General features: G+C 39.5%; 2 protein-coding genes and 1 long non-coding RNA gene across 3 annotated transcripts; 2 read left to right on the forward strand and 1 right to left on the reverse strand.

The window, feature by feature from the left end:
• Positions 1–40,320: 40,320 nt before the first annotated feature.
• LOC107310132 (desmoglein-1-like) lies at positions 40,321–63,908 on the forward strand. The gene is made up of 16 exons (XM_015855495.2): positions 40,321–40,504; positions 46,924–46,959; positions 47,311–47,439; positions 48,669–48,824; positions 48,948–49,095; positions 49,693–49,856; positions 50,202–50,336; positions 50,510–50,695; positions 50,887–51,146; positions 52,148–52,290; positions 52,445–52,660; positions 53,691–54,287; positions 56,249–56,397; positions 56,894–56,954; positions 59,071–59,279; positions 61,901–63,908. The coding sequence occupies exons 1-16, from the start codon at positions 40,457–40,459 to the stop codon at positions 62,870–62,872; spliced, it is 3,609 nt and encodes a 1,202-aa protein (XP_015710981.1). The 5' UTR covers positions 40,321–40,456; the 3' UTR covers positions 62,873–63,908.
• Positions 63,909–73,887: 9,979 nt separating this feature from the next.
• LOC107310125 (desmoglein-2) lies at positions 73,888–94,654 on the forward strand. The gene is made up of 15 exons (XM_015855483.2): positions 73,888–74,035; positions 77,956–77,991; positions 78,559–78,693; positions 79,373–79,531; positions 79,778–79,922; positions 81,137–81,297; positions 82,064–82,198; positions 82,345–82,530; positions 83,458–83,717; positions 84,515–84,657; positions 85,321–85,548; positions 86,558–86,788; positions 87,780–87,907; positions 89,017–89,370; positions 91,899–94,654. The coding sequence occupies exons 1-15, from the start codon at positions 73,982–73,984 to the stop codon at positions 92,862–92,864; spliced, it is 3,321 nt and encodes a 1,106-aa protein (XP_015710969.1). The 5' UTR covers positions 73,888–73,981; the 3' UTR covers positions 92,865–94,654.
• Positions 93,643–101,891, reverse strand: LOC107310126. Its single transcript, XR_004306208.1, has 2 exons — positions 101,059–101,891; positions 93,643–97,073 (listed from the first exon to the last, which is right to left on the reverse strand). It is a non-coding gene; the product is annotated as an uncharacterized LOC107310126 (long non-coding RNA).
• Positions 101,892–113,588: the final 11,697 nt, after the last annotated feature.

Below are 113,588 nucleotides of genomic sequence, written 5' to 3' on the forward strand. Positions count from 1 at the left end.
CAAACATCTTATTTCTTTGAAACAATAAATTGATCCTGTCCTTCCTTCGCATCGCAGCTTTTCCTGACCTATCCTTTCCTTCTTCAACCAGTATCAAATATTTGAATCACTGCAGTTCTACAACGGTTTCAACTAATATTGAACCCTGACACAAAATAAATAGAAATGAAACAAAAATCAACGTGGTGATTGGGCTATAACAGAAGTAAGTAAGCGGGAACTTCTGGGTGACACTGTAGCTCAGCTGCACATCCACATGCGATGTGCCCAGAATGGTACAGTGAACAGCTGGGACAGTCACATGCTGATTTCTGCCTTTCAGCTACTTAGGCTTCATTATGTGTGTGGCATTCAAACACATGGCAATTTTAGGAAGTTGGTATATGTGAATAGTTTTCCAAGCATTTGTAGTGGTACTTTCATATTTAAAATGTCCATAAAGAATGACAGATGATATTTGCTGTGTACTTAGAGATGGTAGATGATTCATCCTTCCTAACATTCACCTGATACTTCCAGTACTAAATAGACTCCATATAAGGATAAAGACATATTTTTTAATTAAAATAAAATAACAAAACAAAAAAAAACAAACAAACAAAAACAACGTAATAATGATAATAATTCCTGGAAAATATGCTATAGGTGATCCAGCTTGAGCACTACTGGACTAGGTATTCCCCTGAAGTCCTTTCTCACCTCAACCATTCTGCTTTTTGTGTCTAGAAAAGGGTTCTGCTTTTGATATATTTATCATTTTGGTATTTGTTGCTTTTCCTCTTCTTTTTCATTCACACTTTTAATAGCTTGCTTATTAATAAATAAAATAGTTATTTATGAAATTCAAACAATTCTTTGATATCTTCCCTGAGACAATAGCTGTCAAGCTGAAATACCTAAAGAAGTACATGCTAGTTAAGGTATGATTAACAATCTCCATTACACAAATTTCACCGGTACTGACTCTATTTTACTTAGATACTCTTATAATATTAGGCCTGCAACTGTAGGAACATTTTAATAGTCACCTTGTCCTTGTCATATGAGCTTTGCTGTTCTCACGAGATATTAAATTTGAGGTGGAGTCTGTCATGTAATGTCTGTGGGTTTTGACTGTGACCCACAAATATGAAGACAGAATCCATAAAATGTATAAATAACTGTTATGTTTATCTTCTAGTTAAGTGGGAATAATAAATGTGTGTGAATACATTATTCTTTTCCTCTGTTGAAATACGACCTTTGATCTTTGGTAACTACTCCCACGTGCACACCGCAAGTACAAACACTGTGACAGAGGACGGTGTCAAGTTTCTCCCTCCTGCTTCTTTGATGTCTATAAAACCTTGTATTTGCCTGCACAAATATTTTTTTGTGTGTTTCATGCATTTTCTTTGGCATGCATTTTGCATGTTCTGGTAGTAATTTGGCTCTTTGTCCTTATGTTCAGAACTTTTTTAGGGTATCTCCAGTGCAAGAAAAGGACAATAAAAACATGAACATATAAGAAAGCACTCCTGCGTCCTCTAGACTATTTAGTCTTATTCAGAGTTAACTAGTCTAAGTAGGTAATCTCCAGACTTTTTATGTCGGATTGACATTGCCATGTGTGGTCTTGCGGTGTCCACTAGACTCTACAGCATCTGCTTGGCTGAGCAGTCCTCAGAGCCTTATTGTGGTCACCTGCTTGGTCCAGATTCCTGCCAGATTCCTGCCTGTAGATTTACGGACAACCACACCAGCTGCCCAGCCTTACCAGATTAAGTTGCCATATTTCTTTTGTCTCGCAGCTTCAGTCTCAAGGCTTTTAAATTGCACAATTCGTGTTTCCAAGGGCAAAATTGATTTGGGACAAACAGGTATACTTTTGATAAGCATTCAAAAGCTTATCAATTTTTATCAAGCATGAGATATTTATGCATATCCAGAAAAACTGTGCTGCCAGCAGCATGTGCTTTTGTGCCTTACCTCATAGCTGAGAAGTCACGTTTAGACCCAAGATCAAATGTAGAAGATGTAAAAACATGTAAAACATGTAAAAACTAGAAGATGTAAGAACATTTTCCTCTTTCTTTTTCCCAAGACAAAAATCCCAGCCTCATTCCAGCAGGGAATATTATGCTCTTACACAGTTACCAGTGAGACGCCATCATAACAATCTTTGTTTGCTCCCTTTACAGTGAAACTCCAGCATCAGTCTTGTCAGAACTCTTCCCCAGATAAATGCACTGAATTGTTTCATTCCTTTTGCAAGGGTTCAAACTAGAGAAAAGTATGCATCCCACTCAGAAGCCAAGTTACTAAAGTCATTCTTCCTTGGCATCTGACAGATAAAAGCATTGGTACAAGCTAAGGAAAATCATAACTTCCCCTGAGGAAAAGTATAGACAAAGGAGCCACACATGAGCCAGTACTCATGTTGCTTAATGTGACTTTAAAAAGCAATTAAACAAGTAGAACACTGAAGTATGAGAAGAATAGAATCATTTTTTTTAAATGTCAGATATATAGAATGCAGAAGATGTTTTCATTTTAATGTAATGAACTTTTCTGGAGGTGCTGTATTGGAAGAACTGATTTATTCTAGTTCCAGTGGAAAAAAAAAGGAAAAGCATTATGTCAGTTTTACTTAGAAAGACACTCCCTAATTTATCATACCACAACCAAATTAAGCTTGAGAACTACTAATCAGTAGATGTCTATTATACAGCAAAGCATTAGCCTTAGCATGCACAATGCCTTCGGCATTCAACAGGGCATATACTGGAAATAAGAATTCTTTTGTCATTTGGCCAGGGAAGCAATTATCTTCGTAGTTCATGGTTTGTATAATCATCGGTTAAAATAAGGTGTGTCATCTACAGAAGCTCATGAAAATATTAACTTTATAGTTCTTATTTGACAGCCATAACTTCTTAAATACTTGCAAAGTTCCTGAAAACACTGATTGTATGTTAATACTGCCCACAGTTTCTCTTTCTGCAGTGCTTCCTTCCCTTCCTCTCCCCTCTGAAATACACAGTATTAAAAGAGAATTTAAAATCTCAAGTCACAGTTGAAGACTTTAATCTACAAAATCTCATTCTGATCTTCTGTTTCTAATTTCATGTTTGCACAGATGAACTACATATCATCGCATAGAATCACAGAATCATAGAATCACCAAGGTTGGAAAATACTTCCAAGATGATCTAGTCCAGTTCTCCATCTACCACCAATATTTTCCCACTAAACCATGTCCCTTAGTACCATGTCAATACAATTCTTGAACACCTCCAGTGACAGTGACTCAACCACCTCCCTTGGAAGCCCATTCCAGCACCTGACCCCTCTTCCAGAGACTAATTTTTTCCTAATATCCAACCTCTCATTTACACTTGAGATCAGCTCCTTGCTGCTATTTCCATACCAGTTGGGCAGACATTTCAGGTCAGATCTCTGAGCTAGGCATGACTGGTGTGCTCCAGCTCACCTTAGGGTACTCTCAGGAGGTACTGTGTCCCTAAAAGAGTTCTCTGCAGTCTCCTCCTCCCCCTCCTTTCCAAAAGGAAGAAATGATTTATGTTCTGTGCACAGCAACAGTAGCAAATTGTGCTGTCTTGTTATGTTGTTTTATATGCAGTTTATTTAGAGCTATTTACAGTAAATAATGTATAGGCTATTATAAACACTACTTATTTAGCATTTACTTAATCCCCACCCATTTGAATGAAGCTACTAGGCATGCAGGTTATGTCCACATGGATTAGAGCCCAAGGTCAAGAAACATATTGAACTTCCATTCTTAACATGAGTTACAGAATAATCCAGCATTTTGCTATTAGATAATTGCAAAAAATTATATCAACGACAGTGTGATATCAAGTGAGAAAAACCTTTTATACATTTTTTTTCAGTGAATTGAGCAGAAAAAGGCTAATAATTAATATAAAATGGCCAATGTTGTGATTATCTTTCAGACCACAATCTATGCAAAGCCTTCACAACACTTTGCATTTTAGCTAATGAAGATTGCAGGTGGTCATAAAAATCTGTATTAACAGTCCAGTTGCAAGGAAACAGTCCTCTAATTCTTTTGATTAAAACCATGTTAGGCATCACATCACTAACAAGTCTCTCTTTATACGTGAGATCAAAATACTTAAAATCGAGTCACGTATTTGAAGTATTTGAAGTTATCATTCATTTCAGATACTGTTATCTCTCTACCTATGCCAAGACCATGTTTGGTTGCATTAATCTGTTGTCTGATGGCTCAAGCCAGTCTCATGAACTTGGTGCTAGCATCCCAGCTAACTCCCACTTTCTTCTATAAGCTGCTGTCACTTAAAAATGTTGTTTTGAAAAAACCATGAAAAATTCTTTTGAACTTTTTGTTTTATGTGGGTTTTACTTAAAAAAAAAAAAAAATCCATAACATACTGAAGACAGGTTGTACATTAATAAATATGTAAAACTTATCTAGGTTATTGCGACTTGAATTCTTCTACTTTATATTGTTGAACTGAAAAAGAACATTAGTCTTCTCAAAAAGTATAAGAAGTCCCATTCAAAATGAAGTAATGTGATTGTTTTTTGTTACACTGCACATATATTTCCAGCATTGCAAATCAAGGGAAAAAACAAACAAACAAACAAACAAACAAAAAATGATTATGCACAAACTGAACAAAGAAGAAAATCCCACTTGGAATCAAAATTGTCTTAAAAAGCAGTGCTTATTTTATTTCAGCTTTATTTTTACAGTGCTAAAAAGGTCATACAATGTTTTCTCATTGGTATCAAAAGCATTAATTGCATTGGCATACCAGTACAAATTCTGTCTTCCCAAAAGGTTGTAGAATCCTGTGTAGCCACAAAACTCAGAAGCAGTTTCTGTTTTCTTATTCATGATTGCCATAACCATGTAATAAAGTTAAGTGGCTAAAATGTTGTTTCACTGAGGGAAAGAGGATACTTGCCTGCCTACCCTGAAGAGAAAGACAGTGTTTGATGGCTTGTGGCCATACCAGAGCATCTTGTCCAGTGACCCAGTCAGTCTGTCTCTCTGAAGGAATAGCCCTTAATAAATGGGTGCAGTATCTTATGGCAGGTGTTCTTAGTGGACTAAACACAGCATTAAAAGCCAAGCATTCCAGTCCCAGTAAGAACTCACATAATCATTCATATATATTTCTCTTTCCTCTAATAAAGTCATGGAACAGACACCATTTCACTCTCCTTATTTTATTGGTTTGTTGATGTTTGAAATATCATTTGAGAGTGAGAAGTTCTTCATATGTCCTCTTGTGTGAAATTACTACTCATTCCTGAGTCAGATGGAAATTGTATTGTCTTTGAAGAGAATTTGCACTAAGAGACTCATCTTTCACTATTAAATTCAAATATTCATTTAAATTAACTGGTTAGCTCTCTTGCCTCTTGAAAACTCTGTATGTGACAGGTGCTGGTACTTTCCAGGACTAGTCATTACTATGACTAGTGCCTACATCCAGTCATTACTAACAGGTAGATACAGAAACACTACAGCAGAGAAGAAAATAGAAGCAGTACTTCAAATGAGAACAGAGGCAGTAGAACCAGTACCCCAAAAAACTCTAGTGCTAGGAAAAAATAATGTACTTAAGTATGTTACCAGAAACCATTTTAATAAGTGGGCTGCTACTAGTGGAAAAGAAGACTAGTGTTTTCAGTAGAGTTCTTAAACAATTGAGTGAGGGTCCTGACTGGTTCAGTTGTACAATTAGGGAAAAAAAAAAAAAAAAAAAATGAAATCCAGAAGAAAGCATTGAACTGATTCAGAACACTGTAACAAGACACAGGATTGTCTCTGCAGCTTAGCTTTAAGTTGATTTCTATGACGGTTTCTGTCTCAAAGTTCTACTGTTTTTCTTTGCTAATCATCATGTAGCTAGAACAAGAATAGATGACTGAGATAAATACTTTGCTTGATCACAGCAGATGACTCACAAGCAAATAAATGTATCTACCCTCTTTTAAAAAAAGTGTCTTAAAAGACATATTTTTTTTAGCTATGATGAGAGCTGCTTATTTCTAAAGGATTTATCTTTTATGATACACAGTGTAATGTTTCACGCATTTTAGCTGTGTTCAGAAAAGATGTGTTTAATTATATTCACTTTTCACAGAGCCAAGAGTTTCAGTGGTGTTTTCAGTATTGTGCTTCTGGTCTATTCACTGCAAATAACCTAAAATGGAGCTCAGTGTGATCTCAAGGTCTTGGAAATTCCTGTCTCCTTCTGCAAGAGAAAATTACATTCACGTGTAACTGCAGTTGGTCAAATATCTCATAAAACTGGTGAAATTTTTTTTGAGTGCTGTAGCGTGTCATATGAAATAGCTGAGCTTAGGTAGTATCTTCTCTAAAACGTCTACAAGTCAAAAGATAAACCTGTTAGACAACTTTCTAAGGTGGGGACATTTTGTGAATAATTAGCCCTCAGCAATGAAACTCTGGAGACACGCCTGGGCTGAGTCTTTGATCTCTCTTTATACAGCTAGAACCGCATTATAGAGTTTATGCACTATCCTGATGTTGCAGGTGATAAAATCTATACTCTTGCATACACTGTGCAACAACTATATATCTATCTGTGTGTGTATATATGTATATGCATCATATATATATGTTTTTAATATATACGGATACAGTGGATGCTGAAATGTTTCTTCATTGTTCATTCTGGTGTAGTTTAATCACTTTTATGATTTGTTATTTTTTCTTTCTTTCACATAAAAGATGAAACTCAATGACACATTCTTTTTTGATAGCATCAGTTTTAAGAACAATATGTACAATAATCAGTGTGCTGACAGGGCAGGATCTGCACCTGACCTATTTAGCAGCTACACTTTTCAAAGATTGTACAATGAAATAAATTAACCATTTGTACCATATATGTTTAATTTTTAGACATCATACCCTTGTTTTAAATAGGTTTTGTTACATAAGAGAAAGATACAGGTAATCTCATATAACTGACCAAGTTGTGCGTGGTCTTTTATGGACATTCCAGAAGAAGCGTGAGCTGAATGATAATCAGTTTCTCCTTAGTTTTAATCCTTGATGCACTTCCAGCTCTATCTGCAGCCTTGGGCAAATCCCCTGACTTACTTGTCTATCGTATACATGCAACAAGTTTTACAATAATATAGAATTAATTGGCTATTTGTTTCCCAATTTGAGGATTATTAGCCTGAATCTTCTTTTGTTTATGCTCATGTAATATCCCAATTGAATGTATTTGTGGCTGTGCTATTTAGAGAAATTCAAACCCAGCTTCTACCCTCATACTTAACACTGCAATAGATCTATCATTAAGTTCTACAAACACACATTGGAAATACCAATGCTGTTATTAAATTAAAAAATAAAAGTAACAGAAGACTTTGCTTCTTCCCTCTCATGTAGTGATAATTACTTCTGTTATTAGAAAAAGAAACTGTTGACTATGTATTAAAGCTCTAAGATGATTAGAAATGTATTAGAAATTGTTTTCCTTACCCACTAAACTCCAAGGTTCACCAGATCATTCAGCTAATAAAATAAGCCTACTTCTGTGGAAACATATGGTTGTAAATACTAACTTTTTGCAGTCCGTAGTTCTTCAGTCACAGCAGTATGTACCTATATGACTAGGCTCTTGACCCTGCTTCAATCACACTCCTCATGTGAATATTCAAGTTACTGAGAAGTAACCATCTGAGCTCATAGTGGATAAATTATCAGCAAGTGTTTGTGAGCTTTAATTCTTTCATCTGTTTTTGAGTGGATAACTTCCATAAACCCAAGGAGAAATTCAATATGAGGAAAATTTAACTTAATTTTGCTTTTGGAATTGCCATTTTCAAAGAGTAGAGAGTTCTGTGAATTTTGACATTCTTTGAAAATTAAGCTGCTCTAAAATAAAGGAATAATAAATACCACTTGTGTTCTATATTACTCTGCTGTTTAAGCAAACTAAATGTTCTACACAGAAGATTCAAACAACATTTTGTAACGACCACATTTTAATGTATCTGATAAAAATATAGAACATTTTTCCTTACAGACATGAAGTGGCACATATTTCTATCCCCAGACATAAAGCACGAACTTTCACGTATTTTTCTCTTCCAGCCAAGCTTTTATGAGGCTGTGGTGACAAACAGTGAGGTTTATTCCCTAACTTCAGCTCCAAGGAGTTCAATGTTAGGCCTGAACTAGATGTCTAAAAAGGGATCAAAGAATTGAACACATCAAATTTCACTTTTGTTTGAGCAGTTTTGTCCTTTTGTATCTCCATACTTCCAAGGACAAAACAGAATACCTTCTTTATTTTCAAGCTGCAGAACATTGTGAATCCTGCTTGTACTCTCTGTTCTGCAATGATGACTCTGCCATGTAACATCCCAGCTGTGGGTCCTGTCCTGGGCGGCAGTGGGGCCAGTCCAGCATGCTCCAGGTGCAGGTTATCCCCTGGCTCTCTCTGCAGAAACATTGAACTGGAGGAGCCCATCTGACTTCACAGCTCCAGTAGCATGATGCTTTCACTCTGCCATCACCTGGGCTTGTTTTGGGCTTGGACTAATACTCCAACAACATCCAAAGAATCTTGCATCTGAGCAAGGTTTCGATCAAAACCTCAAGTAGGGTTAGTTAACAGCCATGTTTACAGTGCTGTGGTTTCAACTTCAGGCAGAGAAAACAAGCACTTAATGGGCAATAACTTTTTTAAGAGACTTGGCAAGTAGGGGAATGTGGGTGTTTTTTTTTGCTATATGCTGGCTCTCATGCTGAGATTCCAAGTAATGCATTCAGTGAGAGGTTACTTTTTAAGGCCTATGCAAAATGTTTTCTCTGAGCTGAAAAACACTTCAGCTAGCATTTTAGAGCAGGATTCATGTACTAAAGCACACTACAAATTTTGCTAACAGGGCTGGTGATAGTAGAAGTCCAATGCATAGATCAGAGCTGTAGCGAGTTCCAGTTCCTCATAAGCCTCACACCACAGAAGCCTTTTTTTCTTTATTTAATTTAAGTCTTCTGTTCACCCTGTGGACATGCTGTGATTCCCTATGTGTCTTCTTTTTAAAAGCTGTGACTCTAATCATCAGCATCTCACTTGGTGTGCTCAAGAATCACAATTATTTATCTTATTTGCCCCATACTACTAAACCTTCAGCCTATACGGCTACTAGTTAGTACAGGACACACTCCAGAGAGAGGCCTGAACAGAGCACAGTTCACAGATAGGATCAGGCTCTAGAATGATGGTTCCTTTAAGCAAAAATAAACTAGTGGGGAAAGATGAGAAACATTCACAGTCAGAGCAGAGCAAGACAGCAGAACACACAAGGATTTCTTCCCCTTCAGTTTCTCACAGAGTCAGCAAGGTTGGGCCAACATTTGGCCATCATAATACACAGTTGAGTGCATTACATTAAACCAACATCAGCTTTGGTACAAGCTAACATGCTGGGAGGTGAACTGCCACACCTGAGGAACTGGTTCACTATCACACTGGTGAGCAGCCACAGGCTGTGAGATGGGGCCGGGCTCCACAGTGATAACTTTCTAAAATGTCTCCACATTTATTTAAGCATGAGGTGTTCATTCTTCTTAGAATTGGCTAATACTAGCTAACAAAACAGGACTGAGTAAATATGGGATTCCAGCATAAACTTTATTTTTCATTCTGCATAATATCACAGAATGTTCTGAGCTGGAAGGGAAGCTTTTGCTTTGCCCTAATTGGTTTGACTGTCTGCAGGATTCCCCTTTGAGGCGTGGTTGCGCACAGCGAACTGTGGTTACCTAGACCACGCTTCATGGCCCCGCTTTATGTCCTCTGCCTCACTCCATGCTGCGGTCACACCACAAAAGCACACAGAAATGATCTCCAGGCCATGCTGCAGGCTGCAGATGAAAACTTTGCAGCGTTCGCAGGAGGTTCAGATTTCACCCTGGCATTTTTGAAAATAGACTAGGAATGCCAGGGGTGAAATGATTTAAGATCATGCCATATTTTATTTCCTTATGTGGTTATAACCTCCAGGCAGTAAATACAGTATGCTCTTCTACTGGGTTGCTTGAAATAATTTTTTTTTTGGCTTGTTTGAAAAAGTGGCTGTGTACAACACAAATGAAACATACATGTATATAAACATGAAGATTGCTAATATTACTGCAAGTGTAAGATTTCCCACAATGCTAATCAACTACCAATTTATATATATTTAATATGTACACATATATTATATATATATATTATACATTTTATATATGTGTGTGTATGTATGTATATATATACACATATATGTATTTATTACTGAGTATGAGTCATTTATTCCAGAAATAATTCTAAATCATTTTGGTACTAGAGAAATTACTTTCTCCAGAAGTATTTCCATGTAATCAGATATAGAACAGTTATACCATTTTATTGGGTCATTTAGGACCAGTAATGCAAGCAGAGTACATAGGAGCACCTCACCTTCCTAGTTCCTTAGGGCATACTCCATCTCTGTGCTTTCACCAGGGGGGCACACAGGTTCCCAGCCAGCCTGCAGCAGCACTGGTCTTGTCCCAGCCTAGCAGGGCACCATGTCAGAGCACAGTTGTTTCTCATATCAGTCTTGTGGGAATCTTCTGAGTTTCAAGGTGCTCTCTCTTTCAGCTCCAGTCATATAATTCTATGAAAGATTTTACTCCAAATGTGGTAGCATATTCTCTACAAGCTGAAGTCCAAGATGGCTAAGGGAACAAATATTATCAAAGAAGAATCCTTCCTGAGTATGATTGAACTTAGGAGATTAGAAACTGTCAAAATATTCTAGAAAAATTATTTACTTATTGGCAAAGAAGATCTTTTATTTCAGTCTAAGAGGTTGCTCTCAGAAAAGAGTTAATTACAACTAAAACTTCAGTAACACAATATTACCTATTTTTTTCACTAACATAGGAAATTAGTTTAATACATAATAAATCATCTTGAGCCAAGCAGGAACGCCATCACTCACACTTACTTCATAATCATGATCATGTTATATGTCATTGGCCACATTCACCATTTAGACAGGAAATGCTTTGAAAAATAAAAAGGAAGATGTCTCCAGAACAATTTAACTCCATTTACAGTCTTTCAAAATCTTTTGCTTGAAAGCAGAGTGCTGCAGCCCTTATTCAGTCAAAATGTCTTTCACAATTAAACACTCTTGCTTCTGTAGTCATTTGTCCATGTTGAAAGTGTGCAGAAAACAATTACAGTCATAAAGACATAAATACATAATTACTACTTACTGTTTTATAAATATCTGTAAAAGTAAAGTGTGTAACTACTTAGTGGAAAGCAACTTCTGGGAACAACTATATACACATTGGGCCTTGTATACTTATCAACTACACCCTTTTACGTCAGCATAATACTACTGATTTTTTGAAAACAGCTCTTGATAGAATTGATATTAATGAAGTGAATTGAGAAACAAGCCCGCTCACCATTCTTCAAAATTTTAATATGCATGATGAAATACATTGAATTGCATAACAATTAAGCAGAGAAAAACTTGCCATGACTATTTTCTGGTATTTTCTTGGACTGCTTTATTCAGTCAAAGCTAAGCAACAGGTAGTATCTTGTTCTGTATTTAGAGCCTCTACACTTCTGTCTTCACTATCTACCGTATCATCAACATATAAAACCACAACAAAACAGGTGAAAAAAAGTTTACCCTTTTCACTGTTTATGTTTTCCTAATGTGTTTATCATTTTCCTGATTACTATTCCCTCAAAGATGATATAAAACCCAACTCTGATTTGAAACGCTCACTTGTCCTTAATGTGGTAAAATGAAAACTAGGAGGAATGATTTAGCAAAGTAAATCTACCTCCAGCCAGTTTTACCCACACTTATTTATCTTCCTTTTTGCAGAAAACTAAATGAAAGTAACGACACTGCAATGAACATTAAACAACAAATGTATTCCATCTTCAGAAAACTGTAAAGTCTAAAAACAGGTTTTAAAAGTTTAGGATTCTTTTTCCTCCATTTCTTCTCAGAGGCATGCAAATATGTAGCAGTCCTAAACAAGGCCAGTAGATACTCAAAAGAGCAAGGAATGTTCTGATCTGTGTTAGTGGAATGCTATGAAAACCAAGCTGCAACACGCATGGTAATGTATAAATGCTAGGAGCAATTTACTGACATGATTTCCATATACTCAAACCCACATCTACACACACACATGTAAAATATACATTCAATTTTACTTCTACAAAACTATGAAAGGGAACAAATTCTGTTCATCATAACAACAGTGAGTTTGTCTTCCCTGTTATCCATCAGCATATATAGCCTTTATAATTTTAAAGAAGCAAGTATTTGCAAGTATCTCTATACAAAGGTAAGGTGATCTGTAACAAAACAGAGGAAGACCCTTTTCCATGCAGTTTATGAGCTTCCCTTATTCCCACAGCATGGGTAATGTACCTCCCTAACTTTCCTTCCTTACATTTTTCTTTCCTGAGCCACCTCTTCCACCCCTCCCTGAGAAGCAGAGCCCTCTGAGAGTACCACTGTGGTTCCCTCAACAGTCATAACCACCACAGCCCTTCCAACTGCTCGACCCTTTCCTTTCACCATCACAGATAAACACACCACTCTGTTCATAAAGCTGGGATTGTTTAGCCTGGAGAAGACGAGGCTCAGGGGAGACCTCATTGCACTCTACAACTTTCTGAAGGGAGGTTGTGATGAGGAGAGGTTTGGCCTCTTCTCCCAGGCAACAAACAGGACCAGAGGAAATGGCCACAAGTTGTACCAGAAGAGGTTTAGACTAGACATAAGAAGGAACATTTTTTCTCAAAGAGTGGTCGGACACTGGAAAGGCTGCCTGGGGGTGGTGGAGTCACCATCCCTGGCAGTGTTCAAGAGGAGTCTGGATGAAGAGCTACAAGAGATGGTTTAGTGGTTTGCTGTAGCTACAGTAAAGGGAGGACAGTTGGACTAGATGATCTTGTAGGTATTTTCCAACCTTATGGCTCTATGATTCTATGATTCTTCTTACAAGAGATCTAAAAGGGAAGGAATATTTATATCTTAAATGTAATGAACTGGAGATGACATTTTAGCAAACCTTTCAAACAGCAGTTATCACATATGGTGCATATGGCGGCAATGTTGAGATGATTAAACGATGTTAAGGTACTGTATACTGTACTGTGTAAGACAAAAGAAACATTGTTTGTCCAGTGCCGTTCACAACTTCTTCATGAAATTTGTAGTTGTCACAGATATCACTGGAAACTGATTAGTAAGGTATTCATAGCTAGCAGCCTCATTTAATGCCACTTTTTCTCTCTTTTTCTCATAATTCAACATGTACTCGCTTTATGAATTTGTCACAAATGCATCTCAGTGTAGACAGCTTCCTGATTTATGTAAATCAACTTGAAAGCAGAATCACAAATAAATTCTTTATCTGCATTTAACATTATTAATAGAAATAAAGATAATTATTTATAAAAATGTAAATAATATTTTGGTTCTAAGTTTTTTTGTATATTCATATCCTTATCATTTTCTTCCCGTGAATTCTTATATAAAAGGTGTTAATGTTGGATTAATTATCAATGAGTTTAGGGAAAGACAAAAACATTTCCATGTAATTACAAAATATTTCTTTTTATTAAAAGATAGTAAAAAAATAAGAAAATAGTAAGTAAATAAAAATTGCTGTTATTTCACAGTTGTTGTTTTTTTGACTGAACACATTCCATTTCCATCTTCATTCACACTATTTTTTCTTAAATTTGCACACCAGAAATGACAAGAATTGCTGTTACACCTTGGGTATACTACTGCCACAAGAAAAGCTACGGTAAATGATAGAGAAAAGGGCAATAGTTGAAAACTTATGCTACAACCTTTCTTTGAGAATAAGAAGGGCAATTATTTGGTACTGATGCAGTAGGCATGTATTTACACCATCAGGGTTTCTTGTTTGCTCTTGAAACTGACTCTTCAAACAGGTATCTGCCTCAAGTTCCTATCAAGGCAAAGTAGTTCATGCCTGATAGCATCCTCTCCTTTTCTGGATCCAGTCCAATATATATTGAAGTCATCAGAAAATAAATAAATAAATAAATCTCTGGCTTGAGCAAGAGGTTAAACTGGGCTTTCTTGGGTTTATGGTATAGCCCTGGGTGAGACACAAGCCCTCTGTCCCATGATTAATTTGTCTGTTTGCTACCTTTCAATATTACAGCAAGCCAAGTTAATACTGCATTTGGAGTGTGTAATTCTTTTATTCTGTATTTCAAGGAGTTCAAAGCAAAGTCTTATTTTACGTACCTGTGTATAATTATAAAACTGAGATCATAATACTTTAGAAGCAGATAAAATCAGTACGGTACAAAAGGATATTACAAAGCTGTTGTGCTATGCTATTTTTCCTTCCTACTAGATAATTAACTTTCTGTTTACTGTATTATCTAGAGTAAGGACTGCGTAAGATGGTGACTGGCTGACAAAGAGTAATAGTAATAATATTCATGATATTTACATTTTTCCCTTATGATGTTTAAAGTTATGATACATGATACATGGATGACACAATACTGCATTATTGTTTTTTTTTCTGGTTTTGTTCTATAAAGAAAGAAAGAATTAACTGCATTTCTGATATGAGAAAAATATCATAAGCTAAGGTTTTTTTATCAGCATGCATTCATTTTTAGGCAGGAAAGTTTAAATTGTTGAGCAAATTCATAGGAAGATTACATAATAAAATGTGAGCTTACAAGTCTTCATTTTGGCGTAAACAAAGGGCAGCAACAGAAAAAGTGAAAAAAAAAAAAAAGAAAAAAAAAGTTGCAGAAACAGCTTGAAAATCTTATATTCTACATGCTTTTTCTATGTAAAATACACAATCTGTAGTGGTTCTGAAGGAAGCCTAGCTCACTAATTATCAGATATAGGCAGTAAGCAAAATGTGTTTAAGCCATTAAACACAAGCTAAACACATGTGATTGCTACTGTTATCAAGTCAGAAAATAAATATTTGGTAATTTTTGAATGTCTTTCCTCTTCATACAAAGATCACGAAAGATACAACTTTTGATATCCTGAAGAATTTTTAATATTTCAGAAAATTATTCATCAGGAGGGGGTTTCTTATTAAAATACTGTTTGCAGACTAGTTGTTAACTTGTTGATTGGGGTCTTCACTATGATGTTACAAACCCAAGCTGAATCCATATTTTCAGAAAATCAGACAGTTCATGGAACCAGGTTTGATAACCAGTTAGTATTTAATTCTTTTTACAAAGTGGACTGAGATTAGAGGGACGTGAGAAAATAAGCAAAGGAAACATTTAAACTTTGTTTCCAAAAACCCACTGCAGGTGTCCTTGTGAATTCCTGAGATGCGCTGAAGGTGGGTAATGGCAGGAGACTGAACTGACTAAATGTGTGTTTACTACATAGATACAAACTTCTGAGCTTGGAATTTTGTTTTGTTCTGCAGAGATTTGATCAGAAGTTGATGGATGCCTTATTCTAAACCAGAAGCCTGCATTTGATCAGATTAATATTGCCCTGTGTGGAACGACCCATATCTACTCTATTTCCACTGAATACAGATGGTGACCCTAGATATCCTGCGTTACTCGCTCAGGTGCAGATGTCACAGACATGAAAATTTGGACTGAATGTGAATTGAATTTTTGTAACATTCATTCATATGTTAGACAAGTCTAATAAAAGGGCCTGAGTAAGGTACAGTATAAAATAACCAACTAAATAGGCTACTTTCTTGGAACATGAAAAAAAATGAGATATTTCTTCTGAATTACTCAAAGCAAGGTCTGAAATCTCACTGTTTTACATTCTTGCAAACTGTATTAATTACAGGACTACAATAGTCAATATTCTACTGCAAATAGTATTTAAGACTTTGGAAGATCCTCTTTTCATTCAAAGTACAGTGCAGGATTCGTTTGAAAAATCTCTGATAATTCAAAGGAATGGAAAAAATATCTTGTTCATTTTAGTCCCACATCTTTGTTTGCTAAAGCTTACACCTCTAAAGAACATTTGAACATCTAATCCTTTTGAACCATATAGGGAAATGTATAAGCAGAGCTGGAGTAATTTAAGTGGGAGTTATCTTGCTTTACACATTCATAATGCTTTTTGCTATCTGCTTAACATGGCACATGTTTATCTGGCCCCTTGGCACATTAAGTGAAGCAGCCTTAAATTGCCTTTGAATTTTTTAGCCTTACAACATGAAGGTTAAATTCAGAGATGATAAATAAGATAAGTAAGGAACCCAGTTTGGATCTTGAGAGATTTACATGCCTGGAAATTAGATAAATGCATTACTTCCAGTGTTATTTCATCTCACAACTACAGTTATTTTAAATTTACATAAAACTTAATTCCTGAAGGTGGCAGTATCACAAGCAATTCTATATATAGCCTTCAGTGCATGCAGAAATCCATAACATCACCATACAATTATAAGTGTTAATTTAACAGTAGTGCAACATATGGCCTATGAACATGTATAATTGAGAGTACATTCTGTGCTAGCATTAGGTTAGAGGTCTGCACTAAGAATTTTCAGTAACTTTCCTCTGAGATGTAAAACATGAAAAGAACATCCTTTTCCTTTGATGTCTTTTAGCAGTTCATGCCACTGTTCTTCATTAATTATCATAAGAATTGTATAACAGAAATGGTGATTTTTTAAAATACTTTTCCCGCCCAAATCTTTGTTTCAAAAAGACTCTTTTACACAAAACATACATATTAAAGAGTCAAAACATAGGTACACTCTGATCTCTGTTGAAAATTTCTGTGCCTCTTCAGAAACTAAAATGAATTCAGTAGTTCTGAAAGTGTTTTTATTTTACCTTATTATTCATAGTCAGTAGCTATGTCTGTGTAGGCAGGCTGGCAACAGAAAAAAGTGGGGAATAGGATATTTCATGCACCTGTGTCATATACACAGAGGCATGAATCACCCATTTCTGTGTAAGTAATTTTTTTGAAATTGCTTCTGATAGCAAACATTTGAAGTTGTACTGAAATCAGAGAAAAAGAGTTTAATAAAATATAATGATTAGAGGATAAAACTTTGATTTAAGTGAACTGAAAAGAGCCAAAGAGAGGAAGATGTACAGGCCACTCCTGCAAAGAATCTCACTCTGTCCCCAAAGGAACATCAGCTTGACTCCATTTTCCTCAGAAAATGAAGGCTCTTTGGAGAGGGTGAGTCCAGCTTTTCCTGCATGGAAAAACAAGGCAAACCACTTCATGCAAGCTGGCATTGCCACATGGAGGTAAAGCAGAGTGTGGGCATGTTTCCAGGTGGTTCCTCCCAGAAGAAAAAGTTTGCATTATTTCTTAATAATGGCTACACTGGAATGCTGCAAACTAGCCCTCAGTTCATCCTCGCCATCATCCAGTATGTGCAGTGCATTTTCCAGTTGAGCAGGACCTGTTGCTACTGGCACACAGGCCTCTCTCTTCTCCTCTGATCCGGAGCAATGGCCGCCAGGTGGAGGTCAAGGAGAGGGCCCTGTATCCCCTGACCCAAAAGGCTTCCTGCTCTGTCACAGGGCATCTCCACAAATCATAGATTTTTAAAGTAGAAAAGGAGAAAAATGCCCAAAAATGTTTAAACAGCGAGAATTATATTTTTAAAAATAATAAATATTTAACTATTTAAATAATAAATACTTACCTGCTCATCACATGGTTTCCACATTAAACTCCTCTGGAGGGTTTGCTTGTGTCTTGCTCAGCCTTGCCTCTGTCAGGGATTAGAGAGAGAGCTTGTGTTTCCCTCATGTTGGAACCCAGATTCTCTGCATTTCCATATCCTCCATCATCTAGCACTTCCCAAACCTGACTGAACTAGCCTAGGTGAGTCCCATGGGGCAATACTTCAAAAGACTTTTTTCTGCTTAATGTTAGTGTTACAATTTACCCTCATTATTTTTAGCTCTTACAGCGAACATTCCCCAGTTTAACAGATAAGCCAGGAAGACTTTAGATAGCTCTTTGAAACTGTGTATTTAACCTCAGTAAAGATAGTTATTGAACATTATATGCTGCTACGGCATCTCCAAAATCAGCCAAGCTGAAAATGACACCGGTGTTAGCAGTCTGTTATTTTATTGAGGTGTCCCTGATGCAGCTTGTTTTGAATTGTGTTTTAAAAAAAAAAGAAGAATAGCAGTTCTCTCTGGCACACATGCAGAAATCTACTGTACTGCCTGTGGCCTCGGTCCTACCAAGGCTGAATTAGCTCATCTCTGCTGTGGTTGGACTATAGCTGGTATTGTGGCTTGGGTTTTGTTTTCACTGGGGCCATTCTGCACTCCAGACATGCTTGCAGACTGAGAAAATAAAGTGATATGTTGGAGTGTATTGGAAAGAAAATAGAGGTGGCTGAATAGTATTACTTCAGCAACAGCAAGTATTACTTGCATGCCATTCTGAATAATCACCAGCATAAAGAATAACGATTACAACAAGAGTCAGAAAAATATAACACAGAGCAAAAGTTAAACCAAATGGTAACGAATCCTGTGATCCTCCACTAACTCTGAAGTAGACTCAGTGAAGTCCTGAGTATAATCATATATCTAAACAAGATAGCACCCATATGAGGGAGAGTCCCCTCCAGACTCTCAGGAGCACAGCTTGTCCCAAGCACCCTTCTTACAGAGGCAGTTAGTCTGTCTCCTGCCCCGTGGCCACTCTTCCCTGGTGACCATACCAGAGCAGGAATCCCAATTCTGTGCTTCCTTCCACCCCTTTTTCTCTGGAAAGCAATACTTTCAGGAATCTTTTTTCCTAATTTCTACCTCTAGCTTCCATCCAGGTTATGGGTGTGTATGCCATATTTGTTTGCACACCATTTACATCTAGCTGAACAATTTAAAAATGGTTTTTCTATCAGGGAAAATGTCCATGCAAATTTTACACTGAAAGCACTGAAGCCTCTCCAGCATTGCTATGAAGATTAAAAGGTAAAAGTCTTTATCAAAAGATAAATGGAAATGTACAAAATCTTTCTGTCATCAGTAGAAAGTTTCACCATTACATCCTGTTTCTGTGCCTCCAAAAATATTCTGTGTTTTTCTGACAATATGGAAGTGGCTGGAATTCATCACAGAGATTTTCTTCAGTCAAAATTATTAACAGCACCTGATGTGCATAGACACTGGAAGTGCACGTCTGTGCTTGATCTTATACATGTAAACAGATACTTTCAATGAGCGAATATTTCATTATATTAATTTACAAAGACCAGTGTGTGCTACACAGGGGTTTATGTGTCCTAAAGCATGTTTGCACTTCTGCTTTTGTGTAGTTTACACAGACAAAGCCTCTAAATGAAGCGTTTCACTTGTATCTGGATTTCCGATTGTTAAGTAGATATTGGGCCTTCATGGGAACCAAGAGCTTCAGAAAATGTTTTATAAATCAGGATGACTTGGATTGGGAGTTTACTTTGGCTTCTGTCCAAGGAGAAAGATCCAAGAGAGCCAATTACACCTCCACACCCAGTTAGAAAGTCTGCAGGTATTAAGTTGTTTGTTAAGTAGAGTCATTGCGTTAGTAATTTTAACTGTGTTTGTTCTTTGCGGAAGGCAACAGGCTTTTCCAGATCGTTTCAAAACATGGCCAGGCAAAACTTGATCTTATTAAAGCTAAGTTTCCACACAAGCTTTTGCTTCTTCCTTCTCTGGTCTTCCCTATACTTTCCAACCAAAATTATTAATATAAAATATTCTGTAAACTATTTATTTTAACAAATATTTATTTCTTATAATGCATGAGAATCCTTTATTTTAAAGAGAACAAGAAAATTCTCAGTGTCCACAGCAGATTCCTTTGCCTCCTTAGCCTGTCTTTTTATGGTTATTATTTTACTTTTGCACCTCTCTCTTGCAGAAAAGTTCTGCTAATCTTATTAAAAATAAATAAATAAATAAATAAATAAATATTTTAAAAAAAAAAAAGTAAGAAAGTAAGAAAGTAAGTAAGAAAGAAAGAAAGATGCTTGCAAAAGATCATTAAATCAGATACATGCTCATTAAGCTTCCTTAGACTACTACGCGAAATGTTTCAGGTTCACTACTCAAAGCTGAAGCTCAATTCTGAACAAGCCTTTTTATAGATGTGTGGTCAAAAAGCAAAGATGACCAAGTAACTGTAGTAATAATCATATATTTCAGTTCACGCTGTAGTACTATACTAGGAAAATGCTCTTGGAACTTCAGAATGAGTGAAAAGGTTTAAAGCTGCTGTCTTTCCTCTGCAATAGCAATGAAACTTCCTAACTAGCATCAGTAAAGTGCAAGACATGCTTCAACTCACAGAGTTATAACTGAGGGTAGAGTTTAGTTCAAAGGATGTTATACCCTACAAGCCTAGCTTGTTCCTCTGGCTCAGTGAGACTTCTTATATGAGGAGGGAAAACAGGATTTGGTTTTGCAGAGGGAAACATTGCTTGAACTCTTACCATATTAAACCACAGTGTAATCCAGACAACGTCTGTTATGCAGGAGTATGCAGATCTTAGCAAGAGTAATCTTCCTGGCAGAGAACTCCAACGCAATGCAGTGACTTCAAACCTCACATATATTATGGTTTCCGCAGACTACTGGCATATCTTGGTGAGAGGTGCAACTGTAACAATTGGATGCACAGGAATTGCAGGCACAACTCTCTTCGTTTACATTTGCCTTGCTTACCTCTGTGAAAATTCTGTGCAGACTGCTGTCTTAGGGAGCTCAGCTGCTCCTCAGGCTCCATAACTGTTATCAACACAGGCTGAGGCAGTCTATGCTAGCTCTCTGAATGACTCAGATTCTCATGCCTATGTCTCCAAATATGCTCAAAAACAACATATTTCAACTCACATACATTTTCTAGGTTCAGCTGCCATTGCTGTGGATTGTGATTCATTTCCAAGTTTGACACACACAGATGCCCCTTAGTTGAATTTTTTATCTGCAATTGATGAGATAGACCTTCTTTTGCCTTGTTTTATCTCTGTAGAATTTGTCACAAATTCAACCTCAGCTTGTTTGCAATAAGTGGATTGGTAACATATTCAAACATAGAGTAAGCCTTGGGACTTCTTTTTCAGTCAGTCCTTCAAACGCTTTGAAACTGTCTTATGTTCAAAGCAATAAAAGACCTGTGGAGCACGGGCTCAATGGAATGTGTGGTATTCATTGTCTCTGGAAGCTTACAAATCCTTCCTAATGAATCAGATCTACAAAGTGATGAAGTCTTTCACATCAGAAAGAAAGAGGCTCAGAAGACAAAAAGCCTCTGCAGTTACACAAGTTACTCAAAATCTCAAGTTCACCAAACACAGATTTACTCCTTCAGTAAAATGTTTTTCTACCTAGACATCAGCACAGTCTTTGACACTGTCTCCCACAGTATTCTACTGGAGAAGCTGGCATCCTGTGGCTTGGACAGGTACGCTCTTTTCTGGGTAAAGAATTGGCTGGATGGCAGGACCTAGATAGTGGTGGTAAATGTAGCCACAAGTAGTGTTCTCCAGGGCTTGATACTGGGGTCTGTCCTGCACCCCCAGTAAGTTTGTAGATGACACCAAGATGGGAGGAAGTGTCAATCAACCTTGGGGGTAGAAAGGCCCATCTGAGGGCCTGGACAGGCTAGATAGCTGGGCTGAGGCCAATGGGATGAAGTTCAACAAGACCAAGTGCTGAGTCCTGCACTTTGGCCACAACAATCCCAGGTAATGCAACAGGCCTGGGGCAGAGTGGTTGGAAGAATGTGTGGAGAAAATGAACCTGGGGGTATTGATCGATGCGCAGCTGAACATGAGCCAGCAGTGTGCCCAGGTGGGCAAGAAGGCCAATGGCATTCTGGCTTGTATCAGAAATAGTTTTGCCAGCAGAGAACGGAAGAGATCATCCCTCTATACTCAACCCTGGTAAGGCCACACCTCAACTACTATGTTCAGTTTTGGGACCCCCACGACAAGAAATACATTGATGCCGTGGAGCGTGTTCGGGGAAGGGCAAAAAAGCTGCGAAGGATCTGGAACACAGGCCTTAAGATTGTTGAGTCTGGAGAAGAAAAGGCTCAAGGGTGACCTTATCACGCCCTACAACTTCCTGAAAGGAGGCTGTGGCAAGGTAGGAGTCAGCCTCTTCTCCCATGTAACTTGCAATGGGATGAGAGGGAATGAATTTGAGTTGCAGCGGGGAAGATTTAGGTTGGATAGTAGGAAATACTTCTTCTCCAAGAGAGTGGTCAGGCACTGGAATGGGCTGCCCAGAAAGGTGGTGGTGTCTCCGTCCCTGAAGGTGTTCAAGGAACATTTAGATGCTGTACTGAGGGACGTGGTTTAGTGGGAAATATTGGTGATAGGTGAATAGCTGGACTGGATGATCTTAAAGGCCTTTTCCAACCTTGGTGATTCTCTGATTCTATGATTCTTAATTCCAGAATAATTTATAATAACTATAGAAAAGGAAAGTATTTTCCATATAATAGAAGGTTAAGCACAGAAGCCAAAATGTGAATATATTCTTGACTCCAGGTTGCAGAGGTAAAGGGAGAGGGAATGAGGCATGAGTACAATGTAACCATGTAATTTTCCTTCTCAGTTTTTGGAAGAAAGGTCATTCAACATTGTTTTTATCATCATACTATGCAGAATAACTTTTATAAGTGGGTAAATACATTTAGAGTAGATTTCTTCAGAGAGATGGAAAGCCAGCTCACTGTAGGCCTCTGTCTGATGCTCTGACATGCTAAATTTTGTCACTCTGCACTCCCTCTGTAGTCACTGGGAGGAGATGAGCGTCTCCACCAAGTAAATCAGATCTTGGACGCTCTGATTCATCTTCCATAGGTGATTTCCTCTCTACTGACTGAACAGGGAGTATGTGCTCTTACTTGATTTTCTCAAGTTAGTTGCATAAAGCTGAGGGAATAAAGGATTCCTCCAGACTAGCCAGGGTATGCTAGTATATTTTTCTCTCTTTGTTCTTCCTCCTGGAAAGCAAGTTATGTTGAATTTGTATTTAAATACCTGTATTTCTTTCTGCATATGAAAGAAAAAGAAAAAAGAAAAAAGAAAAAAAAAGAATGAAACAAAAAAAAACCAACAACTATGAGGCTCAGGATGATATCCTTTTTCCAAAGAAACAGTTAGAATGTTTTATTATTATTCTCAAAAGCAATGAGACTTTTAGGAGTGGTTTGTGGTCAGTTGACCCCTTTCCTCTTTAGCCATAAATCAAATGCTAGAATTTTCAGCCTTACTGATGTGCCTAGTTTAGATGGTAGGAGTGAAAAACCCACCTCCTTGTCAGATGTATTCGTTGCTTTTCTGGGTTGTTGACTTTCTGCCTTTGGGAAGAAGGAAGATCTAGGGATTGTTCTTTGAATGTTTGCATAAGAAGGAAAGGAGAAGGGAGAGAAAGAAGTCTGTGGCCCGCTGTGTAGGGAAATTATGGAGAGTAGAAAGAAAATGGCAGAGGACTGTTTGGTTATGGAGTCTACAGTCCTCTCGTCAATCATTCCTACAAACAAAACAAGTTACTTGGAGTTTGTAAATAGTTGTTGTGCAGCTTTCTCACTTCTCCACTCTCAAAGTCTACTGTTGGTAGTAGATAATCGGCCATATAGACATTTAAATTGAATTGCACAGTTCAGATGCAAAGAGAACAGAAATGTGGAGCTCTTGATTAAAAGATGGAGACTGCAGCTGAGGAAAAAATCTTGCAGTTGGGGTTGTCTTCTCCTAGAAGGAGAAGAGATTCAAAAAAAAAGCAAAGAGTAGTCATTGCAGGAGCTGCTGATGTTACTGCTTGTGACATGGAGAAGCCCACGTGCCATAAATACTTGTGTGAGGGGAAGATTTTGACATTAGAAGACTCTAAACATGATAAACTCAGAATCTGGATCTATATTCTAGAGATAAACAGTCTATACGAACTGTGCAAATTTTTAAGGTGGAAATACAGCACGTATTAAATAAATAACCAAGGAAAGTGATGGAATACCCAGCAAACAATGTATTTAAGTCAAGACCATGCATTTCTTTGAATTATGTACACTAGTTATATTTCTGAATTCTGTACTTTCAAATCCATGGCAAATTCAATTATTATAATGGTTTCCTCTAGCCTTAAAAAAACATGCACTTCTTGCTTTGGTGTAGCAACCTAACACAGCAGGTTGAGGGGAGAATGAATTTATCACACCAGCCTATACTACTGCTCTGAAAACCACACCCCAAAGGAAAGGTGATGGAGAAGAAATTGGTGCAGTAGGTTAATGAAAGGCAACAGTGACCAATGCAAACAAAGAATTCATCTATATTGTTCTCTGTCCTTGCACCATTCACCAAAAAAAGCAACCATGTGAAAAAGCTTGTACAAATCAAATACAAAGCTTGTGTACTACAGATTACTATTTTGCAGATATTTGAAAGTTTTCCAGGTCTCTTCCACCTCTGTAAAAACTGGATAAACCTGCAATGCATACTTTTCTGGGATAAAGAATCAAATCTGAAGACACTTAGGAAAATGCGGAGGTTTCAATGATGTATTCTCAACTAATTTTGAACTTACAGCAAAATCAGTTTTCAAAATGTTAGTTTTCTCCAAGCAAATCAGAAATTCCAAGTTTGTGCCAACAACTATAAATACATCATTTTGTGATTCAGCTACTTCTAGAGATCAGCAGCAAAGGGCAGCAAAAGTAGAATCTGTGGTGCAGGCTATTTACTTTAACCTGATAAATGTGATAAATCATGACTGGAGTTTAACAGGATTCTTAGAAACATATTCATGAAAAAACTATTTCAGCTCTTAATCTATGCATTTCAGTGACCCAGGTTCATAGAAGAAAAATGACAGCCTTCTTTTTGCTTTCTTAGTAATTTCTGTACTAAACTACTGGCTATGTGTATTTCTCAGCAGTTTCCAAAATCCAGTTATACCAGTAGTGTTGGTTGCTTTATTAGCCTTCTTATATTTTTTGACAGCTGCTAAGAAGGATATTAGGTTGTTTGAAAACGTCTTCTTTACGCAGAAAGAACCAACACCGTTCATAACACCCAAAATTCCCTTATAAGCTTATTGTAGGTGCCTAGTCTCATTATACATAATATTCAGAATTATTTATCTTAGCATAAATTTTTTCTTCTTTTACTTTTTACAAAATTTTTACATATCTTTCTTTCTCTCATGTTCCTTTCAAGTCTAAAATGTCTAAGCAAAGGAGTGGGAAGCAAAGGGACTATCTCTTGTAGGCAAAATAGCATATTCCTGCATAGCATGCAGGATTGTATGCATTGCTTTCTCACTCTGTAGTTAACCTAAAGGCAACACTTCACTGCAGCATGCCTATTGCTCATGCCTCTCTATTGCTCATGGCAGACTTGCACATCTCTGATACTCAACTGAAATGGCAGATGAGGCATTCTGACTTGTTGGAGTGCTGCTTATCGCCTCAGATGTGAAGTACTGAAACTATTTATCAGTTTCCCCAGTGACTGGTTGTTTACCTAGGTGTGTGCCTGTACTCAGTGCACCATAAGACCACACCTCTCTGTTCTCACCACTCTCATTCCCTGCATAATTATATGTGCACTGTCATACTCTTGAGAAACCAAGTAGACTTTTTTTTTTTATGGTTGAGGCATCAATTTTATATCTAACAATGACAAAGACATTTAGTGCATTTAATCTTTGCTTCTTCTGACAACATCTCTTATTCATCACAGCCATAAAGGCATAAATTATCAGTAATGATTTTTATTTTCAGAGCAAACTGCTAGTGTTAAATCCAAAATTTGGAAACTTATGCTTGTTCTTAATACTTGTCTTTTTCATATTAGCTTCACTTTCTCACCCTATATGCATGAAGAAACCCAAATGGTTTTAAAGTATCTTGGAAGACCAGTAAGAACAATCATTGGTCACTGGTATGTCTTAGATTTTTTTATTGTATTGTGTGTGGTATTGTTCTCTTCAGGTCTGTGTTAAGTACATTCCTAGCTGAGGAGTACTGTAGCTGAACTAATAAATGGAGGAGTAGGAATGACGTCATCTGAATTCAGCCAAATAGTAGACAATATTGTCTGAAGTTACACAGATGTCTCACTATCATTTGGCAAATGCAAGGTATTCATACGTTCTTATTACTTCCATTAATTTCTAAAGATATGTCCAAGTTCACTGTCATATTTTATGCATGCATTAAATTTGACAGAAAATCAGTAATAACACCTGAAATAACCTGTGTGTCTTTCATAGCAGTGAAGAGGGCACCAGAAGTGGAAGCTCAAGGGCTTTGCAGAGGTCAGAGAGGTGAAGATCCCAGAGACAGGTGTTTGTGCAGGACATACACAACGTCTGTCTTCCTGAAAGAAACCTCCAGGAGAACCCAAAAAATACCATAGGATTCAGCACCAGTTGATGCTACTGAGGATGCATGGCAGGCGCTGAAGTAAGCGGTCCAGTTTGGGATTTGTACAACTCTAGCATGGACCACTTTGTCTAGCAAACATACACAGGTTGTTGATCAAATGGCATCAGTTACTGTAGACCTACTGGCTTCATTCAGAAAAAAATCTTCCCTATAGCTGTAACTCTTCATACAATGTTAAAGGCAGTGTTGCGTTGACAGAGATGCATCTTTCCAACACTTTAAGAATTTGGAGTTCAGAAGCACAAACATTAGTTCATGTTCTGTGTATTCTGCAAATAAATTTTGACATCAACATTTTTCCACTGAAATAATAAAAACAATAAGTCTTTAAAGGGGAAAAATAACTGCAGAGGAAAAAAAATTAAAGTAAAAAGTAAGAAAATATTGTTTCATGTTGAGGTCTAATCACTGGTTTTTTTCTGGATTAAAGTCTCTTCAGAAGTGCAAGAATGTAAGCTGCCCAGAACTGGAAATAAGTGAAATATCAGGAAACGTCTTCAATTGTCAACTCATTTTCTCCCCCTGCTTCCACTGTCACATACTGTGTGTCTCTGAGTAGGAGAAGAGCTTCCTAGATTCAGGATGGCTGGAGACTGCATGGATCCAAACCTACTGAAATTAAGTTAAACTATCGAGCTGAGATTCGAATCAGGGGTCAGCTGCAAAACCTCAAGAAAAGGCTAAGAGTGTAAATGGCCTAAATGACTTAGCTGCCCAGAAAGGCACCCAAGACCAGCTTATTTCTCACCTATCTCCAAAGAACAAATCCCTGCCGTGGGCACACTACTGTCTAAACCAATTCCTCGATTACCCAGATTGACAGGTAGAAATGTATTTCTGCCACACTGTAGTGGAGCAGGTTTTCAGTTCCCTTCACATCTGTATGAGCAAAGGAAGCGAGGTAAGAGGAACATCTCACTCAGTGAACAGGGGCAGATTGTCATCACTAAATACCGGAAGCTGTGGTGGCTGTGGCAAGTGTTATCTGGGAAAACTGATTTTCCCAGATAAAATCAGGGAAACACAACAGAAAGAAAGGCGCACAACAGAAAGAAAGGATTTTCAAGTGACATACTGAAAAATGCATTATTTAAACTGGAGAGCAATAAGAACTGAAACTTTGTCAGAGGGACAATATCTTTCTTCCATGTTATGTTGACCAAACTAGAAAATTAGTCTGCTGATCAAGAAGAAAAAAACACAGTTTATTTTGAAATGCTAGAAGGACACAAGTAGAACACAGAACTATGTAACAAACCTAAATATCTGCACTGTGTACACAATTAATGGAAATTAATAGGTGAATGAGTATGTTAGGAGTATTTAAAAAGAGAAGCTTCAGTAAATGCCGAAGCAGCTGTTTGCTTGCACAAAATTTCATTTGCACTATGTAATGCTGGTAATTGCTTCCTTCTAATTAGACTTGTAATAGGTACCCAACCCAGTCTAGATGTTCTTCAGCGACTTGTCTGAGATGTCCATGGGCCAGATTGCAACAGGAGATAACATGACCAATAGAGCAACATGCAACAAGCCTGTCTGTAATTAAATGACCTGTGCAGGGGCTGTCACATCTTCAGTTCATGTACAGTTTGTAACTCAGGCCCACATAAACCCCTCCTGACTAAGTGTCCATCCAATGAAGGTACTAGGGCAAGAAGCATAAGGTTAGAAGCTCAGTCATTCTGACTTCCAAAACAGACAAAAGGAGCCATCTCTGGAGACTCGTCTTAGGACTATCTTGAGTATGTGACACACTACTGACTGTATATATTCATGATGCTTAAACTAGGGGCGTTCTATGTCTCTAGTCTTCAGATGGATATTTATACTTCCTATTTATACTCCCTTTAGGAAAGTTTATCCACACAGCAGGCCTGGTAGGCTATGGGAAACAAGTTGCATCAGTACCAATAGCAGAGACTCAAGCCAAACTTACTAATTGCTGTTCAGTGAGTGGTGATCCACTTCAGGCCTTATGGGATTTATTTCTTGGATTCAGAAATTTAAGAAATCTCCACCATCTGTTCTTCAGTACAGCATTAGCAAAGCCCAGCTACGGTGACTTTTCCACATTTTCTCGTACAGTGTTTAAATGCCCCTGTGATAGCTCAGGAGAATAAATTACAAGTATGATTCACATAATTTTGGTCTTCATGGGTCCATATTCAAACCTTAGCTAGAATTAAATGAATTTGAGAAACAGATCTGTCCTACAGAAGTGAATTTTCTCTCACAGGACTAATCCCAAAGTTCAGCAAACTCAAAGATATTCCTTCTTGTGAATTCAGTTTGGGGTCAGTCACTTCTCGGAGATGAAAAACAGAATATAGTATGACTGGAGAGATAAAACAAGCCAATCTTCATTTTCAGCAACATACCATATTCATCCTTAATGGTACATAATGACTGTCATTTACAGGAAAGGCTGAATCTTGATTAAAAGAGAAGTTTAAAAGTCATTCTTAGAAGGTATGCACTTCATTTTGTTGTGTAGGTCCCCATCGTTCAGTAGGTTGACAGTGAATGACATGGACAAGGCGACTAATGAACAGCTACTTGTTGCTTCTTAAAACAGAGTGCACTGAGTGAAATAATCAGTCCTCATGTTTAAAACAACATGAGGAAGAACATTTTCACACTGCACATAACTAAATCTGTGGAACTCATGGCCAGAGGATGTTTAGTTGGTATAAAAGTGCTAAAATAAATTAATGGAAGAAAGGTACATCAAATACAATTAGACATAGCTGTATGGATGCAATTTCCAGCTCATGAAGTTCTTAACCACCAATGACTCTTTTCTGGGTGTTCCTTTCTGAACTTGCCTATTATACTAAGAAACTGCTACTGGCCACTCTTAAAGTTGTTGTTTTAGAGGAAATCTTTGTCTGCTGTCTACAGCTAGTGATGCAACACATGCTTATGTCATTATCTCCACTTAACAATTCTATTAAGACATCTTCTCACAAATTTAGTACTCAACCATAGAAAATACAAAGATATCTGGCTAGATTCCCTATTTTATAATATTTGTATGAGCATTTGTAGAAACAGTTTGGATATTACTAGTGCTCATATAAAAAACAAAAACAAAAAACAAAACAAAACAAAAAACAAAAAAAAAACCAGAAAGCAACAATGCTATTACATTAAAGGTGATGCATAATATGTAATGTAAATAAAATTTAAAACACTAAAACACACACTCTCTTTTACCCAATAAACAAGAATTGTAACATCCTAAAATATTTTGTTGGCTGATGTGGAAACCCGTGATCATTCCATGAAAAGCTAATTGTTGAAATTGAAAGAACAGGGGACTCTACCTAGGAATTTCCAGTATTTACCACTGGTTGCAGAATATTGAAATGTCAGTTCTCCCTCTTCAGAGGGAAAGGGAAATAATCTAAATTTTACCCAGTCACTTTCATGTCCAAGGGTTATTTTTAAGTAAAGCACTGTATTAAGGAGATATATTTGACTTTACTGTTTCCAATGGTGATATTTTAATAATGATTGCTGAACCATATGGTCCCCACTTCCTCACAACCTCAGCATTCAGATACAAGTTTCACAATGAAGGTCTTCTCTGAGTACAAAACATGAAATGCTCCCAAATGATTTGGAGAGGCAGGGCAGAGCCTAAAGCATAATCAATGTAGTAAACAGTAAAACAGCAAAAATATCCAAGCAAACAACTACCAGCTACTTTCTTCAGGACCCTGGTTCACACTGGAACAAAACTATATTCAATATATATTTTTGCTACTTGCCATACTATTCACACAAAATTCACTACCTGAGCAGTCAGATTAGACAAGAAACAGCACATTTTGCTTGTGACCCACATACCTGCTCTGAACTATCAGTTGAAAATAAGTGATCACACTTCCAGTAGTGTCATGACAGCTGGTTAGTTAGTGCTGTGGAAGTTTCATCAAAGGCAGTATGTGAAGACCACTGACCCTGCCTCACAGCAGTGTGTATGAATACCCAGCCATTGCCGCCTAAAATCTATACTGAGATTTCTGGAATCACCCATAAGCATATGCCTTTAATTAGAACACAGACACATGATCCAGACATAAAGGCACTGCTTTCCTTTCCCTCATTTGTCCTTCCTTTCTCCTTCCCAGGAAGATGGACAGAGAAGACAGTAACCTTGCTAGGAGTATCCACCCAACGAAACTTCCTACTCCATCTTCTCTAGCTCCATCACAGCAAAAGCTGGAAGAAGAGTGTGCCTCTCTGTATCTCACATACATAAGGCTTGCAGGTTCAAAAGATGGCCAAAGCCATAGGTAGGCTTGGAGGAAGAGTGATTCTTAAACAGCGATAGAAATAGAGAAAGATGGGACAATATACCAGATAGCCTAAGTGAACACTTTAGTGCTAATTAAAACAAGAGTGCATGAAATAATAAGTTTAAAAATCATTGTGTTCTGAAATATGTCTGATGTTAGCCAGGGGAGATTAGGAAAAGACAAAGTTGTTAAAATGTCTTTTAAATTGCATCTGAAAACCCTGTCGATGTCTCCTTCAAGCTGCTGCCTAGGGTTAATGCTCTTCTAAGGCAGGGCATGTCAGTGTAATCACAGATGATTAGCTTTAGTGTCACTCCTGACACACAGCCCTCTTCACACTCATCATCTTCATCAGTTCCTACCTTCAGAACTCTCTCATCTTCCCATACTACTCAGCAGTTTCTCTTTGGCAAGAATGGAAAATAGAATTGAAAGAAAAACTAAATGAGAGCACTATACTCCATGGGGTTGTTTGCCTTTAGGTATGTTAAGCAGTAAGGCTGGAAAAATACAACTCTGCTCAGGGTTTGGACACGGGGCATGTTTTAGTACAATCTATTTAAATTAAGTTAGGGAGTTAGTTTACTTGTATGAGTTCAGAAATTTGTTCCTGGTTTGTTCGGAGCTGATCACAGGTTTGGTGTGTAGATACTGTGTGCCCAGGCCTACTTCTGATCTTTCACTTGCTTATCTTAAGTCAAACCTGTGGAAAGTGATACCTAAATTTTCACCACCTAAGGAAGATTCATCTTTAAACTACGTAAGTGTATGGGTTCATGCTTTAGATTGCCAGGCCTGTATTTTCTTTTCTGTGACTAATGAACTTAGATGCTTAAAATCATATTTCTTTTGAAGAGATTCTGTGATCTTGTTACCCAATATGTTTTTCTAATTAGTAGCTCTGTTTTTTAGCAGCACTAGGCTGGTTAAGCTTGACATGATTTATAGTCATGCTATTTACTTAGATGCTAGAATATGATTTTAATAGCCTATTATTCGGTCCTGCCTGACCAATCTTTTTGGGTTTTTTTGTGACAGTCTAACTGTGTCAGTGGAGAAGGGAAGATCCACTGATGTCATCTGTCTGGACTTCAGTAAGGCTTTGATATGGTCCTCCATAACATCCTTCTCATGAAATGGGAAAGATACAAATTTGACAAGTGAACTGTTCAGTGGATGAGAAACTGGTTGTGTGATTGTACTCAGAGAGTGACAATCAGTCTCTCAGTGTCTGTCAATGGATGGAGATTTGTGAAAAGAGGAATCCTTCAGGGGGCAGTACTTGGACCAGTGCTCTCTAACATCATCAGTAACATTGACAGTGGGATTGAGTACACCCTCAATAAGCTTGTGGATGGCACCAAGCTATGTGGCGTGGTCAATATGTCTGAGCAACAAGATGCCATTCAGAGAGACACAGACAGGCTCAAGTAGTAGTTGAAAATCATGAAGCAGATAAAATCAAAGTGCAAGGTCTTGCATCTGGGTTTTAGCAGCCCCCATAGTCAGTAAATCTGGTGGACAAAAGGACTGAGGAACTTGGGGGTATTGGTGGATGGGAAGCTGGATATGAGCCAGCAGTGTGCCCTTGCAGCCCAGAAAGGCAACACTGTCTTGGGCTGCATCAAAAGAAGCGTGGCCAGCAGGGCAAGGAAGATGATCCTGCCCCCTGCACTGGTGAGACCTCACCTGGAGTACTTTTTGTGTTGTGGAGTCCTCAGTACATGGGATATAGACCTGTTAGAGCAAATCCAGAGAAAGACCACATGTAAGAGGCCATGCTTTTTGCATTACTATCTCAAAGTTTGCTGAAATGGACAAGTTCAGGCAAGTCCTGGCCAAGGTTCCAGGGCTCCCTTTGTCTGAGACACACAGGAACCAAGGTTCGAGAAATCCCTTTGTTCAAGAGATGGACAAGACCGGGAGCTACCAAAGGGAGATAGGATGCAGATTAATGGCCCTAAAGTGGTCTTTTTGTGTGGGCCTATCTCAAGGAAGATGGCCATCTCCGAGGAATTCACATGACTCTGACCCGAGCCCTCCAGAAATGTCACGAAGCCTGGGAAGAAGTAGGATAAAAAGAGCGTGTACAAACCCCGAATTTAGGTTTTTCTGACACCAGATGCCTCACTACGGAAACAAGGAGGTTTTCTGTCATCAAATGCCTCTCTACGTGAACGCCTGCATGCTGAAGAAGATGCCTGCATGCTGAAGAACCTTTTAGGTTTTCTAGGTATCTGACCTCATATTCCTCCACCGTTGTCCTACTGCTGCCTACTATCTCTTCTGGGATTGCTGCTCGAGACTCTGCTTTGTGAGACCTCGCTGCCCGAGACTCCGCTTCTTGAGACCTCGCTACGTTGACCACCTTCTCTGCGTTTCACCGATCTGCTGTTTGCGGCCTGCTACACTGCTGCTGCTCTCCCCTACGCTTATTTTGCCCCGGACCAACGTTAACAACGTGCTACGGGATGCTGCTGCATCCAGGAGGTGACTATTACCTGCTTTAACGTAATTCTTGCTCTTTTCTGCCTTTTTCTATTGCCTACTTTCCCTTCCCCATCACCCTAATTTTGATATTCGTCGCTCTCCCTTCCCCATCCCCTCAATTGTCTATCATTTCTAATAAACTGGTCGGATCAACATTTGAATGCGCTTCTTCTTAATCTCACGCCGGGCATAACATATCAAAAGAACCTTTGCCTCACTCCTAAATTGGAGCGAGACACCACACAAATAGTCCAAGGAATGGAACACCTCACCTACAGGACAGGCTAAGAGAGCTGGGGCTGTTCTGTCTAGAAAAGCTCCAGGAAGACCTTCAATTATACAGCCTGGAGGATGTTCAGGGGAGACATTATCACTTTCTACATCTCCCTGAAAGGAGGTTTTAGTAAGGTGGGGGTTGACCTCTTCTCTCTGGTAACAGTGATAGAAAAAGAGGTAATGGCCTCAAGTGGTGCCAGTGGAAGTTCAGTTTGGATATTGGGAAAAATCTCTCCCCAGAGCAGTGAGGCAGTGGCACAGGCTGCCCAGGAACATGATGGAGTCACCATCTGTGGAGGCGTTCAAGATATGTGAAGATGCAGCACTGATGAATATGGTTAGTGGTCATGGTGGGGATGGATTGATGGTTTGACTAGATTATATTAGCAGTCTTTCCAACCTTAGTGATTTGGTGATTCTACAATTTTATCAACTTTGTGCTTTGTGGATGTTGTGATGTAGAGGAAAGTCAGCTTTACACAGACAGCACAACAGAGTGACAAGTTTGGCATATGGTCTTGGGGAGTGCTTTGGCTGTGTAGCCTGTGCCCAGGAGCTGGTAAGTGTTACTATGCTCATCATAGCAGAGAACTGCCAAGAGCATTAACAGTGACTTCAGTGGTGGCTATCCATCATTCAGAATGAGTCATGGTAACCAAATGCAGGCAACAACTTTCTGCAGCTAACCCTAGATGCTACTGCAAGCCCTAGAGTCATTGAATTTGACTTCACCAGAAGATAGAATTCACTAATAATAATATACATATATATAACAGAATATAAATAAGAACTTATGAATTTAAATGCTGTTCTGCTACTGGTCACTCCAAAGGTTTGACAGAGAAGGCAGACATTGTGTCCAGAGTTGGCAATATCATGATGGCGTTTCTCTAATCAGTCCCATTTCAACACACTCCTTTATATTTCCTCACTCCTACTCCTTCCATCATGTTTATTTTTTCTAGTTTTGGTGTAAAGCTGTCTTTCTGATTAGGTTCCACACACATTTTCAGCATCTCAGAAATGACAGTGTTATCATCACACTTATTGCTATCAAGAGTTATTGGCAGTAACACTGAGCTGGAATGAATAGCATGCAGAAATCTTCTATACAGAGGAAGCTAAAAAAAAATGCCTCAGACACAATCCAACACAATCAGATTTTAATATCCAATTTTTTTTATCCAGACAAATGAATTGATAATATAATGCAAATTGACATTATTCAGGCTGATAACAAGAGGTACTTCCCCATACGAGCAACAATTTTTGTTAGGGATGTCTTCTTCTTGGGCTGAGATGGATGTTTAACTGTTTAAAATGATCGTTACAAGAGAAGTCTCTAGTCAAAAAAAAATATTTTATCAGCATCAAAATTGATCCTGCTGATTTTGAAATGTGATTCTCAAAAAACATCAAAACCACAAGTATGCAACAAAAGATAGACCTTTATATTATATGCAATGCAGACCGTCTGTGTGCTTTACATTGCAAGCAGTTCCCAGGAGCTACAGCTCCATAAATTTAAAATAAAATATATTAGAGGTGAGTGCATTGTCATATGCCACCTGTCACATATCCTAAAATGTAACAGGTGAGATTCTTCCTGTCCCTGCTTTGCTTGTTTCAGAAAAAGTACTTCATCTTTCCATGCCTCGGGTTTCTCATATTAAAATAGGCCTAATCGTGTTGACTTCCTCATCCACTGCTTTGAAAGAGATAATGGTACTCCTCATTTGCCTTCTCTTGGGTATATGTATGCTACTACAGAAACTCTGTTCTTTTACCTTCCATGTGGGACCTAATATGGTATTGATAAAATAATTTAATTGTATGTTCCTGGTTACCAGAAAACAGACAATTTAGGAAAGTCTTACACCAGCTTGTTCTGTTAGAATAGAGGTCTATATTGATGTAGGAATGGCAAATCTTCCAGGTAACTTATGGAGAAACACACATCCTCTAATCAAGAAAGTAATGCCATAGTAGAAAAGTTTAATTATTTAGGTTGTTGTTGAAGGTGGAGTAGGGGGGTTGTTGTTTGTGGTAGGGTTTTTTTTATACTTCCCACACAGTAGACTTTCACTCAAGGCAATGCCTGAGAACTATTTCAAACTTCAGTTTTAGGGTGTGTTTTTGTGGTTATCTCACGTAGATCCAAGCTCTTGCTGTAGCCTGAAGGGGCTGTCCTACCCATCCTCTGCCCCTGGTTTTGCAGCATTAGCTCTTCCTCTCTGCTATCATCTGCTCTGAGGTCTATTACCCTTAAAAATTGCACAGTTTAAACCATATAGGAAATCTGAAAATTATGTGCTGCCCGTCAGACAAGGTAATATATATATATTCTTTACAGAGGTGGGTAATGCAAAATTGTATTAATGCGTATATTTTGTTCAGATAGAAAAAGAATATGAAAATTTTTAATGCAAATTAATAAATAAGAAAACATTTATAGGATGTGATCAGTACTATGCAACTGAAGAACAAATATGTATAAATCCATAATGGTGCAGTTAACAAAAGCAAAATATCTTAATTTAAAAATTCAGTTAAATATCCACATTATTCTGCTCTATATCAGTAGTCATCATGAATTTATGACTAAGTTAGTTCAGGGGTTAGCATCCAAGACTGTGCTATGCTGGATTTTAAAGGTGCTTTTAATTCTTTTCATGTATTTTCCCTTTAAATTCTCCTCTTCAGTTAAGGTTATGAGCTTAAGTCTTAAAACACTGAAAAATTAATGCTGGGAATGTGAAAACAAAACACCAACAACATAGGTTGAGACTCGTCAGAGTCTGCTGTCATTATCTGGAGATGAGCAAACTGTTAAGACTGGAGAAAAGAAGGCTCTGGGGAGACTTCACTGTGGCCTTCCAATACTTGAAGGGAACTTATAAACATGAGGGAGATCAACTTTTTACAAGGGTGTATAGTGATAGGACAAGGGGGAATAGTTTTAAACTGAGACAGGGGTGGCTCAGGTTATATATTAGGAGAAAGTTTTTCCACATAGAGGGTGGTGATCAAGGTTGACCAAGGAGGTTGTGGATGCCCCAGCCCTGAGTGCATTCAAGGCCAGGCTGGATGTGGCTCTGGGCAGCCTGGTCTGGTGGTTGGTGACCCTGCACATAGCAGGGGGGTTGAAACTACCTGATCATTATTGTTCTTTTCAACCATTCAAATTCTATGATTTTATGATATGAAATGTTTTCACTCCAAAAGAAAGGTGCTATTGTACCAGAGATGTAGAATGCTTAAATGCTCTCTGAAAAGAAAACATAGAATTTCACTAGCTAGGCTACATTACTCAGCCTGCCACCATGTTTTTTTCTGAGTTCTTTAGTATTTTCACCTGGTAACATCATCACTTGTCCTGAAGGGAAGGAGCTGCAGACCAGCTCTCCTTGAGAAAGGCTTTATGCAGTATCCACACTGAAGCAAAAGCTGGCAACAGATTTATGCCAGTAGGAATGCCTTATCTGCAATTCAGTAATCTCATCATCAGTGACTGCTTCCTTCTTCATGTGTGACACAAATATGCAAAAAAAAAACCAAAAACCTTAATATAGCCTTTTCTTTTGTAGCCATACCATATCACATCTTATGGTAATACTGATTCTTCAGAACATGTTAATTTACTTTTCATTCATTTTGCAAAATGATATGTAATGATATGTAAGCTTATCAATTTTGTTCAATTAAGAGCACTAATATAAAGTTAAAAATCACAAAAACTGTTTGAAATTTGATGAAGTGAAAATTTTAGTCACGTTTTGCCATCAAGATGAGATGCAAACAGTTGTACCATTTAAACCATTCATTAAGAAAATGTATGTGGAAAGGCACAGGTCCAGAGCAGAACTGCATTATTGTTATTGCTGCTTTTACATATATTTTACACCATTAACTTTTTTGAGCATCTCCCTCTCAGTGGGTACCTTACAGATTCTGTACCTTTTTGTCCACAGTTTACAGAAGAGCTCTCTTACCACATTACTTTAATTGTTCTCATAAAATCAAAGTATGAATAATATCAACATTTCATCAGAATAAACAAATATATCTACCTTTTCCATGATTAAAGTATTTATTATTACTTCATCATGCTCTTCTTTGTAATTTCCTCTTCTTTTTTTCTAGGTTAAGCTCATTTTTGCTCTTGAACATTGTGCACCTTGGGAAATGTTAAAAAAAAGAAAAATGGCTCTACAACGAAGTATGAAAATAAATTACAATTCTGGGTGTGAAGTAAAGTAGCTTTTTTGAGTGCAAATCAGATTTATTTGTTTTGGAAAGACTCAGAGTGAGTGCTGAATTGGAGAGGACAGTGACTGACCATTGACTGGGGACTCAGTCACTGCTGACTGGGAGCAAGAGCTCCTTGTTCCCCAGCTAAGGGGCATAGGTGAGTCATACTGTGGACTGAAATATCAGTTTCTTTATTCCCAAAGGGTAACACCAAGTGGTTTAAGATTCTCTAAGGTAGATCAAATCAAAGTGCAAGTTCTTGCAGCCCCCCACTACCAGTAAAAGCTGGAGGATGAAAGAATGGAGTACAGCCCTGCCGAAAATGACTTGGGAGTACTAGTGGATAGGAAGCTGGACATAAGCCAGCAGTGTGTCCTTGCAGCCCAGAAAGACAACACTGTCCTGGGCTGCATCAAAAGAAGCGTGGCCAGCACTGCAAGGGAGATGATCCTACCCCTCTGCTCTGTGCTGGTGAAGCCTCACCTGGAGTACTGTGTCCAAATGTGGAGTCCTCTGTACAGGAGAGACGTGGACCTGTTAGAGCATGTCCAGAAGAGGGCCACAAAAACAATCCAAGGGATGGAACACCTCTCCTACAGGACAGGCTAAGAGAGCTGGGGCTGTTCAGCCTGGAAAAGAAAAACTCCAGAAAGACCTTCAACAGCCTTTCAGTATATAAAGAGGATCTATATGAAGGAAGGAGACAGACTCTTTAGCGGGGTCTGTTCTGATAGGACAAGGGGAAATGGTTTCAAAGTAAGAGAGGGGCAACTTAGACTTAGATTGGGTGTAAGAAATAAGTTTTTTGTGTTAAGGATTGTGAGTTACTGGAACAATGTCCTTGGAGGCACTCAGGGTCAGGCTGGATGGGGTTCTGAGCAACCTGATGCAGCTGTAGGTGTTCCTGTTCATTGCAGGGGTGTTAAATTCGATGGCCTTTAAAGGTCCTTCCCAAATCAAAAGGTTCTATGATTGCAAATTTTTTGGTAATTTTTTTTCTTAAAATATATTTTGTAATCGCAATGTGCAAATTATACTTTCTAATGTTTGGGGGTTTTTTTTTGGTTTTTTTTTGGTTTTTTTTGGTTTTTTGGTTTTTTCTTAATCTGATTTGAAATGTCATATGGCCAATTTTTCCACTGAACAATCATTCTTATTTATCCCCTCTGGTAGGTCCATGTGCACTATTCTTCATAGCGAGGTATGTCACAGAGAGATATGGTGTAATAGCAGGTGGGGTTTCATTTATTATTGTATTTTTTTAATTTTGCTGTAACCACCACTGTTGTTTAATACATTTTATTATTATCTGTACATCAAATTAATTTTTCTTGTAATGAAGAAATTTTCAGGGCAAAGATGAAACTGTAATAGAATATGCATATTTTACAGTTGCAAGAAATAACTTATATTCAGTGATCAGAATGGAAATACAGAACTGGGAGGAGCATAAGACTTCATCACAGGAGATGCTGAGTAACCCTGGAGGTGCTGAGCTCTGTTTTCCCATCTTGAGTTTGGACCTAGGAGATGCCTCGCTCCTCAATGGGCTCAAGGAGCAAGAGCATGCTAGCTATATTGTACTTTTGAAAGCTGGAGCTTGTACCCTCCTCACAAGTCCACTGCCATAGTGAATATTCACATTTTTTTCCCTCTGGTGTGCCAGGAGGCAATTACAAAGCCTTCAGTGCAGCAAAAAGAGATTCACTGCTGAGTAAAAGTTTCTTCACCCCTCACGTACTTGTTCCCATGCTATCCCAAATGAGTCCCGAAGTGAGTACAGCCTCCCTTTGCTCTCCACCACCAATCACTTCAAGCAGCTCTCCCGGTTCTCTGGCACAAGGAGTGTGTTTTTCTGTCTCCTCCATATCAGCAAGAGCACAACCCATAGGAAAGGAGAGGTATGGCACGCAAGTAATGAAAGCAGAAAGCCTCCTTTCTCTGCCTCTGAATGTTTCTTTGGTCCAAGGCGAAAAACACTTCTCCAAATAAATATGTTCATTTTTTTAATGACAAAAAAGTGCTTGAAGTACTGCATTTCTGGGGATAATGTGTATAGAACTTACTCCTTGCCTGACAGTAAACAAATGAACATGTATTTTTAACTCAATCATTTCTTAAAGTCTATATTCCCCTACAGGAATATTCATAAAGGTTCTCTGTTGTACTCAGTGTAAGGAGAAAACTGGCAAATGCATTCAAAGCGAAGATAAGTTACCATTTTAATGATTCCTTATGTTGTAATTTATAAATCACTCAGAATCTTCCTCGCAAAGCTTGCCTTCTGTTTTTAAAACGTACCCTTTTGTATCTAACAAAGGGTTTCAGTGCAATAAGCATTAAGGTGTGTCTCTTAGCTTTTACCTGGAAGCAATAATGATGTTGTAAAGCGTTTCAGATGAGACCAGCCCAGGATTTGGGGGTGGGGAAAGACACTCTGTTATACCACATCTTCAGTGCTTCCTTCAGAGGGAGGCAGAGACACCTTGAAAGGCTGAGTATAAGGACATCTACCGAGTGCCTTTTTACATAGACACCAGAGTGGGGGGGGGAGGGAAAAGGAACAGGCTTGCAACCATAACTCAGTTGGACTTGTATCCAAGAAGTCAGATGCAATGGATTGGCTCCCTCACCGAACAGCTGCTTTTCTGTTCCTCTTATTGGTAAGTCAAATTTTACAACAATATCTCGAAACTTTGTCATTGTACTGACTGAATCCTCCTCAGCAGCCCATTACATTTCTAGGTCTAAACTAATAACGCCTCCCCCTCCCCACCAGAAAATCTTGTGAATTTAGCATGAATCTCATTTTAAATCTCATGTCTAAAGATTCTATAAAAGTAATTTAGGTTTTCATTAAATGCTGACAAACATTTCTTTTGATTACAATTTCTTAGTCTTTCGATGCTTAATATATAAGTTTCCATATTTAATGCTTGACTTTTCAGGAGAACATTGTTATGGGTATAATTTAAGGAGTCCCTTTTAAAAATAAAAATTACCTGATAATCTGACTGGATATTATTTTGTTCTATGTCTATGTTTTTTCTTCAATTGAGAGAAGGTGAAGAGCAAATATGTTTTTCTAAACTGGATAGTTTCAGAACTGGATGAATCTTATGGCTATAATCAAGAGAAAAGGATGATGAAATGTAGTGAAAATTATATTCAAGCAAAAATCAAGGCTTTGCCCATTATTTCACACTACAAAGAACTCCTACCTTGCAGTGCGCGTGTGTCGGGGCAGCCATGTGCAGAGCAAGTGAATGCATGATGAAAGTGTCACTCCTTAGATTTGTTTTTCTTACTGTAGTAGGAAAGTTGTGGCTATGGTGAATCAAAATAGTTGTACAATGTGTTCATCAAGGCATGGAACTTACCGAGAAATGACTTAAAGGAATTACGGTCGCCCTTTTATTCCTGCATTGTGGGTTGTTTTTTTCGTTTTTGCATGGACTTTTTCATTCATTATCTGTGCTCCTCATTTAAATTCAGGTAGAGCATTAGGGCCCTGAAGACTGAAAAGGATAGAATTTACTATATTGTTATGTTTTCCTGTGGTTTTTGATTTATATAATGTATTAGTTTGTTAATTCTGTGTCACTGTCACCTCTGGGGCTGTGGTGGTCAGGAAAAAAGGGGTATGTTTTTGTAGCATACAAAATCCTGAGACTTGCTTAGAGAAGGAAACCCATGGGTTGTATCTTGCAGGCGTCAGTAAGGTAGAACTACCTCATACAAGGCAGCTGCCAGGAAAACAGTGACTAAACTTGGCAAAAGCAGCTGTGGTTCGGATGCGTTATTACTTGTATAATGAAGCAAGCAGGTCTCTGAGATTGGCATGTTGTACATCGTGCTAACAGTGCCAGATTTTTATATAACATCAGTGAATATTTGTTTTACTCAGTTACCTGATGTTACTTACCCTGAATGGGTTAAAGTTTAAAAAAGAATTTCACTTTTGCTCTTTTATCTTTTCTCTTCAACTCTTCAAAATTTTCATTCTTTCAGTGTATTGTTTTGATTCTGACTGGTTTGGGATGTGTCAAGAAAAAGGAGTAACCAAGAAAACTGACACTATGTTTGTCAATGAGTATCAAATATTCAAACTCACAGAGGAAATGATGATTGCTCTTATTGTGTGCTTCCATGAACAGCAGTGGTCCTGGTGGCATGTATAGAGTAATAGTATCTTTCAGCACCGTAGAGGAAAGTGATGAACAAACTGTAGAGATTAAGTATACTATGTAAATTGTTTTAGTGCAAGACTGAAAAGCAGTCTTGGCTTTTGGCTCGTTTAATATTTCATGAAAACTATCTGTCTTAGTATGTGACTTAGTATATGGTTAATAACATGTATCAAATAAAAAGTCTGTGGAGTCATACACATTTTAGCACACTAGTGCACTTTGGAAAAAAGAAAACTTACCAGCTCTGAAACTAATAATTCTCCATATGCATTTCACCATTGGTGGGACTGATTCTGCAACCCCTGCTCACATGACTTCAAAGGCATTATTCTCATGAGTAAGGGAGTTCTGTTTGTGGTACTTGCGCCGACACGTTTTATGGAAATAACCTGTTTGATCAGGTATGACTCTTCTCCTGCCAGCCATCATGTGACAGCTAATAATTTTAAATTCACCACATCTCTCATATGCACTTTTGTCTGGCTGTATTTTCCCATGTCTTATCTATGCTTTATTTTCCAGTTGTAAGGCTCTAGTTGCACCTCCGACTCATAAGCTGAGCTGTACTTAAAAATATTTAGGGGCCCAAACTTCTCCACTTCAGTACTTGTGTACCAAACATCTGTCAGGGTGTAGCCAGGAAGCTGTAAGCTACTCTGAATAATTAAAAAACAAAATGTTGTAGAAATTGAAAATAAAGCAGTTCTGCATCAGAAGTATCAACTAAGATGAACTTCTTAAATCTGCAGTTACACTCCTGAGTAAAAATGGCTCCTAAATGGCATTCAGAGCTAGAGTGTTAGCTTAGAGACTCTAATGTGTCTTAGAGTGCTAAGATATATTAGAATTCTGGCTTAATTGATAACTTTTATTGAGGAGAGCATGATTAGAGCACATCTAATCTGAAAAACTAAAATTTGAATGATAATGGCTTACAATGTCCATCAAAATCATTTTTCTACTCATTTTTCTAAAGGTTGGGCTCAGTTACTCCACAGAAATTCATTATTTCTGTATGACTTGTTCTCTGCCACTTTGCTCAGTAGGCAAGAAACAATGTCAGTGGAAACTTTCCCAAAATGGTCTTTTCTTTGAGTAAATACATTTAAAATAAATGCAATTTTGGAATTTATTCATCTGACTGACATGAATATTATTACATTTCAGATAAAATAAGAACGGGATCCTTTTGTGCTGGTACAGTACAAAAACTGACTTCATATGCTAAGGCAGAAATAAACAGAAACACCTAACTTTTGCAGAATTACAAAACAAACTGACAGAAAAGTCATCCCCCCAAATTCCCCCTTAAATCCCCCCTTAAAGCTCATTCACTAGTGACCTGCAAAAAAAAAAAAAAAAAAAAAAAGAAAGAAAGAAAAGTACAGACAAAAACTGATCACTCTTTTTATTTAAAAGTTATCAAATAGCTTATTTTTAAGATTATATTGAGTCTTATATTTCAGGTTTGCTTGTCATATTTAACATGCATATGTTGTCTTAAACGAGTGCAGAACGGATAATGGGAAGGGCTCATATTTCAGCTCTTTGCTGGTCCAAGCTTTGGCTGAGTAAGACGTAAAAGTCTCAAAACGCTGACACAACCAGAGCTACCATGGCACCCTGATGAGTCATATAATGTATGTGAGTTCTCAGCACTCCTCCCATCACAGCCAGTAACAATACCACCGTTGACTTCAAAGAGTGAGAAGGAGATCCAATATGAATAATGCTGGGAAGATGTTAAAGGCATGTTCAGTCATTTAGATACGAGTAGGTGGAGGAGGGAGGATTCCATAAGTGTGTATAATATAGCTTGGCAGTCAATTAATGATTAGTTAATTTGTGTTTGTAAATTACTTTGAAGATGCAAAGAACCATGCACATCCTATGGGCCTAATTCTGTTCCCAGTTACATCAGAATAAACCTAGAATAACTCCAGTGTGACTCTAAGGCACCATCTCCTATACAAGGTTCATCATAATAAAATACAGGTTTTCAGGCAGACTACTGTGAGAATGATTGTCACAATAAAAATGTCTTAAGCTTGCATTTCTCCCAGCCCACACCAGAAACAGCTTGTGCAACAAGCCTCAAGTTTCTCTGCATTTTTCAGGGCCAGCACATCTTGATTTCATGCTGGTCAGCTTGCAGTCCCAAGGTCCTCAAGATACATCCCACATATTTCAGTGCCTCATATTGTTTTAATTGTCATTAATCACTGAATCTCTGGAAAGTACAGAATGCAGACAATCAGATATTAGTTCAAAAGGGACATTTCTTCACTGTTTAGAAGAGTACCAAACTAGCTTGCAGACAGATGGCAAAATGTACTTCTTCATTGGAAACTACACTGGAAAAAAAAAGAGTTTGCATGACATAGAGATGTTAAACATTGTCAGTTGGAGTTGAGGGGAGCCTTCTAACTGCTAATGAATGGAAAATATTAGGAAGGCAGGAGATTCTTCAGACCTGGATCATGCTGAATAGAACTGTGTAAGTTTAGCTGATGAACCAGGCAACTTCATCTGGTGTCTGTCTGCCCTCAGTCCTGAAACACAGCAGTAAGAAAGAGAGTTGCTGAATAAAGACATCGAGTTTGTTCGATCAGTATTTTCAAGAAACATCATAAACTGTACTGAGGACTCTGGATTCAAAACCGTCAATATTTCTTTAATGATTCTTATATTAGCAACATGTTGTAGCAGGATTTTTGCCTTCATCAGTAAGGGACAAAGCTGGAAACATGGGGCCTTAATTTAAAATTGCCAACTTTACTGATGAATAAATTATTGGAACTCCCATTATTGGAACTCCCATCATTGGTCCTCCAGTGGATGAAACTCCAGTGTAAAAAGGATATTCTTCATTTCTTGGAAGCAGAACTTCATATAGGCTAAATTAGGGGGTTTAATGAATATGCATGTCCTTAAGGAAGAGAATTCTATTTTTTTCTTTCCAGAGACACCCAACACAGCTTTTCAGCTAGGCCTTTTAAGCACAAAAGTGACATGACTGGATGTGAGATATTATTTTCACTGTTAAATAACAGAATATGCCATAGGATGCAGTCAGCAGACAAGATTCACTGGCATTGCAGTAGAAGGTGTATACCCATAATTTTCTGGGTCAAAACAATTGCTTGCATGCCAGAAAGGATTTCAGCCTAAGGGTGGAGAGGATTTTGCTGTACTTGCCAAAGCAAGCTCTGTTATGACAGTGCGATCAAGTGATATGAAACGTTGAATCAGTGCAATTTCTGGTGATTTTATCAGTCAGCCTCTCTGGCAAGGGTGTAATCAGCACCTTCCACTCTCCCATGTTTCCCCAAGCCACAAAGGGGATTTTAAAAGTACAGGCTTTAGTTACTACCAAGGTGAAAGCACCCCACAGCTTAAATGGATTCTAATACTGCAGACTGCCTTCTCCAATATGAGTAATGACTGCATATGGATGCTAACTGAAGATTTACAGTCACCAAGATATTAAAAGCTATACTGATGTGTTTAACACAGCATGAACCTGTCTATTTCCTTTTCAGAGACCAAAAAACGAATGTAACAATTTTCCTGCAAAGTTATTTGCTTAGCAGTTTGTGTCAATATAATGCTCAAAGATAACAAATAAACAAAAACAAAAAAAAATGTACTCCGTGGGTAGTCTCATAAATATCAAGGTATTGTATGCAGCAAAGAGGCAGAGTCACATTATAAGCTCCCTCCTTCACAGATTAATCTCATCTCACTCGATTGCATGAAAAATTATTTTAACATGAATTAAGAGAAGGATAGGTTGTGCCTATCTTCCAGTCTTGAGAGAACAACCTTACAATATACTTGAATTTAGGAAACTCCCATGACATGAAGTTATGAAGAAGGAAAAGTTCATCATAGATTATATCCACTCAATATCTGTCCTAAAATACACAAGACAGAATGTCAGTCAAAAAAATAAATTAAAAATGAAATGAAATAACCAAACTTTACTGAGAACCTATACAAACATGGAAAATTGGTAACTGGAGCCATTAGTCACATTCGGCAAGAAAAGGCAAACTCTGCAACAACTTTTTGAGTCATCTAGATATTTTGTTTCTCCCAGTGATGAATGAAACAAGCATCCAGTCCTGCAAATCCATGTTCTTCACCTTTCATGATCTGAAGAAAGCAGAGGTAGATCCTAAACCTAAACTCTGAGGAGATACATAGACTAAGTGAATTTGATTTTCACAGTTTATTTCGGAAGAAGGTTAATGAAATTGTGCTTTCTTTTAAAATACTAATCAAGAAATTGCACCTGATCCTCTGAACTTTATTTATTCAAGCCTTTAGGTATATAGATAGACCTCAAATCAAAGCCAACTGAACTCCAGGGAAATCTGCCTGTCTACTTCAGCTGTCTTTCCATTATACTTTAACCTCAAGAAAGCTTTTTCTCCTTTTGTTTAAATTGTATATTGAAGCATTTTAGGTCTACTGTGGACTAAGTGAGAAAAAAGAAATTATTTAGAATAAATCTTGCCACCATTACTTTCTCTTTTTTTTTCAGCTGAGATGGCTACAATCTAAAAATTCATGTGAAAACTGCATTTTGGTAATAGGTATAACTTGAAATTTGCTATAGCACATCTCTTCACAGTGCCCTGAAAGACAGAAATAATTCTGAATGTATTAATTCTCAAGGAATTGAAATGATGGATATAGGAAAAAAAAAAAAACAGTATAATGAAATTTACAGAAATACTTCAGCTGTGACCTAGATAAGTTATTGAAACAGACCTCAGAAAACATACTACTCTGGCTCTGCAATTCTGCAGTGTACAGTGTTTGGGTTCGAACTACTGCATTTTACCCTGCATTTTTCTATACTAATCTTTTTATCATTCTTGCAGGTACTCTTGGATTTCAGCACAGGATTTCATGTAGAGGTAATAAATATTCCTTTAGAAACTGATTTTTTATATAATGAAACATAATTTAAGAACAACATGGAAAATACTAAACAAAGGCATTTCTGAGCTTGAAGGTTGAAAATATGTTTAAATATTAAAAAGATGCAGGTAACAACATGTTCATCCCCTCAAAAGAATTTTTCCTGCACTGGAATACTTGTAAAGTATACTTGTACAGTCTTAGAGTTTGGGACTCGTTAATGTATTAAAAACACATATTATATAAAAATATATTTATTCCTACTTGTTGGGGGATGTTTTAAATATCTGAATTACTTTAAAATATATGAGGGTTGATGGTCACACGACACTGTAACTCTATCAAAGGTAAAAGAATGGAATGGAAATGGAACGGCGAGATGGAAAACATTCAGAAGACAAAAACGTGAATGGATAAAATTTGCTGCAGCTTGTAGAGAAGGAGAAGATAATTCTAAAAGGAATCCAATTGCCAAAGTAAGTAGAAAGCATAGCAGACGTGTTCATTGCCAGGGAAGCTTTTTCTAAAGACATGCTGATAAAAGACATTTAAAAGCACATTTGCTTAGACTAGTCAAAGCAAGGAACGTAGAATAAAAGAAAGATGACTAAGAAATTCCAGCTCAGATGGGACAGTCGCATAAGGCAAATGCACACAGCTGCTGAGGATTCACCAAAAGCCTCCTAGAACACTGCAGTCAGTCCCCTTCCTGGAGAGCTCCAACCATAGTCTCCTTATTGTGCAGTGTCTGTGTATTATAAGATCAAGGTATTCTTTTCTCTCTCACTCTGAGAAACAACTTGAGTGAGTACAAGTTCATGGATGGTGCCTGACTCATGCAGACAACAAAGAAAAGAGCTTGGGCTCCATGTTATAAGAAGGGCATAAAAATAGTAGAGAGAGTCCAAACAAGGGCAACAAAAAATGGTGAACAGTCTGGAGTCCAAGACCTATGGAAAGCAGCTGATGTCTCTTGGCTTCCTCAGCTCACAGCAGAGAAGCCATGGGGAAAGGCCTTATGGCGGCTGCAGCTCCTGACAGGTTGTGGAGGGGCAGCGCTGAGCTCTGCTCTCTGCTACAGCGAGGCCCATGGGAATGGCATGGAGGTATATAAACAAAGGCCACCAAAAGTCCTTCCGAAGAAGGACCGTGTGTATGTTTTCATTAGTGCATTGAAATGGCACGGAGCTGTGTCAGGGGATGGGGGATTAGGGAAAGGGTCTGCACCAGAGAGTGGTGGGTATGGAGCAGGCTGTTCAGGACTGTGGTCATGGACACAAGTACTAGACTTTAAGGAGAATTTGGACAAAACTGATTTTGGCTGGTGTTGTGTTGGATTCAGTGATCCTTGTTGGTCTCCTCCAGTTCAAGATATTCTGTGATTTTATGATTCTATCCTCTCTCCACGATAGTGTCCCACAGGAGGTACATATACTCTTGGAAGTTTCTCTGCCCCAGCAGCTGCACTTCACTGCTAGGAGCCTGAGAAAGAGAAATCTTGTCCAGTACTCAAGTACAGATGTAGTTGTAGGCTGATTGTTTCGTAGAAAAGACTTAACTTTGTTCAATCGATTGAATCTTGCGATATGTGTTTGAGAGAAAAGCTGATGAAGAATTTTTAAGAAGACTAACAGTAGGGGAAAAGAGCACTGCAGGTGTTCTCTGTAAAGTTTTCAGTATAAATTACTATTATCTATTATTGCAGATTCGATCAGACTGTGAAGAGAACAATCCAGTCACATACAGCATCTCTGGAGTTGGAATTGATCGTGCCCCTTATGGAATATTTGTTATTAACCCAAGAACAGGAGAAATTAATATAACATCAATAGTGGACAGGGAAGTGACCCCTGTATTTGTCGTAAGTACACCTTGATTTATTCCCCTTTTTAATGATGGATGTAGCTTGGAATAGGAAAAGCACAAGATTGCTGCTTTTCTTCCTTTGCTTTTGGTTTTAAAATGAGTAAATATCTTTACCTAGATACGCTGTTTTGCAAAACACTCAGTGACCGGTATGGATTTGGAACCACCTCTTGAACTTCGAGTCAGAGTTCTGGATATAAATGATAATCCTCCTATATTTGCACAATCAGTATTTACCGGATCTGTTGAAGAATGCAGTATGGACAGTGAGTAGCTATGTTATGCCTGTTATGGTAAAGTCAGTGAAGAATCCAAACTATAGTTCATATAAACCTGGTTCCACTTCAAATATTTGTATTTGCAGCCTAAATGTTGCAGCTGAAGTAGAATATTAATAAATAAGTCCCTTATTAAGCACTTAAAGTTTTAATTATTGGAATCATATTGGGATTCAGGAGATACAGGAGAATAACACTGAGTGTGTTACACTTAATTGTGGTTAACGCTCATATTTGACCTAGAAATTTTCATTCTAAACTGTGGAGATTTCTTATGTGGATATCTACAGGCTCAGTACTCACCAATTTTGCATACTCTCTGTGGTGACTTAAGGAGTGTCAGCAAAAATCTACTTTCTTTCACCTAACTTGAGGTTTTAATGTATTTTGAATTTATTCACATTTCATCATAATCAGAACAAAATTAAGCTGCTGTTTGTCTTCATAAATGTCAACAATAAGATAGCATTCTGTCATTTTTTATGCACCAGGTATTTAGCACCATCATTTTTTTTCTTTGTCTTTTTCCCTTTAGCAGATTTTATAATTTGGTTTTAATTTTTCATATTTTTTTTTTATTCACAGACACACTGGTGATGAAAATAATTGCATCAGATGCTGATGAGCCAAATCACTTGAACTCTAAAATTGCCTTCAAGATAGAGAGCCAGGAACCTTCAGGCCAGCCCATGTTTATTATGAACAAATACACTGGAGAACTCCATCTAGCAAATTATCTTGACAGAGAGGTACTATTTCTATTTCCCAAGTCAAATGAAAAGATGCTGTTGTATATCTTTAAGTGTGATATGATGCCAGGGCGCATGGGAGGGAAGCGAGGTGGAGAGGAAAAAGAGAAAAAGTGTTTCTTTTACAAAAATAAATAAATAAATAAATAAATAAATAATGAATAATAAATAATTTTAAAAAAAGAAATAAAAGAAATAAAGTAAAATGGAGAAAACACATGTTTTTATATGTGTTAAAATGAAACATCAGAGGGAAATTCCTGTATGAAAAAAACAGTAGCAAGACAACAGTATTTATAAGATGAAGAGATTATTTTAACAGGATAATTTCTTTTTCTGTGGCAGCAACACAGTAGTTACACTTTGGTTGTGAAGGCATCAGACCGCGATGGAGCAGCAGATGGAATTTCCTCCCTTTGTAGCTGTCATGTGAAAGTTATTGATGTCAATGACAACTTCCCAACTCTTGCTCAAAGCTCTGTAAGTTCTTAAAACCAAAAGCATTGCGATCAGAAAGCACAAATCCATTTCTACTAAGCTATTTAAATTTTAATTTATTTATTTTTTTAATATCGACTGTGGACAGGACATTCTTAAACAAAATTATCTGTGGTCAGCTATCTTTGCTAAGAAGTATTTATCTGTCATTCCAGTTTTCAGCAAGTATTTCAGAAAACTCACTCAGTTCAGAAATTCTTCGAATACAAGCTCTGGATGCTGATGAAGAGTTTAGTGACAATTGGTTGGCAGAATTTTTCTTTATATCTGGTAATGAAGATAACTACTTTGAAATTGTTACAGATCCAGCTACAAATCAAGGAATCCTCAGAGTAATTAAGGTATGGATAAGTATTGCATTCAGCTGTTGAAGTAATCATATTAAAATTGTTTTAATTGTTAAAAATAATAATAATAATAATAATTAACAGCTCTGTCAGTCAAGTATTTAAAATAGCATAGTTTGAATGCTTTAAATAAGTTTGAAGTCCAGGAAGTTTTGTTTTCTGTTTTTCCATGTTTTCTTTTTTAGGAACTGAATTACGAACACATCCCAACCCACTCACTGAGCATTGGTGTCAGGAACAGAGCTGAATTCCACCATTCTGTTATGTCGCAATATCAAGTCATTGGAACACCCCTCATAGTAGAAGTAAAAAACGTGGTTGAGCCGCCAAGATTTAACCCATCTGCTATAATCTTATCTGTACCACAAAGAACAAGGGTGAATTATGTTGTGGGAACATACACAGCCTTCGATGAGGACACAGGCACTACAGCAAATAATGTTATGTAAGCTCTGTTCTACATTACCCCTCAGATGGAAAAATTCTTCAAGATTACAACTGAATAAGTAATTGGTAATCTCTATTGCAGTTGAAGAAGTAGGAGGACTGTTTACAAAGAGTATTTTAAAAACAGCAGAAAAAAAAAAGCTTAACAGAATAATAGAGTAGTATATTCTTATGCTATGATTGCTCTTGTTTCCCAGCATACTTTTCTTAGCTTTGTAAATGAAACAAAGATATTATTCTTCTATCAAGCTGCAATTTAAATAAATCAGAACAGATTTTTCTGACCTAACGTAGGAATATTCTTTTTGTGAGATCTGAAACATTTACTAAAAATAGAGAATCTGACAGCATCTCTAAACAAGACAAGCAGTAAACCACAATAAAGGGCAATATTATAAAATCAGAATATAAGTCACTATTGGCTCACTTCATAGTAAAAATAAATAAATTGATTTTGTATCTATTTCTGCTGAAATTCAGGACAGTTTTAATAGAAAATTTGTTTTTAAATAAATATAGAAATAAATGCACCCAAATTAAAAAAAATTTAAAATAAAATTGAAAAGTCTTCATAAATCTGAAAAATTATTAGCAAACACAACCATAGAATGTTATCGGAAGAGTCATGGATTTAGCAACTGATAGTATCATGAGTTGTATCAAAGCTTTACAGGATCCAAATAGATTACATTTACTTTTGGATTATCATATCACTTTTAAAATCTAATGGGCTCTATACACTTCCTTTATTACTGGTTATTTTATGGTGCACCTCTTTTGACATCTAAAGAAACCTTGTTTGAATAGGGTGAAATGCAATGGCATCTAGCATAGCCTAAAGAAAAGTTTTCCGAAGTGACAAGTATTATTTACAAAATGAATGTGAAGTAGACCACTATATCATATGGAGTCCATGCTAACTGAAATAATTTATTCCACTCAAATAACTAGGTCTTTTATTCAACTTTATTCTGAATATTTTTCCTAAAATAAATACAGATACAGTATAGGACGTGATCCAGGTGCCTGGTTCAGAATCAATCAAAACACTGGGGAAATCACATTAAGCAAAGTTATTGACTGGGAATCCACCTATGTAACAAATGGGCGGTACACAGCAGAAGTTCTGGCTATTACCAGAGGTAAGAAACAGATTTCTGAAACAAAACAATTCATTATATATATATATATGTATATATATATATATATATATATTCAATTCCATGTTTTCCCACCTGAACTCATTGTTTATAGTATCAGTATTGCCTCATGATCACAAATACCTTCTTTTTACAGGGGTTCCTCGATATACTGCCACTGGAACCATTGTACTTACAATGCAAGACACCAGAGACAACTGTCCAGCTATCAATACAGAATTAAGGAAAGTGTGTATGCATTCCCCATCAGTGATTATCACAGCAAAGAGCATAAATGATCAGTATGCCCTTCCCTTTACATTCAGCATACATGGTGAACCTCAAACCACGTGGATTATCAGATCAATAAATGGTAAACTTACATTTTATAACAGTATATCATAGTAATAAGCTCCTATCTGAGATAACAGATTAGGATACATTTTACAAGCAAAAATGTAAATTAGTCATTAAAATATATTATTCTCACTTAAATGTGATTCTGTGTTCATATGGATACACAGAGAAAATGCACATGTATATATATTAATGTTAGAATTGTATATGTATTAATGTTAGAATTGTATATGTATTAATGTTAGAATTGTATATGTATTAATGTTAGAATTGTATATGTATTAATGTTAGAATTGAAGGAGAATCATCACATGCATTTCATTTAGTTCTCATCTTTTAAAGGAGATGAAAAATGTGCCAATCAAAAGAAAACAGCAAAACTCTGCATGAGTCTAACTATGATAGGCAGTTCTATTGGTCTAAACCCTATGAGGCAATTCAAAAGCAATAATTTGACACCTTTTTATTTTTATTTTATCTAAGAAAAAAGTAGATAACAATATATTTTTCTAAGTATATGACAAGACTATTATGTTAATTTATTAGAATAAAAAGTTCTTAGCCGGTCTTTTTTTTTATGAGAGCCTTATGAAAATGTCAAATAAAGATTACAGGTTTTGCAGTTCATGCTGCAAATTCTTCTTGTTTATATCTCTATGAAAACACTTCAGTCTCTGAGCTTATCCAGTTTCCTCAAAGAGGAGTGAAATAGCTAATGAATTCATCAAACCTCATACTTCACTAAATGAGGAAAATCATTTGGAAGGTGTAATAATGTGCAGTAGCATCATTTATGTTTCTGAAGTCAAAAATTGATGACTAGACTGATCTAGCTGAAGTTTCCCAAAACTGAAAAACATCGGCATAGATCAAGATCATATTTCAGCTTTGAATAAGTACTGTCCGTGCATAAATAACTGAAGATCTAATATAAGAATGAAGAGCAAATCTAATGAAGAACTTACTCACAAAAAATAAAAAGATATTTGCAATATTTAGAGTCAACACCTTAATCTAAACATTTTTCTTATTTTTCCCCCCAAAAGCTTCCTCTGCAGAATTAATAAATCAGAACATGGACTTTTACCTTTACAAGATCTCTATCAGAGTAAGAGATAGCCAAGGTCGAACTTGCTCGCAGCCATATGTGATTCCTCTGCAAGCTTGTCGATGTGACAGTCGCAATTACTGCAGCAATGGGGCCACAAAAATAATTATCATTGGAGGTGGTGGTGGTAGTGCTGGTGGTGGTGGAGCTGGTGGTGCTGGTGGTGGTGGAGCTGGTGGTGCTGGTGGAGGTGGTGCTGGTGGTGGTGGTGCTGGTGGTGCTGGTGGTGGTGGTGCTGGAGGTGGTGGTGCTGGAGGTGGTGGTGCTGGTGGTGGTGGTGCTGGTGGTGACGGAAGCCAGGGTGGTGGAGGAACGGGACAAGACTATGGTGGGACTGGGTACGAAGGAGGTGGTGGCATGGACTCCTACACAGACACTGACACTGGCGTAGACACTGGCGGTTACGACACTTATACTGGAGGCACTGATAATGATTACGGCAGAAATGAATACGGTGGATATGCCCAAACTGGTTCTACCACACTTAGTGGTTCTGCCATTGGCCTGATGTTTCTTGGTGGATTAATATTTGTTCGTAAGTATAAAATTAAGAAAATGATTCTATTAACTGTTTTAAAAGTGTATATTTTCCTTATGGCTTCTTTTTTGGTCAGTTATTTACTTGTGAACTCCCATGGTCAACTCAGAAGGAAAAAAAAAAAAAAAGTTTTATATAAGAATATGTTTATATATTCATATACTACATATATATATAAATTTCATTCAGAAATAATGATTCCCATCCTAAAAACTTAGGTTTTTTTCTTATGTATTATTCTGTTCTCAGACCACTAGTCAGGGTCAAAATATTTAGCAGAAGATTCAGAAGATTCTGGGCAAGAGGTGCTTCTATTACTTTACAACATTTGTAATGTTGTAATTTGTTCTGTAGTTACATTACTAAAACAAATGGATCAAGTCAGGTATGAAAAGATGCAAGGCACAAACTTCCTTTGAGCTTTAAACCAGATTTCACTTGTAGAAAGACAAAGCTCATTGGCTTAATTTTTTTATTTTTTAATATTTTTAATTAAAATTTAAATATATATATATATTATTTTTAATTTTAAAATGTTATTTTTTAAAAATTAGTCAGTGTTACTAAATAATACGTCTGTTAAAAAACAGTAATGTCTGTGATAACAGGATCAAAGCAGATCATTCATTCATTCATTCACTCACATGTTCCGGTATTTTTGAAGAAGCATGAGTTTAAGGGAGAATAATGAGTCAACCTAGATTTTATGCAACATATGAACTTCAGCAATTACTTCCCAGGCAACCACAGTCATTCATAACTGTTCTTCTTTCATGATATGAGTATCAAACAGTGCAGAAACACTGACTACAACAACTATGGAGACCTGATTTTTTGAGGAGGGTAGTCATATTTGGCCTTGGTCTCTAATTAGTGGGAATCAACATACAAAATTTTGAAGTTGTAAAAGGCCATCTTATTTGTAGTTCCCATGTGGTTAATGTTACAGAACAGACTACCCTTCTGCCTTCAGAAATCTCTTATAGTCAAGGGTCTGAAATAAATACATCCTTATTAATGAGGTGTGAAGTAGCACTTCGTGCACTGTATAGCCCTTTCTCTTTACCAAAGAGAAAAGTTTGGTATATTTTGATGTTAAAGTGAAAGTTTTAGATACTTTAGTTAGTTTGCTGTAGGCAGTTGTCTCCCTGCTAACTCTGAAGGAATACTAGGTTACTAACATAGTTATCTAGGTTAATGGGCTAAACACAACCACAGTGAATATCACAGCCCTTTCATAAAATGAGCAACGTTTTGTTGTTGTTGTTGTTGTTGTCATTTGTTTGTTTGTTTTTTATGGTAGTTTTGAAAGGATTCAGCAATGCACAACACTAGTGCAAGGAATAAACATAATACATCGCATTGAGAAACCTGACTCACTCTGTCTAATCATTGGTTAAAACTGGGATTTGGAGTTTGTATTATCTTTCAAAAAAACGTCAAGTAAAGGTGATGTGGTAATGCAACAGGAGAGTTAGACAAAGATCACTGCAGCCAGACAGACAGCTCTCTATTTCTAATGATTCTCTTCTAGTGTGAATTTCTTTTCAATTTCAATGTCTGAAGAGAAAAACATATTCATCTGCATCAAGTATGAATATCATTGAATGCTATATATAGCAAGACTGGTTTTGTCTGTTTAATTTTCATGCATCTGCATCTTATGTTCATTCAGTTGAGGTAGAGCAAAGTCTGTTCCCAGGCATATAAGCATAAAATTGGAGTAGCAGCTCTACTCCACCCTAATTTTGTTCTACTATAAATAAAGGCAAAATTATTCTGAGTACCCAAATTCATACATTTTCAGAAGCAGCTAATGATTCTGAAAGCTAGACTTGCAGGCTGCTTAGTTTGAAACATTTTAAAAGAGACATTTCCAAAAGTTCTTGGTCACTTGTAGCTATTTCTATGAAGAAGAGATTTCCTAAATAGCTGTTTCCTGTTTCTTTCCTGTTAAGTGATTCCAATTTTGATGTCAATGAGTGATTGTTGTGGCTGTGGACCTGGAGCTGCAGCTGGAGTTGGAACTGGATTTGAACCTGTACCTGAATGCACAGAAGGTGCAATTCATCCATGGGGAATAGAAGGTGCACAGCCTGAAGACCGGGTCAGTACATTCTGTGTTTCAAAAGTTCACAGTAATTTGTGTTTACAGAAAAGATTCCATTTGCCTAGAAGCAAGAAAGGGATAGTAACACTTTGACATCTTCTAAAAGAAGCCTGGCATTTTCAGCCATTACCAGGCAGGCATAAAAAGTGATTGATTCTTAATTAATACTTGCGGATGGAACTTTTGTGCTTCAGGTTGTAATTGGTTAGCATGGCCCAACAGTTTGATCTTGTTCCCTCAGCTGAATAATAACTGACAAGCTTTTCAAATGCAAGGTAGGGGTAAACAACAGAAACCTTCTTCTCTAATCATCTTTTACATTGACAGTGAAAAACACTTTTGGTCTTTTTTTTTTTTTTTTTATGAGCAGTAATTCATAACTATCATTGATAGTTCAGACTGGTAATTTCTTCTTAACATGATTTGCAAAGTCTTGTTTTTTATATGGGAATTTCAAAGTCATCATTCAAGGAATTAAAATATTGTTTTCCAGGATGTCTCACACATTCTTGCCCCAACAACAGCTGCTGGAGGTGATTTTGGTGAGCCTTCTGGTAAGGAGATCTTAAGATTTTCAATGTTTACTCTTGTTAAGCTATCTTTCAGTACTTCGTGTCCTCTGGCTCAAGGAGCGCACTGCTTTCACAGCTACAACCCAGCCCTTCCAGTCTTGCCTCCACTGCTCCTAATCAAACTGACACTACTAGGATTTCCAGCATGCACAAAGTATCTGAGGTTTGAGCCCTGAATATGAGCAGATTCATTTCTGCAAACTACTTCCAGCTAGTAGATGGAGGCTCTTTTCATTATAACAATTTTAGAAGAAATCAATCTCAATACCAAATTAAGAAAATTTTCTTTTATAACCTACTGGTGAAAGATTAATTTCTTCCCAATTTCCAGGCTCTGCTTAGAAAAAAAGGAGAATAGGATCTGTTGAGTAGCCAGTTAATTAACTGCCTAATTGTGTGCAGCTTAGATATAGAACTGGCATATAACATAATAAATGAAGTGCTTTTGTGATAAGGTTTCTCCTGGAATTTGTTATCCGTAGAGAGTAAGTTTCCCCACTCCTTTCAGTAAAGATGCTGGTACACATCCATTTTCTCCAGCTTCTGATAGGAGGACACTTCACTCTGCAAGCAGCAACTTCTTTGATGAGTAGATTGGCCAAAAATGTTATACTCTAGATATGAAGATAGGAGAACATTTAGGGTCATAAATGGGAAATAACAGTCTTTGTTCTCAGGGAACTTTTGCTGCTGTGACAGTTGAAAAGTTTAAGACTTTCACCTGTGATTTACTTTATTTCCACTGTTCAGTATTGCTATATTGCTACAGTGTGAGCCCCAGGTTCAAATTCTACCTGTTGAGACCAAGATTAAATGAAAAAAAAGAAAAATAGAATTTGGCCTATATTTCTTATTGTAAGTGTAACCAAGACTATTGTTTGCAATGGCTTTGTATTATATTAATCAGTAATATTTAAGATCACACTTTCATTGCTATCATACATGAAAAATTACGGAGAAGATAAAATTCTGTGGGTATGTTCTGGTTTAACCCAGCAGGTGACTCACCATCACACAGTCATTCAGCCAGTTTCCCCTTCCCAGTGTGATGGAGGAAAGAATTTAAATAAATAAATAAGTAGAACTCACGGGTTGAGATAAAAGTGTTCACTAAGATAAAGGAAAATAGTTATAACTACATATATATAAGTATATATTACAAGTGATACACGTATAATTGTTCACTGCTCCTGACTGATGCCGTAGGCATACTCATATCCCCATCAGAACTCTCCTTCCACATGGTGTTATATGGTATGGAGTATCCCTTTGGCCAGTTTAAGTCAGCCAACCTGATTCCATTCCCTCCCAGCTCCTTGGGCCCTTCACTGCAAATGACCTTGGCTCTGTACAACACTGCTTAGCAAGAACTATAAACATCATCATTATCAACATTGTTATTCTCCTAGAATCAAAATATAGCATCATTCTAGATTCTCTCAAGAAAACAATTACATCTCAGCTGAAACTAAAACAGTATGATTTTATAATTTAGTGTAAAGTTTATTTTCATTCTTCATTATTAACATCAGGTATGATCAACTCTTGTTCACCTGAAACTCCATTAATATTCTAACAACTAGAAAAAATATTCTAACAAAGCTATTTCATAGAATCATAGAATCATAGAATCATAGAATCATAGAATCATAGAATCATAGAATCATAGAATCATAGAATCATAGAATGGCAAGTCTTAGATAAACTGACTTTAACTCCAGAGGGATTATATATATATATGCATATATTTGCATAAATATCCATAAGCATTATCTTATTTGCTAACGCAAATCCCATGGTAGTATACACATACACCAGAGAGAGAAAGCTCCCCTGTTACACAAGTCAATCATTGATCTTTTAAAGCATGTATGCTCAGCGTCACAAATAAAATTCAGGTTTTAGACGTCTTCTAGTATGCACTTCATTTTTATTGCAGTTTCAATGTTTGGCACATGTGTGTAGAACTGTGTCTAAAATTAATCAAAAGTACCTTTAGATTATCAGTACTGTCATTACACTCCTTACAGAAACAACTGACAAATTCTGCAAAAAATTTCACAGAGTACAGGAGGAATAACTTATTTTCTGTTTGCAGATATATATACAAATACATATGGAGGAGGAGGAGTAGTAGCATCTGGTGTGGAAGAAACTACAGGAGTTGGTTATGGCACTGGTACTGGTTATGGAACAGCTGGAGGGATTTCTGGAACCGGGGAAGCAAAAGGATCAGTTGGAGGAACAATAAAAGAATATCGAGAAGGAGGGGTGAACATGGCTTTCCTAGACAATTACTTCTCAGAGGTAATGACATGGTCTTTTTTGGGGTTATATCTGTGAGACTGTTGTTACACTATCCTCCAAAAGTGAGACTGTGGAAACACAAAATTGTAGAATCGCAGAAACACAGAATCATGGAAACATGGGATCATTTATGCTGGAAAAGACGTTTAAGATTAAGTCCAGTCATCAACATAACACTACCAAGTCTACCACTAAACCATGTCCCCAAGAGTCACACATACATGCCTCTTAAATACTTCCAAGGATGGTGATTCTACAACTTCCATGGAAAGCCCATTTCAATTTCTAACTATAGATAATTCAACTCTACTGAAACTTCCATGGTATATAACTGGTGTGAGAAGTTAACGTATTAATAGAAAAACAAAACAAAACAGGATATTAGTAATACTGCTTTGGAGTTGTTGGCATAGGAGTCTTAATTACTCAGTAGGACTCCTTTTTGTAAAATTGGTGGAAACACTGTGGCTATTGGCAAGTAATTAAATTATTTCAACTTAATAAGTGACCATCAAATCTATCAGTTTTCCACTGTTTTTCGTCTATAATTAGCCTATACACACAGATTTTACATGATTAATGGGATATATTTTTTATGATCAGCATGAAATATATGTAAGATGCAGTACTTTAATCACATATAAAACTCAAAATCATATAAAACATTAACATCTAAGAATTAATGTATCTCAAAATCTATGCAAGATTCAATGGAGGAAATGAAATAGTAGTCCTGAAGCCCTGAGCATAGATTTCATAAAGTCATAGAATCGCCAAGGTTGGGAAAGATTTACAAGATCATCCAGTCCACCCATCCACCAAGCACCAATATTTCCCAATAAGACATGTCCCTCAATACAATACTGTCATGTTTCTTGAACACCTCCAGGGACGGTGACACAACCACCTCCCTGGGCAGCCCATTCCAGTGCCTGACCACTCTCTTGGAAAAGTACGTCTTAATTTACAGCCTGAATCTCCCCTGATGCAACTTGAGGCCATTCCTTCTAGTTCTATTGCTGGTTATGTGGGAGGGGAGGCCAAATCCCACCTCAACACAACCTCCCTTCAGGTAGTTGTAGAGAGTGATAACGTCATCCCTCCTCTTCTCCAGGCTGAGGCAATCTGAGCTCCCTCAGCTGTTTTTTAACATCTGTGTTCCAGAAGGCGCCCCCCCTCCCCCCCGCCCCCCCGCCCCCCCCCCCGGCCCCGGTTTTGTTGCCCTTCTCTGAACATGCCCCAGGGCCTCAATGTCTTTTCTTGTAAGCGAAGGAACCCAAAACTGAACACAGTACTTGAGCTGCAGAGTCTTCTTCCCTGCTCCTGCTGGCAACTCTGTTTCTGATACAAGACAGGATGCCATTGATCTTCTTGCCAACCGGGCACGCTGCTGGCTCATGTTCAGCTGAGCATCAACCAGTACCCACAGGTCCATTTCCTCTGCACAGCTTTCCAGCCATTCTGCCCCAAGCCTGTAGCATTGCATGGAGTTGTTGTGACCAAAGTGCAGGACTCAGTACTTGGTCTTGTTGAACTTCATCCCATTGGCCTCAGCCCAGCAATCCAGCCTGTCCAGATCCCTCTGAAGGGCCTTCCTACCCCCAGGCAGATCACCATTTCCTCCCAACTTGGTGTCATCTGCAAACTTACAGAGTACACTCAGTGCCATCATCCAGATCATCAATAAGTATACTGAGGCCCCAGTACCGGACCCCTGATTTCTCCAAGACTGTGATCTACACAGCTGGCCTAGGAAAACTATGTATTAATTTTCTGCTTGCCATATCTATCCCCACAAATCACCCCTTCTACTGACAGTTTCAGTCTCCCAGCTCCCTGCCTCCTCTCCCTTCTGGGTCTCCACTTTTGTCTTTCTCTGTTTTTCAACCTCACGCCTCTTTAAATTCTACTGTTTCCTTCTCTCTGTCCCCTCCATGATCATCCTGTCATCATCGGTTTCATCTCAAAGCATCAACCTCTTTCCTGCTCAAAATGGATTCTCCACTGGGCACGCCATGCCTTTCTCACTGTGGTCAACACTCACTGACCTTCCCCCTGCCCATGCTTCCTTGCTGCTCTCCTTGCTATCCTGCTTCAGTTCTCTACCTACTACTTTGTCTGGACACAGCTGCCCAAGAAGGGTGCTCCTTTCCATCCATCCCACAGTGAGACCTGCTGTCAGAAAACCGATACCACCATTCCTTGGCTGTCTTGTTTAGCTCTGTTTGTGTTATCCTCTCCCACCATTTCAAAACTTTAACAAAGGATTCTTTTTATCAAAATAAAAAACACTGGATAAGATTCTGGGAGCATGAAGGCAGGAAATATCTAGTAAAATTATTGCTAGGATAAATTTCTTTTATATAAAAGTCTCAAGTCTCTTCAGTAACTTTTTAATGAAATCTGAGATATTAAGTGTTTTCAGAAACAAGAAAATATGAGTAGCATTTGGGTAAAGCTTATTTCAGGGTCAAAAACATTTTGATGGTTTTTCTTTTGTCCTGTGATGTTCTTTTTTAGTTAGCTTGGCCCTACTGCAATAGGGAAACCTCACTATGGTTTCAGCCATCATTGTTAAAAACTTGACACTTTGTTTTCTTTTCCATTTTTGCAAACTACAGAAAGCATTTGTGTATGCAGATGAAGATGAAGGTCGGCCAGCAAATGACTGCCTATTAATATATGATCATGAAGGAATAGGTACTCCTGTTGGCTCTGTTGGTTGCTGCAGCTTTATTGGAGAAGATACAGATGAAACATACTTGGAAACTTTAGGACCAAAATTTAAGACTTTGGCGGAGATCTGTCTGGGCAAGGAGATCGAACCATTCCCTGATGCCAATCCACCTTGGCCAGGCATTAACGTCAACTTTCCCAACACTGAATGTGACCTAAACCTGCCACCACCTGGAACCACAATCCTTGTCAACGGATCTGCACCTATGGCTCCCCCAGTTGGCACTACCACTGTTGTTACTGAAAACACCTATACGTCTGCATCTACCGTACAGCCCCCACGGCCAGTGCCTGATCCTTTGCTCCATGGCAATGTGACGGTGACAGAGACCTATGCCTCCGGTTCTCCTTCTCTTTGTGTTGATCCACTGCGTGCATCCAATGTTGTTGTAACAGAAAGGGTTGTTGGTCCCGCATCTGCCTCTGATTTGCGTGGCATGCTAGATATCCCTGATCTTACAGATGGGTCCAACGTAATCGTCACAGAAAGAGTCATTGCGCCTAACTCCCGGCTCCCAGCATCTCTGAGCATTCCCGATTTGGTAGATGGGTCAAATGTGGTGGTGACAGAAAGAGTGTTCAGGCCTGCCTCTGGGATGCCAGGCAGCTTAATAAATATACCCTCAGAGTTATCCAATGCCCACAATGTGGTGGTCACTGAGAGGGTAGTGTCAGGGTCTGGGATGAGCAACGTGACAGGGGGAGGACTAGGAGGAGCCAGCCTGGGTGGACTAAGCAGCACAGGCCAAATGCTCAGTGCTGACTGTCACCTTGGTCAGGCAATGGGTACAGCATCCCCTGGCACCTCCCGGAGAAGAGTGACAAAGTACAGCACCGTGCAATACTCCAGCCAGTAAGGCTCCTGTCAGCGCACCTCCTCAGTGAAATTACCACTTGCACCAATAATTATTAGCTGCCACCCACCAAGAATATTGTCATTATTTATAACTAGCACACAGCACTGAAATTACAGGGATTCATCCTTGAGTAAGGATCTCAGAAGGATGCCCTGTTACAAGGTCAGAAATTGTCAGTGAGAGGAAAGTTGATGTTAGCTCTAAATTTTGCTCTCTCTCTCCACAGAGCTGTAAGCACGTACAAACAGGCGCCAATGTTTTTGGAGAGAGATCAGATTACTAAGCAGATCCGTGAGAGGGGATCTCTGTGTGCGTGCAGTATCAGCATGAATTAATGTAACATGGAAGAGTGTTAAAATACTATACTGCTCAGAGATCTCCCACTGCTACCAGATTTAGGTTCATTGCTCCTTACTGGCAAGACAGAAAAAGATAGCAATTTAAAATTAGTCAATACAAGACTAAAAAAGCACTTTCAAATGTATCACTTTACTTTTCATATAATTCCAGGTGCGCTGCAAAATGGCACTTTGAATCATTTGTCACCAGCAAAAGTTAAATGTAATGATCATATAAACACAATATTTTTTATAGCTTACTAAAGTTCTCAGTGAAACTCACAATCTTTCATGACCTTCTGTGTTGTAAATGCTCATGACCATGAGTGTCACCAAGAATTTGCTGCAGCTGGAGCTGCAATGTTGATGCTATAAACGAACAAGTTGCTGGCTTCATCTTTTTTGACTACCATTACACTTTACTTAAAACTAGAAGGACCTTGGTGATAAACAAGAGCATTTAGTTGGATTTTTGTGCTAATCTATGACTACCATTTAAGTCTCCAACACAATGTTATTTTACGAGGACTATAACAAAACATGCCATTTCTCTTTTCAAATGCTGCCAAGAAAATAAAGTCATATGAGCTTTGTGATGTGGGGAGGCAATAGCAAGTATTATAATACTGATAGTGGTAGCTGAAGATCTTCGTGAAAAAAAGAAAAAAGAAAAAAAAGGAAAAATAAAACCTTGGGAACAACATGAATTTGCAAATATGCAATGCGGAGAATTATTATTTCATGTGTCAATGTGTTTTGCATTGATATTTTAAAAGTGTGTTTTAATGTGTTAATTGAAAAAGTCTTTTTGATTCTATAATCTTAATTAAATCTGGCTTTTATTTTCCCACAAAAACAGCTCTAGTTGACTCTCTTATTCTAGCAATACTTTAACATACTTTACAATATGAACTGAAGGAGCAAAATACTGAAATATAGTACCTATCTCATCTTATTTCTGTATCATATGTATAGTAAGCATAGTGTATGCAACATCGCTTCAGTGTAAATACATTAGAGTTATATGGAGGGATTGGCTTGTTTTGCTAGATCACCAGATCTAGCTTTTCCTCAAGTTTTGCTACTTCAGCTTGGATGGACAAGTTAGTGAAAAGCTGAAGAGTTGTCTGTGAACTTTCCACTCAACAAAAAGAAGAAATTTTCATATCCAGATTAGCCCATGTCAGAACTAGATGACAAGTTTCTGAGTTTCATTTCAGGAGCAAACTATTTAAATGATGCTTTCAGAAATGCAACCATATCTGTTCTCAAAGACAAGATGCAGAGTCAATGCTACAGCCATTGACACCAGTGCTCCCCAGGAGCCACTGCCAAATCCAAGACTACCCTAAGAAAGGGCTCTTCCAGAACTTCAAGCTTTTCCTGGAAGCAACTGAGCATGCTAAATACTCTCTTCTTCGTATCTGAAGTAATGCTACTTCCACTTCATCCTGTAGCCTTGATTATCACTAAAATTATGTTGACTTCAGTGGAATTATTCTCTTCTATATGTTATTAACTACTGAAAGAATAGTTTCTGGAAGTGTTCTTTAAGTAAGGAAAATAGTTGCTAATATATAAAGCTGTATGTTCTGAGATCTGGATATTACATACAAAAATTCACTAAAATGCTGAAAAGATCCATTTTGTTTCACTAAAATCCTATTTACATTAAAACAACAAGAAAAAACAAGTACTTCCAATGTTTAGGGCACTCTGTACATTTAGAAAGCCTGTGCAATGTAGCCAAAGCCCATCTGAGATATTTTTAATGTAAAAAATATATATCTTTTGTAAATATTTCCAAAATCATTATATTCAAATAAGAAATATATTTCCTAGCTGTGTTCCAAGGTTATAAATTCAGATTCCAGAAGCAAATGCCGAATCCTTTGTAGCTCCTTTACAGTAATGTTGTGTGAGGTTTGGATGTGCAAACTAACTCTGATTGCTTGCATGTTTAGAAGTAGAATGGGAAGAACAAGTACCAAAAATACTTTTCTTAAAGCACAACTTATGGTTCTGTAGTGGTTCTCTATTTTCTATCACTGTCTTTTCCCAACTTTTTAAAAGATTGCTAGATTGTTATTTAATAAAAATTCTCAGAAAACAAAAATCTTGCTTTTTTAATATTTTCATGATTGGCCATGAAAAAGCAACCAAATAATCCCACAGTGCATTTCTGAATATTAATTTCTATTGCTGCACATTTTTTACAGGCTTTCTTAGAACTGTTTTTCTTAGTAAGTCTTCGAATGTTGAGCTTACTACAAACTGGAAAAACAGTGCAAAGATGTGAACAAATACGTTGTTCATTAATATTCAGCACAAATTCTTTTTCTAGTTTATTATTAAAAACAGCAAATAGATTTATGCTAACTAACTGACAATAATTTCGCTTCTTTTTCTTCAGCTGCAGTTTAGAAGCCTGTTTGCTGACTGGCTTTAATCTTGTTGTTTAATAAAATTAAAAAAAAACATGAATGGATTTTAGGAAAGAAAATAACATATAATAGTGATCTCAGTCCTGCTATAAGCCATTCAGCAAAACACTCCTAATAAAGTATCAGCAGCATGTCACACAAAGTCTATAGCTTCCTTACTTGGATTTTGTAGAGCAGGATCCCACAGTCTTCCAGAGGTCCACTGAGACCTTGGCAGCACAAAAAGCATATGGCAGAGGAAGCAAATAGAGCCACAAGCTGGGGATCTCAGTAGATTATTGTCTTGGGAACACTCTCTCAATCAAAACTGCCATCTTTGATTATTTTTTTTTTTTGCTCTATTATGATTTTGTTGTAATAAATAACACATGCAAGCTGCTGTGAGCAACATACTGTACTACTTGCAAGATAAAAAGACCACTAAATCTAAGCAAATATCCAAAAGTTCCTACAATTTTGCTTGAATTAATACAGCTACATAGTTCAGATGTTCCTTCCTACTGAGTAACCAAATGCATTTTCATTCTATTTAAAGTACAGTGCAGTGTAATTGTGTTTTTCATAAATAAAAATATTAGTTTTGCTTGTAAAAATTTCTGAATTACTCTGAAAAAATATAATAAATGATCATGTGAAACATCATATTTTGAGTAGACTGACTTGGGATTTTTTTTCATCAATTAGTGGAAAATGTAGTTTTATTTAAAACTGAAGTTTTGTGCAAACTATCCATTTTTAGTTTTCTTTCAGGAAAAAAAAAAAGAAAAAAGAAAAGGGGAAAAAAAAAAGGACTTAAAAAGTCGGGGCATCTCAAGGTAAAATTATTTCATATGTCAAAATGGTTAAGAAAAAACAGAATGTTTTTTCTCACATCCCACTGGAATTCCAGTTGCCCAAGTAATCATTCTCTGTATTGTTCTTTCCCATTAGATGGCCTTCCCTGTGATACTCATCTGTTCCTCTTCTCTGAAACAGTGCTTCAGAAAATCTGTAGATCAAAGAGAAGAAAGAGAACAAAAGACACTTGAACTTCAGTATATGGGCAGCCCAAGCCCACATGGACATTTGCCCAGCTGAAAATGCAAGTGGAAACCATTGAAAAGACAATTTATGCATTCTAGATACAAGTCATAAATGAAGACCCAAACACAGCCTGCAGTAAAGAATCTGGACAAGGAGTTACTTAAGGTGATTTCTTAACTTATGGTTTTATGTGTCAGAGCTCAACTTTCCCAGCTGAATAATAATAGATTTCCTGCCTAATGTCTCTTTTGCCCACCTGCACCACTGACTCTCAAAAAGAAAATAGAAATATGAGGAAGAAGCTTAATTAATTGCAAACCAATAAATATTATTATTCTTCCTCATGTTCAAATGCACTTAATTAATGATGTTCTTACTTTCTTGTTTTTTCCTCCTGATTTTGAAATACTAGGAAATGCTGAGGCAGTTTTCATACTTTAAATGTAAATACTTATAGCACTATATTGGCATGAAGCAATTTTGTAATTTATCTCTCATCAAGGAATTTTAAGCTGTTTCATTACTGCCAAGGGAACAAAGAGCAACAAAAAGATCAAGTTTGTTCTTCTTTCAACTCCTTAAATAATATTTATCCAAACTGTGGAGGATTGTTTTGTTTAAGGACTGTAAAAAAATAGGAACATAAAAATTGAAAGGCCAGCTCTGTGTTACCATGAAGTACCGTCAGTCCACATGCATAGATTTTAGTATTTGCTCATCTGGAAAATTCTTCTCTGAACACACCACCAAGTTAACTCACCACCATGGGTGTACATGAGGTGCAAGGTTAATCACAGAATCATAGGAGCTAGAAAGGTCCACAGTATATCATATCAACCCACTGCTAAAGCGGGTTCCCTAAAATAGGTTGCACAGGAAAGCAGGCAGGGTTTGAATATCTCCAGAGAAACAGACTCCACCCCTCCCCTGGAAGATGGTTCCAGTGTTCTGTCATTCTCTAATTTTTACCTCAAGTTCACGTGGACCTTCCTGTTTGCACCCATTACCCTTAGCCCTCTTGCTGGGCATTATTGAAAAGTACCCAGCGCCTTCCACTTGATTTCCACCCAGTAGATACTGACAAGTTCCCCTCACAGTCTTCTCTAGTTTAGGCTGAACAGTCCCAGAATACCTTACCTCTCTTTCTTTCTTTTTTAATTTTCTGATCTTAATATGTACATATAGCAGATAAAATATAAAGGATATGAGAAAGAATGGGCTGCATGAATTTAAAAGGGGGATGTTGCAGAAAGCAAAAATCTTCTTTGCTCTCTTTCCATATGAGCATTTGGTGAATTTCAGACTCTGAATTTTACTACAATTGTATTTACTGATAACTAATTTCAGGTGAAATTAGTGTCAGTTTAGAGCACATGACATCATAGAAGTTTCTTTTGCTCTAATTCTTTTGAGGTGATCTCAGCTCTTTGCAGCTAGCATGAGCAGGGTTTTGTAGGGCTCTTTATTCCTGGAGGGCTGTGAACTCCAGTTACTAATTCAGTGAAGGCACTTGAAAAGTATCAGCACTAAACAAGTCAGCCTACAGTGCAGATAAACTACCAGTACAAATAAAAGTAGAGCCAAAGGTCAAAGCTAACCTCTCTGCTATACCATCATCACTGTAATTTAATGAGAGGTTTTTACACATAGATGGATGCTGCGATGACTCTAAGAATCTCAGTTAAACATATCCTAATGCATCTCCTGTGCTTACTGATTTGACAGACTTGCACTCTCAAACAAACCAGCTGTGTGCTAAGACTATATTTTTCAGCGAAGTACTCTGATGTTCTATTGTACATCAACAAAACTTTCAGATTGCCTTTGGGAAGTAAAACATAAAGGAACCTTCTCTGTTATCATACCCACTTCCTTGAAAACTAGCAACTACACTTCAGGATCTCCATTAGGTGATAAAAATTGCCAAAAAAAATAGTTGAGTTTATGTCCTTACACTTACAACAGGAAGTCACCCTAAACACTGTGGATTTGAGGGTTGGCTTTTCTTCTAATTGTCAGTCTAAACCTCAGATCAGTTAACATCTGGTTTCGTGCCTGTACTGTTCTTTTAAAACAAAACTAAGACTTTGGTTTTGCTAAGCCAAACACTTCTAATGTTACCTGATGAATTAGTGTAATGGTATACACAGTAAACTTAACTGTATTAGCTTATGTATCTGAATCATGGCATGAGAAAAAAAAAAAGCAAAAGATCAAAGATACTGTTTCTTTTTCACGACCAGGAAATGTCACATACCTATATCCACAGTTCTACTCCTTCACTGTAGTGTTGCACCATAGCAGCTAGCACTGGACCTGATATATTACAGTAAGGCCAGAAGATATGGTTTTCACAGTGCAAGTGAAAATTTTCACAGCAGTCTCCTTCCTAACTACAGTCCACATTTATAGCAATGATGAATGTCCAGGGACTTAAAAAAGAAAGAAGAAAAAGAAAAAAAAGAAGAAAAAAAAAGAGAGAGAAAAACTAATATGTCCACCAGCTGCACAGCAGGATCTTGAGCAATACCTTGTACCTGCCTAAACATTGTCTGTTATGTAAGTTTTCCAGAAAGATAAGTCACAGTGCCCTGAAAAACAAGGTCTATAGGCACCTTTAGAGCGGGCTGGGTTGCTATGCAGCTGGGAAACAACAGGAGAGTTGTTCTGCCACTCCTTGTTTAACACACATAAAAGGCCTTGTATTTCAGCGCTGTCAGGCAGTAACAAAATGCCCGTGATAAAGGCAGGAATCTGGTGCAGGCTGTCACAACCCAGCCAGACCTACAGCTCAGCAGGATTACTCACTGCTGCAGCTGCCGCACCTGGTGGGTTCCACAGCCTGGCTGTTAGGAAAGGTGAACTATAAAACTGAAGAAAGGGAGGGTTTATTTTCAGTGACTACAAGGCAATGAACAGCATAAAATTTTGTATAGAGTGTGGCAGAACGCAATGAGAGTCAGAAACAGGATCAGTGCGCGCAGGAAAACAATGGCTCCATTCTGAGTGTGAAATATTTACTCAAAGCACCAAACCCTGGAGCTAATATACTTCTGTATTATTTTTTTCTACTTTTATTTTTCCCACCAAGGTTGTGCAAGCACATAGGAGGTGGGAGCTATCAGGTATGGGACTACTGATGCCAGGAGCCGCTAGGGATTTGGGATGCTTCTCTGCAACATGTACATTTTTTCACAGAATCTACAACACCCTAAACATATGCCTCATCTCTGGAGGCACTCAAGGCCGGGTTGGATGGGCCTTGGGCAGCCTGATCTGGTGGGTGACAGCCCTGCCCAAGGTCCAGGGGTGGAGCTGGATGAGCCTTGAGGTACCTTCTAACTGAAGCCACTCTATGATTCTATGATATTTGAATAACTAAATGTAATTTTGTTTCATTTATGTGGAGCCTTGATGCACTACCTTTCTTCTGGTACCTTTTTTCCAGCTGAGTGGAAATTGGGGCTCTGGTACAGTAAAGAACCTTTAAACAATGCAGAAAAGTTTCAGGAAATAGCTTCAAACAATAGGAAAGATTTTCATAATAGTTCAACATGAATCGTGATGAGATTTAAACATTTATTTGCTGAGGATATACGCTGGATTTTCCACCTTAATCCTGCTTGCTAAATACTACACTTGGGTCATGTGATTGGATCTCTTGACTAAAAGAAGAAACTCAGCTTTTCTATGGGGGAAACAAAAAACACCTACTTTTCAACAGCAACAGTAGGATCACCTCTGCTTTTGTAAGAGGCAGAGCTTGCCCTTGTCCTCCTCCCCAGCCACTGCCTGGCGCTGCTGCAGGGCGTTACTCAGCACAGAGGGAGTGGCAGCCACACTGGGTGAGTCACCAAGCCTCTTGCACAGAGGCCATAGGTGAGACTATACCTCACCAGAATGCTTAGCTGACAATTACCAGCACTGGAAGCAAGCACTCCGCCTCTCTGGGAAATATGTGTGTTGTTTTAGAAGATAATTTGTTCAAACCCTACAGAAAGAATGCCAGCAGACTTCTGTACCTTGAGAAAACAGCACCTGATGTACATCTTGGAGAGCCCCTTTCCTGGGCCAGCACTAAAGGGCATGGTTGCTTTTAAGGTTTTAAAAGCAGCGGTGAATTTTCTTTGTTCTCTGGAGCCTGTGAAATTTGAACTGCTGCTATCTCCAGAAAGAAAACAAAGATCTAATGCTGCATGGATCCTCCCATGCCTGCTGGCTTTGGGGTCAAAACTGTGGTGGGAGGAGGACAGTTTTGCAGCTGCCAGTTTAAAGTGGAGAAAAGCTAGAAATTCATCTTCAGGGGGATACTGGCACAGCTAGGAGCTGTGTTAGAAAAAAACTGGTGCTGTCTGACACTTATTTCAAAACATCAGGCATTTTACTTGTGTAAAATATGAAATAGTTTTCCATTCTTTTTCATGATGACTGAGAGTCTTGAGGATGTGCAGGGCATGTTGGTAACACAGATTTCTACATTCCAGTGATATAATATACAGAAGAGTTTTTGGTCTTGCTTTGGGCAAGTTGCTTGGGGAGATTTCCTTTTAAAGGAAATTGGTGCTAAGGATTTTTCAAAGTAAATTAAACTAACTTTTTATTCCATCCTATCAGCATTCAAAAATGGTGAATCAGAGCATCACAGAATCGTAAAGGTTGGAAGGGACCTCCAGAGGTCATCGAGTCCACCCTGCCAAAGCAGGTTCCCTACACCAGGTCACACAGGTAGGCATCCAGGCAGGTCTTTAATATCTCCAGAGAAGGAGACTCCACAACCCCCCTGAGCAGCCTGTTCCAGTGCTCCGTCACCCTCACCATAAAGAAGTTCTTGCACAAATTTGTGCAGAACTTCCTATGCTCCAGTTTCTGTCTGTTTCCCCTTGTCCTGTCTCCATGCACTGTTGAAAGGAGTCTGGCCTCACCACTTTGCTCCCCACACCTCAGATATTTATAGACCTGGATCAGGTCCCCTCTCAGTCTTCTTTTCTTAAGGCTAAACAGACCCAGTTCACTTAGTATTTCTTCATAGGGGAGATGCTCCAGGCCCTTCACCATCTTCACGGTGCTTCACTGGACTCTTTCCAAGAGATCCCTGTCTTTTTTGTACTGGGGAGCCCAGAACTGGACACAGTACTCCAGATGAGGTCTTACCAGGGCAGAGTAGAGGGGGAGGATCACCTCCCTTGTCCTGTTGGCCACACTTGTTTTAATGCACCCCAGAATGCCGTTGGCCTTTTTGGCCATGAGAGCACACTGCTGGCTCATGACCAGCCTATCATCCACAAAGACACCCAGGTACCTAATGATTGTGAATATACATTTGCTAACACTTCTTTAACTGGACAGACAACCAAACACTGTTTCAGAACTCCACGGAGCCAAGTGAATGATTAAGACAAAAGCTGCAAATCAAGATTCTTCTCTGACAGCCATCTGATGTACTGAAATGCTTTCAAGTCACACTTAAGCATCAGACTAGGATTGGAATCTACTTCTAAATCACCATATTAGAAGTACTATAAATAAAGGTTCTGTAAGACATTCTCCATGTCACTTATCTTAAACAATAATTACTAAAAGAGAACTCCACTGTTTGGCTATTAGCTGTGCCTGTCATGTTGGTTGATAGATCTGCCCAAAACTGCACACCTGCCCCTAAACTCTTGTTCAACAGCAAGTGTTCTTCATTAGTCAACAGTGTGCGTAGACAGCCAGGAAGGGCAACTATATCCATGGGAACCACGAAGCATAGCATTGCCAGGCAGTTGAGAGAAGAGTTCTGCTCTACACTGCACAGGTGTGGCCTCACATTGACTAATGTGTGCAGTTTTGGGCACTACAGTACAAAAAGGACATAAAACTATTTGAGAGTGTCCAAAGGAGGGCTACAAAGATCATAAAGATAGGTCTAGAGAGTAAGGTGTGTGAGGAGTCCCTTGGTTTGCTCAGCCTGGTGCAGAGGAGGCTGAGAGGTCTCACAGTGGCCTGTAGCTCCTCATGAGGGGGGTGGAGGGGTAGCTCTGAACTCTGCCTTTAACTCTGACAGTTAAAGGGCCTGAAGGAACAGCATGGAGCTGTGTCAGGGGAGGGGTAGCTTGGTTATTAGGAAAAGGTTATTTGCCAGAGGATGGTGAGCATGGAATAGGCTGCCCAGGTCATGGATTCAAGCTGTTGGAGTTCAAGAAGCGTTTGGACAGTGCTCTCAGTCATGTGGTCTGAATTTTGTGTAGTCCTGTGTGGAGCCAGGAGTTGGATTCAATGATCCTTATATGTCCCTTCCAATACAGGTTGGATATTAGGAAAAATTTATTCTCAAAGTGGTGAGGCTGCCCAGGAAGGTGGTGGAGTCATGTGATGGGGATGGGTTGATGGTTGGGCTAGGGGACTTTGGGTGTCTTTTCCAACCTTAATAATTCTGCAATTCTATGATTCTATGATTCTGTTCACCACACATTGTTACAATACATAACAGGGGAACACAGTGTATTTACCGTGAGTGGTGAGGTTTTGGAACAGGCTGTCCAGAGAAGCTGTAGATGCCCTGTCCCTAGAGGTGTTCAAGGCCAGGTTGGATGGGGCCCTGGGCAGCCTGGTCTAGTATTAAATGTGGAGGTTGGTGGCCCTGCCTGTGGTTTGGGGGTTGGAGTTTCATGATCCTTGAGGTCCCTTCCAACCCAGGCCATCCTGTGATTCTGCATCATTGAGAAGACTACAGTAAGGCTCATTCCCTGGTAAGCATCACTGATAGCTCTATGACCAGCTGCTTCCAAAATTATTTGTGACAATCGAGTGTGATCTTAGAAAGAGCAATCAGGTAAGCACCTCCTATAACAAAGGATGTACAGGAAGTGTATTTATTTCTTTCGCAATCGTGAATTATCAGTTATGTCTTTGTCAGCATCAATTAATGAGGCGTATCCTCTGCCAGATAGGAGTAGGAAGTATATAGCTGGAAGCACGTTAAAAAGAGGATTACGGGAATTGTCAGAAGGCTGTGCTAAAACATCTCTCCGTCTAATTTTCCCACGAAAATTCACATTCTCCTATCATTAATTTATCGGTTGGTTGTCAGAATTTCTTTGCACACCTCCTCCTTTCTCGACGGGGCGGTGCCGGGGGCTCCCCGCGGTCTAGCCGGGACAGGCGGGGCCGGGCGGGGCGAGCCGGGCGATACCTGCCCCCCTCCCCGGCTTCTCTCCCCACCCACCCGCGGCTACTAGCGCGCCCCTCTCCGGGCCGCCTCCATTTCCCTTGACGGCCGCAGGAGGTGACCCCGTCCCGGGCGCGGCGCGCAGGCAGCGGCCATGTCTCGGGGCAGCGCGGCTGCGGTGCGGTTGCTGGCACTGCTGGTGTTGCTGGTGAGTCCCTTTCCGGGGTGGTCTGCACGGTGGGAGCCGGGAGGGAAGCGTGGGGGCTGCGCGGTGCCCCGAGGGTCGTGTGCGGGAGCGGGGCGTGGGGCTTCCCGTCGAGGCTTTGTAGCTCTTAGATTCGCTTCCTGGGAGGGAGGTGAAAGGGAAATCTGAAAGTTGGGAAAAGTCGGGAAAAGCGATGAAAACGACTCTTCTGTGTCTGGAGATGGGTGGGTTTTGTCTGGGTTCCAGGAGGGTTAGGGGAATTGGTACAGCAGTCATCTTTTTGTTCAGTGAACTATCTGTAAACTGCATTACCTGTTGGGAGGAGCTGTGCTAGGAGGGAAAATGGATTGTATGTAACGTTTACTGGAAATCTTAGAGAAAAGAAACAAAACCATTTCAAGATACGTGGGTTTACCTCTTCCATGGCTTCAACCTTTAGGCCTTTTGTCCTATGGAATAGCTTTCCGTACTAGAAGCAAGTTCTGAAATGTACAGAGACTTAAGAAAGCGTGGGTTTGATTTGGGCTAGTGTTTTCTGTCTGTTTCTAGCAACTCCCCAAGAAACTTTCCTTGCCATCAGAGGCATTACTGAGCAGCTCACTCTCCCTGCCTGGTGAAACACCAGCAAAGTTGGGCGGCCGCTGCCCAGGCAGGGTGGAGGCCAGGCCTGGCCAGGAGCAGGGAGCTGAGCAGTGCTCAGGAGGGCTGCAGGGAGCTGGGCAGGATTTCTCATGCTTCAGGTCCCAAAAATGGACAGTGGAGACCTGTTGCCTTACAGTTTTAAAGCAGGATGTGATATTTCAGGAACTAAAACTGCCCTGCTTTGTTGGTGACAGGAGAGAGAAGAACTGTGGAGTGTTCCCTTTTTGTGTGTGTATTCTTGCGTGTGGTGGTTTTTAACCAAGATGAAACGATTGTTGCGGGTGAAAGTAGCTGCTTCTGTGAGCATTCAACTGGAGTCACTGGTGTCAAAAGACATGCAAATAAGACACTGATAATTGGAAAACACAAAGAACTGACTAAAAAGCAAAATGCTTGCAGAAAAAATACAGGTTCTTCCTTTCCTGTTTTTCCTGGAAGCATCTATTTGTTGACTGTGTTCCCTCAGTACCCGTGATCTATATCCATAACATCAGCCTGTATGAAAAGAAGCATAGCCAGCAGGGTGAGGGAGGTGATCCTGCCTTTCTACTCTGCATTGGTGAGGCCTCACCTGAAGTGCTGAATCTAGATGTAGAGTCCTCGGTACAGGAGAGACATAGACCTGTTGGAGCACATCCAGAGGAGGGCCACAAAAATGATACAAGGGATGGAGCACCTCCCTACAAGGAGAGGCTGAGAGAGCTGGGGCTGTTCAGCCTGGAGGAGAGAAAGTTCTGGGGAGGATCTGGGTGGATGAGAAGTTTTCTTATATGTGAAAGGTGACTGTCATGAAGAGGGAGTTGTACTGTTTCCTAGTTACGTTATCTACGTGACAAAGAGAGAGATTCAGCTTGTGATTAAGACATTTCAGTGTAGCTGTTTTGGTGTCTGTTATAGGAAACACATGCAGTGGATGTAGGATGCACATATTTGATTGGATCAAACTGTGCTTCTGAAGCAAATCTCCGGAGTGTGTCAGTCTGACCCTTTGAGACTGAAACTGTCCTGAGAGATGTTTCCATCACTTCTGTGGCTGTTTATTCCATGGTGTCAAGCAAATTCTAGTCTGAAGTAAAGCCCACAAAGCTTTACTTTGGCACTGTTATGCTCTCAGCAGCAATGCTGTGATCTCCATCACTGGTTTTTAGAAACAGGTTAAACAGATGTTAGGCAGCAGATGGATGTTACTCATCCTGCCCTAGGGCAGGGAGATGGACTCAGAGATAACCTCCGATGTCCTTTCAGCCCACTTTTGTAAGTGTGCAGGATGTCCACTTTCCAGTGGTCTTCAACATGAAACTGACCTGCACAACATGTGACAAGACCACATTTATAGGGTTTCTAGTTTCATAGCAAAGCAAATAGGCGTATACACCTTGCTTACTCATTCTGCATCTTTCCAGTATAAAATGAAGCTGTGTGTTCAAAATCTGTCTCTGCAGTCACTTCCTTCCCAAGACATGAGCAGGCATTTGTGCAAGAGCAGCCTTGAACTCCCTATACATGTCAGTCACTCCCTCCTTTTCCCCTGCTGCCTCACCCATTCCAGCTGCTTTCCAGCAGTATTTCATTCCATTTTTCTTACTTCAGGCTTCAGGTTTTCTGACTAATTTTCTGTAACAATCCAATTGTCTTTTGCCAGTGCCTTCCCAGCTCCATGTCATCAATAGATTTCATCAGTAGACATCTGGGTTTTTGTGCTGAGGCTGTGATTCACACCAAGTGACAGATGGGGGTTTTCCCTACTAAGCCACTTAATAGAAGGCAGTTGTAGTATATTGAAAAATACATCTTCCAGATGTATCTCTTGCATCTCAAAAATGAAATTGCCATTTTTAAACACCTATTTTAGATCTCTTTAAACTTCCTTAGGGGGTTGCCTATAGACCACAAACTATTATAGGTTAAAAAGCAAAGAACCAAAATCATCTTTTTTAGCAAGAGAGCAGAATGCTTGAGGCTCTTTTATAGGACTCTACTTCTAATGACTAACGGGATTTTCTCTACTTCCTTGATGGCTCTTTTATCTTAGTCCACTGAGATATTTGCAAACTTCAGACACTTTAGTTTACATTGTGGTTTTCAGGCTTCTGATACAAAGAAACTGCTCTCCTGCTACTTTTCCCAACCTTGTCCACTGCTGTGTAGTGTTGTGTGAGAAAGAGGGAATGAAAATATTCTATCAAGCTACGATGTAGCAATCAATGTGAGACTGAAGGGATGAATAGTTAAAGCCCAGTTAGCAGTTTAAAAACCAATCAAAGAGAAGATTTAAAGTATTTAACATATTCTCAGTGGCCTGGATGAAGGGATAAAATCCACCCTCAGCTAGCTTGCTGATGATACAAAGCTGGGTGGAGTGGCTGACACACCAGGAGGCTGTGCTGCTGTTCAGGGAGACCTGGACAGGTTGGAGAGTTAAGCAGAGAGGAGCCTTATAAGGTTCAACAAAAGCAAGGATAGAGTCCTGCACCTGGGCAGCAGTAATCAAGTGGCCAGCAGAAAAGAGAAAAGTGATGCTCCCCTTGTACTCTGCTCTTGTGAGGCCACATTTGGAGTACTACATCCAGTTCTGGGCTCCTCAGCTCAAGCAGGACAGAGAATTTGTAGAGTCCAACAGAGGGCCACAAAGATGATGAGTGGCCTAGATGGGAGAAGGCTGAGACACCTGGAACTGTTTAGCCTGAAGAAGAGAAGACCTGGGGGATCTTGCCAATGCTTGTAAATATCAAATGGGTGGGAGTCAATTGGATACAGTCATTCTCCTTTCAGTGACAGAACAAGGGGCTAGGGACACAAACTGGACCACAGGAATTGCCACCTGAACATGAGAAAGATCTCTGCTGCAAGGATGACAGAGCACTGGCACAGGATGCCCAGAAAGGTGGTAGAGTCTCCTCCTCTGGTGGTATTTAGAACCTACCCAGATGCCTGTCTGTGCAACCTACGGTAGGGAACCTGCTATAGCAGGTAACTAGATGATCTTTAGAGGTCCCTTCCAAGCCCTGTGATTCTATGGTTTACTGACTTCAATAGAAAATCACTTCTCTAAGCCTACTTTTCCTTAGGCCTTAGGTCAATAAAAATCACCTTTGGAGCATCAGGGAATGCAAACACAGGATCTCTGATAATTTGACTGAGGATCCAATTTCTTACATTTAACAAGAGACACCTAATTGCAGTGTCTTGGGGCATGCATAGCTATCCAGGGCTCTTAGTGGATAAAGAAATGTACTGCTAAAGTGACCCTGAATTAATAATTATCATGACTTTCATTACAGATCTGTCTCAGTTGTGGAAATGGACTCCATTGGAAGGTAGGAGTTAATGCTTTTCTTTATAAGTGCCTGAAGGCCTGAAGATGGATCTGGAAACCAGCAGGACAGGAGGAGGAAGAAGTGTCAGTGGGAATGAGGGGTAGCTGGCCAAGGATAGCTGAGACAGTGAATGGGTTTCTTATTGCATGTATCCTGTATTACAGAAGAAGCTGAGTACTGGTCAGTATTGATGGGACACTAAACAGCATAAGGCAGAAATAGTTGTCTACAGCAGTATCAGTGGCAAACTTCATTCCACATCTGGTGACAAGCACTTAAATCTGCCAGAATGGGTGTATTATCAGCATACCCTGGTCGTGTGAACATGCCTGTGTATTTAAACCTTGTGCTTTATATGTCTGTCTTGATTAAAAAATCGCTGAAGTTTTTCTCTTCAAACAACTTCAGGAATGTATAGTTTTAAATTGTGCTTCAGAATGGTAGTACTGCTCTGTGATTTCAAAATTAGTATTGTAACAGTGTATAACCTGGACTAGCACAGCAATAAAGCACCGTATCTTAAATGACCAGATGTTATGCTGACGTTTAGCTTTGTTTTTTTCACAGATTTACAATCGAAGTGGCAGGCATGGCGCATCATCTCATCCCAACAGCCCAGTCAGACAGAAGCGAGAATGGACAGTCCCTCCTGCTTTCATACGGGAAGAGGAAGACAATTCCTATAGGAATCCAATTGCTAGAGTAAGCCCCGAAAAGAGATAAATACAGAATACACAGAGATGAAATTATAAAATAAAGATGTGGCTGCCCTAACCACAGACACAGATGTTTCTTTAATTTTAATGAACTATTGAATACTAGTAGAAGACTGGCACATTTCGTTCAGTTTCCTTCTGAAGATGAGTTACTCTTGAAGCCTGATTTGACTGAGTCTCTCATCTTTTCCCACTCAACAATTTTCTTAATGCTTTTGGAAATGCAGTTGTTTTTGAATTTTTTTCACTCTACCACCCTACCAGAATTACTCAGCTCTGGTTCAGGTTGGCTAGCAGCTCCTAAAACTGCTGGTGGTGATTGGACAGAAGGGTGTATGTGGAGCAGTCAGACTCTTCCTTGAACTTGTATGCCATCCAGCTTTCTTTGTCCAAGTAGTCAGAGTTTTCTTCTCCCACAGACCTCTCTGTTCTGTGGTTCCCAGCTGTTGCACTGTCTGTCACATTCCTAATCTCCCTTGGACTAGATCTTCAAAGAGACCACATAACTTTTTCTTCTCTCAGCATCTACGCACTGTAAACAATGTAGAAAAACTGTATTTAATACTAATTTTTGTTTGATCATTATGAAAATAGCTAAAAGATTGTGTCTTTTTAAACACGGTTTTATTTACCAATTACTATTTACTCTATCATGTTCCTACTAGATACATTCTGATCTTGAAGACACAGGGATCGTGGTAACTTATACTATATCTGGTCAAGGAGTTACAGAACCCCCTTATGGACTGTTTGTTATCAATGGAAAGACCGGAGACTTGAACATCACAGGGAGGGTTGACAGAGAAAAGACTCCAAGGCTATTAGTAAGTTGAATATTAACTTTACCCTCATAAGTGCTCTTCTTTCCTTTTTTAATAAAAATATTTATTATTTCAAGAAGTTTTAACATTTCTGGACATATATATATAAATGTGTGTGTTTGTGTATATGCACATATATATAACTGCTAATATTGTTATATATAATGTTGCTATATATTTAAATTGTATCCGTACTCACATATATGTATTACAGTCACTCATTTTCTTATTGTCTCTGAATTATTTCAGTTGCGAGGTCATGCTCTAGACAAGACAGGAGCAAAACTGGAAGAGCCAATAGACCTCCCAATTAGAGTTCTAGATATAAATGACAATCCTCCAGTGTTTTCACATGAAGTTTTTGTTGGTTCAATTGAAGAATTAAGTGAAACAGGTAACATTTATTTTTTTTTTTCTAATTTACCTTTTCTGAACTCATTCAGAAAGTGAATGTAGCCATTGCAGCAGCATATCTGTAGTAACAATAGTGCATTATCTTGCTTGTGTAGGACAGGTTATCCAAGTTTGAATGCATGCTTTTATTCAGGGCTGAGTTGTGCAGTGTGGTGAAGGGAAAGCATGTGCATAAAAGCAACAGAGAACAAGACTTCCTCTTATGCCAACTTTGTTTTTGGGTCAAAGCTGACATCAAGCCAAGGACTGTAGTCCTTAAGTAGACACTGCATGGAGAATTCCATCCATCTTCTGTCCTAGCAATTCCAGCCTATTTTGGAGGCACTCAGCTCTGCTGTGATTAAGAAAAGTTCTCCTTCATTTAATAGTCTGGAGAAGCACTTTAATATTGAGAGAGAACAAGTTGTTGTCAATTTTCTTATTAATGACAGTAAACATAAGAACAGGTCTTGGTGCAATAGACTGTTTCCCAGAGTAAAATGTCCTAATAAATACCTGATACTACGTCCATTTCAATGCCATGGTAATCTGAAGATAGAAATTACTGACCATCCATTTGTTTGAGGTATTAAGTTCCCGCAGCTGCCTTTCAAGTCAGTAACAGCCATATGGTAACTGTCTCTCTTCCTGAATTCCAGCTGGTGCTCAAAGCCAGGTAATAGTGCTGGACATTGACGTAGGCCCTTTCCAAGTAAAATATCCTGTGTCGTGCACATAAGGGGCCTGCAGCATGGAGGCTACCATTTATTTTGAATTAAGCAGTTGGAGGGCATCAGTCAGTAAAGAGCAGATGTTGTATTGATGTTCATGTACAAAAGTTGTCCAGCTTCCTTTAGGATGATATATGAGGGAAACGCAATTTACTGTCTGAATTATGTTGCCATCTTCTTTATACAGTATCTAAAGTTTTCTGTCAGAACTCTTGTGAGAGTTCAACTCGTTGGATAGTTGTAATGAATTGAATTCTACAGCCTTCAGATCTGTGTTGATAGGGTAATTTTTGTTTGTGATTTTTTAACATAAATTGTTTTTCAAGAACACTTTTTCAGCTCTATTAAATTAGCAGAGGTAGGGGCATCAGAAAATTGTGCATTGCATCTGGCAGCACACTCCTACCTGTGGCATTACAGTAAAAATACTTGCCAGTGCATGGCAGCGTAACCAAGTATTGTATTGTGTTGTGGTTTTTTTCAGGTACAATTGTGATGAGGTTAAATGCAACGGATGCAGATGAACCAAATAACCTGAATTCCAAAATTGCTTTCAGGATCATTTCCCAAAGCCCAAGTTCTGCATTCAGTATGAATAAAGATACTGGCGAGGTTCGAGTAGCAGCAATAAACCTTGACAGAGAGGTAAAAAAAAAACAAACATTCTCTGTTGATAGTATTCTTCTGGTACCTTTTATCACTTTTCACTTTCCTTCATCCCAGTTGGGTTTAAAGGACCATTCCTTGTCTGTCGAATGTATGTTTTCCAGTGGCTTTGTGAGGGGATGAGGTAAAGCTTGCTTTCACCCTGTCTCTTTTTTTCTCACAATGCCAGTTGCTGGCTGTTGTTTTCTGTCCCTTCCGTGCAGCTGGGCAGCAGTTACATGACACAGGGGTGTTGTCTCTTTGCTGGTGTGCCTGTGGGTAGAACACCCAGGTCACCACCTGTAAAGCTGCTGGTTGAATCTAGACTTTTGTAGACTGCTGTACAAATCAGGTCCTAAAGGATAAGTGATGGTGCTGCTGTGAGTGTGTCGAAAGCCAGATATTGTTGGCAACTTTCCCTATGCTTGCATGTATTTTCACTGACCAGCAGATGGTGATCTTTATATTAGCTCTCAGAGGCTGCAGACACCATCCTTTTCTTAATGTGCAGGTATTGCTGCATCCTCTTTGTGGCTACTGAAATTTTTCCACTTTTGTATTTGAGCACAGTCTAACTCTTTGGGAGGAAAATGCAAAACTCCCAAACCCTTTTCTGAGACTCAGCTTTACTCCAGTAGGAAGAGCTATGTATAAATTGGCCATTGCTTGAGAGATTTTGACAAAATAAGGCACAGGTAATACAGTAAGGCAACACAGATTTAGACTAGTTTAACACTTCTTCCTTTTTCTTTGCTAATTATGACAGACACAAAGTAGCTATTCTTTGGTGGTGGAAGGGAAGGACCGTGATGGTGCAGCAGATGGGAATAGTGCTACATGCTCTTTAGAAATCAAAATTTTGGATGTCAACGACAACCTGCCTGTGCTTGAAAGTTCTGCAGTAAGTACATTTACCATCATATTTGGTGTGTTCATACACTTGCTGGTATCCCGTTGCTTAAGAAAACTTTATGCAGAGTTCCTTCTACTGATGAAATGGTGTAGATCGGGACACCTTTTTACATTTAAATCTTTTTATCCTTGCAGTTTGAAGGAAGCGTTGAAGAAAACAGAGCGAATGTGGAAATCATGAGAATAAAAGTATTTGATAAAGATGAAGAGTTTTCTGATAACTGGTTGGCAAACTTTTCATTTGTCTCTGGTAACGAAGGTGGCTATTTTCGTATTGTAACAGATACCAAAACAAATGAAGGAGTTTTGACTCTTGTGAAGGTTAGTGTATTCTTTTGGGGTCTTTAAGTATTAGAGTAATTGATTCCCTTAATAGAGATTGATGTACAAATTACTCACAGTTCGTAAATAAACTACAAATGTATGTTGTGGATGCTCCTCTTATATTTTTTGGTAATTCTATTCTATGCTATAGTAATTCTATACCAAATAATACTTTTGTCCCCCACATTCTGTGTGGTGGCAGTATGTATCCAGTCAAACAGAAATCCACAGATCTTCCTTGTTGTTGGGCAGCAGTGCCAGTAGCACGTATGCTGTAATCCTTACCACATTTTTGCTCTCCTTGCTTGTCTCAGTTTATTTATTTCCCATGGCCACAGGGAACTGCAGGCAGCACCTACTCTATGAGCCATGGCTACAAACTGTTTATTTTATGGATTTCTTTGGAGCTTTCACTCCTCTTTAGTGACAGGAGCTGAAGATGCATAGTTTTCTGAGTTCTATTTTTTCTTCTACTCTGGTTTTCTTATCTGAAATTTGGAAATTATTAGAAATAAAATAATAATAATAATAGTAAAAATAATTATTATAATAATAATAAAATTATAGTATTACTAAGTAACCAAATCATTAAAAAAAAAAAAAAAAAAAAAAAGGCAGAATAATTCTGAGTAGGGATTCACTAAAGGTAAATACAAAATATATATGTAGGATTCGTTGCACATACCTTAGACTAGTTTAATAATGTAACATAATACCAGTTGTGATGTCCATGGAAAAACAAGGAGTAATCTTAATGTACTCTTGAAGAGATGTTTTGAATTGAGAGTAACATGCTGAACTATGGTTTTTTCCACTGTGGCATCCTCCATAAGCATCGTTTAAATATTGAACATCTGGATGTTGTCTCAGTATCAAATACCATCAAATTCTGAGGGATTTCTTGTTTGTTTTTGATTGCTCTAGGCATTAAATTATGAAGAAATGAGAAGCCTAAACCTGGGTTTTGTTGTTACAAACAAAGCAGAATTTCACAAATCCATTAAAAACAGTTATAAAGCACAAACAATTCCAATCAAAATTCACGTGATTGATGTGAGGGAAGGCCCTGTATTCCCCGGTGGCACTAAAATTATTGAAGCGAGTGAGAGCGTGCGAGTGAGCCAGGTCATTGGACAGTATCAAGCCCTTGATGAAGACACTGGAAAAGCAGCAGTGAACATTAAGTAAGAATAATTTTATAACCCTCATGTTAAAAACTACATCTTACTGTAGAAATGTGTGTATTGACCTGAAGTAATTTCAATGGCAATCTATTCTCTCCTACGCATAATTCACAACCAAAAGAATACCGTTACTATCAATATTCTATTATGCAGAAAATGACTGACTTGAAAATCTTACTTATTTTCTTCTAAATGATGAGTGCTTGTGCTGAAATTGTCCATATTTACATGCAGAAACATTAGGAAGGAGTATATAGAAACACACAGAAGTTGGACAGAAAGGATATTAGGGTAGATAAGCCTGCATATGCATTCATGTGGCTGTTTTTAGCTTTTGAATTGTAGCTTGTCTAAAACATTGCTGAACTGCCTTTACAGTGGCATTTAGAAGTGGTGTGAACCAACAAATGTATAAAACCAACTCTGGGTCCCTTTCTGTTATACAGCCTTTCCAGGGGGCTGCTGCTCACCCATGGCAGGGAGGAGGGTCAGGGGAAGGGGAGCATCATGGCCAGCAGCATGCTGCCCCTTGAGTGGAATAAGTGTTCTCATTTCACTCAATAACATTGCCACACCTGGCAGGTCCTGGCTGCTTTGAAAGGAAAAAGCAGGTTTCAACATCCAGGGTAGGTTTATAATCTAAGGTTAATAGTTGAAAGTAATTACAGTGGCAGCAGCATCAGAGTTTGGCCTTCACTAACAAAGAGTAGGCATTGTGTGAAACTGTTTTTAATTCCGGTCGTTGTTCTGAACTTTATAAATATGTGATATTTATATTTTGGTGTGTTTTTCATCAGATATATCAAAGGAAGAGACCCAGCAAACTGGATCACGATAAATTCAAAAACTGGTGAAATCCAGCTTGCTAAAAACCTTGATTACGAATCAGCTTATGTAGTAAATGGTACCTACACTTTTACCATGTTGGGTGTAACTACTGGTAAGTTTAAAAAGTTCTGTTTCTGCATTGCTGGGTCAGGTGTCTTTTGTAAATTTCCTGGGTTGTTGTTTTGTTTTGTTTTAGGGCTTAGTTTGTATTTCTATAGCTACAGTTGGTTTAACCTCCCTACCTTCAGCTGCCTAAAATTTAGGTACCCGGTGCAATTTCCAATAGGCTCTGTCTTTGGAGGAGGGACAAAGGCAACTCTATGAAATAGGATAAGCCTTGGACTGAGTTCCCAGGATGGCTGTTTCTCTTTGTATGGAGATGAACTTTTAAAACAAGTTTTGTGAAGACCTAGGTGGAAACAGTCAGTATCTCACTATGATAATAAGCAGATTTCAAAGTCCTAAATTTTCTGGAAACCTTAGTTGGAAAGCATCTCTGAGTTTCTTGTGTATCTAGTTAGAATTCTTAGTAACCTGCTTGTTATTGTGTAACTATGCACAAGAAATACATTTTTACATTAAGGTAATAAAACAACTTGCCTTCAGAAGAACTTTGTTAACACGTTCATTGACATTAAGGATGAAACACTGCTCCCATAAACTCATTTCAGGCATTGTGTTTTGAAAAACATTAAGTTTTTATTATTATTATTTTAAGACAAAATTTCTGTACTTGTCAAATACTGATTTGATTTTTCATATTTTGTAATCTTAGATGTTCCTGCGAAAACAGTCACTGGCACCGTTGTTGTTCAGGTTCAAGATGAGAATGATAACTGCCCAATTATTGAGAACCCTGTACGGACTGTGTGTTCAGATGCAACATTTGTTGATGTTACAGCTAATGATATAGATAGTTACCCAAACAGTGCTCCCTACAGCTTTTCTGTCATTGATGAGCCAGAAGGAACAGCAAGAAACTGGATAATTGCATCCAGAAATGGTAAGAAAAAATATTTTGAATTACTTTCAGTTCTCTGGAGTTCTACAGGATCATTGTGCTTTGCTGATTTGAATAATTCAGCTTGTCTGATCCAGACAAAAAATAATTCACACATGAAATCACATATGAGGACATGTTGCTTGTGTTCTGATGACTTCCCTCTATCGGCTATAAAAATAATCATGTTCTGGGGCCTGTTGCCTTCCCTCAGCTGGACCATTTTAATCTAGCTTGATGAACCTGCTATATATAGATCATAAATCAAAAATGATTTTAATGAGTATTTCAAAACTAGATTAGCATTTTCTTCTTACTCTGCTATTCATATAAACCTGGGAAACACTTGAAGGGACACTTCAGGTAGATTGAAGGCACCAGAAGATACTTTTTCTTCTCATATTGATTCTTGTCATCCATAATCCTACAGTTTAACACTGCAGAGCAATCAGTTTAGGACTGAAAAAGAAATCTTACCTTTCTTCACCCTGCTTGTAGCCAGACTAGCAGCGATTATAGAGATCACAGCTTTTCAAAACAGGTTGATATTGACCTTCCTTATCTCAGATCTCTTGGGCACCTCTTGCCCACTCCTGTCATAGACCTGGCATGGTAATATGTCTGCCAGTGGCTTACAGCAAGTTAATCTCCTAAAGACAGAAATAGATTCTTGTGAGTTCAGCCTGTAGCTGACTGGATGAAGTGATGGTTAGTGCTCTGTAAGCAATAAGGCTATCTTATGTGATCGTCTCTGCTGGTGCAAAGCTCTCCTGTGATTATTTGAGTCTTCAAGAGAGCATGACTAGTTTTGTTACCAGTATAAATTACCCAATTAAACAAAAAAGCATGTATGCTACCATGAGTATAAATTTAAGCTGGCTTGAACTGGTTGGTCCTAACTGGAGGGAGCTTGTTGGGAATTTGAGAAGGTTTACAGGAACTAACTTTCTGCCCACTCATTTTGTGTTTTGTTTTGTTTTTCTTTCTCATTAACCCCACCCTTCTGCTTTAGCCACCAGTGTACGGTTGGTTCCCCAGAACCTGAAGGCAGGCAGTACTGAAGTCCCCCTCCAAATACAGGATTTCCAAGGGTTCAGTTGTGCTCAGCCACAATCCCTGCAACTATATGTTTGTACATGTACTGCTGATGGCGGATGCAAAGATAGAATTACTGGCAGTGGGTCAGCATTCCTGGGACCGGGAGCAGTTGCACTAATCATCTTGGCGTTTTTGCTTCTGCTGCGTAAGTAATCATTTCACGTTATGTCAGAAGCACCACCACAAATATGGTCCACAAAGCACCAGGGAATAAACTGTTGTGCACCCTGTTTTTTATTTATTTATGTGCTCCCTGTATTTTATGTAAACTGCTAGGCTGTGTGTAGTCATGGCAAATCTCCAGTCAGTTTTTGTAATATCAGCATTATACATTCAGCATTGAAGTTAATATGTACAGCTTGTAATATTAGTTTATAATGTTATAAATAATAGGTGGGGAAGCACTAAGGAATCCTCTTAGCGTTTCCCACACTTCCCTTTGTGAACCCTAGCTCTTCCCACTCAAGCCACAGCACTCTCTCAATGTTTTTGCTAATTACAGACCCAGGTCCGGTTCCTTAATCTGAGCAGTACATGATGTGAGACATCATGTTGTAAGACAAGGTGGAAGCTGAAAAATAAGAGAAATGCTTGCAGTCAGGGTATGGCCATATATATTAGTACTGCATTTGAAAGTGCAATAATTCATTGTAGTAGTAGAACTCTAGCTATGAGAAAACAAAGTTAATTCCATGGAAGTATGTTTTCCATCTGAAACTGAACCATTTTGAGCTCTCCAGGTAACTGCTGTAAATGTGACTGCTCATGGGTGTGTCCCATATGGAGGTGTCTTGATCTACTTAGTAACAGGACAAGAGTTAGAAATGCTGAGGTTGTACACTTTGAGAGCTGGTTTTGCTATATGAGATCTTCAGTAGCAGCATGGACAAATGGATGCACAATCATCTGCAGGAGTAACAGGTTCATTGTCAGTTTACTGTTTAGAAAATCATCACTGCATAAGTTTCCAGGAAATACCTAAAGCTTCTGGGAACTTGGCTGCGGTCCTTATTTGTTCCTATGATCTTCATTAACTCATTAGAGACGTATTTCTGGCCAGACTTCAGTATTGGCTGTTAAGATATTTTGACCCTAATCAGCCCATCGTTAATGACAAACATGTGTTTCCCTTGCAGTTATTCCGCTATTACTGCTGTTGTGTCCGTGCGGTTCAGGAGCAAAGAAGGGATTTGCTGCAATACCGGACTGCAGTGAAGAGATGTTGCGTAAATGGAACAGTGAAGGAGCAGCTCCTGAGGAGAAGGCAGGTTTTCCCTAATAGCATTTCTCTTTGATTTCTATCCAAGTGCTCAGTTTTGCACTCTTCTCTACCACATAATGAGCTAATGTTTTCAACCTGCACAGCAGATTTTAGCCACACATGAATATTAATTAAAGTTAACCCCATCAGGCTCAGTTAAGGGTACATGGAAGGGGAATTCAAACAGCAGCTCTAGAAACACCAACCATAATGTTAAAATCCCAAAGTAAAGGCAAAGGAATCAAGCACATGCTGATAGTATCTGATTAGAAGATAAAGTATGGGAAAAGCATCCATGCTATTTGCATCTGCAAGCCTGGAATGTTCACTGCCTGTTTGGGAGTGTACGGTAAAGCAGTGAAAGACAAGGTTATAAAGCTTAGCTTCCCATCACCAGTTCAGAGTTTCAGGTTGCGTGCTAAATTAGCTAAATTACTTTCTTATGTGCTTATCTTCATAAACAAAGGATTATTTAAAAAAATAATAATAATATGATTTTAATATTATTGCATATTTTTTAAAAGGCAGAAAAAAAACTTCAGAATGTAGAAGGAATGCAACAGAAGAGAGCAGTGAATGTTAGAGGTGTTTCTTCTCTCTTTTTCTCCTACACAATATGACACCTGCCTGTTTTTGTGTGACAGTAAGAAGTGAGGTAAAAAGCTTTGATTTTAGGGCCAGTGCTCACACCAAATTCTTGATGAAAGACTGTGAACTTGACAGGGAAGCTAAGAAAAGAAGAAAGGGCCAGGTAGCACAACAGGGACAGCAGGCAGTGCATGCTCCCCCAAAGCTGGAAGGCTGAGCACACTGGAGTTTCACAGGTCTTTTTCTTGTTTATTTTTCTTCCCCGCTCTTTCATTCTCAACCCTTTGAGTTTTAAGAACAATGTGGAAACACTTCTGTGATCCTCCTTGGGAACACAGTCGTGGAAGCTGCACCCTCTTTCAGGAAGCTCTTTACTCTGCAGCAACATGAATCAGTACAAATTTGAACACGTCCTAAGTCAGCACCCTCCCAGGTTCCACCCAGCCCTGCTGCTGGTTTGGTGAGCTCCATATGCTACACAGCTCAGCTTTCATGTCACATATTCATTCGTGTTGTTCTTGCAGTCAATGCAAAGTGTCATGCTACCCACTGCATTGGGGAACTTGAAAGGAGCGGCTGGAGGAGCAGGAGCGGTAACAGCAGCAGCGGCAGCAGCAGGAATGAGTGCAGAGGAAGCTGCAGCAGGAGCAAGTAGTTCTGCCTCTAACATAAGAGGGCAGAGCACTATTACCAGGGAAGGATGGGAAGAGCAAAGACATCTCCTTTCTAGTACTGATTACCATACCAGATCCATGACAACTGGAAGGGCTGAAGGCATGAAAGCTGGAGAAGAGAACATGGTGGTGACTGGAGGAGGCGTGGCAATGGGATCTGCAGGAGCCATGAATGAAGAATTTTTAAGAGACTACTTCACTGACGTAAGCATATGACCTGAGAATAACAGTGTATTGGGATTTATGCTTAGCATTATGAAATGCTTGTTATGTTTTTGCAAACATGAATGGATTGTATATATGTAAGCAATCCTGATAATGGTCAACGCTGTGTGTGTGAGCCATTAAGAACTTCTGAGTTAAGCTCACGTGTGGGATGTAGACCTTGACAATGCTAAGTTTTGTTGTATCTTTGGGATCTCCAGTGATGAGACCTTTCTCAGGGTTTGAGATCCAGAATACTTAGCAGTGACTGAGAAGCCGTGAGGAAGATGACATAAGTACTGGGGACTAGGGAATATTAACTGTCCTTCAGGGAGGCACTGGTGACTCTTGATGAGTCACGGCTGCAAACCTTTCACAGAGCAAGTTTTTGAAAGATAAGCCATAGATGTCAAATAGTAGAGGGTGGGTCTCCATTTTAACGATATCTGATGAAGTGGTGCTGCATTTGTTTGGGTGAAAGGCATTTCACCAGAAGCATATCAGGTGTATGTTGCAATCCCCTTTCTGAATTATTTTTTTTTTGTGACCTAGCCACTGAACAATAGGATAATCCTATTCATTGCAATTATTCCTCTCTCTATAATACCCATTATTAGTTCTTAGGCTGGTGAGCTACTTACAGGGAAAGCTCCACTTCTATATACCAGGGAGTGTAGAGATTGTCCTTCACCTCTACAAATTAAACATTTTCAGTCTATATAGCTGACTGACAATGGGCTGGGCAGGGAGTAGCTGTGCAGGTTTGAGTCACCTCAGGCTAGGGAAGGATTTGTGTATCTCCTGTGCGTTCTGACTACTGAACTAGGTGAACAGACACAATGGTAGCAATTCTGCTTTCCTTCTACTCATTTTTTTTTTCTGAATGTTAAGACATTCTGTGTATAGCTGCCTGCTGAAATCTTGCAGGAGGTGCTTAGTAAATGTTATACAACAAGAGGATAAGAGGTTAGTTAATATTGTAGTCCTTTAGGTGGCTAAAATCAGGTGGCTAAAATACTTCAGATACAGCATTAAAAATGAATGAGAAAAGAGTAAAGAACAAACTAGAAAAATATCTGAATCAATTAATTCTGTGTTTGTGCTGATTTCTTTAGAAGCATCTCTAATAATGTGTCTACTCCCAGGATCAAATGCAGATAAATATATATAATCAGTTAGGATCTGGATATGTACCACATTACACAGATGCCTGAGCTAATATGCACTACAGTACTTCAAATGTGGCAGAAGAGTGGGTCTGAGCATGAGCCAGCAACCATTTTAGTAAAGCTGGTTCAGCAGGCCTACAGGGATTGGTCACCTTCACTCCTGCAACTGGAGCCGCTGCAAGAACGTACAAAGATTTGTGCCAGCATCAGCAGCAACCCAGTTGCAGAGCAAGCTCAGTCTGAAAGCAGCAGCAACAGCAGCCCAGTTGCAGATATTGCCTTCAGGCTGAGCTTGCCCTGGAAACAGTTCAATCAGAACTTGTGGATCCTTCTTGTTCCAGAGTGATCTGGGTAGAGCCAGTGTATGCTGGAGTATGTTCCCAAACATACCAAACTGTTTAACTCAGTAATTTGTTCACTGTTTGGCTCCTTGGGTGTGATCCTGCAGGCTACAAAAGTGAAAAGAGCCATGACAGGCGATGACATGTCAGCCTTTTCTCATGAAATGTGCTCTTAAATGTTTGATAACTCTCAGGCACGGCACTGGCACTCTCCCACAAAGACCTAGTTACAGGTGAGAGTCATTCACAGAACAAAAATGTGAGTAGACTCTGAGAAAGGGATAGTATCATAAAGGGTTATCTGGGAGAAATAGCCACAGATGGTGATGTACCAGAGGCTTTCCATTAAATTCCTAAGTACTGTTTTTTTCTTCTCATCACTTTACTGTCCAGCTCAGACTAACTTCAAAAAAAGCAAAAAGCAGTTCTAGGCACTGCTCTGGGTTGGTTGATGGTTGCTGTTATTATAATCCCCTTGACCAAGCATTCAAGGCTTGTGAAGGGCTTGTAGAATATGCTTTTTGAGGAGTGACTGTAGGAACTTTGGCTGTTTAGTCTGGGGAAAAGGAGACTGAGGGGAGACCTCATTGCTCTCTTCTGATACCTGAAAGGTGCTTACAGTGAGAGTAGGGTTGTCTCTTTTCACAGGTGACAGGATGAGGGGAAATGGCCTCAAGATGCACCAGGGGAAGTTTAGGTTGGATATCAGGAAAGGCTTCTTTACAGAAAAGGTTGTGAAGCATTGAAATAGGCTCCTCAGGGAGGTGGTTGAGTCGCCATCCCCAGATGTGTTTAAAAACCGTTCGGATGTGGTGCTGAGGGACATGATTTAGCGGAGGGTTGTTAGAGTTAGGGTAGTACGGTTAGGCTGTGGTTGGACGTGATGATCTTTAAGATCTTTTCCAACCTGAGCAATTCTGTGATTCTGTGATTTAATGATTCCTGATTTTTTTTCAAGTTTACTATGTCTTGAAGTGCTGTTAATGAACTGTTGCTTTCTTTTGCTTCCCATCTTTAGAAAGCTGTCACTTTTGCGGAAGAAGATGAAGCTCAAGCTGCAAGGGATTGTCTCCTGGTTTATTCTCAGGGGGAGTCAGGCTCCCCCCACGGTTCCATCGGCTGCTGCAGCTTTATTGAGGGTGACCTCGATGACCGCTTTCTTGATGATTTAGGAGACAAATTTAAGACTCTGGCAGAAATATGTATAGGCAGACGCATTGACATGAAAGACTCTAGCTCCAAGAATGAATCCAATTTTGGTGTTAATGAGCAAAAGGCTTTCAGCTCCAAACAAGCCTCTGCCTCAGGTGGCTACTTCTCACCCAGCCCATCAGCACAGGCAGGAGGTGCTGTGGGGTCGGAGACCGTGTCCCAGGAGGTGATCATGGAGACAACCTCCTCATCGCAGTCTGGGCAGCATGATGTCCAGACCCTCACCACACCCTACACGGAGACCAATGTCACTGTGACAGAAACGTCTTATTCTGCAGGGGGCCCTACCCGCTCACCTGCCGGCTTTTTAGATCCCCAGTTTAAGGAGAACATAGTGGTGACAGAGAGGGTGCTGGCCCCTGCCTCGAGCTTGAGGGGAATGGTGGAAATCCCCAGCATGCCCTCTGGAAACAACATGGTGGTTACAGAAAGGATGGTGACATCAGAGGGCCCTGGGCTAGGAGCCATAGCAGTTCAGGACCTCCCTGACTCAAAGTACGTGGTGGTGAGGGAGCGGGAGACAGTGCTTGTGCCCAGCACTGAGCAGGGCTCACTGAGCTTTCCCACCTTGTCTGAAGAGCAGAGCATGGTGGTGAATGAGAATAACCTCACAGGCTCAGCAGGGCCTGGTAGAGCTGAACAGGTGCTGATCACGGACTCCCTGCTGAGCCAGGCAGGCTCTGCCATGGAGGGGGCACCTCCTGCCAGCTCCATGCTGAGCAAGTCCTCCAGAGTCACCAAGTACAGCACAGTGCAGTACAGCCGCTCCTAGTCTTGGCACCTTAACTGCTGTGTGCAGCTTTCTGCAGGCTTTGTATTGAGACCTGGATTTTGTAGTGCCTTAAAAATGACACTGATTTGCATGTAGTGTCTTCTTCAGTAAGGACTGTGGTCAAGAAGCTAGCAAAGAAATCTACTACTATTGTAAAACATTGACAATGTTTTTGAAGTGGAATGATGCAAGATATGTATCTTGTCTGCTGTTTTTGTAACTATTTTGCTATGTACTTGCTATTTTTATTATCAAGGTAGTGTAATAATATCATGCAACTACAAGCATAATTGTGGCAAAGCAGAAGAATTATAAAATCTGGTGACTGATGGCAAAGCACAAATTAGATTTCTGAGCTGCTATTGAGTCTATCTGCTGAACCCTCCTCCCCACCCCCCCAGGGGGCATTGATCTCACCACATCTTCCATCTGTTACCTTGTGGATCAGAGCAGCTCCCCTAAACTGCAGCTGCACCCCAGTGAATTCATCAGAAATCCTTCCTGAGGAACCCAAGCTGCCAAAGTCCTCTGGGCAGCGGTCTCCTAGAGGGTTGTCACAATTTCAGTTTAGAAGCATCTGTACCTTAAGCAAGCAGTACTTGTTCTCTTTAACCTCTGTGCTAATATGCAAGTAGCAAAAAGAGCTGAGAACTGTTTTTCTTCAGTGGGTTTTTCATTTATTTTTTGTTGTTGTTTCAGTACTTCAGTGTAAAATTTCCATTACTTGGCATAGATGTAGACAGACATGAGAAAATAAGCATTTGCACTGCACCATGAAGATTTTTCACTGACTCTTTATTGGTCATTTAATAATGCACTAGAAACAACTTTCAGCTTTAGGGACAGAGATCAAATCAATGGCTTCTGCTAGCAAGGTTTATGTCCCTTAGGAATCTGCTGGATCTGATTTATAAGTGCTATTAATTGAATTTTATTTCTATCTGTGAGTCCACAGATACAAGTAGAGGAATGAGGCCCAGTGCATGTTTTTGCAGTTGCGATGATTCCAGCCTCAGAACTGCTGTGGCCTCTGCAGTGCTGTGTCATGGCAGCTGTGAGTAGCTCTAACAGGAAAATAGAAAAGCTCCCTGTAATTTTGCAACACTTGACATTACTTTTCTTTCTATTAAGTCTCTGGTAAGAGAAAGTACTGTAACATTTGGCACTATGTATATATGCACACGTATTTATTTGTTTGCAGTTGGAGACGTTTTAATGTGACTTTTATAGCAAAAAAAAAAGAAAAACACAAAAACAAAGCCTGTCATACACTACTTATGTTTTATCAGTGTAGAAATGTATTGGATCAGACATTACTACTATGTATATCTCATAACTGTAAAATCATTGAGGTACCTCGAGGGTAGTGCAAAGCCCATGGACTGCAGAGCTTTCTGGTTGTTGTCTCCATCTCTGCTGAGTTTTCACATCACTGTAGGTTATGTTTTCCACTGTGTTTTATTTGAGGGGTGAGGCATAAGGCGATTCAAACACATAAACATACAAAGTACGAACTGTGACTGTGCTCCTCACAGTATGCGTGTGTTACAGTGGAGGAGTACTTACTTCAGGCAAGTCAATGCACTTGCTTGGACCTGTTGCTTATTTATCACTTAAACTTTATTTTTTTTTTATTTTCAAAGTACACATGTCTACTTTTAAGCATGCAAGCAGTTTTAAGTGGTAACCCATTGTTTTCTCTTGGAGTCAGAGAGAGTGAACTTACCTCTGATTTTTTAATGGAGAGCTTCTGTATTTTTATGCAACCTGAAATAAAGAACTTTACCACACTTCTATTCTTCCTTCACTATTAGACAGCTACCCGGATGAAAGCAAGGACTTTTCCACTGCAAATGCAATGTGTAGTTATAACTAGTTTTGGGATTTCCCAAATAGCCTGAAGGAAGATCTTAAACATGCAGATATAGTAAAAGTTTCTTTCACACTAACTTACAGGCTATAAGGGGGGGGGGAAGCCAAACATTCATTCTGCCTGCTGCTTAAAAGCACTGAGTTCTTTAAATATACGAGCAAGATAACAGCAGCCCCTACACAGATTTACTGGGCTTTTGAGTCATACTCTTTAAATTGATTTACGCTTCTTGTACACATGACATGGCACAAGATACTGTCTGTTTTATAGTTGCCTAAAGCTGAGGCCCAGAAGGGGCTGTAACAGTCAGGAACGTGGAAATTCCAACCTTACAAAGTATTGTTTATTTACAACTTTGCTTGCTCGGTAATCATCACAAATGTGCTAGTGCTGTAGCAAATCCATTAGAGTAGATTCATTAACAGTGACTCCTGTGGCAAGAGATTACTGGTCAAAAGGAAAAACAGGCTTGTTACTAATAGTTAATTTTCATGTTATGTTGGGGTGAGGTAGAAGCATTTTTCTAAGAGCTTTTCATTTGTTTAGACTTCTACCTTTCAGTCAGAAATTCCAGTATGTGAGGCAGATGGTACAGGAAGAGTTTAAATGAGCGTGCATTAATATTGAATAGTGAAGACAAATAATAAGCACTTACTCACCATTTCATCCAAGGATCTCGAGTGACTTCATAAATGAAATCAGTTTTCTCTGTCATTAATTACAGTGACTGTGGAGAGCAGTGGCATTATGTCTACCACATCTCATGCCCTTTAATGGAAAACACACCAAAAAAAACCCAACTACTTTCATCAACACTTCAGATCATATCAGCATGTGCAAGTGCTGGCAGAATATCCATCTGATTAAATACATCTTTTAATGGAGCTGTGTTTTGCACATGGTTATGGGAAGAATGCACAGACTCAAATTAATGGAAGTGCCTGGTTAGTATCCAACTAGTAGGTAACCCTGGGACTGGCCCTAGACACTTATCTTCTGGCTTCAAAAGGAATAATCATGTCTGTAATTTTCTATCTAAAAATAACAGCACAGTTAGGCAAGGGCTGAAATACCAGAGTGACAGGGGCTGTATCCACGCTGCTCTGCACAGAGTTATGTTTCCTGCAAAACCCTACAGAGCACACCAGGCTTCACAAGCATGACCCGGCATGCTGCAGTGAGGGTGTAGCCATGCTTCATTGTTTGCTGGGGGTTCGGCCATCGTCCACCATCAAAAACTTAAAGCTTGGTTGTGTTATCAGCAGTAAATCATTTAAAAGACAAAAATAATCAGCTGCCCTCCCCAGGAGGCTGGCCCTGCTGGGAAGCATTTATGGTCTTGAAGAATCCAAGCAATCCATCACTCCTGCAGCACCCTGGTAGCCGAGCTGCAGATACTGGCTGTCCCCTTCACTGGCCTCTTTACCCTCCTGGTGGCCTTTGTGATTGCCCTGTGCTCAAGACACAGTCATAAACATCTGTTCTTCCTGCCTGGTGAATGATAACAGGGAGCCTGCCCCTGCTCCTCTAGTGGAACCAACCTGAGCAGAAAACCTGTCCACCTGGACCTGGTCTGAGCTGCATTTCCCCAGCCTTGCCATGCTCTGCCTGCACTCATCTCAGCAGGAGCCTGGTGCTGCGCTGTGGGATCAGGACCTTTTCTTCAAGGGTCTGAACACCCTGCTCTGCCAGCCTGGGATGTTGCAGGTGAAGAGTCAAGGGAGAGCACAGCAGTAGTTTCCTGAGGCAAAAGGAAGTGGCTTGGGAAGGTAGCAGTAAAGAGAAATGGAGGTTCAGTTCTCTGAAGAGAGAACTATCATGCTGAATGAAAAACCTGGGGTGGGGCTCATGCTGCTGAATAAGCCATGCTTCAACCCTCCCATGAGAGCCTCTGCCAAGAAACAGCTACACAGACTCAGCCCTCATCACCCTTTAATCACACAGAGGTTTCAGTCTCCAGCTCTTAGTTTCACCAGATGGCTTCACCACATAAGCTGGTGCTTCAGGCTCTGGAGCAGGTGCAGGTGGTGGTGTCCCCAGCACATCCTATTGCTCAGCCTGCTGGCAGCTGAAAATCAAACTCAGGGCGACTCTCCTAAGAGGTGAACAGATGGCAGTACAGGCTGTGCTGCTGTTCCCAACAGGGTTTACCTTTTGTAGCTTCTGTGAAAAGTGGTGTCACATAGCTCTCTGCTGCCTCCCTGCCAAGAAGGATAACTCCTCAAGTGCTGGAGGTCAGAGTTCTTTTGCACTCTGAGTGTATGTGGACAGAAGCTGTACCAGTGTTTGGTAGCAGAGACCTATGTCACCTCCCACACTGAACTATGTCCTCATTTCTGCAGACAGAGAAAAGATCAGAGTAGAAGAAACCACAGATGTAATTTTAAAGCAGGGCAGGGGCTGGGTTTCTGTTCCCCTATTGTGCACAAGAGTAGTCTGTGGGGAGGTTATCCTCCTTTTCTTATAGGTCCCCTCTCATGCAGCTACTGAGGCTGTAATGAAAGAACTGTGAGGGTAGAAGACATGACAGAAAATTGTGTTTTTATTTAATACTAAGAAAGCTTTTGACGTGCCACAGACTGAAGGGGACTTCCACAGTTACCTTGCATTAACTGGGGAAGCCCAGGGAGAGAGAGATATGCACTGTCCAGATGTTACAGTTAGGTCATTATTCACTTTTAGTTACCGAAGAATGTGTAACAAGTGATGGCACCAGTATTAAAATTTCCCTGAAACTCATTTCCCTTGGATACATAACAAGAAGTGTCTAACTGAATGGTGAGAATGTCTCCAGAAGGTGCTGGGTTCCATTCTGGGGAAGAAAAATGCCCGGCCAACAGCTGATTCTGCAGGAAAAGCTTATATCCCCTCCTAAACCAGGGCCACGCTGGTTTCTGACCTATGATTCAACTGTTTCATCAGATTATTTCTTTTAGATCTGTTATCTCTAGCAAATAAAACTCAGAGACGAGCTATCTCCTCCTGGTGATTAAGTAATGACCATGATTGATTTTCTGGCTAATGATTATCCCAGATCTTTGGTCTCCTGCAGGCCTTGAAAACTACCTACTCAGGCTGCCAGCCTGCTTGGAGCAGGGTGGGGGGTGCAGGCTGGTTGGGAACATGGAGCAGGTGGCAGCAGTGTAGTGCCAGAAAGGTGGGGCTGGGCCCCAGACCATGCAGAGGCAGAGTAGCAAGGCTGGGACATTGGGTTGGAAGCAATAGGCCCCATGTACAGCCTCCTGCCATTGCTGCCTTCTCCAGCAGCCCATATAAGTCAGGTTGATGCCTTCCTCACCTCCTTTGACTTCTACAGTTCCTGGAAAAACTCCCAGCACTCTCTCTCTAATGTGAGCTGGATTATTTTTTTAATCTGCAAACATTATCAGTTGCCTCTTTCTTCTTTTCTTGATACTGAAAGAAAATGCAGGGCAAGGAATTCTGTACTTACGGCATTAGGTTTTAATTGGAGCCAAGTCATGTCTCCCAAATGATGCATTGCACCTGATGTAACTCTCATCTGACAGCACAGCTCATGCTGGCAGGGAGCGAGCTGCTCTGTGTGAAAGAGAACCCACCCTTTTGCCATTTATCATCCTGCAATACACCCGACACTTTGTCCTGCAGCCAGATAGCTTGACTTGTGCAACAACAAGAAAGACAGAAGGCTTCTCAGAGTCTTAAATCTGGGCCTCAGACAGATGCTGACAAAACAACAGGAACATTAAAGACTGGGACTTTCTTGTTATCTATCCATCCTGCCTTCATTTTGTGAACAAAGTATGTGCAAATTGAAGGATCCTTACAAATACTGGATTTTCCATACTGCTGCTAAGTTGGAGTGGGGCTGTTTCTTCTCCCCATACTCCACCCAGCAGTAATAAAATATTTAGCATAAAGAAAATCATCACTGTTCAGAGTTCTTGAGGTATTTCATGCATCTCATCAAACAAACATGCAAATCAGACTGAGCATCAGGTGGCTAAGCGTGGCTTCCCCTTAGTCTCCTTTCCCCAGCATAGAAACCACACTGATGAGTAGTGCTCATGGCTTCTCTCACTGAGCTTCCTGTGCAGCGGACCAACTGCTGTAGCTGGAGCAGATAAAACATCTTGGAGTGGGTAAAGAGCTGGAGAATCTCTCAAGGACATGTCCTAAACAAGGGCAGGAGGATCGCTCTGACGTTCCTGTTCTTTGAGGTAATGAGCACCTAAATATTTGATGCCACATGAAACAAGTCCAAGCAGAGTAACCTCAAAGCATCCTTGCAGCTCTAGGGATGTTCTCATCAAAGAAAGTGAAAACAGTGGAACTGAACACAGGTCTTCCCTTGCATGAAGATTTCCCTTCTTACTTGAACAGAGGCCATTATAAATCCTGCTCGGTTTTATGGTTCAATCTGTTCATAATACTCCATAAAATAATTAGTGTAAAATAGTTACAGACAAACACTCAGAAAAAAAGTAGTTGAGCACCTGTTGAGCATGAAGCCTCGTGGTATTAGGTGCTGAGAAAGCAGGCACAGAAAAAACAGCCTCTTAATTTTTCCAGGCATGAAGACATGAAGATGTGCAGTTAGCCCTCCAGCGGTAAGAAAGTCTTTTAAAGGAGATATTTTAGCAAGCCATTCTGTGAGGAATGCATGCTGCCCTGGGAGAAAATTCTATCACAAATAACAGTGTTCAGTGCGAGTGGAGCTCACTCCTCCAGAAGGCAGCATAGCTCAGACGGCTCTTTCTTTCTCTCCCACATTTACCTTTTCCTGCTGTGCTCTAATGCAGATTAAGAGATCAGGAAGAATTGCAATACTCCCCTGTGCCGTCCCCTTGACAAGCGAGCTCTGTGCTGCTTTGTTTGGGGGAGATGGACAGCTTGAGCTATCTGAGTGCATTAGGTTTCTTTATGGAGCATTAGGAAAGAGCTTCGGGCTTTCAGAGAGAAGGGAAACTGCCTTCAGCATTTAGTTTTTTCTTTCCACCTTGGTGACTGTATGATCCTTAGTTTTTATGGCTGGCTCAGTCTGACACAACAGATAAGCTTCTGAATCACAGGAACAAAGGAATGTGTGGCATTTTCCCTGGTGCAGTTGAAAAAAAAAAGAATTGGTTCATTACATTTATTACCACTGGATGAGAAGCTACTTCCTCAGAAACACCATCAGCTTACTGTATTTCTTCAAACAGAAGCATTAACATCATTCTTTCTGGGCAGAAAAGCAAGAAGTCTGAACCCAAGGGAAAAGCCCCTGAAGCCCAGAGCTGGTGCAGCCTCCGGGAGTGCAGCAGACCCCATCACACCCCCAGCTCTCGCCTGACCCGGCAGGAAGATCGAAGAAAAGGCATTTCCCTTAGGGTCTCCAACCAGAAGGTGGCAGCCTGCTGCTGCTGCTGCATGCCCTGCACCTTTCCCTGCAGGCGAAACGATCAAGTGATCTTATCAAGTATTGCCTGAGCAATGACTCCAGCGGCAGCTCTCCATCCCTCTTTACTCTTCTGCCTCACGTCTTTGCGTGGCTTTACACTGAAGCAGCGCTACAGTGTGCTGGGCTTATCCAGGCAGTCCACAAAGCTACAGGGGGAAAAAAAGATATCCCAGCATCCCAGGTCACAGTGTGATGGTTCCTGTGTGACTCACCCTAGTTTGAATGGAACGATTTATCAGTGACACCCTTAGAAAAGAGGCCTATCATTGTCCACAGTGGTATTGATGCTTCATCATGGTTTACTTCATGTTTTCCTCTGTATCTAGGTAAAGGCACCAGGATAGTCTGGTCATTCCTTTATCTTCTGTTCAAAGCTCAGTCTGAGATGAAAAAAGTGAAACTTGCCTTAAGCTGGAATTTTATGTTTAGTCATGGCAAGCATATAGAGAAATTACAAGGTCAGAGACAGTACTTGGGGAGCACTGATGGATGGCAAGCTGGATGTGAGTCAGCAGTGCATTGTCACAGCCTAGAAAGCCATCCATGTTCTGGGTAACATCAAAAGAATTGTGGCCAGCAGGGCAAGGGAGGTGATCCTGCCCCTCCTCTCTGCTCTGGTGAGACCTCAGCTGGAGTACTGTGTCCAGATGTGGAGCCCTCAGTACAGGAGAAACATGGACCTATCGGATCACAGAATCAGTAAGGTTGGACGAACCATGTAAAATCATCTAATCCGACCATCCATCTACCACCAGTGTTGCCTTCCTTAGTACCACATCGACAACTTTCTTGAATAACTCCATGTACCATGACTCCATCACCTCCCTGAGCAGCCCATTCCTGTACCTGACCACTCTTTTGGAGGAAAAGATTTTCCTAATATGCAACCTGGACCTCACCTGGCACAATTTGAGGACATTCCCTCTCATCCTATTGTTGGTCAACTGGAAGGAGAGGCCAACCTCCAGTTTGCCAAAGGCTCCTTTCAGGGAGTTGTAGAAAGGGATAAAGTCTCCCCTGAGCCTCCTCTTCTCCAGACTCAACAATTCCAGTTCTCTCAGCTGCTCCTCTTATGAGTTGTGTTCTAGAACTCTAACCAGCTTTGTTGCCCTTCTCTAGATGCACTCCAGGGCCTCTGTGTCTTTCTTGTAGTGAGGGGCCCAAAACTGAACATAGTACTCAAGATGCAGACTCACCAAAGCTGAGTACTGGAGTACAATCATTTCTCTGCTCCTTCTGGCTACACTATTTCTGATACAAGCCAGGATGTCACTAGTCCTCTTGGGCACCCAGGCATGCTGATGGTTTGTGTTCAGCCAAGCATCCACCAACACTCCCAGACCCTTCTCTGCACAGCCTTCCAGCCACTCTGCCCCAAGCCTGTAGCACTGCATGGGGTTGTTGTGGCCAAAATGCATGATCTGGCATTTGGTCTTGCTGAACTTCATCCCATTGGCCTCAGCCCAGCAATCCAGCCCATCCAGATCCATCTGTAGGCCTTCCTACCCCCCGCTTATCAATGTTTCCTCCAAACTGGGTGTAATTTGCAAACTTAATGAGGGTGCACACAGTGCCCTCATCCAGATCATGAAAAAAAATATGAAACGGCAAGCTCCAATACCGACTCCTGGGGAACACTATTCATGACTGGATGCCAGCTGGACCTGCCAGGGTGCATCCAGAGGAGCACAAAGAAAATGATCCAAGGGACAGGATATCTCCCAGATGAAAATAGTCTGAGAGCTGGGGCTGGTCAGCCTGGAGAAGAGAAGGCTCCGGGAAGAACTGAAAGCAGCCTTTCAGTACCTGCAGGGGAGCTATAAGAAGAAAGGAAACAGACTCTTTAGCAGGGTCTGTTGTGACAGAACAAGGGAAATGGTTTCAAACTAAAAGAGAGGAGATTTAAACTGGATATAAGGAAGAAGTTTTTTGCGGTAAGGGTGGTGAGGCATTGAAACAGGTTGCTTGCCCAGAGAGGTGTCTTGGAGACACTCAAGGCCAGGCTGGATGGGGCTTTGAGCAATAAGATCCAGCTGTGCATGTCCCTGTTGACTAAAGCAGAGTTTAATTAGATGACCTTTAAGGATCCCTTCCATCTCAGCTGAGTCTGTGATTCTCTGATTACTCATCCTCTCAAAACTGGGTATTCTGACAAACAGTCAGCTGCAGTCATCCAGGTCATTTCTTCTATTAGGACAGGCTGAGAGAGCTGGGGTTCTTCAGCCCAGAGAGGAGAAGACTCTGAGAAAACCTTTATTTTGGCCTTCCAGTACCTGAAGGGGGCCTACAGGAAAGCTGGGGAAAGACTTTTTTTAAGGGCAGGTAGTGACAGGACAAGATAAAATGGTTTTAAATTGGGAGAGGGAAGATTTAGACTAGAAATTAGGAATAAATCATTTACTATGAGGGTGCTGAGGCACTGGAAGAGGCTGCGGATGCCCCCTCCCTGGAAGCATTCATGGGCCAGGTTGGATGGGGCTTTAAACAACATGGTCTAGACATGGCCTATGGCCTATAGCCATTGGAACTGGATGATCTTAAGAGCCCCTTCTAGCCCGATCCATTCTATGGTTCTCTGATTCTATGATTTAGATTTCTTGGGTCCCAAAAATGTAGATTTTGAATACTCTGGTCAAAGATAGAGTTCAGGCTGGAGCTGATGAGTCACAAAGTCTGTAGGATGACTGTAGGAGCAAAATGAGAAAGTGCTCTATTTTTGAAGGCTATTTTTCCTCCTTCCAGAGCAAATTCAGATGAACAATCCTACCTGATACTTTTTCTTTTTCTTTTTTTAAACAAAAGTAGAGTGTTCACGTGGGCAGCAGTCAAAGCAGAGGCTTCACATCACTCAGAAATACACACTGGTTTCTCTTCTTGTTCTTTCTCTGCTTTCCAGCATGTCCATATTGCAAACTCTAGAGCAGTCCCTGAGCACTGCTGTGGCAAGATCAATTACACTCATTCAGACTGAAATCCCCAACAGAAGAAACTCTGACCAGGAAGAAAGATAGGGAGATGCCTCCTGTCCTCATTCAAGGTGCTGTGCAGAGCACAGCTGGCAGCTAAGAATGGGGAGAAATAAAAACTAATTCAAGACTGGAAGGGACCCATAACATTCACATGAAAAACTTGTCCTAGGGTAGGAAATGAAAAGTGAATGTTTGCCTTGTGCTTGATCAGCTGCTTTGCACATCTTAATAAGAGGAGTTCCCAGTTCTGGGCCATCAACCCTTGTAGGTGGCTGCTGAGCTGGAACTCAGTTCAGCAAAGTCAGAACCGTTACCTCCAGAGAGAAACTGCACCCAAAACTATGGCAGAGGCAGGCAGCAGAACTACACAAAAAAAATAAATTGAAATAGGAGATTTCTCAAAGATCTAATCAAGTAGGAGACCTCTGAAAGATCTGAGCTCTCTAATCCATTTTACTCACGCCTTCCCATTTTCTCCCGAACCAGACCATTCAGAAGGGTAGGATCTTACTCTCTGAGACCTTCAAATAGCAGACACCATTCACACAATCCATCAGGGTGAACCACCCTCAGACACTGAGGCTTGAGGCTGTTAGGGACCTGAATGGACTCCAAGGACAACAGATCTGTGGAGGGATGAGGGTGGGGCAGGGACATGGCAACTAAAAATCAGTTCTCAAGTAAGTAAATGAAATGTGTAATTACACAAGAGCACTGAATAGAGATTTCTGTTAATCTGTGATCCCATAATCAGCTTTCGTTGCCACTTAGCAACAGAATTGCAAATTGAGGACAAAAAGCCAGGGTGACTTAACATTCCTCTTTTTGTTTGGGAGAGGGGAGAAAATGTCCCCCAGCAGGCAGAGCAGCATTTTCAGGTGCAGGCTGTATTGTGCCTTTCATCTCCATTATTCAGAAACCTGAATTCCAATTTGCCTAAAGTCCAGCTCTGCTGGGCAAATAAAATTGTTTATAACAATTTTTAATCACAGTAACACAGGATTAATTCAAACAAATATATCCGTGGACTAGTGTTAAGGTCATATATTGTAAGCAGGAGAAACACTGAAGGGGTTTGTACCAGAAACTTATCTTTATTGCCCAACAGCAGCCCTCACACCTCCCACATCTGTAGGATGCTACAAGAATGGTAGGGGAATGGCACAGGATGCCATTACCCTGTGCCTTCAAACTCTATCCAGGCCACTGGTCTTCATCATCCTACCCTGAGAGACACCCACCCCCAGAACTGTAAGCCTACCTTAGCTCTCTCCTAGACTCCACTATTTTCTTGAATGGCACTAAAAGTTCTTTACATCTCAGCTTGATTTTCAGTTCTCCCTCTTACCTGTTTTTAATTTTTCTTCTTCCTACCTTTTTATTTCTCCTGTGCTTTTTGCTAATGGGCCTGGAGCAGCCTGACATGCTGACATTTTTTTGCAGTGTTTCTACAGATCTGGTCCAACAAGGCAGACAAAAGACATGCTATGAGGTGCCTGGCAGCCAGGCTCAGGCCATTTGTGAGCAGTTGGTAGGACAGCATGCCCTGTTTGCTATTCAAACCAGAGGCAGATTCTTCCTCATAGTCCAGCTCAGATGTCTGTTTCCTTGCACGTAGCCTGATACTCAGAGACAAGGCTCCAACTTCTTCCCACCTTAAGCATTGTGCTCTTCCTGTATGCAGGAGGGATGGGCCCCTCTTCCCACAGTGCTGACCAGCAGCAGAGGAGAGCAGGGAGGTATCCCAGCCAAAGGGCAACAGAATCAACAGTTAAAATGGAAGTTTCATTTAATATTTACATTTTAAAAGGATTAACTTTCACCAGGTTTGTTTATCTTTCGTCAAGGACATGTTTGCTTTTTTTTTCTTTTTCATTTTTACTGTACTGTTTTGCTCCAAAACTGAACAGCCAAGACCTTATTTTATGCCAGACACATTCACCCAGTTTAACCTACAACATGACTCTCATCCAAATTTCTCTGGCCAAACTAACCACGGAGGCATATGTCTGGCCATAGGGATTACAGGAAGTCTTAGGTCCCCCTCAGTAAGGAGATAAGAGACTGGTGAGTAGGAAGGACAGAACTGGACACTCTGCTCTTTTGCCTCTTCCTCTTTGAGATGGTTGGCCAAAAGAGAAAGCCAGAGGAATTCTGGCTTTTCAGGCTATGGTTTCACAAAGCAAATGCACCTGTAGATGTTACTGGAATACAAAGATATTTATATATGGGGGCTTTCATACATTTTCCCCCAACTTCTGCATGCCAACCCTGCATTTTATTTCAAAATAAAATTTAAAAAAAAGACAATTTCTCAAAAGAAAGGAGTGTGACAAGCAATTACACTCTTCTGCTATTTACAGCCTTCCTCATATGATGGTACAAAGGAGCAAAAATAGTGCATGTTCCTCTTTTTATATGATTCTCTGTAATTTGTGGAGGAAGTTCAATAGACCCATCAAGCTGATACTAATAACGAGAAGATCTGCAGTTCTGTCTGTAGTCAAATATTCCTCTGCTAACAGCTGTAGGCTGGTGTGCTGGTGTTATTTGCTATTTTTTTCTCTTCTTAGGCTATGCTTCTTTCATCATTATTTCAAGATCTAAAGCACCTACCTGCAGAGTATCATCTTAAAGAAATGCCTCAAATTAGCTTCTTCTCTGTCACCCAGCACGCAATAACTTGACAATACCAAGCTCACAGGAAATCATGGAATTGTTTGAGTTTGAGGGGACCTTTAAAGGTCATCTAGTCCAACTGTCCTGCAATGTACAAGGACACCTACAGGTACATCAGGTTGCTCAGAGCCCTGTCCATCCTGACCTTGGATGTCTCCAGGAATGGAGTATCCATCACTTCTCTGGGCAACCTGTTCCAGTGCCTTTGTGCAAATTTACTTTACAATAAGTAAAAAACTTCTTCCTTATATCCAATCTATATCTCCCCTCTTTTAGTTTGAAACCATTTCCTCTTGTCCTGTCACAACAGACCGTGCTAAAGGGTCTGTCCTTTTCTTTCTCATAGCTCCCCTTTACATACTGAAAGGCTGTAATCAGGTCTTCCCAGAGCCTTCAATCATCAGTATAAGGCAGTAGTCAGTAGTGTAGAGAAGTCTTAAATAGAGGACTGAGGGAATCTTTTAGATTAAATGGGGGAAAGCAGAATACAGACATTGTCCAGAGTAGGTCTTTTGTCTTCTCTGCTGATGAAGAATGCTGACTGGCAAGGATGGATAAGGATTTCAACCTGACACTTCAAAACTTTTTGAGGGTTCCAAGGGATCCAAAGGACTTTTGGATACACTTGACAGTTACTTCAGACTGTGTGGCTACGTAAAGTGTGCTAACTATTCTGCTTGGTGTGGACAAGCTTTCAGCCTCAGCTTTCTCTGGTCAAAATGAAAGAGGATTAAAATTCCTTTGAAACACATTCAGAGGGGAAAATCACAGATGAAGAGGATTAAATTAATTTAGTTTACCCGCACATAGTTCCCTAAGCTAGTTCCCTGTGGCTCTGATGTTATGTGCTTGTGATGGAATTTCAGGAAAACATAAAGTGCTGTGCACTTTGTTGTGTATCAGCAAAGGGACATACAGGGTGAGTAGCACCCACCAGTTGCCTTTGGGCTCTGCAGGAGCACTGGAGATGTCCAGAGCAAGAGTGATCCATGACTTACAGTCTTGTCTGTGTTGTTAGAGGGGACAGTACAACAACCATGGTCCAAATGAGAAGGACTTCCAGGTCTTCTGGGATGACTTTACTCAAGTGACACTGAGTTTTTCAGATATTTTGAAGGAACAGACTCTACTTCTGAAGGAAAAAGAATGTCCCTAAAAGCAAAACAAACAAAACTTTGTCATGTTTCACTGGTAAGTTCTGCAGTACAATCTGCATTACAGAACTTAGAGATTTTGGAGTCAAGCAAAAAGTGCTTCCAGCAGTTGAATATGAAAGACTTGTGGACTTATACTGAAGTCACTGGCATATAGCATTCAGTGAACAACATCTAACGTAAGTGACCTTTGGACAGCTCTACTACTAGATCAAATTGCTGCAAGCAAGAAAAAGAAGCCTTCAGAGAAAATTGCTAGAGACCTCCATATCACATGAGAGCAGTCAGTGGGAATAACACCCCAAGGTAGCTCCATGCTCACCCAGTGCTGCAGATCACTCTACGTTCACTGTTGTTTTATACACAATATTTAAAATCACTATGTGGACTCACATTTCTTAAGCGAGATGTAGGAGCCTGGAACTAAAACTGTCTACCCCTCAGACATGGGCATAGGTCATCATTTCATATCTCTAGCAGAGATCTGACTGATTGCTATTGTTTTTCTCCCTGGGCATTACATCCTACATGATGCCCAGGGAGTCAAAGGTGAAAGGCGGCTTCAGTTCTGTTTGCTTTTGTTCTGAACATAGAGCATGCCTCTGCTTCATTACTGTTACTCATAAAGATTCCTTGGATGTAGAGTAAAATGGAACTGTTTCTCAGTAATGGTATGTGGCTGTACTGTGCACTGTGCAGACCAAGAAAAAGAATGTATATACTCCCCAGGCAGAACAGGCACAGACACAGATCAGAGATGAAATGCATAACCCACATGCAAAACACAGACTTGTAATTGCTGTGACTGTGAATTTAGAGCAGCGGTGCAACAGCCGTACCTGTAAATTAGTTGAAGCCTCAGCAGCTGTGTACTTTATTTATTTGCTACAGGAAGTGTTCTGAATGTAGTTTAGAGATTATTTGTCCTTAGCGAGGGTTGCACTGAACTACTGACAAGCTTGCACTCTACAAACCTGAACATGTGTGTGCTCCTGGATTATAACTTGGTCTTCCAACATGGCTGACAGTGGGTAAAGGGGTTATAAGCACAGACTGAAAATATGAACATGTAGCCTCTGTTGGTCCATTTAAAGTGGCAATCTGTATTTGCACTAATGTAAGGTATGCAGTACTTCATACAGAACGCCCAAGGGAAAAGAAATTGTGTGTTTACATATGCTGACAGTGATAGGACAAGTGGGAATGGTTTTAAGCTTAAGGAAGGAAGGTTTAGATTGGATGTCAGGGGGGAATTCTTTACAGAGAGAGTGGTGAGGTGCTGGAACAGGCTTCCAGGAGAGGCTGTGGATTCTCCATCCCTGGAGGTGTTCAAGGCCAGGTTGGATGGGGCCCTAGGCAACCTGGTCTAGTACCAGATCTTGAGGTTGGTGGCCCTGCCTGTGGCAGAGGGGTTGGAACTTCATAATCCTTGGGGTCCCTTCCAACCCAAGCCATTCTATGATTCTATATGAAGACATACACAAGCTGTATATTCCCTTATGGTGTATCAAGACTTGCTTACTATTTAACTTCCTGCTAACTTGTGTAATCCATAACATTTCAAAGTAGGTACAAATGACTTTTCTCCTGCGCTGTATAAAACTATCACAGTTTACTGGCAATTTGGGCACTGGAATGGGCTGCCCAGGGACATGGTGGAGTCACAGACCCTGCAGGTGTTCAAGGAACATTTAGACATTGTGTTGAGTGACATGGTTTAATGAGAACTATTGGTTATAGGTGGACAGTTGGACTGGATGACCTTGTATGTCTTTTCCAACCTTGGTGATTCTATGATTCTATGGATCCCAAAGCTACTCATATTTTTTGCACTATTCCTTCACCCTGTATTTCCCCCCTTATTCAAAGAGTTAGCTTTCACGTCTGCTGCGGATATAACCAGAGACAGGTTTTGGCTCAGGTGAGCTTATCTAGGAGCAGTGACTGACCTCGAACAGCTATCAGCTCTTTTTCTTTACTTTTCTTCTGCTTACACATCACGCTGTTGCTGGTTCTGCAGCGCTGGAATAGTTTTCAGTCCTTCCTCAATAATGTTTCTCCTTGAAATGGTATAGTACACTTTGTTCTTGTCGAGGAAGTACAAAAAAACAAAAGGCCAGGAGTTATTCCTGTTTCATACATAATGTCCCTTATTTGCCTTGTCGTTACCCCTTTACAGCATTTTTTTTCTCTTTCTTTCCCCCCAGGAGACACAGGGTTGCTTCTTCTTAGCTCCATTTTCATACAGTATACACCTATTTTTTCCAGAACAGTAGATCCAGTAAATGCATTTGGAAGCTGATGCAAGTGTTCAGTGAAGCCCATGAAAGAAACAGGCACCCATCTGTGAGACAAAATGGGGCAGGTCTGCAGGAGGATAAAGGGGCTGGGCAGCCCAGGACACACAGTAGAGCACAGTAGGTACTCCAGCTACACTTCACTTCAAAGCTCCATACAGATGAGTCCATGCGACTCTCTATAATGATCTCCACAAAAGAAAAAAACTGAGTAATTTAAATGGCACTGTAGGACAATTAGGGATTGACCAATGGCTAGTTTGGCTTTGTGCAAATTTGAAGAAGCTTTTGAAGAGCCTACCCAGGTGGACCTGCATGCTGGAAAAACAGGCATTTCCACACATCTATTTGTATTCAGGTACCAGAATGAAGTGTCTGGGAATAAAGCCTTAGACTCAGCATTTTACAATCTTAAACAGCAAGATGCAGAACGAAGTACACATCAGTAATAGCTGACACAGGACCTTCAGTAAATATATAGGTAACCTAAGAAAGATTGTAATTTAACCCTACAGAATGTTTCTAATGGTCATAATAGGAATGGGGAAGAGTTTAATTGCCAGCAGTGATCAATAATTTGTGGAGATTCCCTTCAAAATTTAGTCTAGCAAAGGCACTGTGAAACTTATGCTCTCTGTAATTGCCTTCTATGCTATTGAAAACACTTGCTTCATGTTGTGGATTTCCTGTGTACCTTTTACTGTAAGAAGGGGACAAAAATAAACGAACAATTTTCACTGCTAACAAAGAAATTCACCTTTAAAAAACATTGATCTCATGGCAAGTTCAAAGCATTTTTCAGCAATACAAGAGTTTAGGGCACTAGGGTTGGCACAAGGATCATAAAGTTAGTTTTGTGCGTAAATTGATAGGGGGTTTATTTTTGCTATCAAATGTCTAGACTGATGGATTAGTATGCAAACATGAATACATACTGAAGTTGAAGAACAGAAGCTTATTTTAGAGGAAACTAACAAAGCAGCAGTGATCAATGCCCAGCCACCTTGAAGCTGAAACACTTCAGAGTGAAAGCCTGCTATGAGAAGGTGTCAGGTGAATTCAGAAATAACAAATGCCCCAGAGCAACCATCATCTGTTTCAGTGTTTCAGTTTTTTAGACATTGGGCTATGTCTAAGGATCATCCTGGGATGTAACCTTGAAACAATCAAAAACTGGGACTTTTTACCTGAAACTTAACCCAACCCATCTGTCATTTAAGTCATTTGGTAACAGACTAATTGTGTTTCGTGTAGTGTACAAGGTAAGGATGATTTTCTTATTTTTGTATTTCAGTGCAGTAGTATTTCCTTACTTCCCATTTAAAGAGCCAGTGTTATGAACAAAGCAATTGGAGAATGATCATTAAAACTCTAAAAATATATACATTCCCTATACAGAATCAAAATGTACAGCAGGCTGACAAACATGCACTCACCAAACAACTCTGAACTCAATTTTTAAAGCAATTCTTTGAAAATTGAAACTCGGGCTCATGCACGAATCTCTCTGAGCACATTTTTTAATCAGAAAAGTACTGTTCCTGGCTCTGCAGAGTGGAAAAATGGTGCATCATTAGCAAATAGCAAAATCAACGGAAAATCTCTCACTGACCTCAGCAACACCCTGATGTGCCAGAACTCAGCCACTGCAATTCTGTGGCAGATGCCTGAAGTAAAACCTGTTCACAGAAAATCACAGGCACACAGAGTCTGTTTTCCTTTTAGAATGGTGGCCTTGTTAATAGTTCTTGACTCTTGTTCACAACGTTCAGGCAAACTTAATCAAGAGGTAAATCTTAGGTCTTCCCCCTAAGTATTAATGGAAGATAACTCCAGAAAAGTGGGGGCAGGGAAAAGGGCCATACTGAAACCTCTATTCTGTAGAACATGTATTTTTTTATTTATATTTTTTTTTAGCTCAGAAAACCATTACTTTTTTAGAATCATAGAATCACAAGGTTGGAAAGGACCCACAAGATCATCTAGTCCAGCCATCCTCCCATTACCATTGCTACCACCAGCCACTAAACCATATCTTGTAGCTCCTCATCCAGACACCTCTTGAACACTGCCAGGGACAGCGACTCCACCACCTCCCTGGGCAGCCATTCCACTGCCTGACCACTCTCTGAGAGAAAAAGTTTTTCTTGTGTCTAATCTAAACCTCCTCTGGTACAACTTGTGGCTAAAAATGGTGCCTCTTCTGGTACAGCTTGTGGCTGAAAAAAATGCTAGGGAAATTTATCCATCTATCAGCCCCTTTCCTCCCAATATCAAATAAGTAGCTTACAGTACTTTGTGCTCAAAGTCAGCTGCACCGTCCTGTCTAAACATTATTCCATGTTGAAAAAGTTGGCTTACTAAATAAATTCAAACAGAAGAGAACAGAGCAGAGAGTAAAGAGATTATCTGTGTAAAATAAACATAACTGTATGAGACTATGCAGGAGTGAGAGAAAGGTATACTGTAAAGCAGTTAGAAAAAGCTTTGACATAAACAAAAGTATTAGTGGGACATGTTTGTTCTTGACTTGAATGCTGTAAAGCTTCCAAGCAGGGAGCATACTTTCCGTAAAAATAGGTATTAATTCTAATTCTTCAGAGATGAGCTTCAATTGACTTGGAATTCAGATAAGTATTTACATATTTGAGGATTATCTTTTTTTTTTTTTTTTTCCACAGCTTGGGGTGTCTCATAACTCTTGGCTTCCATAAGACCATGGTTACCGCGTACACCACAGACTCTGCCTTTCTCTCCTTCATCTTTCTAATCACTCTGCACACTTGTTCCTTCTTCTAGGTCCTGAGTACCCTTCAGCCTCAAATAGCCTCTTTCTGTCTCCATGTTAGCTAAATTACCCTACTTCTACTTCCACACTAGGATTTCTAAATATCTTTCTTTTGAGGTTTCTTCAGTGATTGCATTTACTCTCTCCCTGCAGTAGGGCTTTTATGCTACTGCCCAATTCTAAGGCTCTGTGCTGAACCCCTTTTCTTGTGGCACATATCCTACTAGCAGAGGCTCTGGGAATTGCCTGCCTGTTTCCTGCTCTTCTCTACTGCTTCAGAAGGCTGTTTGCTGTTAACCCTGCTTACTCCTCAATACTTGGCTTCTTTTCATTTCCCTTATAAGCTGAAAATATTCTGCTTATAAACTTCAGACTCCCATTACAGAGAGGGTGTAGAAACAATAGACAGCAGTCACTTGTAGATGCTCAGCAGTTACTCATCTCCTTTCTTCTTCTCCACCCTACAGTCAAGTGTTCTGATTCTTGCCCAAGGTAGTAAGATTTCATTAACTGAGGTGGGTACATTCTATAAAATGTTAGAGCTCAGTCGGATCCAGATGTCAAAAACTCTCCTAGTACAAACACACATGCAACCTGGATGACAGCAATTTTGCAGCTATGTCCTTTAAGAACTACCTCTCCCTTCTCCATTTAAATACAGCCAAGTAGGAGCCTCTATCTGTGTTTGGTGTTTTTTTTGTCTTCATTTCTTCTGACTCCAAACAGATGTCTTCTTCTTTCTACTAATACTTCAATATATATTTATTCCACATTCCAATATCTTCCCATACATTTTGGCAAAACTATTTCACCTGCAGTTTTTATGTTAATATGTTGAGTCTGACAATAAAAGGATGAAGGTCTGACTATCATTCTTTTCACTAGTCTATAGTAATTTTAAACTAGGTTCACATGGGATTTTAATAGAATTTTGTATAAACTCTAGATGTTCAATGACCTTCCATACTGGAGAAATATTAAAGGCATTTACCATTTCACAGAGAATCACAAACACACAGAGTTTCAAAATCATGTTTGGAGTTTTCTATGCTTATCATCTGCTTCAAAAAACAGCTACCAAAAAATGAATGTTTTGAAAGAGGAAACTAAAATAGATTATACAGACAGATGAAATATACTGTCCTTTTAGACCTGGTTTTTCGGAAACTCCCATCTTGAAGTGAAACCTATTAAAAATAATTATAATTTTTCGAGGTGCAAGCAAGCTCATTAGCTCCTTGACATTTTTCCCTTGCAGAAAAGCAGATAGCAAATGAGAGGACAGTCTGCTTCAACTAAAACAGATCGTTTATCTTTCTGACATACAAAGTTTTACTGCTTCAGAGAAATACTTGCAAACCACAGAGAGTGAAGTAAGCAAATAAAGCACTGATGCACTGATCTAAGAGCAGTATTTACCTCTCCAGTGCCTGAAGACAACTCACAAGCACTAGGTTGCAGCATGATTTGTTACTGCTGGTCACCCTGCACTAACTTCTGTGCATGGAAATTGAACATAGAATGCTACCTACGTATCAGCTT

This window comes from Coturnix japonica, chromosome 2 (assembly GCF_001577835.2).
Source record: "Coturnix japonica isolate 7356 chromosome 2, Coturnix japonica 2.1, whole genome shotgun sequence".
Classification (NCBI taxonomy): domain Eukaryota; kingdom Metazoa; phylum Chordata; class Aves; order Galliformes; family Phasianidae; genus Coturnix; species Coturnix japonica.

Bases quoted from the DNA above. Each gene is read 5' to 3' on its own strand.
- LOC107310132 (XM_015855495.2), top strand. From the start codon at position 40,457: ATGGATTGGCTCCCTCACCGAACAGCTGCTTTTCTGTTCCTCTTATTG. The intron at 49,857-50,201 runs GTACTATTTCTA...TTTCTGTGGCAG, and splicing joins CAAATTATCTTGACAGAGAG to CAACACAGTAGTTACACTTT. The intron at 50,337-50,509 runs GTAAGTTCTTAA...CTGTCATTCCAG, and splicing joins CAACTCTTGCTCAAAGCTCT to TTTTCAGCAAGTATTTCAGA.
- LOC107310125 (XM_015855483.2), top strand. From the start codon at position 73,982: ATGTCTCGGGGCAGCGCGGCTGCGGTGCGGTTGCTGGCACTGCTGGTG. The intron at 77,992-78,558 runs GTAGGAGTTAAT...TTTTTTTCACAG, and splicing joins GAAATGGACTCCATTGGAAG to ATTTACAATCGAAGTGGCAG. The intron at 79,532-79,777 runs GTAAGTTGAATA...GAATTATTTCAG, and splicing joins AAAAGACTCCAAGGCTATTA to TTGCGAGGTCATGCTCTAGA.